General features: G+C 36.9%; 1 pseudogene; it reads left to right on the forward strand.

Annotated features, from left to right (window-relative positions):
* Window positions 1-22524: 22524 nt before the first annotated feature.
* Window positions 22525-102326, forward strand: LOC109563444 (heterogeneous nuclear ribonucleoprotein U-like protein 1; annotated as a pseudogene).
* Window positions 102327-144179: the final 41853 nt, after the last annotated feature.

The raw sequence follows: 144179 nt of genomic DNA on the forward strand, positions 1-144179 counted from the left end.
TACATCTTATATAGGAACACCTAAATATATAAAGCAAATGTTAACAAACATAAAGGGAAATTGACAATAATTCAATGATAGTAGGGAACCCTAATACCCCACTTCAGAGGACACATCATCCACACAGAAAATCAGTAAGGGAACACTGATCTTACACATTATACCATTAATATTTCATAAGTATACACAGGACATTCTATCTAAAAATAGCATACTACATGTTACTTTCAAGTATACATGAAACACTCTCGAAGTAGGTCACATAATAAGCCACAAAACAAGGCTCAAAAAATTTAAGAGGATAGAAACTATATCAAGCATTCTTTCCAATTACAGTGATATAAAATTATTGAATAGAAACAGATTAAATGAAAAAATGGGAAAAGCAAAAATACATGGAGACGAAACAACATGCTACTAATTTCTCAGTAAGTAAATGAAGAAGTCAAAGAGGAAATTAGAAAATACCTTAAGACCAATGAAAATAAAAACAAAATCTAAGGACACAGTTGAAGTTTTAAGAGGAAAGTTTATAGTGAAAAGTCTTATTTCAAGAAACATCAAATATCCCAAAAGACAAGGTAATTGACCATCTTAAAAATCAGAAAAAAAAAAAAAAAGAAAGAAAGAAAAAACAAGGCCCAAAGTCAGTGAGAGTAAGGAAATAGTAAAGGTCACAGGGGAAATAAATAAAATAGAGACAAAAATATCACTAGAAAACACATGAAAATAAGACCTAATTTTTGACATGGTAGACAAAATTGGTAAGCCAGACTCATCAATAAAAAAAGAAAGAAGACTCAAAATAATAAATGAAAGAGAAGAAATTATAACCATAACACAGAGATACAAAAGCTCATCATACTAGCAAGAGTTACAGAGCAAAAAATTGGAAAACTTGGAAAAAATGGACAAATTTCTAGAAAAATACAATCTCCCAAGACTGAATCAAGAAGAAATAAAATAAATAATCTGACCAGGCCAACCACTAGTAGTGAAATTGAATCAATAATTGAAAAACTCCCAGAAAACAAAAGTCCAGTATCTGATGGCTTCACAGCAGAATTCTACCAAACATATGAAGAAAAGTTAATATCCATCCTTCTCAAACTATACCAAATAATTGAAAACAAAGGAATACTCCAAATAAATTCTACAAGGCCACTGTTACCTAGATACCAAACCCAGGCAAAGATACTACAATAAAAGAAAATTACAGGCCACAGTATCTGATGAATACATGTATAAAACTATTCAACAAAATATTAGCAAACTGAATTCAGCAATATATAAAAATGGTTATAACCATAATCAAGTGGGATTTATTCCAGGGACATAAAGATGGTTCAATAGTTGCAAGTCAATATATGTTAGAAATCACATTAAAGAAAGGAAAGACAACTACATAATCATCTCAATAGACTCACAGAAAGCATTTGACAAAATTCAATATCCATTCATATAAAGAAAAACTCTCATAAAATTGGGTATGAAGGGAACAGATCTCGATGTAGGACCTTTCTTGTGGCTTGGTGGTAAAAATTACACCTACAAAGCAGGAGACACAGGTCCAATCCCTGTGTCTGGAAGGTCCCCTGGAGAAGGAAATGCCAATCCACTCCAGTATCCTTACCTGGGAAATCCCATGGATAGAGGAGACTAGCAGGCTACTCTTTTTGCAAAAGAGTTGGAGATGACTCAGCAACTAAACAACAACAGTAACAACAATCTCAACATAAAGGGACCACATATTACAAACCCACAGCAAACATCATACTCTATGTTGAAAAGCTAAAAGCTTTTTCTCTAAAATCAGGAACATGAAAAGGATACCCACTCTAACCACTTCTATTTAACATAGTATTGGAAGATCCAGTAAGAAATCAATCACACACACAAAAAGAATCATACAAGTTGGGAGGGAAGACATAAACTGTCACTATTTATAAATGACATGATACTATACACAAAAAGTCCTGAAGTCTCCATCAAAATACTATTAGAACAAAGAGATAAATTCAATAAAGTTGCAGGACACAAGATTAATATATAGAAGGCAATTGTTTTTTTCTATACAGTAATGCTTAATTATCCAAAAGAGAAAGCAAGAAAACAAATCTTCTTTTAAATCCCATTGAAAAGAATAAAATACCTAGGAAAATATTCTGCAGGTTTAATGCAATCCCTATCAAGATACCTACAACATTTTTCATAGAACTAGATCAAACAGTCTTATAATGTATATGGAAACACAAAATACAATAGTTAAAGCAATTGTGTCCCCCAGTAGACAGAGAAATCCTGAGAAAAATGGACAAAGCTGGATGTATCACACTCTTTGACTTCACATTATATTACAAAGCTACTGTAATCAAAGCAGTATGGCACTAATACAAAAAGAGACCATAGATAAATGCAACAAAATAGAGAGCCCAGAAATATATCCACACATATAGAGCCTATGACAAAGAAGTCAGAAACATATAGTGAGGAAAGGAAGCTTCCCTAAATAAGTGGTGCTGGGAACATTGGAGAGCTATAGTAAAAAAATAAAAGTCAAACATTTTATCATACTAAGTACAAAAACATGAAATGAATTTAAGTCCTAAATGTAAGACTGGAAACTCTGAAACTCCTAGAAGAAAACATAGAACACCCTTTGACATAAGCTGTATATATATGTATGTATATATATATATATATATATATATATATATATATATATATCTGTCTGTCTCCTTAGGCAAATGACACAAAAACAAAAATAATCATACAAGACAAAATTAAACTTAAAGATTTTTCAAAACAAAGGAAACCACTGGGGAAATGAAAACACAACCTAATGAATGACAGAAAATATCTGAAAATAATATAGCCTGCCAGGCTTCTCTGTCCATAGAATTCTCCAGGCAAGAATCCTCATGTGGGTAGACATTCCCTTCTCTGGGGTTATCTTCCTGACTCAGGGATTGAATCCAGGTCTCCTGCATTCCAGGCAAATTCTTACTATCTGAGCCAAAAGGGAAGCCTATGACTGACAGGTGCTTAATATTCAAAACCTATAAACCACTCATATAACTCAATGTCACTGAAATAACTCTTTAAAAAATGCACAGAAAACCTAAATAGACATTTTTCCAAAGAAAACATACAGATGGCCAAAAGACACATTAAATTATACTCAACATCTTGAATCAACAGGGAAATACAAATTGAATTCCCAATGAGATTTCACTTCATACCAGTCAGAATGGCTACCATCAAAAAAGAAAAAAAAAATCTCACTAGTAGCAAATGTTGGGGATGATGTGAAGAAAATTGAAAACTTGTGCACAGCTGGTAGGAATGTAAATTGGTTTAACCACTATGAAAATAGTATGAAGGTACCTCAATAACTAAAAATAGAATTACCATATGATCCAGTAATTCCTGAGTATATATCTGAAGAGAATGAAAACACATTCGGAAGAGATACATGCAGCTGTATGTTCACTGAAACATTATTTACAATAGCTAATGGAGGCAAACTAAGTTCTCATCAATGGATGAATGGATAAAGAAAATTATATATAATATCATATGCATGTATACACACACACAAAGGAATATCACTCTGTCAAGTGAATGAAATTCTGCCACTTGCAACAACATGGATGCTATTGCAACACCCAGAGAGTATTATGTTTGTGAAATAAGTCAGACAAAGACTAATACTCTATGTTATCACTTATATGTAATCTAAAAAAAATAATTATAATAAAACAGAAGCATACTCACAGATCAAGAGAACTACTAATGATTACAAGTGGTAAGAGAGATAGGGGGAAGAGCAAGATAGGGGTAAGGGATTAAGAAGTATAAACTAATATCCTTAAAGTAAATATGCTACAAATACATATTTGACAACAGAGGGGAAAACACCAGTATTTTATAAAACTTTTCAGTAAAGTTATAAAAAATATTGAATCACTATTTTTTGTACCTGAAGCTGATGTAATATTGTAAATCAACTTTAATTAAATAAAGAACCACAAGATTTCTAGAAAATATACCAATACAGGTAAATTCAGTCTAATCTAACATTGCTTTGGTTCTTTAGTCAATAAAATACTTTAAGTCACTTCAGTCATGTCTGACTCTTTGCAACCCTATGGACTGTAGCCCACAAGGCTTTTCTGTCCATGGGGATTCTCCAGGCAAGAAAACTGGAGTGGGTTGCCATTTCCTATTCCAGGAGATCTTCCTGAGCCAGGGATTGAACCAGCATCTCTTACATCTCCTGCATTGGCAGGAGGGTTCTTTGTCACTAGCACCACCTGGGAAGCCTGTAGTCAATAAAATACATTAATAATTTTCTGCTACATTTTATGAGTGAAACCTCATTCTTCTCCATTTTAACTCTTCAGTTTGCTTCAGACAGTTATTCAGATTTTGTTTACTTTTGAAATTTGGTTGTGATAGTGTTCACTTGTTTAAAAAAAAAAAAAAACTTGAGATATACACTGTTTCCTTAATTTGTGGCAATGGTTGCTGTTGTTCAGTCACCCAGTTGTGTCGGAATCTTCGTGGCCTCATGGACTGCAGCACCCCAGACCTCCATGTCCCTCACTATCTCCCAGAGTTTGCTCAAGTTCATGTTCATTGCATCAGTGATGCTGTCCATCACTGATGGACATCAGCCATCTCATCCTCTGATACCCTCTTCTCCTTCTGCCCTCAATCTTTCTGAGCATCAGGGATTTTTACAGTGAGTCATCTGTTTGCATCAGATGACCAAAATACTGGAGTTTCAGCTTCATCATCAGTCCTTCCAGGGAACATTCAGGGTTGATCTCCCTTAAGATTGACTGGTTTGATCTCTTTGCTGACCAAGGAACATTAAGGAGTCTTCACCAGCAACACAGTTTGAAGGGATCAATTCTTTGGTGTTCTGCTTTCTTTACAGTCCAGCTCTCACAATCGTATCTGACTATTGGAAAGACCAGATCATCTGAATTAAATTCTCCCATTCCCATCTATTTTAGTTTGCTGATTCCTAGGATGTTGATGTTTGTTCTTACTATCTCCTGCTTGACTATATCCAATTTTCCTTGATTCATGGACCTAACATTCCAATTTCCTATACAATATTGTACTTAGCAGCATCAGATTTTACTTTCATCACCAGACACATCCACAACTGTGCATCCTATCTGCTTTGGTCCAGCCACTTCATTCATTCTGGGGCTATTGGTAATTCTCCTCTGCTCTTCCCTGGTATATTGGACACCTTCTTTTTGGCCTTTTACACATTTCATGAGGTTCTCATGGCAAGTACACTGGGGTGGTTTGCCATCCCTCCTCCTGTGGATCACATTTTGTCAGAATTCTCTGCTATGACTTGTCCATCTTGGGTGGCCCTGCATGACATAGCTCATAGCTTCTTTGAGTTATGTAAGCCCCTTTGCCAGGACAAGGTAGTGATCCATGGAGGCATCTTACTTTTTTACTCTTTCCAATTTTTTTTTTTTTTTTGCAAAAGGGTAATGCAGAACAAGAGTGTAGTTAGCTCATAGCTGAAATATGAAAATCAGGATATGCTTCATTTTCTAATTTGAAAGGCTATCAGCAAATGCAGTTGAGGATTTACAAAAAGCACCATTCAAGGAGAAACTAAATTCTTTTCCGTCTTCCATTACTCCCTTATCTGTATAAACATAATCAGAGAAAGAGCAAAGTACCTTGTCAAGGAATCAGCATCTCTTTCTCCCCACAATTTACAGTTTATAAATTGTCTCTCATACAAATATCTCTAAGCTACATAAACATCAGAGGTTATAGAGAATAAAGAAGAAAAGTTTATGTATAGCAGCAAGCAATATTTCTGCTGTTTGACATAGTAAAATGTCATGAGTTCATATGGATTGAGAAGTCTGTGGGAGGCATCCAGATCTCAAAATGCTTTTTATACTTTTCAGATGGGTCATCCACTGGAGGGGAAAGCATTGCAACTAAAACACTGTGGCAAAAAAAATAAAATAAAATAAAATAAAATAAAACACTGTGGCATGAGGTGGATCACACTTTGGGGCTGCTTTGGGTGCAGAGCTATAGCTTACCTGCACCTCTCACACCAGGCATCTGCATTGGCAAGGAGTGTTTGAAGAGTTCTCACAAAACCCAGCAAATACATGCTCACTATACTGCCAGCATTTGTACAATAGGTCAGTAGCACATATGGAACTGAAAAGTGATCAGTGTCAGGTGGAGCTGTAAATATTAATACTACCAACAGGTGATAAGAAGATGGAAATAGCTATCATCCCTTGTCCTACAAACTACTACTACAAGAGCATCAACATGTCAGAACACAAACCCAGAAGATGAAAATCAAAGAAAGGAGTCAATTCAACATTCTCTTCCTTGTCCTAGTAGTTCCATGAATTCAGTTCTTAAAAATAAAAGAAAGACAATTATGCACTAGCAAATGTTGAGATGCCATTGAATGACACCTTTATACTTTTCCTGCTGTACTCCCATCCAGCCCAAGGAACATTGCAGGGATGACCATAAAAGCAAAGTTGGATAGGAATTACTTGTAAATGAACTCATGAGTTCAGGCTATTCAATCATACCTTCAATATGAATTCATTACTGTATTTCCTGAATCTGCACATATATTTTCATTTTAATTATTTGTATTTCTTTAAATTTCATGTCCAAATGCTTAAAGGAATTTTAATTCAATTGATAACCTAATTTGTTAAGCAAAAAAATCTTTCACTGACTTTCCCTTTCAATGACTTCTATCCTAAGCTACAAAAAGTATAATATTCTTTTATCACAAAGATGTAAAGTTTCTATGGTTAGAGTAGGAACTTAAAGATCTGATTATTCTGTTCTTTTATTTAATCATCAAACTTTTTCCCCCATGATGACATAATTTTTCATTCTCTTCATATCACTCTAAGTATTTGGTTGTTCAATCACGCAGAGTTTTTCCCTATTAGTAGGCAGACGTCTTGGAGAAGGAAATGGCACCCCACTCCAGTACTCTTGCCTGGAAAATCCCATGGACAGAGGAACCTGGTAGGCTGCAGACCACGGGGTCGCTAAGAGTCGGACATGAATGAGCGACTTCACTTTCACTTTTCACTTTCATGCATTGGAGAAGGAAATGGCAACCCACTCCAGTGTTCTTGCCTGGAGAATCCCAGGGACGGGGGAGCCTGGTGGGCTGCCGTCTATGGGGTCACACAGAGTTGGGCGCGACTGAAGCGACTTAGCAGTAGCAGTAGTAGGCAGACGTCTGTAGGACCATAGGTGATAACTTAATTAGCTACCATGGATTGTTACTTTTATATCCCCCAAAATCAGTGAGATTGCCCGTGCATTTTGTCCCATCTCAACCCAAGAGCAATTTAAAACCTGTGTCCACCACTTGGGTTTAGTTCATTCTATATTGTTCTCTATTGCCATTAGGAAAGACCACAATGATTGCAGACAACACTAGTTGTCATTGGGTAATGTGTACAATAAAAGAAATTCAATAAATCTATAGGGTAACTCACCCAATGAAAGGAAGAAAAAAAAAAAAAAAAAACTACAGAATTCTGTCTCAGAAATAATGAGAACTAGTATAGTTTCTGGGATGTTGTCATTAATGGACAATCTTTTAATAGCATTCTTCTAACCAGAATCAATTCCTATAATAAAGATTTATTTTTTAGACTGAAAAAAGTGGGAAACATTGTTTGATCATTAAGTTAAAACTGTAAGAAAGGAAACGAGGGTAGTTTCCCAAAGGAAAACTTAAGTGACATTACCAGAAGAGGGATACTAGGTAGGCAAAAGTAAGTGACATCATTGTTTTGCACAACAGTATAAAATTTTAAGAGAGTTAATGAAAAAATTTAAATGTCATAAGACTAAATCAGCAATAAAAATAAAATAATGATCAAAAGTGACAATGAATAAAAATAATTTACTGGAAGGCAAGAGTAGGGAAAATCAAGTTGATCAGTGCTTGTAAAATAATAGCAACCTCATGTAATGCAGAATCCATCAGCAGTCAAGTCTTCAAAATCCAAACAAGCTGAAAACTTAGAACTTTTGCCTACTTTTATTTTTTTCTGCTTGATGGAAAAAGGCATTTTATACTTAATATAAAAAGGTAGAAGACAGGGTAAAGGGTAAAATTTCTTTACCTCTCAGGGTAAAGAAATTGGAGATCCATTCTCTCTTTACTAAAAGTCCAATACAAGAATAGGAGGAAAATCAAGGGAGGAGGCTAGGCCTTGCTCAGACCACATATTTCCCATTCTAAAGTCTGGAGACTTTCCCAACCACACATGTGCAGAAAAGACTCCTTGCAGCCCAAAGAGGGAGCAACATCAAATGATGCTCTACGCAGACACCTCCGAGGTAGGATTCATCTTGGCTATGAGATGAGTGACGAGACATGAAGGTTCCTGAGATACACCAAATACAGACTGTGAACCAGGCAAATTAAAATGACTGACCAGAGGAAAACTGGAAGAAATGCCCCATATAAGTGATTTAAACTACCACATGGACACAACTCTGGGAATCTCCCTCTGAGTTTGCCCATGTGCCTATCCACATGTACTGTACTCTTTTCCTCTTAATAAATACTTTTCTTGCTTCACTACTTTCCATATTTTTGGTGATTCTTTTCCACAAATCTGGAGGGCCAGGGTCCTTGGCACTGACCACTGGTCTAGTGGCTAGGATTTGGTGTTTTCACCACTGCAAACCAGCCCCAATATCTGGCTGGGAACCCAAGACCTACTCCAAGCTATTGTAGGCTGAGGCCTCTGGAGATCGATAACAAATCCTTCTACTTATGTGCTAAATCCAATTCTTACTGACTTTTCAAGGATTATATTCTATTTATAAAGATCTATTTTTTTATGTTATGACCTACATAAACACTTTGTACAGATAGAGTCTATTTTAAGGAGGAGAAAAGGGTGTCAGAAGATGAGATGGCTAGATGGCATCATTGATGCAATGGACATGAACTTGGGCAAACTCTGGGAGATGGTGAGGGATAGGGAAGCATGTCCTTCTGCAGTCTATGGAGTCACAAAGAGTTGGACATGACATAACTGGGTGACTGGACAGCAGAAACAAAATATTAAATATAGAATATGGTAAAGCCATTCTAAAAGGTAGTCAGATGATTAGTGAAGTAGAAAATAAACTTTACAATCAGTCAGAAGTGTGCATGGGTGTGTCTGTTTGTATACACAATTATTCTTTGAGACTTGTAGAATTTCAACTAGTGAAAAAATAACAATATTCAAATAAACATAATGATACAATTGTTAACAGCGGACAGGTAGCTAGATATGAGATTTTGGGGTAGGGGCCAAGTGGAAGGAAATCACGCATCTGGTAAATAGTAGGGGTCTATAGTCAGACAAGGGGCTTCACAGGTGCGGTGGCAAAGAATTCACCTGAAATGTAGGAGACACAAGGGATATGGGTTCAATTTCTGGGCAGGAAGATCCTAGGAGAAAGAAATGGCAACTGACTCCAGTAATCTTACCTGGAAAATTCCATGAACAGAGGAGCCTGGTGGGCTATAGTCCATGGGGTTCCAAAGAGTTGGACATGACTGAGGGACTGAGCACACACGCACAAACACACACAGACAGACAAAGGAAAGCAGGAACCTGCAGGCTGATAGGAAACCACACATTTTGGGTGATAAGGGTCCCAGTATCAGAACAAAAAAGTGGGGAAATGCATACAAATGTAACCTTTTGCTCATTGTGCTCTCATTACAATAGGATTAGCCTTACAAATAAGAAGTATGCATCATGCACCAATGCCGTGACACTTCTATTCTAAGCTAATGTGGACAGAAATCACTCCTCCCCTCAGGGAAGTCAACTACCATGAAAAATCAAGGAAGTCATCCCCCAAACTCATCCTTCCCCAGTTAGTATTGTGCCCCTTCACTTGCATGCTCCTCATAACTGGCTTGCCAAAGAGGCCCAGGGTGACAGCTCCTCACCTGCCCAACGGCTGTCCCTGGGAGAGTGTACCTTTACTTAAATAACTTTTATCACTTTACTTCCTTTACCTCTCAGCTCTGTCTCCAGATCTTTTGCAATGAAGAAAGAACCTCAAATTCACTGGCAACAAAATCGATTACCCACTTGAAATATCACCTTGACACCAAAACTAATTTTAGATAAAATAAACATTAAAAAGTTAAAATGCATAAATGGATAAGTTAACAAACAAGTGAAACTATTACAAAGGAAGATGAGCAAGTTTTATTACATAGCTGTGGTAAAATTGCTTTATGTTTGACACCAAAGGAAACTCTAAGGAAAATTTCATTTGAGTTACTCAATAAAGTATAAGTTTTATATGGGAAAATGTTACAAAGAAGTATAGAAACTAGAGACTATTTGCCAAAGGATTGAAACTATTTGCCAAAGACATGATTTTCCATACTTGACGCACATTTTGCTTGGTTCAGGTCTTCTGAGCAAGGCACTTTCAGCTAAGGATAATTATGTAGGGAAAAATTCCAAGATACTAATGTTTCAGACCTATGTCCCTTCCTGGTGCAGAGTACTACTCAGTTCAGTTCACTTCAGTCCCTCAGTTGTGTCCGACTCTTTGTGGCAACATGAATTGCAGCATGCCAGGTTTCCCTGTCCATCACCAACTCCCGGAGTCTACCCAAACCCATGTCCATTGAGTTGGTGATGCCATCAGCCATCTCATCCTCTGACGTCCCCTTCTCCTCCTGCCCTCAATCTTTCCCAGAATCAGGGTCTTTTCCAATGAGTAAACTCTTTACATGAGGTGGCCAAAGTATTGGAGTTTCAGCTTCAGCATCAGTCTTTCCAATGAACACCCAGGACTCATCTCCTTTAGGATGGACTGGTTGGATTTCCTTGCAGTCCAAGGGACTCTCAAGAGTCTTCTCCAACACCACAGTTCAAAAGCATCAATTTTCAGTGCTCAGCTTTTTTCATAGTCCAACTCTCACATCCATACATGACCACTGGAAAAACCATAGCCTTGACTAGGCAGACCTTTGTTGGCAAGGTAATATCTCTGCTTTTCAATATGCTGTCTAGCTTGGTCATAACTTTCCTTTCAAGGAGTAAGTGTCTTTTAATTTCATGGCTGCAATCACCATCTGCAGTGATTTTGGAGCCCCCAAAAATAAAGTCTGACACTGTTTCCACTGATTCCCCACCTATTTCGCATGAAATGATGGGACCAGATGCCATGATCTTAGTTTTCTGAGTGTTGAGCTTTAAGACAACTTTTTCACTCTCTTCTTTCCCTTTCATCAAAAGGCTTTTTAGTTCCTCTTCACTTTCTGCCATAAGGGTGGTGTCATCTGCATATCTGAGGTTATTACTACTAGGTGTAAAGACATTGTCTTCCTCTCCTTGAAGTAGATTTGCTTTTTCAAGGAAAATAAATCTAGGGATTCCTGTGCTTTCCCAGGAAGCATTCACTTAATTTCAGAGTAGAGACAATGTCCTTTTTCTCTGTCTCTTCACTGTGTTTTTCCTCGAGGGGAGGGTGTTTGACCTGGCCATCAGTAGCCCTATATATGATCAGAGTTTCCTAATTTTACAGTTCTTTTTCTGTAAAATGCTACAAGTAGGAAAAAAAACAAAGAATTAAAAAGTGGGAGAAAGCAAATTAATGAATCAATATCCCAGGTAAAATCTATGTGAAAGTATCTGCCAAGACCCAGACAGATAATGGAGCAATCAGTGACTGTAAATTACCTGGCAGTTATAAAACAGAAAGGTGAAGTAATGTATAATAGCCTGAATTTTCTATTTTAATTATGCACAAAGGACATTTGTTATCTTGATGGTTAAAAAAATAAATAAATCAGTAGAAACTGAAGATGCTACAGTGTGAAGAAGTTACTTTGTCCAGAACAGGTAAAAGTAACATTGCCCTATACTGAACTTATCGATCATAAATTTTAATAGTCCCAAAGTTTTTATTTACATATTTTAATAGAGCCTCTCAGAAGTTAGGCTATTACAATGGAAAGCAAGATATTTGGGTTAATCCAAACTTAAGAATTATTGCGTCTATACATCAGAAGGAAAAAAAATGATGTCTCTGTCATTTTCAAAAGTGACAACAAGACAGAGATAATCCTCCGGTTGAACAGGAAATAATGTGAAATAAAGGGAAACAGAAAAGGTGGCAGGATTATGAGATGACACTAATTATAAGTTCAAAAAAGTGGGAACAATAAGATAGCATGAACTTCAAATAAAATTTTAAAAAGAATTGAACAGTAGTCAATTGAAAGAATGAATAGAAAAACAGTAAATATTTATCTTGGCTCTAGAATCACTCTGTTTACAATAATGAGAAGTATTTAGTCAGAAAATGTCACAAACAAAGAAGGTATTCTTAAAGAGAATCAAGTTTAACATAGAGAAAATGAATGAAGTAGTGCAGAATATTTTGTGAAAGTATGCTTATGTTTCACAAAATGCAAAGATGAGCACAATAAAGGACAGAAATGGTATGGATCTAATAGAAGCAGGAGATGTTAAGAAGAGGTGGCAAGAATACACAGAAGAACTATACAACAAAGATCTTTATGGCCCAGATAACTATCTTGGTGTGATCACTCACCTAGAGAAAGACATACTGGAATGTGAAGTCAAGTGGGCCTTAGGAAGCATACCTACAAATAAAGCTAGTGGAGGTGATGGAATTCCAGTGGAGCTATTTCAAATCCTAAAATATGATGCTGTGAAAGTGCTACACACAATATGCCAGACAATCTGGAAAACTCAGCAGTGGTACAGGACTGGAAAAGGTCAGTTTTCATTCCAATCCCAAAGAAAGGCAATGACAAAGAATTTTCAAACTACTGCACAATTGCACTCATCTCACTTGCTAGCAAAGTAATGCTCAAAATTCTCCAAGCCAGGCCATGAACCATGAACTTCCAGATGTTAAGCTGGATTTAGAAAAGGTAGAGGAACCATAGATGAAATTTCCAACATTTGCTGGATCATTGAAAAAGCAAGAGAGTTCCAGAAAAAAATATCTATTTTGATTTTTCCAGAAAAAAAATATCTATTTTGATTTACTGACCATGCCAAGCCTTTGACAATGTGGATCACAACAAACTATGGAAAATTCTTTAAGAGATGGGAATACCAGACCACCTGACCTGCCTCCTGAGAAATCTGTATGCAGGTCAAGAAGCAACAGTTAGAACTGGACATGGAACAACAGACTGATTTCAAATCAGGAAAGGAGTAAGTCAAAGCTGTATATTGTTACCCTGCTTATATGCAGAGTACATCATGTGAAATACCAGACTGGATGAAGCCCAAGCTGGAATCAAGACTGTGGGGAGAAATATCAATAGCTTCAGATATGCAGATGACACCACCCTTATGGCAGAAAGCAAAGAAGAACTAAAGAGTCTGGAAAAAAAAAAAAAAAGAGTCTGTTGATGAAAGTGAAAGACGAGAGTGAAAAAGTTGGCTTAAAAGTCAACATTCATGTGTTGTGCCAAAGATTTTAATTTTAATTATGTCCCATTTGTTTACTTTTATTTTATTTCCAATATTCTGGGAGGTGGGTCATAGAGGATCCTGCTGTGATTTATGTTGGAGAGAGTTTTGCCTATGTTCTCCTCTAGGAGTTTTATAGTTTCTGGTCTTATGTTTAGATCTTAATCCATTTTCAGTTTAATTTTGTGTATGGTGTTAGAAAGTGTTCTAGTTTCATTCTTTTACAAGTGGTTTTCCACTTGTACAGTTTTCCCAGCACCACTTGTTAAAGATATTGTCTTTGCTCCATTGTATATTCTTGCCTCCTTTGTCAAAGATAAGGTGTCCATAGGTGCCTGGGTTTATCTCTGGGCTTTCTATTTTGTTCCATTGATCTATATTTCTGTCTTTGTGCCAGTACCATACTGTCTTGATGACTGTAGCTTTGTAGTAGAGCCTGAAGTCAGGCAAGTTGATTCCTCCAGTTCCATTCTTCTTTCTCAATATTGCTTTGGCTTTTCAAGGTTTTTTGTATTTTCATACAAATTGTGAAACTATTTGTTCTAGCTCTGTGAAACATACCCTTGGTAGCTTGATAGGGATTGCATTGAATCTATAGATTGCTTTGGGTAGTATACTCATTTTCACTATATTGATTGTTCCAATCCATGAACATGGTATATTTCTCCATCTATTAGTGTCCTCTTTGATTTTTTTCACCAGTGTTTTATAGTTTTCTATATATAGGTCTTTAGTTTCTTTAGGTAGATATAGTGCTAAATATTTTATTATTTTCGTTGCAGTGGTGAATGGAATTTTTTCCTTAATTTCTCTTTCTATTTTCTCAAAAGGAAACTATAAGCAAGGTGAAAAGACAGCCTTCAGAATGGGAGAAAATAATAGCAAATGAACTGACAAAGAACTAATCTCAAAAATATACAAGCAACTCCTGCAGCTCAATTCCAGAAAAATAAATGACCCAATCAAAAAATGGGCCAGAGAACTACACAGACATTTCTCCAAAGAAGACATACAGATGGCTAACAAACACATGAAAAGATGCTCAATATCACTCATTATCAGAGAAATGCAAATCAAAACCACAATGAGGTAATATTTCAGGCCAGTCGGAATGGCTGCTATCCAAAAGTCTACAAGCAATAAATGCTGGAGAGGGTGTGGAGAAAAGGGAACTCTCTTACACTGTTGGTGGGAATGCAAACTAGTACAGCCACTATGGAGAACAATGTGGAGATTCCTTAAAAAACTGGAAATAGAACTGCCTTATGACCCAGCAATCCACTGCTCGGTATACACACGGAGGAAACCAGAATTGAAAGAGACACGTATACCCCAGTGTTCATCACAGCACTGTTTATAATAGCCAGGACATGGAAGCAACCTAGAAGTCCATCAGCAGACAAATGGATAAGAAAGCTGCAGTACATATGCACAGTGGAATATTACTTGGCCATTAAAAAGAATACATTTGAATCAGTTCTAATGAGGTGGATGAAACTGGAGCCTATTATACAGAGTGAAGTAAGCCCAAAAGTAAAACACCAATACAGTATACTAATGCATATATAAGGAATTTAGAAAGATGGTAATGATAACCCTGTATATGAGATAGCAAAAGAGATACAGATGTATAGAAGAGTCTTTTGGACTCTGTGGGAGAGGGAGAGGGTGGGATGATTTGGGAGAATGGCATTGAAACATGTATAATATCATATAAGAAATGAATCGCCAGTCCAGGTTCAATGCAGGATACAGGATGCTTGGGGCTGGTGCTGGGATAACTCAGAGGGATGGTATGGGGAACACGTGTACACCCGTGGCAGATTCATGTTGATGTATGGCAAAACCCATACAATATTGTAAAGTAATTAGCCTCCAATTAAAATAAATAAAAATTTTAAAAAGTCAACATTCAGAAAGCTAAGATCATGGCATTTGGTCCCATCATTTCATGGCAAATAAATGGGGAAACAATGAAAACAGTGAGAGACTATATTCTTGGGCTCCAAAATCGCTAAAGGTGGTGACTGCACCCATGAAATTAAAAGACGTTAGGTCCTTTGAAGAAAAGCTATGACCAAACTATAGAGCATATTAAAAAGCAGAGATATTATTTAACAACAAAGGTCCATCTTGTCAAAGCTATGGTTTTTCCAGTAGTCATGTATGGATGTTAGAGTTGGACTATAAATAAAGCTGAGTGCAGAATAATTGATGTTTTTGAACTGTAGCATTGGAGAAGATTTTTGAGAGTCCCTTGGACTGCAAGGAGATCCAACCAGTCAATCTTAAAGGAAATCCATCCTGAATATTCATTGAAAGGACTTATGCTGAAGCTGAAACTCCAGTACTTTGGCCACCTTTTGCGATGGGCCAACTCTTGGGAAAAGATCCTGATGTTGGGAAAGATTGAAGGTGGGAGGAGAAGGGGACAGCAGAGGATGAGATGGTTGGGTGGCATCAGTGACTCAATGGACATGACTTAGGTCAGGCTCTAGGAGTTGGTGATGGACAGGAAAGCCTGGCATGCTGCAGTCCATGGGGTTTCAAATAGTCAGATATGGCTGATAGACTGAACTGAACTGAACTGAATGCTTATGTAGGATTATTACAATAGAGAAAGAATTCAAAGAATTTCAAGGGAGCAAGTAGACAAATAAGGATGGGGTTGAGAGTAGTGGCAATTAAGAATTCTAGCACTACTCTAGAATAAAAACTATTACAGATGTTGACCTCAAAATTAGTCATAGCCTGAAAGTAGAGTGTTTTATTCAGTGGTAGCCCTGAGAGACCGATGTGTGGTTGGGGTAAAGAGTCAGGGTATCTAGAAGTTTGCAACAAAGCAGACAGGCAGTCTGAATATTAGAAATTATTGTTAACTAAGGAAAACCATATATCTCAAGGAATTTAACACTTTTATGTATGGGAAGATGCATGAGTCTGGGATTATTGAAATCATTCTTTTCATATGCATTTCAGCTATCTGGGGCCAGCATCCTGTTTTTCTGATTTCTCACATCCCCAGAGCTTCTCAGAAATCACTGTGGGGAGTGATGGCATCTGCTGGATCACAGGCATTGTTTCCCTTTTAGGAGTTTTGAAGTCCAGAAATTACTGATAGCTATTAAGTCCTTGTTTGTTGATGTGGAAGTATATATTCCAATTCACAGAGATAATACAATCTTGCATGTAAATAAGTGGAAAATTATGGCAGAGGAAATAATATGCATATAGACTGAGTTCACCAACAAGATGACACAGGCTCATACAATCCTGAAGAGTTCAGCTTACTGAATGTTTTTCCATCTTAATAAAAAACATTAACTGATTCACTGAATGCTCAAAAATTGACTACAATAATTAAGTTTGAGTATAGCTTCAAGTTTCTAGAGTATTGCTAATGAAACTCATCATTCCAGTCTCTCAGTCATTTCCTACTCTTTGCGACCCCAAGGACTGCAGCACGCCAGGCCTCCCTGTCCATCACCAACTCCAAGAGCTTACTCAAACTCATTGTCCATCGAGTCGATTATGCCATCCAACCATCTCATCCTTTGTCATCCCCTTTTCCACCTGCCTTCAATTTTGTTAGGTAGTTAGAATAAGAAAAAGGAGTCCAAAATGATGACGACTAAAAGACAAAGAAATGAAAAAGCCCACGAAAACGGAACAAAAGAAAATCCAAGGACCAGAGTGAGAACCTCAGCGAAAATAAACAACCCTCCTGGCTAGCCCAATTTACACAGGGCAAACTCAGGGGAAAGAGGCAAAACATGCAAAAAGAGGAGCCAAGACTGAGCCTCTCTCCTTTGGGGTCAGCCTGCCCTCACACCTTGAGGGTGTACTTTCCTTTGCTTGCCAAATACAACTCTGAGCTGTAACCGAGCTGTAATACTGGTCCACCATTTCAAATCTTTGCTGCAGGGAGACAGAACCGAGGAAATTACACACTCCTCTGAGATATCTGGTGCTGTGACCTGGATGTAACCTGGCTGAAATAATCTCAGCTTGGCCCCAGTGAGGCAGATACCAAACACAGCAGGAGCCAACTTGGCAAAAGCTCACATCATGGAAATTGAACAGAAAGGAAACCCAGCACAATGGAAGTGCCAAGAAGCCTAGTGTGCTGGAAGCTGGGATAGCAAAAAGAAACTCAGCAAAAAGCCCACAAGGATCAGTCTGAGATTCCAGAAGACCTCCGGTTAAAGTAGAAGGTCCTCACCCCTATGGCTGGAAGGACATATGGCTAAAAGTTCTTAATTCCTTTACAATCTCTCAGTTCTTGTTTCCTTGAAGCCCCTGTGAACAGATAAGTAACAGTGAGTGCAATTGAGGTACTCTGGAAGGGGCTACTCCCCAGTGTATTCCAAAGGCTCCATTATCTGCTGCACCCTAGTAGCTATTGCCCAAGTGGGTGAGGGTTCTTCTGTCCTTAATCTCCTTTGTGCCAAGGATCAAGCCAATGAAAGTTGTGGGCACAAGTCAGATATTTAGCAGCTTTTCTGGCAAGTTATGAAAAGGATTCCTCAGGATATTTTTCCCAATGATTTTTCCTCCCATCCTCTCTTCATTTATGTCACCATTTACAAAGTATTGGGAAGGTCATCATCTTTCCATTTCTAAAAGTTGTTTTTGAAACCATTTACCTAAAACTGGGACTCAAACCCACATGTCAGGGACTCGGTGCTGTGCTTAGTCTCACAGTCATATCCGACTGGGACTTAAGCCTGGCCAAAATCCGTGGTGCCTGGTTTCAGGACCTAATGAAGTTCAGCTTCTTAATATTTCATTGAAGAAATAATTCATTTAGAAACACAGCAAAAGGTAAGAGGTAGATTTCTTCGGATTCAGAGAGAAGCAAGCTCTAAGAGTGTGGGCCATAACAGAGGGCGAGTGTGGCAGCTGTGAAATGTGCAGTTAGATTTTTGAGCTGAGTGATTTCATATGTTAATGATCATTCCAACAATTGGGTGACCACCCACTCCTTGGTCTTTCAATAGTGATTTGGAACTGTGATGGTGCCTCTGAGTGTGTCATTTAGTTTGCAGATTGAGGATCAAGGTTTAGCTAAATTTTACTTTTCTGCCAGTTCAGTTGAGTTCAGTAGCTCAGTTGTGCCCAACTCTTTGCTACCCCATGGACCGGACTGTGACAGGCTTCCCTATCCATCACCAACTCCCGGAGCTTGCTCAAACCCGTGTCCATAGAGTCAGTGATACCATCCAACCATCTCATCCTCTGTCGTCCCTTTCTCCTCCTGCCCTCAATCTTCCCTGGCATCAGGGTTTTTTTCAGTGAGTCAGTTCTTCCCATCAGGTGGACAAAGTATTGAAGTTTCATCTTCAGCATCAATCCTTCCAATGAATATTCAAGACTTATTTCCTTTAGTACTGACTGGTTTTGTCTCCTTGATGTCCAAGGGACTCTCAAGAGACTTCTTCAACACTACAGTTCAAAGACATCGATTTTTCAGAGCTCAGTTTACTTTAGTCCAAAGTCCAATATAGTCTCACATCCATACATGAATGATTATTGGAAAAACCATAGCTTTGACTAGACAGACCTTTGTCAGAAAAGTAATGTGTCTGCTTTTTAAAATGCTGTCTATGTTGCTTATAGTGTTTCTTCTAAGAAGCAAGCATCTTTTATTTTCATGGCTGAGGTCACTATCTGCAGTGATTTTGGAGCCCCAAAATATAAACTCTCTGTTTCCATTGTTTCCCCATCTATTTGCCATGAAGTGATGTGACCAGATGCCATGATCTTAGTTTTCTGAATGTTGAATTTTAAGTCAACTTTTTCACTCTTGTCTTTCACTTTCTTCAAGAGGCTCTTTAGTTCCTCTCTGCTTTCTGTCACAAGAGTGTGTGTTATTTGCATATGTGAGGTTATTGTTATTTCTCCCAGCAATCTTGATCCCAGCTTTTGCTTCATCCAGCCTGGCATTTCACATCATGTACTCTGCATATAAGTTAAATCAGCAGGGTGACAATATACAGCTTTGACATACTCCTTTCCTTATTTGGAACCAACCTGCTGTTCCATGTCCGGTTCTAACTGTTGCTTCTTGACCTGCATACAGATTTCTCTGTATGGTCAGGTCAGGTGGTCTCATGAAGAATTTTCCACAGTCTACTGTCTTGGACCAATTTGATTTTTATCAGTTAACTATGCCCTTGGGCTATGTCATTCTTTCAAAAGTTGTGCCCTGCCCACTTCCATCTTGTTTCATGTTCTTTTTGTGAGCCCCATCCGGACACACAATGTTGCATCTACAATCTTCTGATGGGACAACCAGAAGATAGTTGGCCCTTTGGATGGAAATACTGCATAATATCCAATCCTTCTGGAGATTCAGGCCTTCATATTCCATGTTTCCTACAACATGTCAGTGAATCCGCTAGGATGGATGACAGGGAATGCAATGCCTGCTAGAAGTCCATGTGTTGGTGACATCCCTTCAAGAGCAATTGGACTTCCAGGGACAATGTTTACCACATTGGAGGTTAGCCCTACAGGTCATTTGGACCCAAACACTTACCACACTTCTCCTAAAGCTTTGAACATACCCCTGATTCAAATTTCCACTCCACTTTTATTGAATATCTGTTGCCTTTTACCATTATGTCCTTAAGACACTTAATAATAACTCCTACAACCAGGACCCTGCCACCTCTGTAGGCAAAATTCCTCCACCCAGCCTATTATTAAAGTATAAAACTCTTAATGCCCCTAACAGGGTGAGATAACCAACTGCATGTCATTATTTCTGGTATTACCTAGAGTGCGTCTATGACAATGAAATGTTTACCATTTGAGACACCCTAAGCTGGTCTTATGGAAGACTAGGGGAGGAAATCAGTGACTTACATTCCCTTAGAGCAATAAGAGAATAAGGCAAATGCTGCTTCACTAGGTTCCTAGTCTCAGGTAACAGGCTGGGATTGCTTTACATCCTGGTATCTATTCCTAGCCATTGTAGCAAAGCAACAATGAGTTAAGATTACAGCCCCTCAGGTGTACCCAGAACTGGTCATGCTAGAGGCCTTGGGGACACCCAACTCCATCCTGGGATCCCAGGAAGTCGACCTGCCTTGCCCTGCCTATGGATCTGGCTTTCAGGAGGTAGTCACACCTCAACCTGCTCAGGGATCCGCCAGTCCAGGGGTTCCAGGAGGTCGACATGCCTCAACTTGCCCAGGAACTCAACTCTCAGGAGGCTGACATCCCTCAACCTGCCAGGGGATTCAATCTCCAAGATGTTGTCAGCCTCAATCTGCCTGGGGATCTGCACCCTGACCAGGGGACACCCAGATCTCAGGTTGCAACAGTACTGTATAGGATAAGCTTCAGGAAGATTCACCCCTAAGGAAGTTCACCCATAAAAATAGAAGGAAGACTATTAGTTGTGGGACTGTGCCCGTTCTCAGCAATAACTCAGGAGCCCAATGAGAACCCCATTGCCTTCCTAGAAAGGGTAGAAGAGGCCCTCCAAAAGTTTACCAATCTGGACTTAGACTCATATGAGGGACAGGTGATTTTAAAGGACAAATCCCTTTCCCAATGTGCATCAGACATCAGGACAAAGTTACAACAGCTACAGCAGCAGGACCCTGCTGCCTCTTTAGATGAGATGGTCCAGACAGCCACCAATACCTTTTATAGAAGAAAACAGAAGAGGGAGGCCAAGGCCCAGGAAAGGGTGAGGAATAAAGAGACAAGGCATGGCCAGATGCTGGCTGCACTCCAAGGAAGCCCTATGACCAACCCTAAGTCCTTGAAGGAGAAGGCATGAGGTAAATGTCTAATCTATAGACAGGCAGACATTGGGCCAAACAGTGTCCGAACCATGGCAAGTCTCCTAAAATGGCTTGTTACCAATGCCGTCAATTGGGACATTGGGCAGCACTCTACCCTTGGGACCCAAGAGCTTCAAGGTCAAGTGCCAAACCTTCTCTCATGATGGTTCAACAGGACTGAAGTCGCCAGCTCCAGACAGCCCGCCTATCATAGACAACCATCATGGGGCTGGGACCAAGGGTGCAACTGGATGTGGCAGGTATATCCGAGAGTATCTTGGTTGACACGGGGGCTACCTATTCTGTCCTGACCTCCTACTCCAGAGCCTTCTCCTCCCAAAACTGTACCATTATGGGTGCCACAGGAAAAAACAATCACAAAAATATTCACCCAAGCACTTCTTTGTTGCTGGGATGGACAAATATTTTCCCACCAGTTTCTGGTGGTCTTCCCTATTCCCTTTTTGGAAGAGACATTTCCCTGCCTTGCAGCTTTTGCAGTCCTGATAGAAGATGCTTTAAAAACTCTTCTCTTGTGGGCAAATGAACTATTTTTACCAGCCACCAAGTGAAAAGACTCCTGAATGTTAGATACCATTTATGGATGTCTGATCAAAGGATTCTCAAATATCAAGTAGTGCTGATGGAAAATCCAGACCTGACTATATCCCCTTGTGAGTTTCTTAACCCAGCTACCCTCCTGCCTACCCCGAGGGCTCTCTCACCTTTCACTCTTGCCTAGAAACTTTGCACCACTGGACAAGACCCTGAGAGGGATTGCCAGAAGATCCTCTGACCAATCCTGAGGAGATCTGGTACACTGATGGAAGCAGCTTTGTCTTGTATAGAAAAAAAAAAAAGAAGAGCCAGATATGCAGTAGTCTCCAATTTTGAGACCATAGGGGCTAAAACTATGCCACCAGGTACTTCAGCCCAGTAGCTGAGCTCATAGTCCTGACTCGAGTTGGGAAAAGGAAAAAGAGGAAAAGGCACACTGACTCAAAGTATGCCTTTCTGGTGCTACATGCACATGCTGCTATTTGGAAAGAAAGAGGCCACTTGATCACCCGAGAGTCCCCAATCAAATATGATGATCAAATCCTTAGACTCTTGAAGGCAGTCATCTGCCCGCTGAGGTTTCAGTCTCCCACTGTAAAGGACACCAAAAAGGGAGCATGGAAGTGGCACGAGGGAATCAAGCAGCTGAGAAGGCAGCTAAGAGAGCAGCATTACAGAGCAATGACTTAATAGGGGTTGTTGCCACCTTAGGTACACAGACTAATTTGTCAGAAACTCCTCATATACTGAATGTGAGACTTTTAAATGCAGGACTGAGGGCTTTCAAGAAGATCATATCAAGTGTTCCAAGAGGAGGGACTCTTTTCTGCCTGGGAACCTCCCATGAAATTTGGTTAACCACTCATTTATGGGAGAAGACCCTCGAAAGATTACTAGAAAGTTCCTTCAGAGGAACAGGCCTCCAAATGAATATAAGGCAAGTGGTCTTTCTTGTCCCACTTGCCAATTAAATAGCCCCCAAGGAGTTCAAAGACCCAAGCTGGCCCAGCCCATCCAACGATGTAGGGCCTACATTGGAGAGGACTGGCAGATGAACTTTACCCAGATGCATTTTTCAAGGGTATAAATACCTACTATTCATGATAGATACATTCACAGAATGAATTGAAGTCTTTCCCACCTGGACTGAGAAGGCTGAGGAGGTAGTTGAAAAAAAAAAAAACAAAAAACAAAAAACTGCTCCATTAAATCATACTGAGATTTCCCCTGCCCAGGTTATTACAAAGTGACAATGGGACACCATTTACTTCTAAGGTCAACCAAGGGGTCTCTAAAGCATTGGGCATTACTTATTACCTTCACTGTGCCTGGAGGCCTCAGTCTTCAGGAAAAGTAGAAAATCAATCAATTATTTAAATCAGTGATATAAAAGATAACCCAGGAGATCTCCCTGGGATGGAAGAAGGCTTTACCAATAGCTCTCCTCTGCACCTGTATTGCCCCTAAGGGATAGGTTGGTCTTAGCCCTTATGAGATGCTATGTGGCATACCTTTTGTTTATGTCAATGGCCTCTTCCTAGATCCAGAGTTTCAGACCTTCCATTCTTATACCATGTCCATTGGGCAATGCCAACAAGAAATACGCTTCTGAGGTGTGAACCAGGACCCAAAAGATTCTAGAGTCACCACTATCAGCTCCAGGAACTCAAATCCTAATTAAACTCTGTAAAGATAGGTCCCCAAAGGCTCAACTCCAGGCCACATGGAAGGACCCCTAATCTGTCTAACTCAAAATCAGTCAAGGTTCCAGGGCACGGCACCTGGATTCACTACTCACAAATCAGGCCATAGAAGAAAACAAAAAAGGACACTCAATACACCTGTGAGCTCCTGGGAGATCTCAGATACCTATTCAGGACTACAAATGAATGTCATTCTAATGAACACCCCAAAAATTAAGTTTCTGGGGATAAGATTTCTCAGGATAGCTCTGAACAGCCAATGCAGCTTGGCAAGGGTTGTATTACAAAATACACAGGAGATAGATCTCTGCATCCCTGAACAAGGAGGGACTTGTTCAGGGATTCAGAGACCTTGAATGAGATATGATGTTTCTGGGTAAATACCTCCAAACAAGTTAAAGAAAGTCTCACAGTCCTCAAGAAAAACATGCAGATCCTATGCGATCTCAAAGAACAAGCTGGAGAATTCCTAGGATGGCTACAGTCTCTCTTTGGGGGATCCTTCTCCTGATGAGTGGGAACTTGGAGTTGGCTAATGCCCCTACTAACCCCTGTTATCACCATACTGATGCTGTTTATGATTTCTCCATGTACTATCAATAGTCCAACCCATTTTATCTCTGTGTATAGTCTTTTCTTGTGTTGTTGCAAGAGGATGTTTGCTATGACCAGTGTGTTCTCTTGGGCAAAAACTCTGTTAGCCTTTCCCCTGCTTCATTTTGCATTCCATGGCCAAACTTGCCCGTTACTCCAAGTGTCTCTTGACTTTCTAATTTTACATTCCAACCCCCTATGATGAAAAGCACAGTTTTTTTTTTTTTTTTTTTTATGTTCTGGAAGGTCTTGTAGTTCCTCATAGAACCACTGAACTTTAGCTTCTTTGGCATTACTGGTTGGGGCATAGACTTGGATTACTGTGATAGTGAATGGTTTGCCTTGGAAACAAAAATGAAAATCATAATGTCAAGTAAAATGTTATTATACATATTCCAAAAAGATTGCTTCTATTTTTTTTCATTATATTTGAAAGTTTTTAAAATTTGAAAAACAACCATAAATATAATTACACAGAGAGTCTACTTGTTTTTGGTTCTTTGTTTGTTTTGCCACATCATGTGGCTTGCAGGAATCTTAGTTCCCTGACCAGGGATTGAAACAGGGCCCTAGCAGTGGAAACATGAAATCCTACTAAAACATGATCAGAGAATCCCCACCACTACCTACTAAAACACAGCATAGGGCCTGTGACCTAACAATTACACTCATGGTTATTTACCAAAAATGACTACAAATAATCAGGAAAAAAGTATATTAAATGTTCATAATGTCCCAAAGGACAAAGTTAAAATTTTAACTTTTAATATTTCTAATATTGGGGGCAATTAATTAATAAAAACTTATTATAAAATAAGAAAAATTAAACATGAAACTTGCATAAAAACAGAAATGACTTGAGTATATGTGTAAATACTTGGCACACCAGTTATTTCCAAAAAAAAGTAAAAGTTTAAGAATTTGAATATATAAAAATCTTTGTATTTCAAAAATTACAAGCAAAATTGAAATGAGAGTACAAATTGTAAACATTAGCTATGTATGGGAACTTAAAATTCTCTATTTTTGATATAAAAATGTCATAAAATGTTTATGAAAAAAGGTAGAAAAATAAAATATATTCTATAAACACACATAGCTTACAGCTAATGGAAAAACGGGTCTAAAATTATTCAATCATACTGAAAATCAAAAATAGAAAAGAAAACAATCATATACTATTTCAAGATTAAAAAGTTAAATATTATAACAAACTGCACTGAAGGACAGTTGCATTTCCATGTACTACTAGTGGTAATACAAATGACACAGCATTTGTGGTAGGAAATTTGACAAAAAAAGTTAAAAATCTTGAGAATATACATATTACAATAAATTCATTTCATTTTAATTTGTCCAGTGGATATCATCAGTGTTTATTTTTGCTGCATTATTGTGCCAAAACTTATATGGTAAAAATTGAGAAAATATTGCATAATGTATCTGTGGATGCTAAATGTAGTTTTTGAAGTTTTTTCTCATCTATTTATTTAATTGTTTCTGTAGCATAATTTAAAATGTTGTCATGGCAAAACCAATACAATATTGTAAAGTTAAACAATAAAATAAAAAATAATAAAAAAATAATAAAAAATAAAAATAAAATGTGTTATTTTCAGGTGTACATAGAGTGAATCAATTATACATACATATATCCACTTGCTTTTAGATTATTTTACATTACATTGTACTGAGTAGAGTTTACTGTGCTACACAGCAGGTTCTTATCTGTTACCAATTTTATATATCAGTTTAGTTCAGTTCAGTTGCTCAGTCATGCCCGACTCTATTGATCCCGTGAACTGCAGCATTCCAGGCCTCCCTGTCCATCAAAACTCCCGAGTTTACCAAACTCATGTCCATTGAGTCGGTGATGCCATCTAACCATCTCATCCTCTGTTGTCCCCTTCTCCTCCTGCCTTCAATCTTTCCCAACATCAGGGTCTTTTCAAATGAGTCAGCCTTCGCATCAGGTGGCCGAAATATTGGAGTTTCAGCTCTAACATCAGTCCTTCCAATGAGCACCCAGGAGTGATTTCCTTTAGGATGGACTAGTTGGATCTCCTTGCAGTCCAAGAGACTCTCAAGAGTCTTCTCCAACACTACAGTTCAAAAGCATTAATACTTCAGCACTGAGTTTTCTTTATAGTCCAACTCTCATACCCATACATGACTATTGGAAAAACCATAGCCTTGACTAGATGGACCTTTGTTGACAAAGTAATGTCTCTGCTTTTTAAAGTGCTGTCTAGGTTGGTCATAACTTTCCTTCCAAGGAGTAAGCATCTTTCAATTTCATGGCTGCAATCACCATCTGCAGTGGTTTTGGAGCCCAGAAAAATAAAGTCAGCTATGGTTTCCACTGTTTCCCCATCTATTTGCCATGAAGTGATGGAACCAGATGCCATGATCTTTGTTTTCTGAATGTTGAGCTTTAAGCAAACTTTTTCACTTTCATCAAGAGGCCTTTTAGTTCCTCTTCACTTTCTTCCATAGGGTGGTGTCATCTGCATATTTTAGGTTATTAATATTTCTCCCAACAGTCTTGATTCAAGCTTGTGCTTCTTCCAGCCCAGGATTTCTCATGATGTACTCTGCATAGAAGTTAAATAAGCAGGGTGACAATATACAGCCTTGATGTACTCCTTTCCTGATTTGGAACCAGTCTGTTCATCCATGTCTAGTTCTAACTGTTGCTCCCTGACCTGCATACAGGTTTCTCAAGAGGCAGGTCAGGTGGTCTGGTATTCCCATCTCTTTCAGAATTTTCCAGTTTATTGTGATCCACACAGTCAAAGGCTTTGGCATAGTCAATAAAACAGAAATAGACGTTTGTCTGGAACTCTCTTGCTTTTTCGATTATCCAGCAAATGTTGACAATTTGATCTCTGGTTCCTCTGCCTTTTCTAAAACCAGCTTGTACATCTGGAAGTTCACAGTTCAAGTATTGCTGAAGTGTGGCTTGAAGAATTTTGAGCATTACTTTACTAGCGTGTGGGATGAGTGCAGTTGTGGGGTAGTTTGAGCATTCTTTGGCATTGCCTTTCTTTGGGATTGGAATGAAAACTGACCTTTTCCAGTCCTGTGGCCACTGCTGAGTTCCCCAAATTTGCTGGCATATTGAGTGCATCATTTTCACAGTATCATCTTTCAGGATTTGGAATAGCTCAACTGGAATTCCATCACCTCCACTAGCTTTTTTCACAGTGATACTTCCTAAGGCCCTCTTGACTTCACATTCCAGGATATCTGGCTCTAGGTGAATAGTCACACCATCGTGATTATCTGGGTCATGAATATCTTTTTTGTATAGTTCTTCTGTATATACTTGCCACCTCTTCATATATGTTAGCCCCGATCTCCCAATTTACCCCTCATTCTCCTTAACACCTGATAACCATAGGTTTGTTTTCTACATCTGTGACTCTACTTATGTTTTGTTAATTTGTACCTTTTTCTTTAGATTCTACACATAAGTGATATCATATGATATTCCCCTCCCTGTCGAACTTACTTCACTCAGTAGGACAATCTCTATGTACACCCATTTTCGCTTATGTGTGTATGTTAAGCCACTTCAGTTGTGTCTGACTCTTTGTGACTCTATGTACTGTAGCCCACCAGGCCCGTCTGTCCGTGGGATTCTCCAGGCTAGAATACTGGAGTGGGTTGCCATGCCTTCCTCCAGGTGATCTTCCCAAATGAAGGATCGGACCCTTGTCTCTGGCATCCCCTCCACTGGCAGGCAAGTTCTTTACCTCTAGCCCCACCTGGGAAGCCTCCCCCCACCCCCAATTTTGCAGCAAATGGCATTACTTTGTTCTTTTATATGGTTGAATAATATTCTATTGTATATAGGTACAGATTCTTTATCTTTTACTCTGGATGAACATTTCAGTTGCTTCCATATCCTGGCTATGGTAAATAGTTCTGCAATGAATACTGAGGTACATGTGTCTTTGCAAATTACAATTTTTCTCCAGATACATGCTCAAGAGTGGGCTTTCTGGGTCATATGGAAGTTCTATTTTTACTTTTTTAGTTAACCTACATATTGTTCTCCATAGTAGCTGTATGAATTTAATTTCCCACAAAGAGTTATAGGAGGGTTCCATTTTCTCTACACCCTCTCCAGTATTTGTAGATTTTTATAATGATGATCATTCTGACTGGTATGAGGTAATACCTAATTGTAGATTTCATTTTCATTTATCTAATAATTAGTGGTATTGAGTAGCTTTTCTTGTGTTTTTGGTCAATATGAATGTCTTTTTGGGATAAATGTCTATTTAGATCTTCCCCCATTTTTGTGTGCTGTTTGTTTTCTTGATATTGAGTGGCTTGAGCTGCTTGTATATTTTGGAGATGTGGTGTATGTCAAAGATTGCTCACCCTAAGTTTTGCTACACTAAATTTATAGTGCTCAGTCTTACATTTAGGTCTCTAAACCATTTTGAGTTTATTTATTTATTTATTTTTGATGCCGTTAGGGAGTGTTCTGATTTTATTCTTTTACATGTAGCAGTTCAGTTTTCTCAGTACCACTTACTGAAGAGACTGTCTTTTCCGCATTGTATATTCTTGCTTCTTTTGTCATAGATTAGATGACCACTGGTATGTGAGTTTATCTCTGAAATTTGATTTCTGTTCCATTGATCTATATTTCCAATTTTGTACCAGAACCATACTATTTTGAATACTGTTGCTTTGTAGTCCAGGCTGAAGTCAGAAAACTAAGATCATGGCATCTGGTCCCATCACCTCATGGCAAATAGATGGGGAAACAGTGGAAACAGTGGCTGACTTTATTTTTCTGGCCTCCAAAATCACTGCAGATGGTGATTTCAGCCATGAAATTAAAAGATGCTTACTCCTTGGAAGGAAAGTTATGACCAACCTAGACAGCATATTAAAAAGCAGACATTACTTTGCCAACAAAGGTCCACATAGTCAAGGCTATGGTTTTTCCTGTGGTCATGTATGGATGTGAGAGTTGGACTGTAAAGAGGGCTGAGTGCCAAAGAATTGATGCTTTTTAACTGTGGTGTTGGGGAAGACTCTTGAGAGTCCTTGGACTGCAAAGAGATCCAACAAGTCCATCCTAAAGGAGATCAGTCCTGGGTGTTCATTGGAACGACTGATGTTGAAGCTGAAACTCCAATACTTTGGCCACCTCATGCGAAGAGCTGACTCATTGGAAAAGACCCTGATACTGGGAAAGATTGAGGGCAGGAAGAGAAGGGGACGACAGAGGATGAGATGGTTAGATGGCATCACTGACTTGAAGGACATGGGTTTGGGGGTACTCCAGGAGTTGGTGATGGACAGTTAGGCCTGGCATGCTGTGGTTCATGGGGTTGCAAAGAGCTGGACATGACTGAGTGACTGAACTGAACTGAAGTCAGGGAGATTAATCATTCTGATTCTATTTTCCTTTCTGAAGATTGCTTGGCAATTCAGGGTTTTTTGTATTTCCATACAAATTGCAAAGCTAATTTGTTCTAATTCTGTGAAAGACTACATTAAATCTATAGATTGCTTTGGTAGTATATTCATTTTCCAAATATTGATTTTTTCCCCTCCAAGAACATTGTATATCACTCCATCTGCTTGTGTTGTCTTTGATTTTTTTCATCAGTATCTTACAGCTGCCTGAGTATCTTATAGTTTATACCTATTAATAAATCTACTTGACTCATCATGTAGGTTTATTCCTAGGTATTTCATTTGTTTTTGTTGCCATGTTAAATGGGATTTTTCTTCAATACCTCATTCTGATCTTTCATTATTAATTTATAGGATTTCAAGAGATTTCTGGATATTAGTTTTTTAGCCTGTTACTTTACCAGATTCATTAATGAGTTTTAGTAGTTTTCCAGGAGCATCTTTATGATTTTCTATGTATAGCATTTTATCATCTGAAAAGAGTGACAGTTTCACATTTTTCTAATTTTAATTATTTTATGTCTTATTCTTCCCTGATTGCCATGACAAGGACTTCCAAAATTATGCTGAATAATAGTGGCAAGAGTGGACATCCTTGTCTTGTTCCTGATCTTAAAGGAAATGCTTTCAGTTTTTCACCTATCAGAATGACATATGCTGTGGGTTTGTCATATATGGTTTTTAATTATGATGAGGCAGATACCTGATATGCCCACTTTCTGAAGACTTTATATCAAAAATGGCTACTGAATTTTGTCAAAACTTTTTCTGTATCAATTGTGATGATTGTACAGTTTCTCTTCTTCAGTTTGTTAATATACTGTGTTACATTGATTCATTTGCATATATTGAAGAATTGTTGCATGCCTGGGGTGAATACCAATTGATCATGATGTAGGATTGTATTAAAGTGCTGTTGGATTTGGCTTGGTAATATTTCATTGAGGATTTTTGAGTAACTTTCATCAGTTACAATGACCTGTAATTTTCTTTATTTGTGATATATTTGGCTGGCTTTTGTGTCAGGATGATGGTGAGCTTGGGTGTGCTCCTTACTCTGAAATTTTTTGGAAGAGTTTGAGCAAGGTGAGTGTTACCTCTTCTCTAAATTTTTGATAGAATTTGCCTGTGAAGCCAGCTGGTTCTGGGCTTCTATTTGTTGGAAGACTTTTTAATCAGTTTCAATTTCATTGTTTGTGATTGTTATGTTTGTATTTTCTGTTTCTTCTATTTCAGTCTTGGAAGGTTATACCTTTCTAAGATTTTGTTTTTCATTTCTTCCAAGTTAGTCATTTTATTGGCATGTGGTTGTTGTAGTAGTCTCATGATTCTTTGTATTTCTGTGGTGCCCACTGTAATTTCTCTTTATTGTATTTTAATTTTATTGATTTGAGTCCTCCCCCCCCCATTTATTTTATTTTTTTGATGAATATGGATACAGGTTTACTTATTTTGTTTATCTTTCGAAAGAACCAGCTTTCAGTTTCATTGATCTGTGTTATTGTTTTCTTTGTATCTATTACATTTAATTCTGCTTTCAGCATTATGAGTTCTTTTCTTCTACTAACTTTCATTTTTGTTTGTTCTTCCTTCTCTAGTTGCCTTAGGCATAAGATTAAGTTGTTTGAGATTTTTCTTGTTTCTTGAAGTAAGATTGTATTTCTATAAACTTCCCTCTTGGAACTGCTTTTGCTTTTTCCCATAGGCTTTGGGTCATCATGTTTTCATTATCATTTTTTTTTCTAGGTTTTTTTTTTTTTAATTTCCTCTTCGATTTCTTTAGTGATCCCTTGATTACTTAGCAGCATATTGTTTACCTCCCATGTGATTATGTATTTTACATTTTCTTTCTGTAACTAATTTCTACCATCATCACATTGTGGTTGGAAAGATGTGTGATATGCTTTCAGTTTTCCTACTTTTGTCTCAGCTTGATTTGTCACCCAAATGGGATCTCATCTGGAGAATATTCTGTGTACACTTGAAAAGAAAATGCATTCTGCTACTTTTGGATAGAATGTCTTAAATGATAGCAATTGAGTCTATTTTGTTGAGTGCTTAATTTAAGGCTTGTGTTTTCTTCTTAATTTTCTGTCTGTATCATCTGCCCATTGGTGTAAGTGGGGTGTTAATTTTTTCCCCTATTATTAAGTTACTATTGATTCTCCCTTTCCTGGCTGTTAGCATTTGCTTATGTATTGTGGTGTTCCTTCCTTGTCTCTCGTAACAATCTATATTTTAAAGTTTATTTTGTCTCATATGAGTATTGCTATCCCACTTTTATTTTGATTTCCATTTGCATGGGGTATCTTTTTCAATCCCCTCATTTTCATTCAGTATATGTCCCTCTTATAGACAACATATATATATGGGGTTTTCTTTTCTTATCCATTTAGCCAGTCTGTGTCTTTGGCTGGAACATCTCATCCATTTACTTTTAAGATAAGTATCAATATGAGTTTTCCTACTGCCATTTTCTTAACTGTTTTGGGTTTGTTTTTGTAGTTTTCTTTTTTTTTTTTTTTTTCCCCTCTTTTGTTCTCCTCTCTTGTGTTTCTTGCCTAGAGGAGTTCCTTTAACATTTGCTATAAAACTGGTTTGAACTTTCCCAGCTTTTGCTTGCCTTTAAAACTGTTGTTTTCTCTGTTGAATCTGAATTAAAGCCTTCCTGGGTAGAGTATTCTGGGTTGCAGAATACTTTCATCATTTTAAATATATCCTGTCACTTCCTCTGGCTTGCAGAGTTTCTGCTGAAAAATCAGCTGATAATCTTATGGTCATTTCCTTATTTGTTATTTGTTGCTTTTCCATTGTTGCTTTAAAATTTTTTAAATTTTTTGGTATTTAATTTTTATTTGCTTGATTACTATATGTCTTGATATGTTTTTCCTTGAGTTTTTCCTGTATGGGACTCTGTACTTACTGGAATTGGGTGACGATTTCCTTTCATGTGCTCTTTTTACCACTAGTGCATATCCATTGAGATCAGGTCCCAGGACTACAGTAGTCATGTACCTGGACCTGCTGTGGAAAGTGGAAGAAAGTCAGTCAAGCCCAACCCATGTACATGCCCACAATGCCCACAGCTGCTAAAGCTGGACCCATCCCAGCTGTCAAAACAATTGTTTTCTTTCTTTCTTTTTTTTTGGCACCGAATTTAGTAAGCCATAAGCAGAGGTGTAGCTCCACAGTTTGCACAGCCATGACAAAAGATTCAGCTCATCTTCCTTAGCCACACAGCCTCTGAGGCTCAGCTGTTATTTTAGCCCCTCCTCTGTGTGAACTTCCTAGTGGGGGAAGTTGTCTCTACCCTCCCAGGACAACAGTACTTCCTTATACATAGTCTAAGAAGCCTTTACAGTTTATCTCTAGCCAGTGATCAATATGCAATCTGCTTAAATTGTTTGAGATTATTTCTCATTTTCACGATTCAAGTATTCATTCGTACCATGAGAATATTGACATAACAACACAGAAAAGCAAGGGTATTCTATACCTGGTGTGTGACCACAACCATCAGTATGAAGCTGATGGCCTCTTCTATTGAATCTTTCAATTCTCCCTTCCCTTTCAATTCTCCCTTCCATACCAGTCAGCTACTATGGTGTTACTATGGTATCTTGACTTTCTTTACATTGCATATGTTATCCTGTCACAATACAGTTATTTAAATGGCCTCTCTTTCTCTTTCCTCCCTTCCAGCAAGTAAATTTTGAGCTTTTTCTTTTAGATCTTAATAATATTTGTTTATTCCATGAAGAAGTTACTTTAAAAACTAGAATTTAGAAGTGATAGAGGTGAAAGAAGGAGTGAAATAGCTGTAAATGTTCTACTTCAAAAGTTGTCTGACATCTAAGCCACAAGACTTTATGCATCTATTAGTAACTTCCTCTTCACATGTCATCAGATCAGATCAGTTGCTCAGTCGTGTCCAACTCTTTGCGACCCTATGAATCGAAGCACGCCAGGCCTTCCTGTTCCTCACCAACTCCCGGAGCTCACTCAAACTCACGTCCATCGAGTCAGTGATGCCATCCAGCCATCTCATCCTCTGTTGTCCCCTTCTCCTCCTGCCCCCAATCCCTCCCAGCATCAGAGGCTTTTCCAATGAGTCAACTCTTCGCATGAGGTGGCCAAAGTACTGGAGTTTCAGCTTTAGCATCATTCCTTCCGAATAAATCCCAGGGCTGATCTCTTTCAGAATGGACTGGTTGATCTCCTTGCAGTCCAAGGGACTCTCAAGAGTCTTCTCCAACACCACAGGTCAAAAGCATCAGTTCTTCGGTGCTCAGCCTTCTTCACAGTCCAACTCTCACAGCCATACATGACCATAGGAAAAACCATAGCCTTGACTAGACGAACCTTTGTTGGCAAAGTAATGTCTCTGCTTTTGAATATGCTATCTAGGTTGGTCATACCTTTCCTTCCAAGGAGTAAGCGTCTTTTAATTTCATGGCTGAGGTCACCATCTGTAGTGATTTTGGAGCCCAGAAATATAAAGTCTGACACTGTTTCCACTGTTTCCCCATCTATTTCCCATGAAATGGTGGGACTGGATGCCATGATCTTCGTTTTCTGAATGTTGAGCTTTAAGCCAACTTTTTCACTCTCCACTTTCACTTTCATCAAGAGGCTTTTGAGTTCCTCTTCACTTTCTGCCATAAGGGTGGTGTCATCTGCATATCTGAGGTTCTTGATGTTTCTCCTGGCAATCTTGATTCCAGCTTGTGTTTCTTCCTGTCCAGTGTTTCTCATGATGTACTCTGCATATAAGTTAAATAAGCAGGGTGACAATATACAGCCTTGACGGACTCCTTTTCCTATTTGGAACCAGTCTGTTGTTCCATGTCCAGTTCTAACTGTTGCTTCCTGACCTGCATACAAATTTCTCAAGAGGCAGATCAGGTGGTCTGGTATTCCCATCTCTTTCATAATTTTCCACAGTTTATTGTGATCCACACAGTCAAAGGCTTTTACATAGTCAATAAAGCAGAAATAGATGTTTTTCTGGAACTCTCTTGCTTTTTCTATGATCCAGCGAATGTTGGCAATTTGATCTCTGGTTCCTCTGCCTTTTATAAAACCAGCTTGAACATCAGGATGTTCACAGTTCGCATATTGCTGAAGCCTGGCTTGGAGAATTTTGAGCATTACATGTTATAGAAAGAGTTCAACTTGCTTTACAAAATCTATTACATGTTAAAACCATTTCCAATACCTACTTTTTTTTTTTTAATTCCTGTTCTCTAGAATAATACTATGTATATGGTTACTAAAATGTGTTTGATGAATGAATAACAGATTCAATAAAAAGAAAAGGGATTTTACTGAAAGACTAGCATGAATTACATATATATATATATATATATATATATATATATAATTTTAGCCACTAGGATGAATATGTTTTGAAATTGGACAAATGAGACAGGGGACAGACAAACATATCTTGATATTTTGAGGTGAAAAGGAGATATACTAGGGGAATGCATTTCAAAATTTTCACAATATATAAAAGATTGTGCTGTTTAGAATAGGCATATATGTTAAGCACTGCAACTTTTATTCGTAAACAGTTCAGTTGAAGCCTAACATGTATACTGAAAAGTTACTAAATTGTAATTGTACAGACTAATACATTTCTACAATTTGAATTAAACTAAAGTCTTTTGCTTTCTCTCAGATTATTTAAGATTGCAAGAAAGTGTCACTCCTATTTTAGTAACATGTTGATGTATGGCAAAACCAATACAATATTGTAATTAGCCTCCAATTAAAATAAATACATTTAAATTAAAAAAAAGAAAGAAAACAGATCATCCTTGAAATATCTGAGCCTATCAGAAATCTGTATTCATAAGTTAACCAGTTGAAGTATATTCCAGTGAATGACAAGCCCATTTGGAATACATTAGAGACATATGAATTTCTTACTTTATGAAAAGCCCTAAAAGAGGAGTTGGCTACCATTAAAGTAGGTAAAAACACTAGCTAAAATTTTAACCAACTATTAAAACCACTCAGCCTAAGACATGTGAAAAGTCAGGCTTCATTGTAAGAAATATTGAAGACAAGACAAAGAACCATAAAAAGCCCCCATTCTGATTCCCATGGTAGTTCATAGGCATGAAAGCAAGCTCTCATCTTGGATCCTTTCTTCATACAAAGCAAAGACTTTAAGGTGTTGTGGCAGGGTAGTAAATCCAGATTCTAAGTTTCCTTGTTTTGGAGGGACTGGTAGAAGCAGAACTATCCTACTTGGCAAGGAAGACAAAACACCTTCAGACCCACAGCTATGTCATTTTTCAGAGGGTAGACTTGCTACCCATGGGGAATGTGCAAGAAACTACCTTATAGCCAATCTTTCTGAAGACAGCACACAGAATCATGCTGTCCCCAGTAAAAGAGAAAATGTACGTTAAGAAGCTTCTGCCCCTAAGGTTTAGAGTCTGTTGAAGACAGAGGCTGAACCAAGAGAGTCATGTACCTCCTTGACCCACTATAAGCTCAAGCTGAATAATAAGCCAACAGCAATCTGCTGGGATCCAGCGGGAATAGAGTGAGCATGTCACCTCTGGTGCAAACATACAAAAATAGTAGTTTAAACAAGAACACTGCAAAAAACATTTTCACACCTAAAGCTTCAAGATCCATGGAATAGCAGCAGTCACTTATTAAAATTAACTGAAGCCAGAGCATGCTCAAGTTAATTCTAGCAACAACAACAAAAAAAATCCAAACCATAACAACTGACTAACTGATCAACACCCCTTAGGAATTGAACTGGGGTCTCCTTCATGGCAGACAGATTCTTTACCAGCTGAAACTCCAGGGAAGTCCAATAATCTGGCGTATGTGCCTATTAAAATAACATTTATCTTAATTTTGGCTCTTCTGTATCAAATATCCATCATTCAGTCAAAAATCATAAGACAATCTGGAAACCTCAGGTGACAAGAAGATAAAATAGTCCACAGAATAATACCTATAGATGCCCCAGAAGTTAGAACTATCATAAACAATTTTTAAAATAACTTTGGTTAATATGTGCAGAGATTTAATAAAAAGAGGTGGACAACTATGCAATGTGAATATACCTATGTAAAAATCATCCCAATCAAGATATATAATTTACAAGCATCTTGCAAATATTTCTCATAATTTCTTCTGCTTAATAGTCTTTAAAAAATATGACTATTGGCTTATATTACCATAGATAATATATATTGCTTTCTGCCTGTTTTGTAATTTATTAAGAAATGCATATATTATGCAACATTTTATATCTGGCTCTTTCTGCTTAGATATTATTGGTGACATTTATTCTGGTTTTGCATTTAGAAATAGTTTCTTCTTTTTCTTTATTATTTGGAGGGAAGAAGATACAGATAAGACTGGTAATGGATAAAATAAAGTTAAAAAAAAAAAAAAAGACTGGCAATGGAAAATCATGGAAATTTTTAAGATTTCTATAGCAAACAATGAATAGTAGCATTAACCCTAACTGAGAACTCACAACAGGGGCTGGTAATTCATATAATTAGTGGGAAAAGTAAGTGAAATCCCAGGTGCCTTTAATACACCCAAATACAAACTGAGAAAGCATTATGTGAAATTATTGTAGCCAAATATATAGACATGTATGGATGTGAGGGTTAGACCATAAAGAAGACTGATCACCAAAGAACTGATGCTTTCAAAATGTGGTGCTAGAGAAGACTCTTGAGAGCCCATTGGACAGCAAGAAGATCAAACCAGTCAATCCTAAAGGAAATCAACTCTGGATATTTATTGGGAGGACTGATACTGAAGCTGAAGCTCTAATACTTTGTCCACCTGATGCAAAACAACTGATTCACTGGAAAAGACCCTGATGATGGGAAAGACTGAGGGCAAGAAGAGAAGAGGGTGACAGAGGATGAGATGGTTGGATGGCATCACTGACTCAGTGGACATGAATTTGAGCAAACTCAGAAAGATAGTGAAGTACTGAAGCCTGGCATGCTACAGTTCATGGAGTTGCAGAGTTGAACATGACTTAGCATCTGAACAGCAACAATAATTGTAGCCAAATGTATTTTGAAATGCCTACATTTGGGGCACAAAATAAGATTCACTTTCACTTTTTAATTCTTAAAGCTTTTGAAACAGTAGATAAAAAATTTAGAGAATGAAACATTTCACTGTTGTTCATTCCCTCAGTTGTGTCTGACTCTTTTGTGACCCCCGTGGACTGTGGCCCTCTAGGCTCCTCTGTTCATGGGATTTCCCAGATAAGAATACTGGAGTGGGTTACCATTTCCTTCTCCAAGGGATCTTCCCAACTCAGGGATTAAACATACATCTCCTGCTTGTCAGGCAGATTCTTTTACCACTGAGCCACTAGGGTGAGAGTCAACATTTCACTAAATCTACCAAATAAGAAGGCATCAGTATGATTTAATTGCTGGAAATCAACACTTCACAATTTCTGGCATAATATAATAAATGATACAATAAATAAATAAACATCGCAGTAAGAAGGTGCAGATCGAATATAGAGAATAAGGAATAAAACAGAGTAGGATGAAGGCCTGGGGAATGTATACCTTGTAAGAAAAGTAAGGAAGTATAAATTAGAGAAGACAAATGAAAATTCTAAGGGATAGTGGCTCCATGAATTATAATTATATGGAAAAATCAAGAGAGAATTGTATTCATCAGAGATCTTCAGAGAAACAGATTATATATATATATATATATATATATATATATATAGAGAGAGAGAGAGAGAGAGAGAGAGATAGTATCCATATGTATCTATAGATATATGAGAGAAGAAGAGAGAGATGTGAGGAATTGACTTATGAAGTTATGGAGGCTACAGTGTTCAGCCTACAGTTCAAGATCTAAGGCTGTCTGGTGGAGAATTCCCTCATGCTTTGAAAGAGCAGTCTAATATTCTACTCAAGTCTTCAGCCAATTGGATGAGGCCCATAGACATTTTGAAGGACAGTCTGTTTTTCTCAAAGTCCACTGGTTTTAACATTAATCTAATTCAAATACATCCAGAAGAATATTTGGCCCAAAAATTAACATATAAAATTAACCATTACTGTACAATGGTTAAATTGTCAAATGTTTAAAAAAACTCAAATGACATAAAGATGAATATTTTTCTACTTGAATTTAATAGTTTTTAAATTGTTAAATAGTTTAAAATAGTTTTAATTCACCTAAACATAAAAATACACAGCTTTTGTTTAATCACTTCAAATCCACTATTATAGTTTTGTGTTGCTTTTTTCCCTCCTTTCTGAGGACATATACTCTATTGACATTCATTAGAACCTGTATTTCTATCATCCCTCAGTCTGGTTAATTGCATTCTGAACCACTCAGGGAGAGCATCTGAGTTCTGCATCACATAATCAATAAGTTGCTAAGTTAAAATTCTACCTCCATGTTATTTCCCTCATTTATTTATAGTCTCTTCTTTATTTTTCACTGACATTAATTTTTACCTATAGGACCATATTATTTTCTAACATAGAAAATGGGAGTAGCATATTAAGCAACCCACCTACCTTACATGGGCTGTGCAAGTAGATTTTATATAGGCTCTGGATCAAGTTTTGTAGCATAATTCTAATCATGCCACTTACCTGTTATTAAATTTTTCATCACTCCTTGTTACTTTAAGCCCTTATGTCAGCAGTTAAGAATCTCTAAGATTTTAACACAATTAATTTATAATTCTATATAGAATACAATTTTGCTATGGTTGTAAATTAATTTGTCTTTTAAATATATCTAATATTTTATTACAGAATCAGTATTGCTTTTGAACGTTAGTCATTTATCATGTTATTTTTAAATTGTATTTTAGCTGTGTTAGATTATCTGTATATTCCCTTGGATGTGCTAAGTTCGGTTAAGTCACTTAGTCATGTTCAACTCTTTGCGACCCCATGGACTGCAGCATGCCAGGCCTCCCTGTCCATCACCAACTTCCAGAGTTTACTCAAACTCATGTCCACTGAGTCAGTGATGATATCCAACCATCTCATCCTCTATTGTATCATTCTCCTCCCACCTTCAATCTTTCCCAACATCAGGGCTTTTTCCAGTGAGTCAGTTCTTCACAGCAAGTGGCCAAAGTATTAGAGTTTCAGCTCCAGCATCAATCCTTCCAATGAGTATTCAGGTCTGATTTCCTTTAGGATAAATTGGTTGGATCTCCTTGCACTCCAAGGGACTCTCAGGAGTCTTTTCCAGCACCACCGTTCAAAAGCATCTATTTGTTGGCACTCAGCTTCCTTTTTAGTCCAACTCTCACATCCGTACATGACCACCAGAAAAAAACATAGCTTTGACTGGAAGGACCTTTATCGATAAAGTAATGCCTCTGCTTTTTAATATGCTGTCTAGGTTGGTCATAGATTTTCTTCCAAGGAGCAAGCGTCTTTTATTTTTTTTTTATTTTATTTTAATTTTTTTTAAGCGTCTTTTAAATTCATGGTTGCAATCACCATCTGCAGTGATTTTGGAGGTGAAGAAAATAAAGTCTGTCACTGTTTCCACTGTTTCTCCATCTATTTGCCATGAAGGGATGGTAATGGATGCCATTACCTAAGTTTTCTGAATGTTGAATTTTAAGCCAATTTTGCACTCTCCTCTTTCACTTTGATCAAAAGGTTCTTTAGTTCTTCTTTGCTTTCTGCCATAAGGGTGGTGTCATCTGTGTATCTTAGGTTGTTGGTATTTCTTCTGGCAATCTTGATTCCAGCTTGTGATTTCTCTAGCCCAGGATTTTATGTGATATGATCTGCATAGAAATTAAATAAGCAGGGTGGTAATATAGGGCCTTGACATACTCCTTTCCTGATTGAACCAGTCTGTTGTTCCATGGCCAGTTCTAACTGTTGCTTGCTGACCTGCATACAGTGTTCTCAGGAGGCAGGTAAAGTGGTCTGGTATGCCCATCTCTTGGAGAATTTTCCAGTTTGTTGTGATCCACATACTGAAAGACTTTGGTGTAGTCAATAAAACAGAAATAGATTTTTTTCTGGAACTCTCTTTCTTTTTGATGATCCAGCGAACGTTGGCAATTTTTCTAGTCTGCACCAAATTTTTATTGATCTTAAGGTTCAAATTTTTATCAAAGTTTTAAAATTTATTTTGAGAAACTTAATTGAGTTTTTCCAAAGGGTTAATGGATTTATTTTACTTTTTTCAGTAGTACTTTTGACTTTACATAGGTAAAATAGTCATGTGATGAGTTATAAAATGGTGCAATTTTCCTCATATATCAACAGATAATACCTTTCTGAGTTTCTTATGTATCTTTTCTAATTTTCTTTTAAACACTTATACAGTCAAAAAATAATGGCACTTGAAAATTGTACAAAAACAAAATTGGACAAAATGCAGAAAAACCTGCACACAGATATTTAAATCAGCTTTTTCATAACTTACAAAACTTGGAAGCAATAAATATGGTGCTTTAGAAGATGTATGGATAAACAAACTTTGGTATATCCAGGCAATATTATATTATCCAGTACTATAAAAATGAGCTATTAAGCCATGAAAAGATGTGGAGGGACATAAATGCATATTAGTAAGTCAATGAAGTCAATCTGAATAGGCTTTATACCATATGAGTCCATACACATGACATTCTGGAAAGAGCAAAACTACAGAGACTATGAAAAGATTTAGTAGTTATCACAGGATAATGATGGGAGGAGATAAATAAATAGGCAGAACCCAGAGGATTTTGCATGGTAGAGAAATTATTTATTTGGTGTTATAAAGATGGATATATGTTATTACTCATTTGGCCCAACCCATCAAACATGCAACACCAGAAGTGAATCTTAAGATGAACTATGGTCTTTGAGTGATTATGATGTGTCGATGTAGATTTATTATTGGTAAAAAAAGAAAAAAAGAAAAACAAACTGAATAAATGAATAAATAAAACACACCTTGTTAGTGAATGGTGTTGATAAATCCCTTGTATGTATGGAGGCAGGGGATGGAAGAGAAATTTCTGTACCTTTCATTCAATTTCATTGTAAACTTAAAAAAAATAAATCTTTAAAAAAACTGAATATGATTCCTCTTTCCCCAACTTTTACACAAATAATAGGACATTATGTACATTGTTTTTGCAAATTGACTTTTTTATTAACACTATAACTTGGAGACCTTTCTACATCAAAATATAGAAAAGAGTGTCATTCTTTTTGTTTTTTTGAAGAGATAGATTATTTATTCTTTTAATTTATATTTTGAGATTATTGCAGATTCACACACAGTTGTCAAAAATAATTCCAAGAGATTTCATACACTCTTGACCTACTTTCTCCTGATGCCACCATTTTGCACTTCTATTGTAGAATTTCATAAACAGAAATTTTACATTGATACAATCCACTGGGCTTATTCATACTTCATTGGTTCTAAATTCACTCTTTCATGTGTGTGTGTTTTTGACTATACTTAGTTCCATGTAGTTTATCACATGTGGAGATTTCTGAGATCATCACTATAGACAAGCTCTATTTTATCTGAACAGTTCTAGTTTATCTGATATAACAGAGTCTTTCCTGCTTTCCTTTGATTGAAGTTTGAATGATATGTCTTTTTACTTTTATTTTCCCCAAATCATTATACTTAAAGTGAGTTTGCTAATAATATCATATAATTAAATTATGCTTTTCATCTATTTTGTTCATTTTAGACCATTTACATTTATTATATTGATATGTCAGTATTTAAAATATTTTTTTCAATCTGTTCCCTAAAATCATGTAAGGTCCCTATTTATTGTCTTCCTGTGTATTATTTTATTTTTTCAGAATTTTATTTTGACTTATCCCACCTTATGACTTTACCAAGCATTAGATGCATCAGAGGTGATTTTCTAGGACTGCCAAGGCTAAATTTTATAAATATATAAACTTCCACATAAGTTCTTTGAATGCTGGCTTCTGGAATACTTACACTAGGGAAAATATATTGCTGGTAAGAATGCAAATTAGTAGAGCCATTTAAGATAAATACTTATGGTATAACCAGAAAATTCAAATATTTATCAAGGACAAATAAAATCATGGGCTTCCCTTGTGATTCAGCTGGTAAAGAAACCACGTGCAATGTGGGAGATCTGGGTTCAATACCTCGGTTGGGAAGATCCCCTGGAAAAGGGAAAGACTACCCATTCCAGTTTTCTAGCCTAGAGAATTCCATGGACTATATAGTCTACGGAGTCACAAAGAGTCAAACATGACTGAGAAACTTTCAGTAGTAGAAGTTTTTTAAATAAAAACATAAGTCCTCAAAAGGTCTACATATGAATGTTCATAGCACCACTTTTCACAATAATTTTAAAAATATAGCAAAGCAAATGTGCATAATCTCATGAATTGATAAACACAGTGTAATACATACATACTCGGTACCAAAAAAAAAAAACAAAAACAAATAACAAAAACAAACTTGTGGACACATGCAACAACACTGATAAATCTCTGAAATTGAAAGATGCCTCATTTCACATTCAGTATTTAAAAATAGAGTCCATAAAGTTTTAACACTGATTTAGAGTTACAAGTTTTTTTCTGAAAAGAAAGTTACCCTCAGTGCTGTAGGCAACTGTGAATAGTCAACAATATCACATGGAAATGAATAGCCTGTACCCCAGTGAGACATTATAAACTGTAAGAGAACACATGCATATCACAGAGGAAAAGTAGTTGCTCAACAGCTACAACAAAGGTAGTTTTGACCGTGTCTCTTCATTACATTTTCAGCTAATTCAACAGTTAGTCCAGAGGGAAAGGTGGACTAGAACAATTACAAACCAGGAACTCACTTCATATAAAAGCATAAAGAGTTTTAAAAATTGTAAAGTTATATTTATATAAACTGTGTGCTAATTAAAATGACTATTTATTAGAATGATTATTCTAATAAACTGGAGAACAAAATATCAGGAATGCTTTGTTTAAACAGCAAATACTGGTAAGTATTTGACTTTATTTATGTACATCTCTATGTGCCTGTGCATATGTTTGTGTATTCTCAAAAGGGTGACTGAGTCTGAAATCAGCCTTTTCTGTTCATTTCAAATCTTTGCAATTAGTCAACAAATAAATGAGCAAACCAACCTTAAAAAAAAAATTTTAAAAAAAGATATCTTTTAAAAATATGAATGAGTTAATGTATTTCCAAAAGAAATGCTGAGCAGAAGTCACTGACATGTCTGGGCTCAAATGTTGGGCAAGGGTGCCAGGTAGGAAGAAGTATTTTATCCATGGACACACTTGTTACTTGACTTTCCTCTCTCTTACTTCCTTTTTTATCTCTCCAATTTCTTCCCATTAAGTCCATTCTTTTCCCATCTCATCCTCACACTTCTTTTCTTCATTCTCATTTATTTGCTTTTTGTTCCCTTTACTTTTGTCTGTAATCACATCAGTTGATGGGACCCAGTTTTGAAGTAGTTTGCATGTATATGTTCAAACTTTTAGCTCCTGAAGCAAAGTGTTCAGTTAAGTAAAAAAAGAATGCATCAAATAATTACATTGAAAATAACAAAATCCAGGTTTTTAACTGTCAGAGAATAGTATTATTAGTAAGGAAATGAGAATGGCTAGAGTAAACCCTGTAATGTTGAAATGATATTGGGGCAGGTCTATAGATAGATAGTTAAGTTTATTTGTGCATGTGTATATGTCTTCATGCACATGTACATACAGTAACAAAACTAGAGCTCAGACTTTGGTTTCTAAATACAATTCTTCACTAAATAGACTCAAGACTCCTGGGATAAATAGCTAAGATGTCTGTACCATCTGCATCTCTGTGACTATAGTCTCCTTAGGAGAGAAAAGAGGAAAAATTTGAATTTCCCTCTCATTCTTCAGACAGCAGGAATCCCTTTTTCTCTGTTTATCTTTCCAGAAAGAGAAAATTTTTACTGGAGTTTTAGTTGCTACAGTAATTGCTATAGCCACCAATACTGACTACCCAGATCTCAACAGAGATCTGCCCTTGGAGCACTGTTACAAGCAAAGTGCAAGAAACAGATAGACAGGAAGATCATACTTAAATCTCAGACTTACTGGTCATTTCCCCAACATTTAATGCACTTTTGTAACTTGTTTGCTTTTGATTTCATTTTAAGCATCCTTGGGTAGGTATTTTTCTGTATACAGTCTAGGGTTTTAAATTATAGTCAACAGTAGAGATAGGTTACACTGGACTTTTCCTATTAAAGCTAAATATTGCATAGTGATATTTTAAAAACATTTCATACTGCTTTTAAATTTTAAGGAACTTAGTTTTCAAACATTTCTAATGTCTCACAAGAGTATTGATATCTTGAAATTATACACTATAAAAATAAACTTAAACTCTGCAATTTACTATTAAATTATATATTCTGCCTTTTGTTCCATCTCTTCATTTAAAAAAGGTTTAAATATTTTAATGATCCAAATATATTGAATTGGGCTTCCTTGGAAGCTCAGCAGTAAAGAAATTCACCTGCCAATGTGGGTAATGTGAGTTCTATCTTCGTTAGTCTGGAAGATCTCCTGGAGAAAGAAATGGCAACCCATTCCAGTATTCTCATCTGGGAAACCACATGGATAGAGGAGCCTGGCCAACTACACAGTCCATGGTGTTGCACGATTTGGACATGACTTAGTGACTAAACAAGAACAACAACATTATGAATACTGATGCTCTTCTTGATGCATTTCCTAAGGTAATACCCTAATCATTAGTTGCAATAAAAATTTTTTTGTAACAAGTTAATATTATAAAGCATTATAAACATGAAGATTTAATAACAACATGATTTTTTTTCTTTTTCCCTTAAATCTTAGGTGGTCCAGATAGTTTATGAAATGTAATCTAAATGTGCTCCACTGGAGAAGGGAATAGCAAACCACTTCAGTATTCTTGCCTGGAGAACCTCATGAACAGTATTAAAAGGCAAAAAAAAAAAAAAAATAAGACACTGAAAGATGAACTCCCCAGGTCGGTAGGTACCCAATATGCTACTGGAGACCAGTGGAGAAATAACTCCAAAAAGAATGAAGGGATGGAGCCAAAGCAAAAACGAACACAGTAGTGAATGAGACTGGTGATGGAAGCAGGGTTCGATGCTGTAAAGAACAATATTCCATAGGAACATGGAATGCTAGGTCCATGAATCAAGGTAAATTGGAAGTGGTCAAACAGGAGATGACAAGAGTGAGCATCAACATTCTAGGAATCAGTGAACTAAGATGGAATGAAATGGGTGAATTGAACTCAGATGACCATTATATCTACTACTCTGGGCAAGAATCCCTTAGAAGAAATGAAGTAGCCATCATAGTCAAAAAAACAGTCTGAAATGCAGTACTTGGATGCGATCTCAAAAACGACAGAATGATCTCTTTTTGATTCCAAGGCAAACCATTCAGTACCACGGTAATCCAAGTATATGCCCCAAATAGTAACACTGAAGAAGCTGAAGTTGAATGGTTCTATGAAGACCTAAAAGATGTTCTAGAACTAACACTCCAAAAAGATGTCCTTTTCATTATAGGGGACTGGAATGCAAAAGTAGGAAGTCAAGAAACACCTGGAGTTATAGGCTAATTTGGCTTTGGAGTACGGAATGAAGCAGGCCAAAGAATAACAGAGTTCTGACAAGAGAACGCAGTAGTCATAGCAAACACAGTCTTCCAACAACACAAGAGAAGAGTCTACACATGGACATCACCAGATGGTCAACACCGAAATCAAATTGATTATACTCTTTGCAGCCAAAGATGAAGAAGCTCTATACAGTCAGCAAAAACAAGACCAGGAGCTGACTGTGGCTCAGATCATGAACTCCTTATTGCCAAATTAAGACCAAAATTGAAGAAAGTGGAGAAAACCACTAGACCATTCAGGTATGACCTAAATCAAATCCCTTATGACTATACAGTGAGAGTGAGAAATAGATTCGAGACTATATCTCATAGACCAGTGTCTGATGAACTATGGATAGAGTTTCGTGACATTGTACAGGAGACAGGAATCAAGACCATCCCCAAGAAAAAGAAATGCAAAGAAGAAAAATGGCTGTCTGAGGAGGCCTAACAATGTGAAATCAAGTGGGCCTTAGGAAGCATCACTATGAACAAAGCTAGTGGAGGAGATGGATTTCCAGTTGAGCTGTTTCAAAAACTGAAAGATGATGCTCTGAAAGTGCTACACTCAATATGCCACCAAATTTGGAAAACTCAGCAGTGACCACAGGACTGGAAAAGGTCAGTTTTCATTCCAATCCCAAAGAAAGGCAATGTCAAAGAATGCTCAAACTACCGCACAATTGCACTCACCTCACACGCTATTAAAGGAATGCTCAAAATTCTCCAAGCCAGACTTCAGCAATATGTGAACCATGAAATTCCAGATGTTCAAGCTGGTTTTAGAAAAGGCAGAAGAACTAGAGATCAAATTGCCAACATCCACTGGGTCATCGAAAAAGCAAGAGAGTTCAAGAAAATCACTGATTTCTGCTTTACTGACTATGCCAAAGCCTTTGACTGTGTGGAACACAATAAACTGTGGAAAATTCTGAAAGAGATGGGAATACCAGACCACCAAACCTGCCTCTTGAGAAACCTGTATGCAGGACAGGAAGCAACAGTTAGAACTGGACATGGAACAACAGACTGTTTCCAAATAGGAAAAGGAGTACATCAAGGCTGTATATTGTCACCCTGCTTATTTCACTTCTATGCAGAGTACATCATAAGAAACACTGGGCTGGAAGAAGCACAAGCTGGAATCAAGATTGCCGGAGAAATATCAATAACCTCAGATATGCATATGACACCACCCTTATGGTAGAAAGTGAAGAAGAACTAAAGAACCTCTTGATGAAAGTGAAAGAGGAGAGTGAAAAAGTTGGCTTAAAGCTCAACCTTGAGAAAACTAAGACCACTGCATCTGGTCCCATCACTTCATTGCAAATAGATGGGTAACATTGGCTGACTTTTTTTTTTTTTTGTGGGGGGGCGGGGCTTTAAAATCACTGTTAATGGTGATTGCAGCCATAAAATTAAAAGACGTTTACTCCTTGGAAGGAAAGTTATGACCAACCTAGATAGCATATTCAAAAGCAGAGACATTACTTTGCCAATAAAGGTCTGTCCAGTTAAAGCTATGGTTTTTCCAGTGGTCAGGTATGGATGTGAGAGTTGGACTATAAAGAAGGCTGAGCACTGGAGAATTGATGCTTTTGAACTGTGGAGTTGGAGAAGACTCTTGAGAGTCCCTTAAACTGCAAAGAGATCCACCCAGTCCATCCTAAAGATAAGTTCTGTGTGTTCACTGGAAGGACTGAATTTGAAGCTGAAACTCCAGTACTTTGGCCACCTGATGTGAATAGCTGACTCATTTGAGAAGACCTTGATGCTGGGAAAGTTTGAGGGCAGGAAGAGAAGGGGACGACAGAGGATGAGATGGTTGGATGGCATCACCGACTCGATAGACATGGGTTTGGGTGGACTCTGGGAGTTGGTGATAGATGAGACCTGATGTGCTGCAGTTCATAGGGTCACAAAGAGTCGGAAATGACTGAGCGACTGAACTGAATTGAACTGAATCTAAATGCTTTAATCAATACTTTAAAGTCTACTTCAGTGTGCCTTTATTTTCAGGTTACTTCATTTGACTGTCTAATGAGATGTGATATTTACCGTAGCTTCTTTGTAATCACGTGGCTGAGAGACCATGATTTTCAATTATGATTGAAAGTAAAAGTTTGAACTGTTCTTGTAAAATATGCAGATATGTTTTGGTTATCATTACCTTCAGCTTTATTTTTCTTAATATAAACCTTAACTTAAAGCATAGAATTCCTTTTCTTAGATAATCCCAAGTTCTAAGAGGTCTTTTCTTAGAATGCTGAAGAAATATTGCTTAAGATTTCATTTAAAAAAGAAGAATAAAGCATATGAACAAAGACAGCATTTTATTTCTCTGGAAAATTCATCATTGAAATGAGAACCTATAAAATGAATATGAATTTTAGGGAATACTTTTGTATTTCCAAAATAATATTACATTAAAATATAGTTATGAGTAAAATTATGTTAGATTTTTATGCTGAAACTATGAAAAAAATAATTAAACCCATTCACTCTTTTTTATATAAAGAAAATATTTCTAAAATATACATAAAGTTTACATTTTGCTTCCTTTTTATTAAAAGAATAAGATGAAATGTTATTTACATTAGTGCATATACCCTCTTATTTGGAAAATATTTAACTGTAGCTTTAAATATATATTTTATTTAATATATTTATTTTAAAATATGTATATGTCATTTAATTTATATATTTAAATAAAATATATTTACATATATTTAAATCCAATTATGTCTTGTAATTTTTCACAATTTCTATATGACTTGCCCATTAGCATGCATTTATTTGACTCAAGGAGTTCTAGTATCCACATAAACCCTTTATCCATTTTTAAAAGAATGTTATATGGCACCCTGGATTTTAAACTCAGGAGATTCTAATTTTAGAGATAAGCTTGCATCCTTCAAACTTGAAGAGGAATTTAAACCAAAAATCCTTGATTGAATTCATACTCACCTTCCTGCCACTTCAAAGTTCCCAAAGAAGAAAAACTATATTTCTTGACTAGACCAGATAGAACAGTCATTTTGATGATTCATGACCATTTGCCTTTTACTCTGTTAGGGAATAAATGTTTTTGTAGGTGGTTATCAAACTGGGATATTGTACTCTCAGTATGTGCAGGTTTGTAGATACTTTTCCAAGGTAGCCTTAAGGGGTAATTTCTGGATCTTCGGTTTCCACAGGTACTCTTTGTGATAACAGTTCTGCTTGTATATTTGGAAATTAATCCTAGGTCAGTTGTTTCATTTGCTATTATTTCCTACCATTCTGAGGGCTGTCTTTTCACCTTGGTTATAGTTTCCTTTGCTGTGCAAAAGTTTTTCATTTTAATCAGGTCCCACTTATTTACTTTTGTTTTTATTTCCATTACTCTAGGAGGTGGGTCACAGAGGATCTTGCTTTCATTTATGTCATCGAGTGTTCTGCCTATGTTTTCCTCTAAGAGTTTTACAGTTTCTGGTCTTTTATTTAGGTCTTTAATCCATTTAGATTTTATCTTTGTGTACAGTGTTAGGAACTGTTCTAATTTCATTATTTTACACGTAGCTGTCCAGTTATCCCAGCACCATTTATTCAAGAGGCTGTCTTTGTCCCATTGTATATTCTTGCCTCCTTTGTCAAAAACGAGGTACCCATAAGGGCATGGATTTCTCTCTGGGCTTTCTATCTTGTTCCATCAGTCTATATTTCTGCTTTTATGCCAGTAAGACACATGTATCCCCATTGTTCATTGCAGCACTATTTACAACAGCTAGAACATGAAAGCAACCTGGATGTTCATCAACAGATAAATGAATAATGAAGTTGTGGTACCTATACACAATGGAATATTACTCAGCCATAAAAAGGAACACATTTGAGTCAGTTCTGATGTGGTGGATGAAAGTAGAAACTATTATACAGAGTGAAGTGAGTCAGAAAGAGAAAGATAAATATCGTATTCTAATGCACATATACAGAATCTAAAAAATGGTACTGAAGAATTTATTTACAGGGCAGCAGTGGAGAAACAAATATAAAGAATAGACTTATGGACATGGGAGGAAGGGAGGAGACGGTAAGATGTATGAAAAAGAAACATGAAAACTTTCATTACCATATTTAAAATAGATAGCCAACAGGAATTTGCTGTATGGCTCAAGAAACTCAAACACGGGCTCTGTATCAACCTAGAGGGGTCCGATGCGGAGGGAGCCGGGACAGAGATTCAACAGGGAAGGGATATATGTATACCTATGGCTGATTCATCTTGAGGTTTGACAGAAAAAAAGAGAATTATGTAAAGCAATTATCCTTCAATAAAAAAATTAATTAAAAACAAAACAAAACAAGTCTACCTTAGGACATAACTCAGATAGAGAAGGATCTCTGCTATAACAGTATTTCACAACTGCATTTACCTACTTGATAAAAGAAAAATGTAACTCACACTGAACCTGTCTTTAGTACATGGAATTACCGCTGGGGATTAAAATCTCCAAAGCAGACAATGAGGTGATCATTTGAAATATCATTACATATGTGGGTACAATGTATTGTGGATCCTTTTAATCAAAACAGTTTCCGAAGTTTTACTTTTACCAAATAGGTTGAGAGCACATTATAATATTCTTTATTTTAATTAATAACTCACCGACTTCACAACTAAAAATGTATGAAAAAAACATGCTTAAGTGATATGCGATATTTCTTTGTGATGGGTATTTTTAATGTACATGCAAAATCCAATATAATTTTAAAATGCTGCCATTTGATTATGCAAATGTTTTAATGATACAGAAAGAGCACATATTTTCAAACATAAAAGATTTAAGAAAAAATTATCCAATGACTCAGGTTTTTAATGTAATCACTTATATCAGTCAAGCTTTTTTCCAAAAACTGTCATTATTTCTTTTTAATTAAAAATATGCTTGAGTCTTTCAATTATTTATAATGCTCAATGCAATTTTCAAAGTTCATGGTTTAGCTTGATTTGCCTGATTTAGAAAAATTTAATCATATTTATAAATTACTTTTATTATTTTCTTCATCTTTAGTAAATGAGTATTGAAATGTATCAGATTAATTACCTGCACTTATTGATAAGGTCATGTTTCTTTCTATTTTTTAATAAAATTAACTGAGGTAATAATTTTCCTAATGATGAATATTCCTTGCATTTCAGGTCTGTGACTTACTTGCTCTTTGGACATGATTCCTGTGATATACTGTCAAATTCCATATGCTATACTTTCTAGTTTCTAAGTTTAGTTCAGTTTACTTCACTTCAGTCACTGAGTCATGTCTGACTCTTTGCAACCCCGTGAATTGCAGCAGACAAGGCCTCCCTGTCCATCACCAACTCCCGGAGTTCACTCAAACTCACATCCATCAAGTCAGTGATGCCATCCAGCCATCTCATCCTCTGTCATCCCCATTTCCTCCTGCCCCCAATCCCTCCCAGCATCAGAGACTTTTCCAATGAGTCAACTCTTTGCATGAGGTAGCCAAAGTATTGGAGTTTCAGCTTTAGCATCAGTCCTTCCAAAGAACAGCCAGGACTGATCTCCTTTAGAATGGATTGGTTGGATCTCCTTGCAGTCCAAGGAACTCTCAAGAGTCTTCTCCAACACCACAGTTCAAAAGCATCAATTCTTCAGTGATCAGCTTTCTTCACAGTCCAACTCTCACATCCTTACGTGACTACTGGAAAAACCATAGCCTTGACTAGACGGTCCTTTGTTGGCAAAGTTATGTCTCTGCTTTTCAATATGCTATATAGGTTGGTCATAACTTTCCTTCCAAGGAATAAGTGTCTTTTAATTTCATGGCTACTATCACCATCTGCAGTGATTTTGGAGCCCAGAAAAATGAAGTCTGACACTGTTTCTGCATCTATTTGCTGTGAAGTGATGGGACCAGATGCCACGATCCTAGTTTTCTGAATGTTGAGTTTTAAGCCAACTTTTTCATTCTCCACTTTCACTTTCATCAAGAGGCTTTTTAGTTCTTCTTCACTGTCTTCCATGAGGGTGGTGTCATATGCATATATGAGTTTATTGATATTTCTCCCAGCAATCTTGATTCGCGCTTGTGCTTCTTCCAGCCCAGCGTTTCTCATGATGTATTCTGCATATAAGTTAAATAAGCAGGGTGACAATATACAGCCTTGACATACTCCTTTTCCTATTTAGAACCAGTCTGTTGTTCCATGTCCAGTTCTAGCTGTTACTTCCTGAACTGCATACAGGTTTCTCAAGAGGCAGGTTTGGTGGTCTGGTATTCCCATCTCTTTCAGAATTTTCCACAGTTTATTGTGATCCACACAGTCAAAGGCTTTGGCATAGTCAATAAAGCAGAAATGGGTGTTTTTTCTGAAACTCTCTTGCTTTTTCCATGATCCAGTGGATGTTGGCAATTTGATCACTGGTTCCTCTGCCTTTTCTAAAACCAGCTTGAACATCAGGAAGTTCACGGTTCACGTATTGCTGAAGCCTGGCTTGGAGAATTTTGAGCATTCTTTTAATAGCACATGAGATGAGTGCAATTGTGCGGTAGTTTGAGCATTCTTTGACATTGCCTTTCTTTGGGATTGGAATGAAAACTGACTTTTCCAGTCCTCTGGTCACTGCTGAGTTTTCCAAATTTGCTGGCATATTGAGTGCAGCACTTTCACAGCATCATCGTTCAGGATTTGAAACAGTTCAAGTGGAATTCCATCACCTCCACTAGCTTTGTTCATGGTGATGCTTTCTAAGGCCCACTTGACTTCACATTCCAGGATGTCTGGCTCTAGGTCAGTGATCACACCATCGTGATTATCTAGGTCGTGAAGATCTTTTTTGTACAGTTCTTCTGTGTATAGTTGCCACCTCTTCTTAATATCTTCTGCTTCTGTTAGGTCCATTCCATTTCTGTCCTTTATCGAGCTCATCTTTGCATGAAATGTTCCCTTGGTATCTCTAATTTTCTTGAAGAGATCTCTTGTCTTTCCCATTCTGTTGTTTTCTTCTATTTCTTTACAGTTATCACTGAGGAAGGCTTTCTTATCTCTTCTTCCTATTCTTTGGAACTCTGCATTCAGATGCTTATACCTTTCCTTTTCTCCTTTGCTTTTCCCTTCTCTTCTTTTCACAGCTATTTGTAAGGCCTCCCCAGACAGCCATTTTGCTTTTTTGCATTTCTTTTCCATGGGGAGGTCTTGATCCCGTCTCCTGTACAATGTCACGAACCTCCATCCATAGTTCATCAGTCATTCTATCTATCAGATATAGTCCCTTAAATCTATTTCTCACTTCCACTGTATAATCATAAGGAATTTGATTTAGGTCATACCTGAATGGCCTAGTGGTTTCCCCTACTTTCTTCAATTTTAGTCTGAATTTGGCGATAAGAAGTTCATGATCTGAGCCACAGTCAGCTCCTGGTCTTGTTTTTGCTGACTGTATAGAGCTTCTCCATCTTTGGCTGCAAAGAATATAATCAATCTGATTTCGGTGTTGACCATCTGGTGATGTTCATGTGTAGTCTTCACTTGTGTTGTTGGAAGTGGGTGTTTGCTATGACCAGTGCACTCTCTTGGCAAAACTCTATCAGCCTTTGCATTCCGTATTCCAAGGCCAAATTAGCCTGTTACTCCAGGTGTTTCTTGACTTCCTACTTTTTCATTCCAGTCCCTTATAATGAAAGGAAATCTTTTTTGGGTGTTAGTTCTAAAAGGTCTTGTAGGTCTTCATAGAACCGTTATACTTCAGCTTCTTCAGTGTTACTGGTTGGGGCATAGGCTTGGGTACTGTGATATTGAATGGTTTGCCTTGGAAACGAACAAAGATCATTCTTTCATTTTTGAGATTGCATCCAAGTACTGCATTTTGGACTCTTTTTTTGACCATGATAGCTACTCCATTTCTTCTGAGGGATTCCTGTCCACAGTAGTAGATATAATAGTCAACTGAGTTAAATTCACCCATTCCAGTCCATTTTCGTTCACTGATTCCTAGAATGTCGACGTTCACTCTTGCCATTTCCTGTTTGACCACTTTCAATTTGCCTTGATTCATGGAGCTAACATTCCAGGTTCCTATGCAATATTACAGCATCGGACCTTGCTTCTATCACCAGTCACATCTGCAACCGGGTGTTGTTTTTGCTTTTGCTCCATACCTTTCTCTTTCTGGAGTTATTTCTAGTTTCTAATCTACATCAATTATGAATTTGTTCTCAGATTATCTTTAATATTTCGAGTACTTCATAATATGCAGGTATCATCATTTTCCCTTTTTATTCATCTAAAATATTTTAACTAATATTTAAAATTATCTTCATGGGAGTTTAAGTTTAAGCCAATCATAAAAGTTTCCATTAAGGAAAAAGGGACTTTTGCTTACAGATTTTTGAATAAATAATATGTCCTAATGCATATACCTGCTTTCTCTGCTACATGGGATCTCCTTCAAGGCATAGGAAATGATCTCCATTTATTTAGCATAAAAAGATCACAGAAGTCAGCATATTTCAAAGAGATTTGGCTGTTTCTATAAGAATTAGAATCTCACTTGGATCAAGCTTATGTATATCATTTGTTAAATGACTTTCCTAAGTGATAAACACAAGTAGAAATTGTACTTAATTGCCTTAAACTGAGGGAATTCATCTGAAGATCCCAAAAGGATTAACTCAATAAAGAAATCTTGGGAAATTCCAAAAGAAAATGGGACACAATATAGTTAAACTTGGTAAAAATTATTAGTTGATGCAACTTTAAATGGTACAAATAATTTACACTTTCAGTACAAAACAGAGCAAATTACTCAAATAAATTTGAGTGGTGCAGTGCCTCTCTGGTTTAATTAACTACTATGAAAAGACTCCATTTCTGAAACATCTATTACAATCAAATTTCTTTTTTCCTGAAATGAATTATCTTTCAGGTGGTAATTTCAGGTAGTAGCCAAGATGGTAATTTCAGGTGGTAGCCAAGATGATAAAATAGAAAGAATCCTGATCTCATTCCCAGATGGGCTCAACAGAATACCAACTATTTACAAGGCACCCACCTATGAAATCCTCTTGCCCTTGGGGTTCCCTGGTGGCTTAGAGGTTAAAGCATCCACCTGCAATGAGGGAGACCCAAGTTCAATCCCTGGGTCAGAAAGACCCACTGGAGGTGGAAAGGGCAACCCACTCCAGTACTCTTGCCTGGAAAATTTCATGGATGGAGTAGCCTGGTAGGCTACAGTCCACAGAATCGCAAAAGATCGCACACAACTGAGTAACTTCACTTCTACCTATGAAAACAACCTGAAATCTGTCAGAATATTTGCCACAGCTAAAAATATAAAGAAGTGGCAGCAATGAGATGAGTAGAAGGAACAGAGACATGGGATAAGAAAGACCCACGCTCCCAGTCAGGCAATCCACAAAAGAGAAAATAATCACAACTGCAGTGGCTCTCCCCAAAGAAAAGGGGTTCAGTCCCCACCTCGAACTCCTCAGGATAGGGGTCCTGCACCAAGAAGGAGAGTGCCTAAAATATTTGGCTTTGAAGACAAATGGACATTGTATGCTGGAGAGCTGGAGGATAGTGAGAAACAGAGACTCCATTCTCTTTTTTTTAAATTTATTTTTAATTGGAGGATAATTGCTTTACAATATTGGTTTACAGTATTGGTTTCTGCCACATATCAGTATGCATAAGCCATATGTATATGTATGCCCCTCCCTCTTGAACCTCCCTCCATTCTCCCACCCTACCCCACCCCTCCAGGTTATAACACACCACTGGATTTGAGCTCCCTGGAAAGTGAAAGTGAAGTCGCTCAGTTGTGTCCTACTCTTTGTGACCCCATGGGCAGTAGCCTGCACCAGGCTCCTCCGTCCATGGGATTTTCTAGGCAAGAGTACTGGAGTGGGTTGCCATTTCCTTCTCCAGGGAATCTTCCCGACCCAGGGATCGAACCCAAGTCTCCCGCATTGTAGGCAGACACTTTACTATCTGAGCCACCAGTGAAGTCCCAGGGAGCTCCCTGGATCTCACAGTAAATTTCCATCGGGTATCTAATTTTATGTAGTGTGTGTTTCAATGTTATTCTGTCAATTTGTCCTGCTTCCCCCGACCCCTGTGTCCATAAATTCATAAAGGATACAAACAAAATCTCATCTGTTGTAAGTTCTAGCACAGAGGCAACAATTTGAAAGGAGTCTGGGTCAGACCCACTTGATCTTGAAGAGCTCCCTGGAGATGCAGAAGGCAGCTGGCAGTCCCTTTGGAGACAGAGATGCTGCGACACCCACTGTGAGGAGGTTGTCCCTCTAGCCAGTTAGTGTCAGGACTGGGTCCCACCCTCTAGCAGGCCAACAGCCACTGCAAGAGGCAGGGCCAGCTCCAAACAAAAGAGCTAAACAAAAGTTTAGATTTTCTTTGTTAGGTTGATCTGAAGTGGGCATATATTAGAACAAGTAAACTCCTTTTACTATTATAAAGGAATTGATCATGCCCCAGGCTTAGTGTCTTGGCTTTTTCCTCCAAATAGAATGTTCTTCTAGGTAAATGCAGACTCATTCCCACAGTTCATTCAGGTTCTGCTCAAATATTAATTCCAAAGAAATATTATTTCTGTTCTACCTGTTTGTACAATATTGTAACCACTATCACTAAGTAGCCATTTAATTTTAAGAATCACAAATTTGATTTCTCTGTCTCACTAGTAACATTTCAAGTGCTCAGTACCAAATAGAGCTTTACACGTGTATGTGCTCAGTCACTCAGTCCTGACCAAATCTTTGTGACCCCCTGGAATGTAGCCCACCAGGCTCCTTCTCTCCATGGGAATTCTTAGGTAAGAATACTGGAATGGCTTGCAATTTCCTCCTCCGGGGGTCTTCCCAATCCAGCAATAGAACCTGTGTCTCCTGGGGCTCAGGCAGGCAGATTTTTTTCACCACTGAGTCACCTAGTGGATACTATATTTTATAGAACAAATATAGAATATTTTTAGCATTATAGAGGGTTCGACTAGGCAGTTTTGCTTTAGGTTTTTAACCTATTTTACTGTGCATACTACTTGTAACTATCTATTTTTATATTAAACATTTATTTATTTCTAATTATTGTTTTTCATTATTGTACAGATCTGTATTAAACTCACAAGCTTAAGCCAGACAAACCAATTACTACAGAGCTATCAGAGATCTCATAGATTTCCAGGTTGGATTTAAAATAACTTTTTCTTTAGTAGGGGGAACTGCAGATGAAACAGGCAATTCTTTTATTTTTTTTTAATTTTATTTTACTTTTAAACTTTACATAATTGTATTAGTTTTGCCAAATATCAAAATGAATCCGCCACCGGTATACATGTGTTCCCCATCCTGAACCCTCCTCCCTCCTCCCTCCCCATACCATCCCTCTGGGTCGTCCCAGTGCACTAGCCCAAGCATCCAGTATTGTGCATCGAACCTGGACTGGCATCTCGTTTCATACATGATATTTTACATGTTTCAATGCCATTCTCCCAAATCTTCCCACCCTCTCCCTCTCCCACAGAGTCCATAAGACTGTTCTATACATCAGTGTCTCTTTTGCTGTCCCGTACACAGGGTTATTGTTACCATCTTTCTAAATTCCATATATATGCGTTAGTGTACTGTATTGGTGTTTTGGGGCTCAGGGAGAGTAGTTACATTGTAAGAACAGAGGAAAGACACAAGCCGTGAATTTCTAGGGGGATTGGGGACTATGGCAAATCTTTCTCCCAAGACAAGTCAATGACCTTCCCACTACTTTGCAGCCAGTAGCATTGATAACAGGAGGAGAAGGAGGATGTGGGGAGAAAAGCAGTGCAAACGTGTGCTGCTGCTACTAAGTCACTTCAGTCTTGTCTGACTCTGTGAGACCCCATAGACGGCAGCCCACCAGGCTCCCCCGTCCCTGGGATTCTCCAGGCAAGAACACTGGAGTGGGTTGCCATTTCCTTCTCCAATGCATGAAAGTGAAAAGTGGAAGTGAAGTTATTCAGTCGTGTCAGACTCCTAACGACCCCATGGACTGCAGCCTACCAGGCTCCTCTGTCCATGGGATTTTTCAGGCAAGAGTACTGGAGTGGGTTACCATTGTTTGATCCCTTTATAATGTATCAGGAAAGCGGCAGCCAGGGGAAATAGTACAGAGTTTTGCTTGAACAAGTATGTACCTGACAGAGCATGGAAGTTGTCTTGCTGAGTCAGACATAAGTCTTTTCACGATTTCCCCTTATCCTTCCATGGGCAGCCTTAAGTGGCAGGCATGCTAATGGTTTTTAAGTGCTTACCTGTGCCTACATATTTTTAATTGGCCTGTTCCTCAACACTAAGGAAATAGAGAATCAAGGGCCCTCATGAGCTTGGGCAACACCTACTGGGGCTCAGTGGACAGTGGAGCCTTCAGGGCACAACAGGGAATAGCACTGGTCAGAGCAGCTCAGTGGCATCCACAGCCACCCACCTGGCTGAAGCGGGCTGTCAGAGAAGGAAGAAGAGAAAAGGAAAGAACCCTCACCCACCTGGACAGCAGCTACTGGGGCCTCACAGACAGTGGAGTCTTTAGAGCATGTAAGGGAGTAGCTTTGGCCAGAGACTCGCAGACGTACCCAGAGCCACTCACCTATTTGCAGAAGGTTTGAAGAGATTAGAAGTGAGAAATCATAGAGGAGGCTTTAGAGGAAATCATGGTCCTTCCAGCCATAGGGGCGAGGACCCTTACCTTATCCAGAGACAGTTAGCAATCCAAATCACATATTCTAACAATCTCAGTCATGGCACCAAATGTCAGGTTGGTTTATTTCTCTTCCTCAGTTTTGTATCACTGCAACAAAAAATGGAATGACTGACTAAAGGGTTTAAAGCAATGGACAAGTTACAGCTCAGTTCAGCTCAAGCAGACAGATATTTTATGAGACAGACATTCCCAAGACATTGGAATAGGTTGACCCCAAACGAGTCATCTTCACAATCCCTTTTGGCTTCACACTTTTAATACTTCCTTATCCTCCTTTTGGTTGTGCCTTGTGCAAAATCAGACTTTTATCCACCATCAATCAAGAAAGAAGATGCAAATATGCATACACTCAAGGATGATTGACAATTGCAAGTTATATAAAAGCAGGCTATGCTGTGTATGTCTTCCTATAATTCAGCTTGTTATAACCAGATGTATATATGTACAGAATATTTATGAACCGCTAAAGTTATTCAAGCTGGTTTTAGAAAAGGCAGAGGACTGAGAGATCAAATTGCCAACAACCGCTGGATCATGGAAAAACGAAGAGAGTTCCAGAAAATCATCTATTTCGGCTTTATTGACTATGCCAAAGCCTTTGACTGCATGGATCACAATAAACTGTGAACATTCTGAAAGAGATGGGAATACCAGACCACCTGACCTGCCTCTTGAGAAACCTACGTTCAGGTCAGGAAGCAACAGTTAGAACTGGACATGGAACAACAGACTGGTTCCAAATAGGAAATGGAGTATGTCAAGGCTGTATATTGTCATCCTGCTTACTTAATTTATATGCAGAGTACATCATGAGAAATGCTGGGTTAGAAGAAGCACAAGCTGGAATCAAGATTGCAGGGAGAAATATCAATAACCTCAGATAACACCACCCTTATGGCAGAAAGTGAAGAGGAACTAAAAAGCCTCTTGATGAAAGTGAAAGTGGAGAGTGAAAAAGTTGGCTTAAAGCTCAACATTCAGAAAACTAAGATCATGGCATCCGGTCCCATCACTTCCTGGCAAATAGATGGGGAAACAGTGGAAACAGTGTCAGACTTTATAGTTTTGGCTCCAAAATCACTGCAGATGGTGATTGCAGCCATGAAATTAAAAGACGCCTACTCCCAGGAAGGAAAGTTATGACCAACCTAGATAGCATATTGAAAAACAGAGACATTACTTTAGCAACAAAAGTCCATCTAGACAAGGCTATGGTTTTTCCAGTGGTCATGTATGGCTGTGAGGGTTGGACTGTGAAGAAAGCTGAGCTCCAAAGAATTGATGCTTTTTTTTTTTTTTTTTAACTTTACAATATTGTATTAGTTTTGCCAAATATTGAAATGAATCCGTCACAGGTATACCTGTGTTCTCCATCCTGAACCCTCCTCTCTCCTCCCTCCCCATACCATCCCTCTGGGTCGTTCCAGTACACCAGCCCCAAGCATCCAGTATCATGGATCGAACCTGGACTGGCGACTCATTTCATACATGATATTATACATGTTTCAATGCCATTCTCCCAAATCTCCCCACCCTCTCCCTCTCCCACAGAGTCCATAAGACTTATCTATATATCAGTGTCTCTTTTGCTGTCTCATACACAGGGTTATTGTTACCATCTTTCTAAATTCCCTATATATGCATTAGTATACTGTATTGGTGTTTTTCTTTCTGGTTTACTTCACTGTGTATAATAGGTTCCAGTTTCATCCATCTCATTAGAACTGATTCAAATGTATTCTTTTTAATGGCTGAGTAATACTCCATTGTGTATATGTACCACTGCTTTCTTATCCATTCATCTACTGATGGACATCTAGGTTGCTTCCATGTTCTGGCTATTATAAGTAGTGCTGCGATGAACATTGGGGTACATGTGTCTCTTTCCCTTCTGGTTTCCTCAGTGTGTATGCCCAGCAGTGGGATTGCTGGATCATAACGCAGTTCTATTTCCAATTTTTTAAGGAATCTACACACTGTTCTCCATAGTGGCTGTACTAGTTTGCATTCCCACCAACAGTGTAAGAGAGTTCCCTTTTCTCCACACCCTCTCCAGCATTTATTGCTTGTAGACTTTTGGATTGCAGCCATTCTGACTGGCGTGAAATGGTACCTCATAGTGGTTTTGATTTGCATTTCTCTGATAATGAGTGATGTTGAGCATCTTTTCATGTGTTTGTTAGCCATCTGTATGTCTTCTTTGGAGAAATGTCTATTTAGTTCTTTGGCCCATTTTTTGATTGGGTCATTTATTTTTCTGGAGTTGAGCTGAATTGATGTTTTTTAACTGTGGTGTTGGAGAAGACTCTTGAGAGTCCCTTGGATGGCAAGGAGATCCAACCAATCCATTCTAAAGGAGATCAGTCCTGGCTGTTCTTTGGAAGGAATGATGCTAAAGTTGAAACTCCAATACTTAGGCTACCTCATGCGAAGAGTTGACTCAATGGAAAAGATTCTGATGCTGGAAGGGATTGGGGGCAGGAGAAGGGACAACAGAGGATGAGATGGCTGGATGGCATCACCGACCCAATGGACGTGAGTTTAAGTGAACTCTGGGAGTTGGTGATGAACAGGGAGGCCTAGCATGCTGCAATTCATGGGGTTGCAAAGAGTCAAACATGACTGAGTGACTAAACTGATCTGATCTGATGTTCCTTCTATGCCTGCTTTCTGGAGAGTTTTCTTTATTTTTATCATAAATGGATGCTGAATTTTGTCAAAGGGTTTCTCTGCATCTATTGAGATAATCCTATGTTTGTTATCTTTCCATTTGTTAAAGTGGTGTATCACATTGATTGATTTGCGAATATTAAAGAATCCTTGCATCCCTGGGATAAATCCCACTTGATCATGATGTATGATCTTTTTAATATGTTGTTGAATTCTATTTTTTAGAATTTTGTTGAGTTTTTTTTTTTTTTTTTGTCTATGTTCATCAGTGATATTGGCCTGCAGTTTTCTTTTTTTATGTGTGTGGCATATTTGTCTGGTTTCAATATTAGGGTGACGGTGGCCTCAAAGAATGAATTTGGGAGTTTACCTTCCTCTGCAATGTTCTGGAAGAGTTTGAGTAGGATTGGTGTTAGCTAATTGTGTAAATTTTTGGTAGAATTCACCTGTGAAGCCATCTTGGGCTTTTGTTTGTTGGAAGATTTTTGATTATAGTTTCTATTTCTGGGATGTGTATGTTAAGGTTTTCTATTTCTTCCTGGTTCATTTTTGGAGACTATACTTTTCTAAGAATTTGTCCAGTTCTTCCAAGTTGTCCATTTTACTGAATTCCATAGGTTTTGTTTTGTTATGCTTTCATTTTCATTTGCTTCTATGCATATTTTGATTTCCTTTTTGATTTCTTCCATGATCTGTTGGTTATTCAGATGTGTATTGCTTAGCCTCCATATATTTGTATTTTTAATATTTTTTCCTGTAGTTTACTTCTAATCTAACCACATTGTGATCAGAAAAGATGCTTGAAATAATTTCAATTTTTTTTGAATTTACCAAGGCTAGATTTATGGCCCAGGATTTGATCTATCCTGGAGAATGTTCCAAGTGCACTTGAAAAAAAAAATGTGAAATTCATTGTTTGGGGGTAAAATGTCCTATAGATATCAATTAGGTCTAACTGGTCCATTGTATCATTAAAGCTTGTGTTTCCTTGCCAATTTTCTGTTTAGTTAATCTATTCATCACTGTGAGTGGGGTATTAAAATCTCCCACTATTATTGTGTTACTGTTAATTTCCCCTTTCACATGTTAGCATTTGCCTTACGTATTGAGGTGCTTCTATGTTGGGCATATATATTTATAATTGTTATATCTACTTCTTGGATTGATCCTTTGATCATTATGCAATATCCTTCTTTGCCTCTTTTCATGGTCTTCGTTTCAAAGTCTATTTTATGTGATATGAGTATGGCTACTCCTGTTTTATTTTGGTCTCCATTTGCATGAAATAACTTTTTCCAGCTTTTCACTTTCAGTCTGTGTGTGTCCCTTGGTTTGAGGTGGGTCTCTTGTAGACAGCACATATAGGGGTCTTGTCTTTATATCCATTCACCCAGTCTTTGTCTTTTGGTTAGGGCTTCAACCTATTTACATTTAAGGTAATTATTGATAAGTATAATCCCATTGCCATTTACTTTATTGTTTTGGATTCAATTTTATAGACCTTTTCTGTGTTTCCTCTCTAGAGAAGATCCTTTAGCATTCATTGAAGAGCTGGTTTGGTGGTGCTGAATTCTCTCAGCTTTTGCTTGTCTGTAAAGCTTTTGATTTCTCCTTCATACCTGAATCATATCCTTGCTAATTATAGTAATCTTGGCTTTAAGTTCTTCTTTTTCATCACTTCAACTATGTCCTGCCATTCCTTCTGGCCTGAAGTGTTTCTAATGAAAGATTAGCTGCTATTCTTATGGGGATCTTCTTGTGTGTTATTTATTTCTTTTCTCTTGCTGCTTTTAATATTTGCTATTTGTGTTTGATCTTTGTTAGTTTGATTAATATGTGTCTTAGAGTGTTTCACCTTGTATTTATCCATTTTGGGCCTCTCTGACTTTTTTGGATTTGGGTGGTAATTTTCTTCCCCATTTTAGGGAAGTTTTCAACTATTACCTCCTCAAGTATTCTCATGGCTTTTCTTTTTATCTTCTTCTTCTGGGACTCCTATGATTTGAATGTTGGGGCATTTAACATTGTCCCTGAAGTCTCTGAGGTTGTTCTCATTTCTTTTAATTCTTTTTACTTTTTCCTCTCTGCTTCATTTATTTCTACCATTCTATCTTCCACCTCACTTGTCTTCTCTTCTGCCTCATTTATTGTACAGTTGATTCTTTCCAGAATGCTTTTGACCTGTTATTGCATTATTCATTATTTATTCACTCTTCTTTATTTCTTCTATGTCCTTGTTGAACATTTCTTGCATCTTCTCAAACCTTGTCTCTAGTCTATTTATCTGTAAATTCATTTTGTTTTCGTATTTTGGATCATCTTTAGTATCAGTATTCTGAATTATTTTTTCATAGGAGGATTCCCTATCTCCTTCTCTTTTGTTTAATTTGGTGGGTATTTCTCATGTTCCTTTACCTGCTGAATATATCTCTGCCTTTTCATTTTGTTTAGATTGCTGTGTTTGGGGTGCCCTTTCTGTAGGCTGGAAGTTCATGGTTCCTCTTTATTGTGGAGGCTGCTCCCTGTACGTGGGGTTGGACTAGTGGCTTGTCAAGGTTTCCTGGTTGAGGGAGCTTGCATCTATGTTCTGGTGGGTGGAGCTGGATCTCTTCTCTCTGTAGTCAATTAAGTGTTCAGTATTGAGTTTTGGGGTGTCTCTGGGTTTAGCATGGCTTTGGGCAGCTTGTCTTTTAATGCTCAGGGTTGTGTTCCTGTTTTGCTGGATCCCAGGAAGATGTGATTAGCAATTGGCAGCTTGCCCACAGTTTGGTGGAAGATGCTGCCTCTGAGGCTGCGATTGCAGCAGCCTCCTGCCTTCCAGCTCTGGTTGTTGTTACATGCCTGCCTCTCTGCCTGGGAAGAGGGCCTATATGCAGCCAACTATCTCTCCTTTGGTATTCCCTCAGTCCTTTTTCTTTAAGCTGCCAGGCTACGTGTTAGAGCCTTTCACAGGATAGTTCTTTTTTTCTTTTTTTCCCCTATGACGATCCCACAGTTTGGGTTGCTATCTCACAGTCAGCTCCCATAGATTGTTCTCAGGGCATTCAGGCCTGGTCCTTACCCTGTGGAATAATGATGCTGCCTATGCCTCCTTACCAAGAGCCCACTTGCTGGTGGCAGATGTGAGCATCTGGGCTACTTCCCTGTGGGCAGTTGTGGTTAGGCATTTATTCTGTGTGTGTGTGTGTGTGTGTGTGTGTGTGTGTGTTTTGTTTTGTTTTTCTTCCCAGTTATGTTGCCCTCTGAGATTCCAATACTCCCCACAGACCTGCCGGTGAGAGGATTTCCTGCTATTTGGAAACTTCTCCTCCTTCACATCTCCCTCCCCAGGACAAGTCTCCATCCCTAAATCTTTTGTCTCTCTTTTTGTCTTTTATATTTTGTCCTACCTCCTTTCAAAAAGAATGGGCTGCCTTTCTGGGTGCTTTCCAGGTCTATTTTTTTAACCTGCACTCCAACTCAGTTTTATATTCAGCAGACTGAGTTTAATAGCTGATTTCAAATAAATATATTTATCTTTTATTAATAGATACATTTTGATTGTCCAAAAGACTATACTGTAAATTTCTTTCTAAGCTGTAAGATATTCTGCTGCTACTGCTGCTGCTGCTGCTGCTAAGTCGCTTCAGTCGTGTCCGACTCTGTGTGACCCCATAGACAAAAGCCCACCAGGCTCCCCCATCCCTGGGATTCTCCAGGCAAAAACACTGGAGTGGGTTGCCATTTCCTTCTCCATAAGATATTCTACTAAACAAAATTTTATTATAATTACTTTTTGGATTAATAAACAGCATCCACTTATTTTCCCACAATTATGGAGGCTGGGAAGTCCGAGGTAAAGATGCCAGACAGTTCATTTCCTGGTGACATCTCTCTTGCCAGATTGTAGGTGGCTGCCATCTTTAGCCACATGACTTCATAGGGCTGTGGGGAGGGAGAGCAAGGCCTGCTGTCTCCTCTTAATAACGACGCCAATCCTATAGGTCAGGGCCCCATCCTATGTCCTCACTTAACCAGTTACCTCCTTGTGAATTCTATATCCAAAAACAATCCCACTGGGTGTTTAGGGGTTCAACACATGAATTTTGAGGGATAAAGTTTAGTCCAAAATAGTAGAAGCTATAGAAAGTGGAATGATCTCTCAGGGAAACAGTTGGGATGGTGATTCCATTCATAAAGAAATGAAATCTTGTTGAATTTGTCCAGGTTTCATGTCTAAAATAGGTGAGGCATGCTTCTGGCTCTAGATGTAAGGCAGACTGAAGGCTCTAGGTCAAAATAATGTTTTAAAGCAGGAAAAAAAAAATCAATAAATAAGTATGGCAGTACTACCTGATACGAGGGTAGCTGAATTCATGAATGCAGAACCATGGTGGTAAACAGCTGACTGTAAAGTTATACATGGATTTTCTACTGCAAAATAAGAGTGAATACCCCTATCCCTTGGGTTGTTCAAATGTCAACTGTGTATGCATAATGTCTGCTCTTCAGGAACACATATAAATCTTTAAAATGTAGAATATTTATTGGTAATGTTTTAAAGGAATCCAATTATACTAAAAAATATTTAACAAATTCACATATGTTATATTTTGTATGTATTTATAATTACAGTTTCTGTTCCATTGACATATTTAATTCACACAGTGACAGTACTATAAGATATTACTTGTTATATAGAAACAATATGATGTTTTTGTCCAGCCCATTATCAAATACATTTGAACAGCATAGAGGTCAATTTCATTCACTTCTGTAGTCTTAGAATGCATGTTTAATCTTCTATCAAAGTTTTTGACTTGAGCTTTGTAAATTATAAATATGCTTTCTTTTTTTGTAACTATTAATCAACACTGTTCTTTTGTTCTTTTTGATTCAAGTTCATTTTTTAAGTCACTTGAGCCTTGATTTACTTACTTTTGAAAGTTTACCAAAGCTAATACAGGTGATACCAAATAAATCAGGTTTATCTGCTTTAATGTATAAAGTGTTCAGATAATGCATGGCAATTCAAAGAGCAATAGCATATTCTGACACTGAAGCAATTGCTATTTAGAGCACAAATGCAAACCAAGGCAATATTATAATAATCTTTTAAAATATTTATATTATTAACTAGTATATCTATTGTTATAATACTAAGACTTTACATATCTTCCATATTTCTCGCTTGCTTTGTTGTTTCTAAAAGAAAATGTTTACACTTCATTTACATTTATCAACTTTTAAGATATTCTTTAATCTTAAGGAAAATATTGCTCCAGTGCAATGTACTTTGATTTCTGAATTCTCACAGAGAATTTATTAGACCCTAAAGAATTGTGAGATTCAACTATTTTAATTACTTGACCACCTGTTTTTTCTGAACCTTCAGTTCTTATGCTCTCAAGAATTATAAGTAGGTTCTGAGCATCTGTCCTTAACCTCTTTGGTAAATAAAAGCAGGAAACATTTATTCAGTTTTCAAAGTACTATTATCTCAAGTATAATTACTGTAAATTTATATGATTAACTTTAAAAATCATATACCTTTGATATGTTTTATACTTATAAAATGTTTTATATTCATGCCAATTATTTTATCCATTTCATAAAAATTATCTTTCTTCAGTGTTAATTCAATAACAAAGATTGAATTTCCACTTATTTATGTTGTAAACTTAATGCTGAGGTTTTATATGTACTCTGTTTTTTTCTCTTTCACAGTTCCTTCCATTTAAAAGAAATAAAGATTTGCTTTAAATGACAAATGTAAATCTTTAACGTCTGTTTGCCTTCATGAACATTAGAGTTGGTATAATCATCATCTTGATCATAATAAAATTAAATGTATGCCTTTTGCCTATAATTTCTTTTTAAAATTTTGTATAAAATACTTGTGATAAAGGTAAAATTATTTTCATTCTACATATTAGAAAATTCAACTTAATAATGTAAGGACTTGATTTACAATAGGGCTTCCTTGGTGGCTCAGAGGTTAAAGCATCTGCCTGCAATGCGGGAGACCTGAGTTTGATCCCTGGGTTGGGAAGATCCCCTGGAGAAGGCATATTAGAAAATTCAACTTAATAATGTAAAGACTTGATATACAGTGAAGTAGCTGCTGAGAGATGGGCAGGGACTCAAACCTAAGTCTGCTTTGCATATTATTTAGTGAACCATAATAAGCAACTGATGAATTACAATTTTCTCTTTTGGTTCCATCTAATCAAACTGATTGACTTTCCATCCATAAAAAAGATAACAGATAATTTTAAAAAATTCACAAAATAGCATCAAACAGTTTCTATAAAATGTACTTCTGTGTTCTCCCATATTCTCTCAATATTTCTGAAGACAAATTATATTGTGTGCATTGCTTTTAAATCAGAGTAATTACTTCAATATGAGCACTGGAGAGAACATTAATGATTAATTTATTTTATTCAAATAAATGTCTCTGTGATAATACTCCACCTACTTTAGTCAAAAAAAAAAAAAAACTATAAAAGAATGAACTAAAAGACAGATATTACTTTGTAACTGGAGTAACTAATGGTTGTGCTCACTAGACACAGCCATTTTACAGGTCCATTTACTTTTCCTACCAACAAGACAAGAAAGAAAGAGTAATAATTCACAGGATCCAGAGTTTTCTCTTTCTAGGGTTGGGACTCAATTAACCACCAAAGTTTTTACACAGCAAATGAAACAATAAACAAAATACAGACACCACCAACAGACTGGAAGAAAATATTTGCAAATGATGTGACCAATAAGGGATTAATTTCCAAACTATACAAACAACTCATATATATGAGTTATATATATATATATATATATATATATATATATATGCATATATATATATATATATATGCATATACATATACATATATATTGCTCCAATCAAAAAAATGGGCACAATTTCTAAATAGACATTTCTCCAAAGAAGTCATACAGATGGCTAACAAGCAAACAAAAATGCTCAATATCACTAATAGAGAAATATTAATACAAATCAAAACTATAGTGAAGTTTTACCTCACTCCAGTGAGAATTACCATCATTAAAAAAACTATAAATAATAAATTCAGGAAAGGGTGTGCTGAAAAAGGAACCCTCCTACAATGTTGAGGAAATGTAAGTAAGTACAGCCACTGTGAAGAATAGTATGGAGATTCCTTAAAAAACTAAAAATAGAATCATCATGAAAAGTCGGCAACTATTTCCAACCCCATGAACTCTACCCTGCCAGGCTCTTCTGTCTATGGAAATCTCCAGGCAAGAATATTGCATTGCAAAGCCATTTCCTTCTCCAGGGGATCTTCCCCACCCAGGGACTGAACCTAAGTCTCCTGCATTGCAGGCAGGTTCTTTATATCTGAGCCACCAGGGAGTTATCATATGATACAAAAACACCAGTCCTGAGCACATATATATAGAAAACTGTAATTTGAAAAGATACATGCACCTCGATGTTCATTGTAGCACTATTTACATTAGCCAAGATATGGAAGCTACCTAAGTGTCCATTGACGAGTGAATGAATAAAGAAAATGTGGTATATATATGCAATGGAATATTACTCAACCATATAAAGTTAGAATAGAATAATACCATTTGTAGCAACATGGATGGACCTATAAATTACCATGCTAAATGAAGTCAAGGAAAAACAAATATCATATGATATCATTTATATATGGAGTCTAAAAAAATAATGTAAATTAACATTTCTCAAACTGAGATATCAATAGATTAACAGACATAGAAAAGTAATGGCTACTCATTCCAGAATACTTGTCTGGAGAATTCCATGGACAGAGGAGACTGGTGGTCCCCAGCCCTTGGGGTCACAAAGTCAGACATGACTGATCAACTAACACTTATACTTTTTCAGATATTTAAAACAAGCTTATGCTTATCAGAGAGGATGGGGGTAGAAATGAGTTAGGATTTCAGGATTAACATATATTTGCTACTATATGTAAAATAAGTAACAAGATCCTTTTGCACAGGAAAATATATTCAATATCTTTATATATATATATATATAGAGAGAGAGAGAGAGAGTTTTGCTCTATACCTGAAACTAACTACACATTATAAATTATCTACATTTCAATTTTCAAACTGGTCAAATTTTAAAATTTTTTTTTCAGAAGTTATAATGAAATAAAAAATTATTGTTTTTAAATGTAGTATATGTTTCTGTTCAGTTTAGTCGCTCAGTCGTGTCTGACTCTTCGCGACCCCATGAATGGCAGCACGCCAGGCCTGCCTGTCCATCACTAACTCCCGGAATTCACTGAGACTCACGTCCGTCGAGTCAGTGATGCCATCCAGCCATCTCATCCTCTGTCATCCCCTTCTCCTCCTGCCCCCAATCCCTACCAGAATCAGAGTCTTTTCCAATGAGTCAGCTCTTCGCATGAGGTGGCCAAAGTACTGGAGTTTCAGCTTTAGCATCATTCCCTTCAAATAAATCCCTGGGCTCATCTCCTTCAGAATGGACTGGTCGGATCTCCTTGCAGGCCAAGGGACTCTCAAGAGTCTTCTCCAACACCACAGTTCAAAAGCATCAATTCTTCGGCACTCAGCCTTCTTCACAGTCCAACTCTCACATCCGTACATGACCACAGGAAAAACCATAGCCTTGACCAGACGGACCTTTGTTGGCAAAGTAATGTCTCTGCTTTTGAATATGCTATCCAGGTTGGTCATAACTTTCCTTCCAAGGAGTAAGCATCTTTTAATTTCATGTTTCTGTTATGGATAGCTAAAAGAAGTTAGCAATAAATTACTAAAACAAAGCATAAGGAGATTTTCAGTAAAGTGAAAGTGTTAGTCACTCAGTTGAGTCTGACTCTTTGTGACCCCATGGACGGTAGCCCTCCAGACTGTTCTGTCAATGGAATTCTCCAGGCAAGAATACTGGAGTGGTTGCCATTCCCCTCTCCAGAGGATCTTCCCAACCCATGGATCAAACTCAGGTCTCCTGCATTGCAGGTAGATTCTTTACTGTCTGAACCAACAGAGAATTCCTGATTTTCCATAAGGGCATGGTCAAAAAGTAAACTTAGGAAAATTTATATTTTATCTATTGCAACAAGTTTACATAAGAATTGAGTTTAAAAGAAATTAATTAGATGCACTGAAACAAATCTACACAATTGGTAAAATTAAAATAAAATTTTAAAGTGGACAGGTAAACTATACATTTGACTATAACAATCTATTATTGCAATATATTATTTACAGATTTAAATTAATTTCAACAAAAATATTAATCTATTTTAGAACATCTGGACATAATGCCTTAATAATTATAAAATGATAAATTAAAAAGAGAGGCTAATAGGAATGCAAAGTTAGTTTTTTAAATTATGTAAATAATTGAAGGCATACTTTTTAAAAATAAATCAATTCCCCCTGACAATCATCACTCCAAGTCATTCCCTGTTCAGAGATAAATACAATATAAACAGTAGTGTTTGGTCATTTACAGAGAAAATATAAAATATACATGGACATTCTACGGGCTGTCTTTTCATATTGTTTAAGGTTTCCTTTGTTTGGTAGAAGACTTTAAGTTTAATTAGATCCCCCCCCCCCATTTTTGATCTTTATTTTTATTACTCTAGGAAGTTGATTGTAAAAGATCTTGCTTCAACTTACATCAGAGAATATCCTGCCAATGTTTTCCTCTAAGAATTTTTATATTATCTAAAATTACATTTAAACTCAAAACTCTATTTTGAGTTTATCTTTGTGTATGGTGTTAGGTTGTGTTCTAATTTCATTGTTTTACATGTAGCAGTCCAGATTTCCCAGCAACATTTATTGAAGAGATTTACTTTTCTCCATTGTATAATTTTGCCTTCTTTGTCAGAGAATAGTTGACCATAGGTGTGTGGGTTTCTCTGGACTTTCTATCTTATTCAACTGATCTATATTTCTTAGGACAACCCACAAACAGTAGAAAATATTTGCCAATGATGGGACTGACAAGAGATAAATCTTTACGATATACAAAGACCCCATGCAGTTCAATGTCAGAAGAAAAAAAAAGAATCAAGAAATGGGCATCTAAATATATTTTTTCCAAAAAAGTATAAAAAGTGCTCATCATCATTAATTATCCAGTTCAGTTCTGTTCAGGCACTCAGTCATGTCCGACTCTTTGCCACCCCATTGACTGCAACATGCCAGGCTTCCCTGCCCATCACCAAATCTCTGAGCTTACTCAAACTCATGTCCATGGAGTCAGTGATGCCATCGAACCATCTCATGCTCTGTCATCCCCTTGTCCTCTCTTTTTCAATTTTTCCCAGTATCAGGGGCTTTTCTTATGAGTCAGTTCTTCAAATCAAGTGGCAAAAGTATTGGTGTTTCAGCTTTAGCATCAATCCTTCCAATGAACACTCAGGACTGATTTCCTTTAGAATGGACTGGTTTGCTCTCCTTGCCATCCAAGGGACTCTCAAGAGTCTTCTCTGACACCACAGTTCAAAAGCATAAATTCTTCTGCACTCAGCTTACTTTATAGTCCATCTCTCACATCCATACATGACTACTGGAAAAACCATAGCATTGACTAGACAGATTTTTGTTGGCAAAGTAATGTCTCTGCTTTTTAAAATGCTGTCTAGGTTGATAATAGCTTTTCTTCCAATGAACAAGCGTTTTTTAATGTTATGGCTGCAGTCATCATCTGCAGTGATTCTGGAGAACAAAAACATAAAATCTGTCACTGCTTCCATTGTTTCCCCAACTATTTGCCAGGAAGTGATGGGACCAGATGCTGTGATCTTAGTTTTTTTTAATGTTGAGTTTTAAGCCAACTTTTTCACTCTCCTTTTTCACTTTCTTGGATAGGTTCTTTAATTCTTCTTTGCTTTCTGCCATAAGGGTGGTGCCATCTGTATATCTGAGGCTATTAATATTTCTCCCAGATATGTTGATTCCAGCTTGTGATTCATCAAGTCAAGCATTTCTCATGATGTACTCTGCATATATGTTAAATAAGCAAGGTGACAATATACAGCCTTGATGTTCTCCTTTCCTGATTTGGAACCAGTCTGTTGTTCCATGTCCAGTTCTAACTGTTGCTTCTTGACCTGCATACAGACTTCTCAGGAGGCAGGTCAGGTGGTCTGGTATTCCCAATTGAAAAATTTTCCACAGTTTGTTGTGATCCACACAGTCATTGGCTTTGGTATAGTCAATAATGCAGAAGAAGATGTTTTTCTGAAACTCTCTTGTTTTATGATGAGAAATGGAAATCACGACTACAATGAAGTATCAGCTCTTACCAGTCCAATTGGCCATCATCAAAAAATGTACACACAATAAATGCTGACAAGACTGTGGAGAAAAGGCAATCCTCTTACACTGTTGATGGAATATAAATTGGTACAGCCATTATGGAGAACAGTATGAAAGTTCATTAAGAAACTAAAAGTAGAGTTAGTATATGACCCAGCAATTCCATTCCTGGGCATATGCCCTGAGAAATCTGTAATTCAAAAAGATACATGTGCCTCTATGTTAACTGCAGCACTGTTTACAATAGCCAAGACACGGAAGCAACCTGTCAATATTCATTGACAGAGGAGTCGATATGTAAGATGTGGTACATCTACACAATGGAATACTACTCAGCCATAAAGAGAATGAAATAATGCCATTTGAAGCATCATGGATGGACCTAGAGATCATCATACTGAGTGAAGTAAGTCAGACAGAGATAGACAAATATCTAAAGACATTACCTGTATGTGGAAACCAAAAAATAACTGTACATATAAAGTTATTTACCAAACAGAAATTGGATCATAGAAAAAGCAAGAGAATTCCAGAAAGACATCTATTTCTCACCAAGGCCTTTGAATGTGTAGATCACAACAAACTGGAAAATTCTTCAAAGGATGGGAATATCAAACCACCTTGCCTGCCTCCTGAGAATTCTTTTTGCAGGTCAAGAAGAAAACAGTTAGAACCGGACATGGAATAACAGATGAGTTCCAACTTGGGAAAGGAGTACGTCAAGGCTGTATATTATCAACCTTCTTATTTAACTTATATGTAGAGTACATCATGTGAAATGCAGAGCTGGATGAAGCACAAGCTGGAATCAAAACTGATGGAGAAATATCAATGACCTCAGATATGCAGATGACACCACCCTTATGGCCGAAAGTGAAGAATAACTAAAGAGCCTATTGATGAAAGTGAAAGAGGAGACTGAAAAAGTTGGCTTAAAACTCAACATTCAGAAAACTAAAATCATGGCATCTGGTCCCATCACTTCATGGGAAATAAATGGGGAAACAGTGACAGACTATATTTTCTGGGACTCCAAAATCACTGCAGATGGTGACTGCAGCCATGAAATTAAAAGACACTTGCTCCTTGGAAGAAAAGCTGTGACCAACCTAGACAGCATATTATAAATCAGAAACATTGCAAGAAAAGGTCCGTCTAGTCAAGGGTATGGTTTTTCCAGTAGTCATGTATGGATGTGAGAGTTGGACTATAAAGAAAGCTGAGAGCTGAAGAATTGATGCTTTTGAACTGTGGTGTTGGAGAAGACTCTTGAGAGTCCCTTGGACTGCAAGGAGATCCAACAAGTCCATCCTAAAGGAGATCAGTCCTGGGTGTTCACTGGAATGACTGATGCTGAAGCTGAAACTCCAGTACTTTGGCCACCTGATGTGAAGAGCTGACTCATTTGAAAAGACCCTGATGCTGGGAAAGACTGAAGGTGGTAGGAGAAGGGGATGACAGAGAATGAGATGGTTGGATGGCATCACCAATTCGATAGACATAAGTTTGAATAAACTCCGGGACTTTGATGGACAGGGAGGCCTGGCACGCTACAGTCCATGGGGTCGCAAAGAGTCAGACACAATTGACTGAACTGCATTGAACTTATATAGAAAAGAAATGCATGATAACTGTGACAAAATTCTGGAGGAGGGATAAATTGGGAGTTTGGGATTGACATATACACACTACTATATATAAAATAGATAATAATAACCTACTGTACCGCACAGGGAATTTTACTCAATAATCCATAACGACATATATGGTCAAAGAAGCTAAAAAAGAGTGGATATATGTATATGTACAATTGATTATTCATACACCTGAACTCACACAACATTGTAAATTACCTATAATGTAATAAAAAATTTAAAAAATAAGCAGAAAATTATTTTCTATTCTTTGTTCTTTTTTAAAGTAGCCCTTGGCAGTCTGTGCGGTCGGATCGGGGCTTGTTTGGCATGAGGAGGCGGGCGCAGGGCGGAGAAATGGCTTCACTTGGCCAGTTCACCCCGTGGTCCTGACATTTCCTGCTTGCTGCTCCTCCTGGGCCCCTTGTATCCTGGGCGGGGAGCAGGAAAGCAGGAACAGGTGGGCGCAGGCTTACCCATCAGCCTGGGGGAGAAGCTGTTTCTTAGAAGCCAGGAGACGGAGTGAAGGAAAGGGAGAGGACCCACTGTCTTGTTCTGCTACATCAGTCTGTCAAGAGCCTTGGAAGGCAGGAGCAATTTAAAAAAAAATAAAATAAAATAAAAAATAAATAAATAAAATAGTCCTTTAGATTTTTCACTTTATCTTTTATCTGTTTCAATATTTCTTAATTATTTTATTCAAACATACTAATTCACTTTTGTTTTAATTACTCTTTCTTAATAAGCATGATATGTATCTTTCATAAAGCTTTTTGATAAACAGCTACATTAATTCCAGTTTTATACCATAATGCACAAGTTTTCAGCAAACAGCCTGATGCCTGTCTTCTATTTCAATAGTTCATTTCTCTCAGATGTATGTTTAAAGTTTTTTGAATATTTTAATTAAATTTTTAGGATATCTTACATTTTCATCCCAGAATAAATATAAAACATATTTTTTTAATCAGAGGTAAACTTAATTGTCATAATTTTACTTTTGAAAAATTAAGAATTCATATATAAGTTTTAGAGGTTCATAGTCTGGCTGTTGCGAGCAGCACAACTGGTAATGGACCTTGCAATTCAGATTCTCCATATACACAGGGAATTATTTCTCTCTTTATTCTTAGACTTCATTTTTTAATTCTATTGAAAAATTTAGAAAGGAGTATGTTGAGTTCTCATACACTCTAAACATAATTTCTTCTATTATAAACATCTTATATCTGTATGGTATGTTAGTCATAATAAATCCATAAATGAAAATTAACACTTTATTATCAAAAAAATTGAAAATTAATTTAATTTTCAGCTTTAATCCAATGTCTTTTCAAATTCCGATATTCCATCCAATATGATACTTTATGGTTAGTCATTTTCTGGGCTCTCCTAGTTTCTCAGATGTTTTATTTATTTGTGGTGGCTTTCAGAATTTTGAGAAGTACTGGTTAGGTAAGTTATAGAATGCTCTTCAACTGGGGATTTGTATGATGATTTTCTTATGATTAGACTAAACCTACAGATCATTGGAAGAAGTACTATAGATGTAAAGTGCTATTTTCATCACACCATATCAAGGGTACATACTGTCAATGTGCTTCATGTTGACCTTGACCTACATGAGAAGTATTTGTCAGGTTTCTCCACTTTCAAGTTTCACTTTGACACCTTTCCCTAGTGTAATTTTTGAAAAGAAATGTAAAAGTGCAACACACACTTAAGGAGTGAGGAGTTACCTTCCCTTAACTTTAGGGCAGAGTGCCTAGAAAAATGATTTGGAATTAATTTATTACTCTATCCTCCCTTCCTTATTTATTTATTCATTTAAAATGCATATATTAATGAATATTAATTTTATAATTTGGGATATAATCCAATCTTCCCTTTTCTTTAAATTGTGTAGCTCAAATTGTTTCATTTTGACCACTGGGAAATCTTTCAGTTGGCTCCTGTCTTTGTTCTTTTTTATTTTTTATATACTTGCCTCAATATGGGCTTTCTCTCTCTCTTTCTCTTTGTCTCTCTCCATCCCTCCTCCATTCTTTACTTGTCTTCCTTACTTTCTGTAATTACAAGATACTCCAGGGTTAAGGCTGCATCTATTTTCTGCTACAGAGCTAAAATAAGACTTTTTCTGAAGACCCTTAGTTCCTTTTACTAGGGAATGGCATCAGAAACCAAGATTTGGGGAGTGGCCATATTTGTTTCAACATGTATTTCAGGTCCCGCTCATAGAGCAGAGAAATAAGTATATCTATATTATTTTGAATATAAATAAACATTTATATATGTATCTGTTTTACAGTAACCATGAGTTCATGCTGGCCACTCCAACTCCAGTCCATTACCATAGATCATTCCAGATTTTATCCTTGTTTATCTGTAAATTCAGACTCCAATAGTGAGAAATCAAGCCCCAAATACCTCCTTTCCATTTTCTTAATTAGTCAATACCATTATTCACAAATAGTGATACTGAAAATTTTAACCCAAGCCCTGAGTAAAATGGCTCCATGCAGTTTCATAATTACTCGGTTAGCAACTGTTCTTTATATGTGAACAAACATGAGCATAACTATAATTAGATTTTTTTTGTCATAGTCTGCATTCTAGCTTGGCATTCTCCAACCTCCTAAATGATTTTATAGTAATTTGCATATATTATGGTTCGCTCTTCATGCATACAGGTTTTATGGGTTTTGATAAGTGCATCATGCTAGGTATCCGTTACAGAATCATATGAAATTAGCTCAGAGCTCTATATTCACCTATTCTATCTACTCCCCATTCCCTGAATCTACAAGAATCATTAATCTTTATATTATCTTTATGTTTTTGTTATCTCTATAATTTTCTTTCTCAAAAATACCATATAATTGGAATTATTATATGCATCTTCTTCCATCAGCACTGTCTTCCATCAGCAGTATTCCTGTGAGATTTATACACCGATTTTTTCTTTGGTTTGAGCTCTCAATTAGTAAAATTGCTGAATATAGTTTCTTTTATGGATTTACCCCAATTTGTTCACCAAATTATCTGTTGAAGGATGCCTTGGTTACCTCCAGATTTTTTTGATTATGAATAAAGCTTCAAAAAACATTCACATGCAGGGTTTTGTGTAATGTCTTTTTCAAGTCAATTGAGTACAAATTAGAGTATGATTACTGAGTCATATGATAAAGCTATGTGTACCTTTATACAAAGTTTAATTTTTAATGTCTAAAAAGTTCTACCATTTTTTCATTCCCTCTATATATGAATGACATTTTCTAAAACTGTGCCAACACTTGGAATGATTATTTCTTTGTATTTTAGACATTCTAATAGATGTCTATTTCTGTATTATTGACTATATTAAAGTCTTTGACTCTGTTCAGTTCAGTTCAGTCAGTCAGTCGTGTCCGACTCTTTGCGACTCCATGAATCGCAGCACGCCAGGCCTCCCTGTCCATTACCAACTCCCGGAGTTCACACAGACTCACGTCCAACAAGTCAGTGATGCCATCCAGTCATCTCATCCTCTGTCGTCTCCTTCTCCTCCTGCCCCCAATCCCTCCCAGCATCAATCTTTTCCAATGAGTCAACTCTTCACATGAGGTGGCCAAAGTACTGGAGTTTCAGCTTTAGCATCATTCCTTCCAAAGAAATCCCAGGACTGATCTCCTTCAGAATGGACTGGTTGGATCTCCTTGCAGTCCAAGGGACTCTCAAGAGTCTTCTCCAACACCACAGTTCAAAAGCATCAATTCTTCGGCACTCAGCTTTCTTCACAGTCCAACTCTCACATCCATACATGACCACTGGAAAAACCATAGCCTTGACCAGATGGACCTTTGTTGGCAAAGTAATGTCTCTGCTTTTGAACATGCTATCTAGGTTGGTCATAACTTTTCTTCCAAGGAGTAAGCGTCTTCTAATTTCATGGCTGCAATCACCATCTGCAGTGATTTTGGAGCCCAGAAAAATAAAGTCTGACACTGTTTCCACTGTTTGCCCATCTATTTCCCATGAAGTTGACTCTGTGAATCACCAAAAACTGTGGAAAATTTTGAAAGAGATGGGAATACAAACCACTTGATCTGCCTCTTGAGGAATCTGTATGCAGGTCAGGAAACAACATGTAGAACTGGACATGGAACAACAGGCTAGTTCCAAATCAGGAAATGAGTATATCAAGGCTGTATATTGTCACCCTATTATTTAACTTACATGCAGAGTACATCATGAGAAACACTGGGCTGAATGAAGCACTAGCTGTAATTAAGATTCCCAGGAGAACTATCAATAACCTCAGATATGCAGATGACACCACCCTTATGGCCGAAAGTGAAGAAGAACTAAAGAGCCTATTGATGAAGGTGAAAGAGCAAAGTGAAAAAGTTGGCCTAAAGCTCAACATTTAGAAAATTAAGATTACGGCATTCAGTCCCATCACTTCATGGCAAATAGATGGGAAAACAGTGGAAACAGTGAGATATTTTATTTTGGGGGCTCCAAAATCACTGCAGATGGTGCTTGCAGCCATGAAATTAAGACACTTACTCATTGAAAGAAAAGTTATGACTAAACTAGAGAGCATATTAAAAAGCAGAGACACTGCTTTCCAAACAAAGGTCCATCTAGTCAAGGCTATTGTTTTTCCAGGAGCCATTATGGAGGTGAGAGTTGGACTATAAAGGAAGCTGAGTGCTGAAGAATTGATGCTTTTGAACTGAGGTGTTGCAGAAGACTGCTGAGAGTCTTTTGGATTGCAAGGAGATCCAACCAGTCTATCCTAAAGAAAATTAGTCCTGAGTATTCTTTGGAATAACTGATGGTAAAGCTGAAACTCCAATACTTTGGCCACCTGATGCGAAGAACTTATTTATTGGAAAAGACACTGATGCTGGGAAAGATATAAGGAAGGAGGAGAAGGAGATGACAGAGGATGAGGTGATTGGATGGCATCAGCGACTCAATGAACATGAGTTTGAGTAAACTACGGGAGTTGGCAATGGGCAGGGAGGCCTGGCATTCTGCAGTCCATGGGGTCACAAAGAGTTGGACATAACTGAGTGACTAAACTGAATTGAACGGAACCAATACGTGTGTTGTAGTACTTCATTATTGTTTTTACTAATGACAAATTATATACAAAATCTTATTGGATGCTTATTTGTCATCTGTGTATATACTTTGTCAGTTATCTTTAATCATTTTTAAAATTTGGCTCCATTATTATATTGCTGAATTTTAAGAATTCTTTATTGATTATTGCACATGACTCCTAAGATGGTGGAGTAGAAGGACATGCACTCATCTTCTCCTGCAAGAACAACAGAATTACAACTAGCTCCTGAATAAACACCACCAGGAGAATGTTGGATACCACCAAAAAAAGATACCCCATGTCCAAGGCAAAGGAAAAGCCCCCAAAAGACCATTTGATTTAGGTCATACCTGAATGGGTTCTTCTTCACTTTCTGCCACAAGGGGTTCAGGTATGACCTAAATCAAATGCATTATGTTTATACAATGCAAATGACAAATAGTTTCAAGAGATTGGCTCTGATAGACAGAGTGCCTAAAGAGCTAAAGAGCTATGGGCAGAGGTTCATAGCACTGTACAGCAGGCAGTGGTCAAAAATATCCACCCCAAAATGAAGTAGCTGAGAAACGAAGAGAAGTGAAAGGTAATGGAAGAAAGGAAATACATACCCATTAGAATGCAAAGTTCCAAAAAATCGCAAGGAGAGACAAGAAAGCCTTCCTCAGTGAAATCAGTACAAAATAATAGAATGGGAAAGAGGAAAACAATAGAATGGGAAAGACTAGAGATCTCTTCAAAGAAATTAGAGATACCAAGGGAATATTTCAGGCAAGTGAAAGTGAAAGTCGTTAAATTGTGTCCAACTCTTTGTAACCTCATGGACTGTATAGTCATTGGAATTCTCCAGGCCAGAATACTGAAGAGGGTAGCCTTTCCCTTCTCCAGGGGATCTTCCCAACCCAGGGATAGAACCCAGGTCTCCTGCATAGCAAGTGGATTCTTTAACAGCTGAACCACAAGGGAAGCCCTTTAATGCAAAGATGGGCACAACAAAGGACATAAATGGTATGGGCCTAAAAGAAGCAGAGGATATTAACAAGAGGTGGCAAGAATGCACAGAAGAACTATACAAAAAAAGATCTTCATGACCCAGATAACCATGATGGGTGTGATCACCCTCTTGGAGTCAGACCTCCTGGAATGCAAAGTCAAGGAGGGCTTAGGAAGCATCACTATGAACGAAGCTAGTGGAGGTGATGGAATTCCAGTTCAGCTATTTCAAATCCTGAAAGATGATGCTGTGAAAGTGCTGCACCCAATATCCCAGCAAATTTGGAAAACTCAGCAGTGGCCAGAAGACTGTAAAATGTCAGTTTTCATTCCAATCCCAAAGAAAGGCAACACCAAAGAAAGTGCAAACTACCACATAATTGCAATAATCGTACATACTAATAAAGTGATGCTCAAAATTCTCCAAGCTAGGCTTCACTAGTATGTGAACTGAGAACTTGCAGATGTTCAAGCTTCATTTAGAAAAGGCAGAGGAACTAGAGAGCAAATTGCCAACACCCATTGAATCATAGGAAAAGCAAGATAATTCCAGAAAAGAAAAAAAAAAAAACTACTTCTGCTTCATTGACTATGTTAAAGCCTTTGGCTGTGTGGTTCAGAACAAATTGTGGAAAATTCTTAAAGAGATGGGAATTCCAGACTGCCTTGCATGCCTCCTGATAAATCTGAATGCAGGTTAGGAAGAAACAGCTAGAGAGGGAACTGGTGGGAGGAAGGCTCAAAAGGGAGGAGATATATGTATACCTATGGCTGATTAATGCTAAAAAGCAAAATTATGTAAAGCAATTATCCTTCAATAAAAATGATTAAAAAGAAGAAGAAGAAGCAAGAGCTAGAACCAGACATAGGGAAATGGGCAGTTTCAAAATTGGAAAAGGAGTATGTCCAGTATATTGTCACCCTGCTTATTTAATTTATATGCAGAGTACATGATGTGAAATGCTGGCTGGATGAAGTACAAGTTGACATTGAGATTTTCAGGAGAAATATCAATACATCAGATATACAGATGACACCACCCTTATGGCAGACAGTGAAGAGAAACTAAAGAGTCTCTTGAAAAAGGTGAAAGAGGAAAGTGAAACTGCTAAGTCACTTCAGTCGTGTCCAACTCTGTGTGACCCCATAGATGGCAGCCCACCAGGCTCTGCCGTCCCTGGGATTCTCCAGGCAAGAACACTGGAGTGGGTTGCCATTTCCTTCTCCAGTGCATGAAAGCGAAAAGTAAAAGTGAAGTTGCTCAGTCATGTCTGACTCTTCGCGACCCCATGGACTGAAGCCTACCAGGCTCCTCCATACATGGGATTTTCCAGGCAAGAGTACTGGAGTGGGTTGCCTTCTCCTGGAAAGTGAAAAACCTGGCTTAAAACTCAGCATTCAGAAAACTGAGATTGGGACATCTGGTCACATCACTTCAACTTATCTTCTTTCATGGATTACAGTTATGGTATTGTATCTAAAAAACATATCACTAGATAAAAGATCAACTAGACATTCTTTTAATTTTTTTGTAGACTATGTTTTGTGATTTATACAAATAACTCTGTTTCATTTTAAGTTAATTTTTGTGAAAGGTGTAAACTTTATGTTTATACCTTCTTTTTTCCTTCTTTTTGAAAATTAACATCAGGCTCCTCTTGATAGCTTATGTTGAGTAATGTCTGAATCTTGATCTCTGAATAAGAAGATTTAACTTTGAAACAAGGAATCAGACTTGATCACTCAGAGCTTTTGTTTGGCAGAAGTTTTATTACAGTAAAAAGGACAGAGAAAGCATCTGACATAGACATCAGAAACGGGACAGAGAATCCACCACTTGCCAGTCTTATCAAGACCATGTATACTTTAACGATATCAAATCCAACAAAATACATCTTACATTAACAAGATTAGTTCAGTTCAGTTGTTGAGTCATATCTGACTCTTTGCAACCCCATGAATCGCACCATGCCAGGCTTCCCTGTCCATCACCAACTCCCGGAGTTCACACAGACTCACGTCCAACGAGTCAGGCATGCCATCCAGCCACCTCATCCTCTGTCGTCTCCTTCTCCTCCTGCCCCCAATCCCTCCCAGAATCAGAGTCTTTTTCAATTAGTCAGCTCTTTGCATGAGGTGGCCAAAATACTGGAGTTTCAGCTTTAGCATCATTTCTTCCAAAGAAATCCCAGGGCTAATCTCCTTCGGAATGGACAGGTTGGCTCTCCTTACAGTCCAAGGAACTCTCAAGAGTCCTCTCCAACACCACAGCTCAAAAGCATCAATTCATTGGCGCTCAGCTTTCTTCACAGTCCAACTCTCACATCCATACATGACCGCTGAAAAAACCATAGCCTTGACTAGACGGACCTTTGTTGGCAAAGTAATGTCTCTGCTTTTCAATATGCTATCTAGGTTGGTCATAACTTTCCTTCCTTCCAAGGAGTAAGCATCTTTTATTTTCATGGCTGCAGTCACCATCTACAGTGATTTTGGAGCCCCCAAAAATAAAATCTGACACTTTCCACTGTTTCCCCATCTATTTCCCATGAAATGATGGGACCAGATGCCATGATCTTCGTTTTCTGAATGTTGAGCTTTAAGCCAACTTTTTCACTCTTCTTTTTCATTTTCATAAAGAGGCTTTTTAGTTCCTCTTCAGTTATGACATAAGGGTGGTGTCATCTGCATATCTCAGGTTATTGATATTTCTCCCGGCAATCTTGATTCCAGCTTGTGCTTCTTCCAGCCCAATGTTTCTCATGATGTACTCTGCATATAAGTTAAATAAGCAGGGTGACAATATACAGCCTTGACATACTCCTTTTCCTATTTGGAACCAGTCTGTTGTTCCATGTCCAGTTCTAACTGTTGCTTCCTGAACTGCATATAGGTTTCTCAAGAGGCGGGTCAGGTGGTCTGGTATTCCCATCTCTTTCAGAATTTTCCACAGTTTATTGTGATCCACACAGTCAAAGGCTTTGGCATAGTCAATAAAGCAGAAATAGATGTTTTTCTGGAACTCTCTTGCTTTTTCCATGATCCAGAGGATGTTGACAATTTGATCTCTGGTTTCTCTGCCTTTTCTAAAACCAGCTTGGACATCTGGAAGTTCACGGTTCATGACTGCTGAAGCCTGGCTTGCAGAATTTTGAGCATTACTTTACTAGCATGTGAGATGAGTGCAATTGTGCAGTAGTTTGAGCATTCTTTGCCATTGCCTTTCTTTGGGATTGGAATGAAAACTGACCTTTTCCAGTCCTGTGGCCACTGCTGAGTTTTCCAATTGTTTTCGGATATTGAGTGCAGCACTTTCATAGCATCATCTTTCAGGATTTGAAATAGCTCCATGGGAAATCCATCACCTCCACTAGTTTGTTCATAGTGATGCTAAGGCCCACTTGACTTCACATTCCAGGATGTCTGGCTCTAGGTGAGTGATCATACCATCCTGATTATCTTGGTCATGAAGATCTTTTTTGTACAGTTCTGTGTATTCTTGCCACCTCTTCTTAATATCCTCTGATTCTGTTAGGTCCATACCATTTCTGTCCTTTATTGAGCCTATCCTTGCATGAAATGCTCCCTTGGTAACTCTAATTTTCTTGAAGAGATCTCTAGTCTTTCCTATTCTGTTGTTTCCCTCTATTTTTTTGCATTGATCGCTAAGGAAGGCTTTCTTATCTCGTCTTGCTATTCTTCGGAACTCTGCATTCAGATACTTATACCTTTCCTTTTCTCCATTGTTCTTTACTCCTCTTCTCTTCACAACTATTTATAAGGCCTCTTCAGACAGCCATTTTACTTTTTTGCATTTTTTTCCCATGGGGATGGTCTTGATCCTTGTCTCCTTTACAATTTCACAAACCTCCATCCATAGTTCATCAGTCATTCTATCTATCAGATCTAGTCCCTTAAATATATTTCTCAGTTCCACGGTATAATCATAGGGATTTGATTTAGGTCATACCTGAACGGTCTAGTTGTTTTCCCTACTTTCTTCAGTTTAAGTCTGAATTCGGCAATAAGGTGTTCATGATCTGAGCCACAGTCAGCTCCCAGTCTTATTTTTGCTGACTGTATAGAGCTTCTCCATCTTTGGCTGCAAAGAATAGAATCAATCTGATTTCGGTGATGACCATCTGGTGATGTCCACGTGTAGAGTCTTCTCTTGTGTTGTTGGAAGAGGGTGTTTGTTATGACCAGTGCATTCTTTTAGCAAAATTCTGTTAGCCTTTGCCCTGCTTCATTCTGTATTCCAAGGCCAAATTAGCCTGTTACTCCAGGTGTTTCTTGACTTTCTACTTTTGTATTCCAGTTTCCTATAATGAAAAGGGTATCTTTTTTGGGTGTTAGTTCTAAAAGGTCCTGTAGGTTTTCTTAGAACTGTTCAACTTCAACTTCTTCAGCATTACTTGTTGTGGCATAGACTTGGATTACTGTGATATTGAATGGTTTGCCTTGGAAATGAACAGAGATCATTCTATCGTTTTTGAGATTGCATCCAAGTACGGCATTTCAAACTCTTTTGTTGACCATGTTGGCTACTCCATTTCTTCTAAGGGATTCCTGCCCACAGTAGTAGATATAATGGCCATCTGAGTTAAATTCACCCATTCCAGTCCATTTTAGTTTGCTGATTCCTAGAATGTCGACGTCCACTCTTGCCATCTCCTGTTTGACCACTTCCAATTTGCCTTGATTCATGGACCTAACATTCCAGGTATTTATGCAATGTTGCTCATTACAGTTTGGACCTTGCTTCTATCACCAGTCACATCCACAACTGGGTATTGTTTTTGCTTTGGCTCCATCCCTTCATTCTTTCTGGAGTTATTTCTCCACTGATCTCCAGTAGCCTACTGGGTACCTACTGACCTGGGGAGTTCCTCTTTCAGTATCCTATCATTTTGCCTTTTCATAACAATAGAAAGGTCTTACCAGACCCACTCCCACAAGATAACAAGGTTAGTCAGAATGTCCTTTTTAATAAGCAGAAACATGTTCTCAAGCAAGATACATTGTTATTATATAATCATTAGTACAGAGCTTAAGGAAAAACATCTTGCTTGAGCAAGATGAGTTTTGTTGTGTACCCATTAGATCCAGGCATAAAGAAAGTTAGTCTTAAAGTCTGTTGTGAGATACAGCAAGACAATTGATGTAACTGGTAGGATCAGCAAGATAAGAAGTATGAGTTTTCTCAATTTGTTCTCCTTCTTTGGTATTGTCTTGGCTATTCTTGGTCTTCTGCATTTTTACCTAATCTTTAGAATAACTTTGTTAATATGCACAATAGCTCATTGGGATTTTGATTGAGATTGCATAGATCAGGTTGGAAAGAATTAATATCTTAACAATGAGTCTTCCTATCTATAAACATAAAATATATCTCCATCTATTTGTACCTTCATCAAATTTTTGTTCATTGGTGTTTTATAGTTTTCTTCATTCCATTCTTGTGCATATTTGTTAGATTTATATACAAGCAATTTTCTCATTTTTGGTGCCAAAATAAATTGTACTGTGTTACAATTTTTAATTCTAATTGTTCATGTCTAGTATTTTGGGAAGAAATTAATTTTGAATACTAAACTTGTATCCTCTTACCCTAGTGAAAGTGAAAGTGAAGTCACTCAATCGTGTCTGGTGTCTGACTTTTTGCGACCCCATGGACTGTAGCCCACCAGGCTCCTCAGTCCATGGAATTTTCCAGGCAAGAGTACTGGAGTGGGTTGCCATTTCCTTCTCCAGGGGATCCAGGGATCAAACCTGGGTCTACCGCACTGCAGGCAGGCACTTTACCATCTGAGCCACCAGGGAAGCCCGTTTACCCTAGAGTAGTGGTTTTTTCACTATGGAAATTTATATTTCAATCTTTAGGATTTTCTACATAGACAATAATATCATCTGTAAAGAATGAGAGTTTTAACTTTTCTTATTTTGTCTCTATACCTTTATTTTCTTTATATACTAAATGGGCCTTTCAGTATAATGTTGAACAGTGTTGCTAACAGGGATATCTTTGCCTTTTCCTAGTTCTTAGAGGAAATATGTCTAACTTCCTGTTATAAATAATGTTATGTGGATTTCTCTATCAATTTGAAGAAATTCCCCTCTATTTCCTGTTTTCTTTACTTCAGATTTTATCAGAAGTTGTTTATGCAACAAGTGACAGAATCATATGAATTGCTTTCTGTAGTTTGTTGATATGATTTAGACTGATTGATTTCAATTGTTAAAACTGCCTTGCATATCTGAAATAAATCGTCCTTGATCATATTGTGTAATTCTTTGTGTACATACTGGAATTGATTTAATAATATTTTGCTAAGAGTGTGACCTCTCTATACAAGAGAGACTACAGTTTTCCTACCTGGTAATATCTTTTTATGGGTTTCCTTTTATAGCTATTATGGCCACATTGAATAAAATAGAATATGGATCATTTTTCTGTTTTCCAAGAGATTGCAAAGAACTGGTGTCCTTTTTTCCTTAAATGTTTGGCAAAATTCATCAATGAAACCATTAGTTACAGGTTATTTCTTTTTTGAAAGGTTCGTGATGGTTGATTCAGTGTCTTTATTACCTATGGCTTATTCAGATTAGTTATTTTTCATTGTGTGACTTGTGGTAGCATGTGTCTTTCAAGCAACTGCTCTATTTTTATAAAAGCTATTAAATTTTAGAGTTGTTTATAAAATTTATTTTATTTTCAATTCTTATGTGATCTGTGATGCTCATCTTCTTTCACTTTTAATACTGGTAATTGGCATCTTCTTTCTTTTTTTCTTCATTTTTGGGCTCCAAAATCACTGCAGATGGTGATTGCAGCTATGAAATTAAAAGACACTTACTCCTGGGAAGGAAAGTGATGACCAACCTAGATAGCAATTCAAAAGCAGAAACATTACTTTGTCAACAAAGGTCTGTCTAGTCAAGGCTCTGGTTTTCCCAGTAGTCATGTATGGATGTGAGAATTGGACTGTGAAGGAAGCTGAGCACCGAAGAATTGATGCTTTTGAACTGAGGTGTTGGAGAAGACTCTTGAAAGTCCCTTGGACTGCAATATCCAACCAGTCCATTCTAAAGGAGATTATGGCAAAGCAAGGAACACTTTTCATTATTTATGAATGACATATTTAAATATCAATTAAGCTCAATAAATGCAAACTTTAGAAAAATAAATAAATAAAGGAGATCAGCCCTGGGTGTTCTTTGGAAGGACTGGTGCTAAAGCTGAAACTCCAGTACTTTGGCCACCTCATGGGAAGAGTTGACTCATTGGAAAAGACTCTGACGCTGGGAGGGATTGAAGGCAGGAGGAGAAGGAGACGACAGAGGATGAGATGGCTGGATGGCATCACCAACTCGATAGACGTGAGTTTGAGTGAACTCCTGGAGTTGGTGATGGGCAGGGAAGCCTGGCGTGCTGCAATTCATGGAGTCGCAAAGAGCCGGACATGACCGAGTGACTGAACTGAACAACTTTTTTTCTTGGTTAGTTTAGCTAGAGATTTACCAACTTATTTATCTGTTCAATGAACCAGCTTTTAATTATGCTGCTTTTCCCCATCAAATGGCTACCTAACTCAGTATTCTTGCCTGGAGAATTCCATCAACAGAGGAGCCTGGTCGGCTACAGTCCATGGGGTAGCAAAGAGTCAGACATGACTGAGAAACTCACAGTAACACATTTTTCTTATTTTTAATTCTATTGATTTTTGCTCTATTTTTATTATTTTTTCCTTCTGCTTACTTTAGGCTTTACTTGTTTTTCTTCCTTAGTTTCCCAAAATGAAATTTTAGATTATTAATTTTAGATGTTTATTTAGCTAATGCATACCTTTAATAGAATAAATTTCCATTTAAGCACTATTTTGCTGCACCTTATAAATTTTTATGTTCATAATATACTTGAGTTTCCTTATTGTGTCTGGTAGTACTCTGATTCAAGTCACCAACCTCCACAGGATATTTGAAAGCCTTATCTTCATGCCACCCTCTTGTCTCCTTCAAACTATTTGGCAGATAGTTTAAAAATGTATTAGTATTCAAATCACTTTACTCACCTGCTTAAAGATAAGTTATTTAATGACTTCCTGATTTTTATCTTGAGATAAAATCAAATCTCCTTTTCAGAGCTCTTGAGGCAATTAATGAGCAGATTTCTGGGTATTTGTGACAACTCACCTTTAAGCATATACAAGCTCCCTTTTGTTTTTCTAGTGTGCCATGATCATATTTGCTTGGGATTCTTCTTACATGACATACTGTTTATTTGAAATACTTTGACAGGAATTTTTCTTACAAACTAATTAAAACTCCTATAAAAATTCTTTGAAACACGTAGTTTAGGTGTTATGAGAGCATTGTGTGCTCTCTCTATATTATGTAATATTAATTTGGGGATTTAAGTATGTTTCTGATGAGAATATGAGTCCCATGAGAGCAAAGATTTCTATTAATCATTATTGTAAAACTAATGCCCAGAGCAGAAGAGGAAAATTTTAACCATTATTTAGTATCTTTACAGAATACCTTTCCATTGTATTCCAAAAGACTCTATGCAAGTTTAATTAACATTAATAATTTCAGCAGGTCATTTAAGCCAGCTTCAGAACTTGTTGGGCTTCCAAGGTGTCATGAGTGGTAAAAGAACCTGCCTGCCAATGCAGGAGATGCAAGAGATGTAGGTTCTATCCCTGGATTGGGAACATCACCTGGAGGAGGGCATGGCAACACATTTCTAGTATCTTTGCCTGGAGAATCCATGGACAGAGGAGCCTGGTGGGCTACAGCCCATAGGGTACACAGAGTTGGACAGCACTGAAACTACCTAGCAAGCACACATTCAGAACGTGTCGGCTTAATGACCTGGACACTTTTTTCTTTTTTTCAAACATGAGACACTATTAAAATAAAAGCAAACTTCAGGCCATTTAGCTGATGTCCATTTGAACTGAGTCAGAACTGAACTCTTGCTGGACCTCTCCTGCTTACTGTTTAATACTTATGATGCTAATACTGCTGCTGCTGCTAAGTCACCTCAGTCATGTCTGACTCTGTGCGCCCCCATAGATGGCAGCCCACCAGTCTCCCCTGTCCCTGGGATTCTCCAGGCAGGAATACTGGAGTGGGTTGCCGTTTCCTTCTCCAATGCGTGAAAATGAAAAGTGAAAGGGAAGTCGCTCAGTCATGTCTGACTCTTAGCCAACCCATGGACTAAGATACTTCTTTAAATAATTGATATATACTTTAAAAAATTATTTCAGAGGATGCACAGTGTGACAAGGTATTTTCTGCGTTCTTCTGTCACTTAATATAATAGTGTGTTTAAGTGGGTCTCTAGATGATTTATGAAAATTTTCTGGCTTCAAATGTTTAGACTGACAAGTCTCTGTCTCCATAAATGTAAGAGGACTAAGCAATACAACTTATTAACATATTCCTTCATTATGGATTTTGATTTTCAATATGGATTTTGATTTTCAATACTGATTTTATTTTCTTTATTTACTTAATTCTTCAAATACTGTAAATTTCACAAATCTTAACATAAAATCAAAATTGCCATCTATCTGATTGTATTACATTGATACATGTTGGGTATTTTTCTTATTTCTATTTCCTCCTAAAATCTTGCTACAATTACTCTCAGAAATTTTCTTAAGAGAATCTTTGATTTTTTCTACCTGGTATTATCCAACATTTGTTTCTTCATTCTCTATTTAACAAACCTGTCTCAGACACTATTCCAGAAAATGCCAGTGAATTAAGAGATATGACCTTTCCTCCAGATACATCTTATATTCAAGAGTAGAAGAAAGACTTCAAGTAAGTGATTAAAATGAAATATCTAATTAAATGTAATATGACACAATAACTTCTCCAATCAAAAAGAATGAAAGAGAGAGATAAGAAAATAAAACTGAGTGTTATAGAAATTTTAACCTCTTCTTCTTGAGTTCCAGCAAATAATTAAAAATGTAGTAAAAACTGTCCAAATTAGATTCAAACATTTCTGAAAGTTTAATTTATGAATGAGGTAAAAAATTTTAACTTCATTTCCTTATTTTAAATAAATTCTAGATCTAATAGAACATTATTCCAACTCTTTAAATTTTATATAATCAAAATATTACATTAAAATAGCTCTACTTTTGGTTGTCACCTAATAATAGGTTGAAGAAAAATAGCTTTTTAATCATACAGTTAGAACATTTTTACACCAAACTTGATTGTTCCACCATAATAGCAATAGAAAAAAACACATAGCTTAGCTGTTTACTCATAACTTTAATAACTACAAATAAGTTTATTAGTGCAGTTCCCTGCTGGGCAGATGTTACATCTGTACAGTCCATTTGATTTAAATATCAGTGGCCACTTTCCAAAGTACTTAATTCTAAATCTTTTAACTCTCATTTCACATTTCCAAATTCCATTACTTCTTTCTGATAGACTTTGTATTGGATCTGAGAAGGATTACATGTGTTGTAATGTTAAAGTTATTCTTGAATATCACAATTACACTAAGTGCTTCATAATATATTTGATTGCCCTTAATTAAGAAATAAAACAAAATGAAGCAACTGACAAACAACTAATCTCAAAAATATACAAGCAACACCTACAGCTCAACTCCAGAAAAATAAATGACCCAGTCAAAAAATGGGCCAAAGAACTAAATAGACATTTCTCCAAAGAAGACATACAGATGGCTAACAAACACATGAAAAGATGCTCAGCATCACTCATTATCAGAGAAATGCAAATCAAAACCACTATGAGGTACCATTTCACACCAGTCAGAATGGCTGCAATCCAAAAGTCTACAAGCAATAAATGCTGGAGAGGGTGTGGAGAAAAGGGAACCCTCTTACACTGTTGGTGGGAATGCAAACTAGTACAGCCACTATGGAGAACAGTGTGGAGATTCCTTAAAAAACTGGAAATAGAACTGCCTTATGATCCAGCAATCCCACTGCTGGGCATACACACTGAGGAAACCAGAAGGGAAAGAGACACGTGTACCCCAATGTTCATCGCAGCACTGTTTATAATAGCCAGGACATGGAAGCAACCTAGCTGTCCATCAGCAGATGAATGGATAAGAAAGTTGTGGTACATATACACAATCGAGTATTACTCAGCCATTAAAAAGAATACATTTGAATCAGTTCTAATGAGGTGGATGAAACTGGAGCCTATTATACAGAGTAAAGTAAGCCAGAAAGAAAAACACCAATACAGTATACTAACGCATATATATGGAATTTAGAAAGATGGTAACAATAACCCTGTGTAGGAGACTGCAAAAGAGACACCAATGTATAGCTCAGTCTTATGGACTCTGTGGGAGAGGGAGAGGGTGGGAAGATTTGGGAGAAAGGCACTGAAACATGTATAATATCATGTATGAAACGAGATGCCTGTCCAGGTTCGATGCACCATACTGGATTCTTGGGGCTGGCTGCAACCCAGAGGGATGGTATGGGGAGGGAGGAAGGTTCAGGATGGGGAACACAGGTATACCTGTGGCGGATTCATTTCGATATTTGGCAAAACTAATACAATATTGTAAAATTTAAAAACAAAATAAAATTAAAAAAAAAAAGAAAATGACAAAAAAATAAAATAAATAAAATTTTATACCACATGAAGAAAACTAAGAAGCAACAAAATGAAAATAAATAAAAGGAATCTTGACATGATTTTAGAATGCTCAAAGAGATTTTTAAAAAAGGAATAATACACTTATGGATCAAGAAATTATGAAATAAAGAAGCAGAAATGAAATGAAAATAGGCATTTTGAAAAAAAATTAGAAATCCTACAAAGTGAAAAATAGAAGTTAACTTTTTAAATTTCAATAGGTGAGATAATCGTGAGGGAATTACTAAAATGGAAGAATATCAAGGAACTTCCCCAAAACCTATCACAGTGAAATAAAAAGGCTAAATCATAATTATGATAAAGCAGTTTAAAAATATGTAGGATCAATTGGACATCTCCAACATACACCTAATGAGAGAGTCACAAGTACAGCACTGAAGGAATTCCCTGGTGGTCCAGTGGTTAGGACTCAGTGCTTTCAGTGCAGAGGGCCCAGGTTCAATCCCTGGTTAGGGGACTAAGATCCCACAAGTCATGCAGCACAACCAAAAAAAGAACATTAAGGAAATGGCATAAACTTTTCCAAAATAGAAGAAATACAGGGGTCCTCAAATTTAATATGCCCACCAAGTGCTACACAGAACAAGTAGATATATCTGGTCTGGAATTGATCCATTGCAATAAAGAGGCTGAAGCAAAAAACAACCCACCCTTAGAATGTACAATTCATTTAAAGAATCTTCAGAAGTCTAAACTTAAGAAATCATAAACTGAAATATTTCTTAGCAGCTCTGAAACTCAATGGAGTTGGGATTTCCAGTTAAAATGTTGTAAGAATTGTATCTAACAAACAGTATTAAATTATAATGTCTTCCTAAAAAAAAAAAAAAAAAGAAAAGAAATAAAACATTATTGGTCCTTTGTTCCAAATAATGACAAAAGTTACAACTAGGCAGTGTGGAGAAGGATATTAATAATGTTGCTATTGTTGTTGCTGTGTTTTTAAATAAAAGGGGAGGATCTTTTAGTTATTTATTTTGTTCTGCATGAAATTAACTTTCTACTGAAATAGCCTGTGGGATTACCTTTCTTTCTTTCTTTCCTTTTTTTTTTTTTTTAATGGCAATAGCTCTGTATGCACTGAAGCAAGAGTAAAACAGTAATCTGGTGAATAGAATTTATACTTTAAATGCACTGGAATTGCTTCAGACTGCGAAACTCCTTAAATCTGAAAAGTCTCAATTTCCCCGTTTCTTAGCACCAAAAATGAGACTGTGCTGAATCCCCTCAGGCATCTGGACAGTGTTCTCTAGAGCTTATAAGCATTTATTTACATACATACTGGGTTTGACTATTGACCCTAGCTTTTCTTTGAGGCAGAAAATTAAAACAGCAGATATGTACAATATTTTCAGCATTTTTTATATAATCCACAAATAATCCAATTACTAGAGCAGTCTATTGTCTCCTCTCTAAAAAGTTCTCTGTTAACTGTTGAAAATCAAAAATAATTTCCATTCCTCTGGGTGACTGGCAAATCAGCCAGTTGTTATTTTCTTATAAAATCTGCTGGAAGGAATCTGTGAAACAAAGTACTTTTACAGAAGAATGTGAATGGCTTAATTCAAATGGAATGGTATATGAAAATCCAATCTTCCACATAAAATAAGAATTTAAAACTAGATACTGACTTTGTCATGTTTATGCCTAAAAGCCTAAAACCTATCCAGATTTTAAAAACAATGTGTGGTTTAAGGGATAAATGGATAAAGCTGTACACATGTACATATATGTCATACACAGATACACATAGATACATATACAATTGAATAACATTCAGATAAAAGGAAAGAAGGATATCTGACCACTTTTCACAACATAAATGAACCTTGAGGACATTGTGCTTAGTAAGATACATCAGAGAAAGACAAAAACTGTATGATATCACTCATATATGGAATCTGAAAAAATCATACTTATGAAATTAGGGGCTGTGAGGCAGGGAAATCCAGGAGATACTGTTAAAGGCTACAAATTTGTAACAGGTAGACATATAATTAATGGAGATCAATGCAAGGCATAAAGATTATAGTCAGCAATATTGCAATATAAACTTCAAAGCTGCTAAGAAAGTAGATCTTGAAATTCCTGTGATTAAGTTTCCTCACTTTCACTGCAGAGGTCACAGGTTTGTTCCCTACTCAGGGAACTACAATCCCTCATGCCATGCAGAAAGTGGCAAATAAAACAAACAAAACAAAACAACAACAACAAAAAAAAAAACAAGCAAAGAAACAAAAAACTAGATCCTAATTGTCCCCACTGCAAAAGCGAAATGATAATGATGTGAAGTGATGAGAAGTATTAAGTGAGCTATGGTGGTTATCATATTGTAATATATAAATGCACCAAGTTAACATGTTATACACCTTAAACTTGCATGATGTTATATGTCAATTACCTCAATTAAAAAAAAAGAAAGAAAGAGCAAACAACAAAAGCCTCTCTTATGATTTTTGTATTCTGAATTGCTTTAGTCTTCTCAGCAGGACAGGAATGATTTTAAATGTTGCATATCTTTTATTTTGTCTCCCCTAAATTTCCTCATATCCTATGTATAAACCATTAAAATCAGTTGAGCTTCTAAAATTAGTGATGAGCTTTAATAGCAAATTCAAATTTACTGGTGGTATGTTGCACCCAGTTCAACAGTGGTTTGACATTCACTGTGGTCAGATTGCTCTGGTTTGAAGTCTAATTCAGTCAGTTAAACAGCTGGGAGATTTGGGGCAAATCACTTATATTTGCTAAGCTTCAGTTCTCTCATCTTTGAAATGAGGGTAATAATACTTAATAAAATGGATTTCTGATGATTAAATGCAACAATGCATGAAAAGTATTCTGTATGGCACAAGACTAAGACATAAGTATTTAACAGTTATGAGCAATCATTGTCATTAATTATTATCCAATATACAGTTAGCACTGACTAAAAGAAAAATGTTTTAAAATACTTAGCAGAGTTCCTTGAATATGTTAGCTCCTAATAAATATTAGCTAAAAACATATAGAGTTATTGTTATAATTTTTCCTTCACTTGTAAGCCATGATTTCTCTATTTTGGGAAAATAAAAGCACTTTAAGGGCGTCCATGGGGTCGCAAAGAGTTGGACATGACTGAGTGACTGAACAACAATAATGACCATGCAAGTACTCGAATGAACAGGCAACTACATTAGGTAGTATGGAACAGAAGTATGATATAACACTGAGTAAAGTATATATTTTAGTATCGAATTAAAAATTATGCACATTTTTATGTAAAGTGAATATCTAAAATTATTTATAATATTGTTCTACATAAGGGACATAGTTCTTCTGGACTTGTGTATTTGGGAAAAGTCATATGTAGTTGGCAACTGAAACCCTGTTGTTAAAAAAAAGATATTGTTTTGATTTTTTTAAATTTAAATTTATTTATTTTAATTAGAGGCTAATTACTTTACAATATTGTATTGGTTTTTAAATATATTGAGATTGAAATGCCTGTGGGATACCCAAAGAACAACACCCAAGTGACAGCCTCATGGTCATGTCCTATGCACACTATAGAAATTTCTGAAGGAAGACAGATCTGAGGGTTAAATCAGGACATGGTGCCTATTAAGATCATATCAAATAGTTGGTAAAAATTTCCCTCTGAGAAAAGAAAAGTGCATAGCATTGAAGTATATAAAATAATGGTACCATACAAAAGATCTTATGTAATTAATACATATATACACATGTATATGTGTCTATACATTCATAAGTATATGTATGTATATATATACATACACAAAACTTGATTTTGTTTTTTTTTCAAATACTCTTTATGTGAGGTATGTGTTTTTTAAATATGGTTTCTATCTTGATGAATTTTATAGAAAACAAACATGAAACAGTAATAAATTATATGTAGAGTATTTAATCAGAAAACAATTTTATAAGCTTCTTGAAAAGTAGCATTCATTCTTGACTAAAGGCCTAGAGATGCATGTATGGAGACATTCAGAAATTTACCAAGTTAAAATAGTTGCATACATCAAAATAGTGCATGGTTTTGACCAGACAGTTCATCAAGTTGAAGTTATGTTTACATAACTTTCATTTTCAGCTTGGGTAAAAAATGAAATAACAGTTCAAGATTCTTCGAAAATCATAAGTGAATTTCAAAAATAAATGTCAACATAAGCTTGTGCCATAGAAAATTCTACAAAAAAAAAGATGCCTGAAAGAATTCATTTCATTGCAAATATTGTGCAAAAATGAGCTTTTGTTCTTCATTCCAACTGTTGAAATTAGCATACAGGAGCCAACACTGAAAGACCAAATGCTAATGGAAAATCCAATTAATTGTAAAAGAAGAGCCAATAGTTTGTGTATAAACTTTTGTGTGTTTATAGTTTATTGAAATTTTAATCTATAATTTCCCCCTCATAACTGAGATATAATTATAAAAAATAATTCTTTACATATTTGACCTTACATGGATTTACACATAAATAATATAATTTTTTAATAAAGTAACCAATAGAAAGTATATTGACACATTTAATTACCACTTATTTACTCTATTATAATCATGGGAGCTGATTATTATTAAAAGAAATATGTAAATATTTCTAGTATTCTCTGTGATCTTATGACATGAAATTTTTAAGCTTATTATATTTATTCTGGTTCTTAATTTATTTATTTGTATATTTTTTCAAAAATATAACAACATTACATAGGAGTATTTACTATGTTTCTTCAATATATATTTATCTCAAAGTAAGTATTTTTAATGACTATAAAGTCAATTAATCAGTAATTGTCTTTTAAAAATATTGTGGCTGGTGGTATTTCATAGCATGGAGAGTTCATAATTGATGGAACTGTTTACTAAAATAGACATTTCCCTAGGTTTGTTTAAATAATGCAGACACTGATAAAGTAAATATTATTAAATATATCTTATGTTTTGATGCATTTGCTTATATAACAGAATACCAAAATTGAAATTTTTCAATCACAGATAATAACTCTTAAAATATATTTAATATTGTAAATAATAGTCCCAAAATATTATAGTAAATGCCAAACTCCCCAAAAAATATGAATGTGACTGTATATATAAGTTCTCACAACATTAGATATTAACTCACTTTAAGATATTTGAATAGTTAATTATGGGAAAATTTATAACATGAGAATATAAAAATATGTGCCAAAAAGATTAATTCATATTTGGCTGAAAATGTGATTGAAAATATATGCAGCTTTGAGTAATAATCAAACTTTACTGAGGTATTTTTACTGTAAAGACTTTATCAAAACTTACATTGGATAAATTTTAAACAGATTCACTGCACCAGTGGCATAATCACAGTAGCCAAATGGGGTTGCTGTCCTCATTCAGTCACTCAGTGGTGTTCGACTCTGCCACACCACGGCCTGAAGCACTCCAAGTTTCTCTGCAACCAGAATTTGACAAACTCATGTCCATTAAGTCGATGATGCCACTCAACCATCTCAGCCTCTGTTACCCCTTTCTCCTCCTGCCCTCAATCTTTCCTAGTGTCAGTGTCCTTCCCAATGTGTTGGCTCTTCATAGTAGATGGCCAAATTATTAGAGCTTTAGCTTCAGCATCAGTACTTCCAGTGAATATTCACGGTTGATTTCCTTTAGGATTGACAGGTTTGATCTCCTTGCAGTCCAAGGGACTCTCAAGAGTCTTCCCCAGCACCACAGTTCAAAAGCATCAATTCTTCATTGCTCAGCCTTCTTTATGGTCCAACTCTCATATATCCATACATGAGTACTGGAAAAACCATAGCTTTTACTGTGCTGGCCTTTGTCATCAAAGTGATGTCTCTGCTTTTTAATATGCTGTCTAGGTTTATCACAGCTTTTCTTCCAAGGAGCAAGTGTCTTTTAATTTCATGGCTTCAGTCACCATCCACAGTGATGTTGGAGCCCAAGAAAATAAAGTCTGTCACTGTTTCCATTATTTCCCCATCTACTTGCCATGAATTGATGAGACTGGATGCCATGATCTTAGTTTTTTGAATGTTGAATTTTAAGCCAGCTTTTTCATTCTTCTCTTTCACCTTCATTGAGAGGCTCTTTAGTTCCTCTTCACTTTCGGCCATTAGGGTGGTGTCATCAGCATATTTGAGGTTCTTAATATTCCAACTTGTGATACATCTTGCCCAGCATTTCACTTTATGTACTCTGCATATAAGTTAAATAAACAGGGTGACAATATACAGCCTTGAAGTACTCCTTTCCCAACTTGGAACCAGTCTGTTGTTCCATGTCTAGTTCTAGCTGTTGCTTCTTGATCTACATACAGGTTTCTCAAGAGGCAGGTAAGAAGGTTTGGTATTTCCATCTCTTTCAGAATTTTCCATAGTTTGTTGTGATCTACACAGTGAAAGTTTTTAGAAAAGTCAAGAAAGCAGAAGTAGATAATTTTTGGATTTTTTTTTCTTTTTCTATTATCCAACAGTTGTCAGCAATTTGATCTCTGGTTCCATTTTCCATTGCCTTTTCTAAATTTAGCTTGTACATATGGAAGTTTTCAGCTCACATATTGTTGAATCCTAGCTTGAGTGATTTTGAGCATTAACTTGCTAGTATGTGAAGTGCAGTAGTTTGGACATTCTTTGGCATTGCCCTTCTTCAGGATTGGAATGAAAACTGACCTTTCCCAGTCCTGTGGCCACTGCTCAGTTTTCCAATTTTGCTGGCATATTGACTGTAGCACTCTAACAGCATCATCTTTTAGGATTTGAATGGTCTCAGGTGGAATTCAATCAAATCCACTAGCTTTGTTTGTCATAATGTTTCCTAAGTCCCGCTTGTTTTTTTTTAGTGCCAGGATGTCTGGCTCTAGGTAAGTGACCACACCATCATGTCTGTCCAGGTCATTGAAACCTTTTTTGTATAGTCCTTCTGTATATTCTTGTCACCTCTTCTTTAATACCTTCTGCTTCTGTTAGGTCTGTACCATGTTTGTCCTTTATTGTGCCCATTTTTGCATGAAATGTTCCCTTGGTATCACTAATTTTTTTGAAGAGATCTCTAGTCTTTCCCACTGTACTCTTTTCCTCTATTTCTTTTCATTGTTCACTTAAGACTTTCTTATCTCTCCTTGCTATACTTTGTATCTCTGCATTCAGATAATATATCCTTTCTTTTTCCTTTTGCCTTTTTCTTCTTTTCCTTTCTCAACTATTTGTAAGATCTCCTCAGACAACCATTTTGCCTTTTTGCATTTCTTTGTCTTGGGGATGGTTTTGATCACCACCTCCTACACAATGTTATGAACTTCCATTTGTAGCTCTTCAGGCACTCTATCAGATTACCCAAGTGGGGTAAAACTTCTATTTTAATTTTATCTATGTGCATTTCATATTTCATCAAGAATTGAGATCACTATCAAATATTCTCCTGTGACTTAATTGCAATGGGTTATTGTAATCCAATATGCAAAGCAATTCTTCCACTGAAAATTATAATTACTACAATAGGCTTATATATATATTTGTATTGAACTATTCAGAGAAAATTGAATTATTCATCAAATTTGTATATTAACCTACTAACAATGACTGAGTTTTAAAAAATTAATCCTATCAATGTCCAAATTGTATAGATATTTTTATAGTAACAAAAATCATTTGTAGGTTTTCCTTTTTACGTCATGTTATAAAAGATAAAATATGGTTGAAATAAAATAATTTTGAAACAAAATATTTTTCAAAATATAAATGAGACAATATTTACATTTTTGTTTTTTTACCATTGTTCATTGTTTCTAACACTTGACCTTTTTCCTGCATTTTTAGTCAAAATATTTTCCATGGAGATCTTTTTGTACAAGGATACTTACTTTTGTTCAAGTATATATCATAGAATTTAGTCTGTACTATAATTTATCTACTGATTTTGGTTTGGTCTTCTTCCACACAGAAAAAATTGATTTATATATTATTTTATGGCTTTTATATTTCTTGCCTTCGTTTATTGGGCCTTCACTAAAACAGTCATATAAATTCTTCTTAAATTTTCAGTTTCATTTTTAAAACAATAAAAGATTAAACAAACAAAAAAAATAGGAAGAATCTGTGTAACTGATTGCAATCACAACTGTAAAAAACAGTTGGAAATAATAGCTAATTGATTTATTCATAATTGATGAAGTTCTGGGGAGAAATCCAAAGATATGCATATTTACATACATAAAATGTGTTTAGGAATACATGACTTTATAATGGTAATTTATTTCATTATGCTGGCATTATTTTAAATATTGCTTATATTTCAAAATCAATTGAAAATTCTCAGAAATATATTCATTTTAAATTTATGAATCTTTTTTTTTTTACCAATTCCAAGAAACCATTTATGAATTATGATTATGATTATAATTTTAGTAAATTTCAATATTAGTAAAAAGTGATTTACTACGGGGGCAACTTTGGACCAAAGAGCAAGGCGGAGTGTGAGATTCTGATGCTGGCAGACCTGCCAGCTGCCGGCAAAACCACATGGGCCATCAAACGCGCATCCTGCAGCCCCTTTGAGAAGCATAACCTCCTGGATACCAGCTCATCGTGGATGAGATGTGGGTAATGGGCTTAGGCCTCAGTGGAACCACACAGGCTGCTGGGCTATCCTGATGTCCCCGGCCACCACCCAGTGCCCAACTGTCTTGTCCACATCACTGCCTGCAAGAAGCACAACTATAGCCTAAATCAGACGAATGTTTATGGGTCACTCTAGAGATGAAAAATGAGACCCTTGTGAAGGCCTGCAGTGAAAGGCTCTTGGAATTTGTCCTACTGAGCAGGTTCTGAAAGATCGAACAATAAAGCAGACCGACAAAGAAGGGAAGGATGTCCCGGATTATGTGGTCTTAGAAATGAAAGCCAACTTCTCCTTGCGCAATGCTGAGGACCTCCTGGACAAGGTGATGTTCACTGAGCTGCAGCGAGAGGCCACAGACAAGCTGGTGAGGCAGCCCAGCAAGGAAGGCTGTGGGAGGGGACCGCTGATGAAGGGAGTGCTAACCACTTAGTCGGGGTGGCTCCTGGGGCCGTGGGGGTGGTGGCAGTTCCCAGCGCTGTGACAACCAATGTCCCCAGGGGGCAACTGAGGAGGCTTCCACAACTGAGGAGGAGGCAGCAATATAGGAGGCAACTACCCAGGAGATTTCAACCATAGTGGAGGTGGTGGCTACAACCAGAGCAATTGGGGTAACAACCTGGGAACAACTCCAACAAGTGAGGCAGCTACAACCCGGTTCCCCAGCAACAGTCTCCCCCATAGAAGCCTCCACCACCACCCACCTACAGCCCTGCTCTGAATCCCCCAGGGGCCAACTGCAACACCCCCCAGCTTGGGGGCCAAAACCAGCACCCCTCCGGTCAGCAGCTACAGCCCTCCACACCCAACCACCTCCCTACAACCAGGGAGGGTCCAGCCAGAGCTACACAGCCCCACCACCTCACCTCCGCCAACACCTGCTTAGAACTATGCCAGCTACAGGGCTGTAATCCAGTCCCTTGCACCCCCCACTGCCCCCCAAGGCACAGACCTACCCTAGCCCAACTGCAACCAAGATCAACGGTAGGCCAAGCAATGGAACCAGGACTATCAGAACCAGGACCAGTAGCCACCATGCCAGAGGAACTATGACTACGGAGCTACTCCGGGAATGTACGGGGGGCAGAGGCACAAGGCCGCCGGCGCATCATGGAGAACACAGAGGAGGCAGAGGCACACACCAGCCGGCACGTCCTGGAGAACACACGGGGTCACAGGCACACAGTGGCCAGGAGTCCTGGAGAACACACTGGGCGCACAGGCACACAGTAGCCAGGCGTCCTAGAGAACACACAGCAGCCGGGCGTCCTAGAGAACACACGGGGGCCACAGGCACACGGGGGCCACAGGCACACAGCGGCTGAGCTTCCTGGAGAAAACACAGGGTCATAGGCACATATCAGCTGGCATGTCCTGGAGAACACATGGGTCACAGGCTCACACCAGCCTGCACATCCTGGAGAACACACGAGGGGCACAGGCACACAGAAGCCAAGCGTCCTGGAGAACACACAGGGTCATAGGCACACACTAGCCGGCGCATCCTGGAGAACACACGGGAGGTCACAGGCACACAGCAGCCGGGCTCCTGGAGAACACAGAAAACACACAGCATCTGGCCTGTCCTGGAGAACACACCAGCCAGCCCATCCTGGAGAATACATGGGGGGCACAGGCACACACCAGCTGGCGTGTTCTGGAGGCCCCTGCTGGCTTCCTCCATTAGGGCCCATCCCGACCCTCCTCGTTCACTCCCACTGGGTCCAGAGGTACTGGAGGCAGGGTCCCCCAGGGCTGCCTCCGCTCTGAGGGGCTCTTCCCCCACACGGGGCTGGGCATTTCTTCTGGATTCAAACAGGCAACGGTGACATTTTATTTTCTGTTTTTCAGAGTCCCCTCCTCCCCTCTTTCTCCCCCCTTTCTCTTTCTGGACTAAAGACCCATGCCCCCTCCTTGTTCCTACAGTGAGGCTACAGCACTAAGGGGTGGGGGTGGGGGGGGCTTCCTGTCTTCTCCTCCCATCCCTGCAAGGGCAATTCCACTTCCCAGACTCTCATGCAATTGGTTGTAAATTCTTCCAGGAGCTGTTTTACTGTCTACTTTTCAGGATTAAGGAAAAAAAAAAAATGCAAGTTTTAAATGCAAAATGTAGAGGAAAGAAGCAGTGGCAGGTTTTTGTGTGTGTGTGTAATTATGCTTGTTTTTCGATTTTTAGAATTTGTCCCTTTTTCTGTGGGTCAGCTGTTGATATTTCATCAGGATAACCATTTCTTAGCTAAATTCAGGTGACAAAGGAAGAGCCACACCTTCAAAACACACACAAAAGAAAACCACAGTATCATCTTTAACTTAACTTTCTATACAGTGTCTCAGATTCTCCTTACACAGAAGCTTCTGTGTTGAGTTGAATTATACCTGCTTTTGCATTTGGAGAGAGTGTGACTATTGAACTTGACACCTTTAAAAACAAAGGAGAGACGTTACTTTACCAACAAAGGTCCATCTAGTCAAAGCTATGGTGAAAATAAAAGATGCTTGCTCCTTTGAAGAAAAACTATGATCAACCTGCTGCTGCTAAATTGCTTCAGACATGTCCGACTCTGTTCGACCCCAGAGACAGCAGCCCACCAGGCTCCCCGGTCCCTGGGATTCTCCAAGCAAGAATAATGGAGTGGGTTGCCATTTCCTTCTTCAATGATCAACCTAGACAGCATATTAAAAAAAAAAAAAAAAACACAGAGACATTACTTTACCAACAAAGGTCCAACTAGTCAAAGCTATGTTTTTGTTTTTGTTTTTTTTTTTCCCCCCCAGTAGTCATGTATGGATGTGAGAGTTGGATTATAAAGAAAGCTGAGCACCAAAGAATTGCTGCTTTTGAACTGTGGTGTTGGAGAAGACTCTTGAGAGTCCCTTGGACTGCAAGGAGATCCAACCAGTCCATCCTAAAGAAATCAGTCCTGAATATTCATTGGAAGGACTGATGCTGAAGCTGAAGCTCCAATACTTTGACTACCTGATGTGAAGAACTGACTCATTGGAAAAGACCCTGATGCTGGGAAAGACTGAAGGAGGGAGAAGAAGGGGATGACAGAGGATGAGGTGGTTTGATGGCATCACTGACATGAAGGACATGAGTTTGATCAGGCTCTGGGAGTTGGTGATGGACAGAGAAGTCTGGTGTGCTACAGTCCATGGGGTAGCCGAGTCAGACACAACTGAGTGACTGAACTGACTGATATACTGATATATACATATATACACACATATATGTATATGTATATATACACCATCTCCCAGAATGATGCTTGTTACTATATGTGACCATATGTATATGTGTATATATTCCATATGTGTATATATGTACATACATATATATATATAATACACATATACACACATGCATGCATTATGGGCTTATTTATATTCCCCTTACTAAATTCTCACATTGATGTAATAACTCTCAGTATCAGAATGTAACTCTACCTTCAGGTAGAGTTAAGTTAGTGATATGGTAGTTAAGTTAGTAATATGATAATTGTTAGAATGAATTTATTAGTGCATGCATACTAATTTTCTCCAGTCATGTCCACTTCTTTGAGACTCTGTGGGCTGTAACTCGCCAGACTCCTCAGTCCATGAGATTCTCTAGGCAAGAATACTGGAGTGGCTTTCCTTGCCTTCCTCCAGGGGATCCAGGGGTTAAACTTGCATCTCTTACATGTCTTATGTCTCAAGCATTGGCAGGTGGTTTTTTTGTTTGTTTGTTTGTTTACCACAGGCACCACCTGGGAAAGCCCAGAGTTTGTTAGAGTGGGTCTCAATCCAATATGAATGATCCTCTTATAAGACGAGAAGATTAGGACCCAGAAACCGTTATACAGGAAGGAACTGGAGGGAAACAAAAGGCAATATATAAACCAAGAAATGAGACATCAGGAGGAAGCATCCCTGATAATAACTTTATCCCTGATTTTGAGTCTCCAGTATCATGAGAAACAGCAGCCCTAGCAAACTAGTACTATATATATTTTTATATAAAGCATATATATTTTTAATTAAGCATTATTTTTGATCCATTCAACCTTTACAATGCCTTATATATATTATTTTTTAATTCAGAATTAACTTTTTAAGAAAAGCTTTAGGTTCATAACAAAATTAAGAGGAAGGCATGGAGATTTCCCATGTACTCTCCACCCTCAACATTCATGTGTGTGTGCATACTCAGTGGCTTGCCATGTCTGATTCTTTGTAATCCTATGGACTGTAACCTGCCAGGTTCCTCTGTCCATGGGACAAAAGACAAAATACTGCAGTGGGTCACAAAGCCCTCCTCCAGGGGATCTTCCCAATACAGTGGTCAAACCTGCATATCCTGCACTGCAGGCAGTTTCTTTACTGTTGAGACATGAGGGAAGCTCCTCAACATGCATAGTTTCCCTAATTATCAACATTTCCCTCCAAATGGTACATTTGTTACCATTGATAAACTAGGTTGGCACATCACAGTCACCCAATGTTCAGAGTTTACATTAATGTTCATTGCTAGTTTTTTACATTCTGTAGGTTTGGACAAATGTGTAAGAAGATATATAATATATTACTATGTATCATTCAGAGCATTTTCATCATTTAAAAAATCTTCTGTGTTCTGCCTATTTATCATTGTCTTCAACCCCCAACTCCTAGCAACCACTGATCTTTTCACTGACTCCATAGTTCACCTTTTATAGAATGTTTTATATTTTTCTGTTTGACTTCTTTCACTTAGTAAATGGATTTAACTTTTCACACACTGATAGCTCATTTGCTTTTAGCTCTGAATGCTATTCCACCATCTGGATGTAAGAAAAATTGTTTACCCATTCATCTGCTTTTGCTGTGTGCTTAGTCACTCAGTCGTGTCCAACTCTTTGTGATCCCATGGACTGTAGCCCGTCAGGCTCCTCTGTCCATGGGGTTTCTTCAGGAAATAATACTGGAGTGGTTTGCCATGCCTTCCTCCAGGGCATCTTCCCAACCCAGGGATTGAACCCAGGCCTCCCACATTGCAGGTGGATTCTTTGTCATCTCAGCCAGGGAACCCCTATTATAAATATCCATGTGCAGGTTTGTGTGTAAACACAAGTCTCCAACTCCTTTGAGTAAATAAGAAAAAGCATGATAGCTGGATTATATGTTAGTAGTATGTTCAGTTTTGTAAGAAATCATCAAACTATCTCCCACAGTGGCCATACCATTTTGCATTCCCACCAGCAATGAATTAGATTTTCTACTGTTGAGAGTTTCTGAAAGAGAGTTCATCCTCGCTAGCACTTGGTGTTGTTAATGTTCTAGATATTGGCCATTCTGATGTGTGTAGTTATGTCTTTTTATTGTTTTAATTTGCATTTCATGATGACACATTACACAGTACATTTTTATTACCTTATTTGCCATCTGTATTTATTGCTTTAGTAAAGTATCTGTTAAGGTCTTTGGCCTATTTTTTTAATGGATTGCCTTTCTTTTTATTGTTTAGCTTTAAGAGTTCTTTTTATATTTTAGATAACAGACTTTTAAGAGACTTACATTTTGCAAATATTTTCTCCCATTCTGTGGCTTATCTTCTTAATTCTCTTGACATTGTTTTTAACAGAGCATAAATTTTTATTTTAATGAAGTACAGCTTATCAGTGTTTTCTTTCATGGATCATTCCTTTCATGTTACATGAGAAAATGTCACCACAAAACGAAGGGTCGTCTGGGTTTTCTCCTATGTCATATTCCAGAAGTTTTATAGTTTTGTGTTTAACTCTTAAGTCTATGATCTGGTTTCAGCAAATATTTCAGAAGGGTATATATATATTTATATATTTAATTTTACATGTGGATATCTAGTTGTTACAGCACCATCTGTTGAAAGGCTCCATTTATTGTGTTTACCTCTTCATCAAAACTCAGTTGACTATATTTATGTAGATCTTTCTCTGTAATGATTTGTCTATTCTTTCATCAGTACCACAGTGTCTCAATTACTGTAACTTTATAGTAAGTCTTGAGGTTGGGTAACATCAGTCCTACAACTTTGTTTTTCTCCTTCAATACTGTGTTGGGTATTATGTCTTTCTCTGTAAATATTAGAATCAGTTTGCTGATACCACTATAATATATATTTTTAATGAGATATGCAGGCAAACCTCATTTTATTGTGTGTCACTTTACTATACACCACATATTCTGTGTTACTTACAAATTGAAGGTTTGTGACAACCATGCATCAAGCAACTAGTAGGCACCCTTTTGCAGCAGCATTAGCTCACTTCATGTCTCTGCAACACTATTTGTTAATTCTTAAAATATTTAATATTTTCATTATTCTTATATTTATTATAGTGGTCTGTGATTAATGAACTTGACCTTGTTATTGTAATTACTTGGGATGTGATGGTGCCAAGAACTATGCCCATATAAGATGATGGAAATTAATAGATAAGTACTGTGTGTGTCCTGACTGATATACCAACTGACCATTCCCCCTCTGCCTCACTCTCCTTGGGCCCCTTTATTCCCTGAAACACAACAGTACTAACACTAGGCCAATTTATAACCCTACAATAACCTGCAAGTGTCAAGTGAAAGAAGAGTTACACATCTCTCATTTTAAATCAAAAGATAGAAATGATTGAGCTTAGCAAAGAAGGCATGTCCAAAGCAGAGAAAAGCCAAAAGTTCTGCCTTTTTCACCAGTCGACCAAGTTGTGAGTGCCAAGGAACCGTTCTTAGAGAAAATTAAAAGTGCTACTCCAGGTAACATATAAATGATAAGAGTAAAGGAACATTATTACAAATAGAAATTTTTAGTGTTCTGTTGCATGTATGTGTGCTCAGTCATGCCCTATTCTTTGCAATTGTACTGGCTGTACCCCTCCTCCCTGGCCCCTCTGTCCATGAGATTTTTCTAGCAGGAATACTTGAGTGGGTTTTCATTTACTCCTCAAGAAGATTTTCCCAACCCAATGATTGAACTCACATCTCCTGCTTTGCAGGCCAGTTCTTTACTGTTAAGTCACCAGGGAAACCCTCAGTTGTCTAGATAGAAGATCAAATCAAGCACTACATTCCCTTAAGTGAATCCAGAGCAGAGTCCTAATGCTTTCTAATTCTTTGAAGTCTGAGAGAGGTGAGGAAGCTGCAAAAGAAAGGGTTGAAGCCAGCAGAGTTTTGTTTATGATGTATAAGGAAAGAAGTCTTCTATATAACATAAAAGTACAAATTGAAGCAGTAAAGGCCAACAGAGAAGCTTCAGCAAGTTATCCAGAAGATCTAGCCAAGATAATTAATGAAGATGGCTACACTGAACAACAGATTTTCATATAGAAGAAACAGCCTTCTATTAGAAAATGATGCCATCTAGAGCTTTCATAATTAGCAAGGAGAAGTCAATGCCTGGCTGTAAAGCTTCAAAAAATAAGCTGACTCTATTGTTAGGGACTAACGCAGCTGAGAACTTTAAGTTGAAGCCAATTATTTTTCACCAGTTCCAAACACCTACGGTCCTTAAAGATTATGCTAATTCTATTCTGACTGTGCTCTATATATGGAAAAACAAAGTCTAGATGACAGCACAGCACACATATTTACAATACAGTTTACTGAGTATTTTTAGCCTGTTCTTGAATACTTCTCAGGGGAAAAAAAAAAAAAAAACAAAGAAAAGATTCCTTCTAAAATATTTCTATTCATAGACAATACACCTGGTCACCTAAGAATTCTGATAGAGATGCACAATGAAAGTAATGTTAGTTTCATGCCTTCTAACACAGCAACCATTCTGCAGATCAAGGAGTAAGTTTGATTTCCAAGTCTTATGATTTAATAAATATATTTTTGTGAGGTTATAACTACTGTAAATATGATTCCTCCCATGGATGTGGGCAAGGTCAATTTGAAAACTTCTGGAAAGGATTCATCATTCTAAATCTATTAAAAACATTCATAATTCATGGGTTGAGGACACATTATCAACATCTGCAGAAATTTGGAAAAACTTGATTTCAACTCTCATGGATGACTTTAAGGGATTCATGTTTCAGTGGAAGAAGTAACTTCAGGTATGGTGCAAATAACAGGAGAATTAGAATTAAGAATAGAGCATGAAGATACAACTGCAATGTATCATGTAAAGCTTAAACAAATGAGCAACTGTTTTTTATGAATGAGCATAAAAAGTGATTTCTTGAGATGGAATCTACACCTGATAAAGATGATTTGAAGACTGTTGAAAAGACAACAAAGGATTTAAAATACAACATAAAACATAGCTGAAAAAATTGAGGAGATTAACTTAAATTTTGAAGGAAGTTCTGGTGTGAGCAAAATGCTATCAAACAGAATTGCATGCTACATGGAAATCACTCATGAAAAGAAGAGTCAATTAGTATGGAAAATTTACTACTGTCTTTAAGAAATAGGGAGAACAAGACGGTGGTGCAGAGAGAACAAGATGGCAGAGGAGTAGGTGGACATGGAGAACATCTCTCTCCAAGGATACATCAGGAATACACCTTCAGACACAGACATGCATGCAGAACACCAGCTGAGAGTGGACAGGAGTACCATCCCAGTAGAAAAGAATGTACAGAACCACCCCAAACTTGGCCAGCATCAGAAGCTGAATAATAGAGAGGCTGGACCATCAAATGCCTGATGCACTGAACTACAGAGAAGGACACCACCCAGGGTGCCCTTGTATGTGCCTGACGTGCCTAACAACTGAAAAGGACCCCAGGCAAGAGAGCCCTTTAAGTGCCTGAATGGGTGGAGCTACAGAGAAAGACTGGCCAAGGAGGCCTTCTGATTGCCAGCTACAAGATAATTGAAAAAAGACTGATAGAGCCATAACTCCTGCAGAGGAGGAAGTCAGTGTCCCTGGACAACTGGCACCACGAGGGTCCCTGCAAGCCAAGCAGCTGCACTACCTTCACACTCAACTCTCACTGGGGCAGAGCTGCCACAGGGAAAAAAACATCTTGCATCTATGTGTGAAGGGTCGCTTTGGTCGTTTCTGACTCTTTGTGACCCTGTGGACTGTGTCCTGCCAGGCTTCTCGGTCAGAGGGGGTCTCCAGGCAAGAATAGTGCAGTGTATTGGCCTATACTGCTTGCCATACCCTTCTAGAGCACAGTATTTCCTGCTGCTGTAGCAGCCAACCCCCTTGAGTCCTTGGTGCTGCCAGAACCCCTACAACTCAAGCAGCTACACCACCTCTACACCTGCCAGAGGCAGACCCAAGCCCTTATTGGGGCAGACCCAAGCCCTCCGGGGCAGCCTCAGGAGGAAGCCCCAGTGGACGATCGACATACACAGGCGGCAATGAAACCACAATTGAAACCCAGGGCCAGTGTGGCTAAGGAAGAAGACGCAAAACCTTCCCACTTTCTGTACAAGCTGCAGATTAAACCCACACAATCAACTAAGCAGGTTCTGTGTATATGGAATATATAAAAGGCCATTGAGAGCTCCCACAAAAGAAAACACACTAGCTCTGATAGCTGTGGACATTGAAGGCAAGAACACTGAGGAGTAGGACCAGATTAGAATCTGAGCTGCCCCCACAACAGGTCCAGAGATCAGCACAGTGTTGGAGGGCATCCTAGTGATGTAAGGTGGACTGTGACTTCCAGCAAGGGAAAGGACTCTGACAGCAGTGACTCAAAAAAAAAAAAAAAAAAAAAAGGCATTTATTAGTGTTATTTTTTGACTTGTTCTGTAAATTCTTTTGGATTTTTTTCTTTCTTTTTTTTCTCCCTCCTGTGATGTAGTTGTTGTTTGCATTGGCACTAAGAAATCAAATTAAGCTTTTGAGCTTTTTTTTTTTTCCTCAGTCACATTTTTTATTGTTGTCATAAATGTCTGCCTCTATATTGGGCTTTTGCAGTTCTGTGGAGTTTTCCTGTTTTTCTTTTTTTCTTAAACCTATTATTATTTTTCTACAGTCATTCCTTTGTTTGCTTTTCCTACTGTTCTTTTCCCCTTGCAGTTAATCTTTAATGTATATAAATCTTCTTTATCTACCTCTATTTGACTTCGCATATCTATACTTTCTTTCTTTACTTTCTCTCCTTTCCTCTCAACATATTTGTTAGTTTTATTTTCCCTGCTTTAATCCCCTAATGACACCTTGCTTTAGTTTTGTTTTCCAGTTTGTGCTTTAATTAGTTTTGTTCAGGAAGACATAATTTTTGGTTTCCTTTGTTCACTGGATCAATCTACTGTACTTTATTTTTGTTGCACAGTTTTAATTTAGCTTTTGGGTGTATATGTGTATGTGTATATTCCCTCACACTTTCTATTGTTATAAATCTCTGCGTCTATGTGGGCTTTTGCAGTTCTGTGGAGTTTTCCTTTTTTTTTTTTTCCCCCCCTTTTTTCTTCTTCCATTTTTTTTTCTTCTCTCTTTTATAGAATTTTAAGTTTGATTTTTTTAAACCTATTATATTTTTTCTACATTTATTCTTTTGTTTGCCTACTGTACTTTCCCTCTAACAGTTAATCTTTAATGTATATAAATCTTCATCAACTTCTATTTAACTTTGCATATCTATCCTTTCTTTTGTTCCTTTTCTCTCAAAATATTTGTTCATTTTATTTTCATTGCTCTATTCCTCACTTGGCACCTTGCTTTAGTTTTGTTTTCCAGTTTGTGCTTAAGTTAGTTTTGTTCTTAACTGGTAAATATAATTTCTGATTTCCTTTGTTTGCCAGGTCAGTATACTGTACTTTATTTTTGTTACATTGTTTTCACTTTGCTCTGAGTGTATACACATATGTGCATATTTCATTATTTTATTTATTATCGGCCAGATTTTGTAAATGCCATTTTCCTGGTTTCATCTTTGTTTTCTCATTTTTGGATATTTGCTTTAACCTCACTTAATGTCATAACAAACCACTTGTAGAATCTTAGTTCCTGACCAGAGATCAAGCCCTGAGCCTTTGGAGTGGGATCACTGACTCTAAGACCCTAGACTACCAGAGAACTAGCCCTAGGGAGTATCAGAGAGTGAGAACTCACACAAAGGAAACCACCTGAATACAAGACTTGGCATCATCCAACCACTAGTAACACCCTGTGCAGGATGCCACATCTAAACAACAAACAAAAATACTAAGTGGATCATCAGCAGACAGGATTACCACCTCACTCAGCCTTGCCCATCAGAGGAAAAACAAATAAACAAACAAAAATTCATCATAAATATCATCTTATAGGAAGTTCACACAAACCACTGGATCAACCTTAAGAGGGCAGAAACCAAAAGGAAGAAAGAATTCAGCCTTCTTCAAGGAAAGAATTCAACTTTCCTTGAAGCCTTTGAAAAGGAGACCTCTAATACAATAACTTAAAAAAATAATAATGAAAAGGAAGAGAAACACTTCACAAATGAAGGAACAAACTACAAACACAGAAGTCCAAATAAATGAAGAGGAAATAGGAAAACTATCTGAAAAAGAATTCAGAATAATTATAGTAAAGATGATCAAAAACCTTGAAAACAAAATGCAGAAAATGCAATAATCAATTAATAAAGACATAGAAAAATTAAAGAATAAACATACAGAGAAAAACAACACAATTACTGAAATTAAAAATACTCTGCTGCTGCTGCTAAGTCGCTTCAGTCGTGTCCGACTCTGTGCGACCCCATACACAATAGCCCACCAGGCTCCCCCATCCCTGGGGTTCTCCAGGCAAGAATACTGGAGTGGGTTGCCATTTCCTTTTCCAATGCATGAAAGTGAAAGTGAAATCGCTCAGTCGTGTCTGACTTTTAGCGACCCCATGGACTGCAGCCCACCAGGCTCCTCCGTCCATGGGGTTTTTCAGGCAAGAGTACTGGAGTGTGTTGCCACTGTCTTCTCCACTAGATACTTCTAAAATACTCTAGAAGGAATCAATAGCTGAATATCTGAAGCAGAAGAACGAGCCAGTGTGCTGGAAGATAAAATGATGGAAATAACTGCTGAAGAGCAGAATGAAGTAAAAAGAGTGAAAAGAGCTTAAAACAGTCTCAGAGACCTCTGGGACAATATCAAATTCACCAGAATTCTAATTATAAGGGTCCCAGAAGAAGAGAAAAAGAAAAAGAAAGGATATGGGAAACTTTTTGAGGAAATTATGTTGAAAATTTCCCAAACATGGAAAAGGAAATAGTCAATCAAGTCCAAGAAGGGAAAAGAGTACCATACAGGATAAACCACAGAGAAACATGCCAGGACACATATTACTCAAACTAACAAAGACTAAACACAAAGAAAGAATATTAAAAGCAGTAAGGGAGAAGCAACAAGTAACATACAAGGGAAACTCCATACACTTAACAGCTGATATTTCAGCAGAAACTTTGCAGGCCAGAAGGGAATGGCAAGATATATTTAAAGTACTGAAAGGGAAAAAATCTACAACCAAAATTACTGTAGCCAGCAAGGGTCTCATTCAAAACTGATGGAGTAATAAAAAGACTTTCAGACAAGCAAAAGTTAAGAGAATTCAGTACCACTAAACCAGTTTACAACAAATGTTAAAAGGACTTATACAGTCAAAAAATACAACAGAAGAAAAATGATCTACAAAATCAACCCCAAACAATTAAGAAAATGACAATAGGGACATATTTATCAATAAGTGCTTTAAAAGTAAATGGATTAAATGCTCCAACCAAAAGATACAGATAAGCTGAATGGATACAAAAACAAGACCCATGCATATGCTGTATACAAGAAACCCACTTCAGACCTCAAGAACACATAGACTGAAAATTAGAGGGTGGAAAGATACATTCCATGCAGATGGGAAGCAAAAGAAAGCTGGAGTAGCAACCCTCATATCAGACAAAATAGACCTTAAGAATAAAGATTACAAGAGATAAGGGAAGACACTACATAATGATCAAGGGATCAATCCAAGAGGAAGAGACAATTATAATTATCTAGGTACCCTACATAGGAGCACCTCAACACATAAGACAAACACTACTGGAACCTATTATACAGAGTGAAGTAAGCCAGAAAGAAAAACACCAATACAGTATACTAACGCATATATATGGAATTTAGAAAGATGGTAACAATAACCCTGTGTACGAGACAGCAAAAGAGACACCGATGTATAGATCAGTCTTATGGACTCTGTGGGAGAGGGAGAGGGTGGGGAGATTTGGGAGAATGGCATTGAAACATGTATAATATCATGTATGAAACGAGTTGCCAGTCCAGGTTCGATGCACGGTACTGGATGCTTGGGGCTGGTGCACTGGGACGACCCAGAGGGAGGGTAGGGGAGGGAGGAGGGAGGAGGGTTCAGGATGGGGAACGCGGGTATACCTGTGGCGGATTCATTTCGATATTTGGCAAAACTAATACAATATTGTAAAGTTTAAAAATAAAATAAAATTAAAAAAAATAAAAAGCAAAAAAAAAAAAAAAAACAAGAAAAAAATAAGCTTCATGAAGGCAAAAAAAAAAAAAAAAAAGATGAGAAAATAAAATTCCTTTGGAATGAAAAAAAAAAATTGCAGAGGAAGGAACACTTTCAAATTCATTCTATGACGCCACCATTACCCTGATATCAAAACCAGACAAAGAAAACACACAAAAAAGAAAACCACAAGCCACTGCTGAACATAAATTCAAAAATTCTCAACTAAATTTTAGCAAACAGGATTCAGCAACACATCAAAAAGGTCTTACACCATGATCAAGTTGGGTTTATTCTAGGGGTGCAAGCATTCTTCAATATACAGAAATCAATCAATGTGATACACCATATTGACAAATTGAAAGATAAAAACCATATGATCATCTCAATAGAAGCAGAAAAAGCCTTTGTCAAAATTCCACACCCATTTATGATTCAGTTCAATTCAAATCAGTCTTTCAGTTGTGTTCAACTCTTTGCAACCCCATGAATTGCAGAACGCTAGGCCTCCCTGTCCGTCACCAATTACTGGAGTTCACCCAAACTCATGTCCATCAAGTCAGTGATGCCATCCAGCCATCTCATCCTCTGTTATCCCCTTCTCCTCCTGACCCCAATCCTTCCCAGCATCAGAGTCTTTTCCAATGAGTCAACTCTTCCCATTAGATGTCCAAAGTACTGGAGTTTCAGCTTTAGCATCAGCCTTTCCAAAGAACAGCCAGGACTGGTCTCCTTTAGAATGGACTGGTTGGATCTCCTTGCAGTGCAAGGGACTCTCCAGAGTCTTCTCCAACACCACAGTTCAAAAGCATCAATTCTTTGGCACTCAGCTTCCTTCTCAGTCCAACTTTCACATCCATACATGACCACTGGAAAAACTACAGCCTTGATTCAAAAAGCAGACATAGAAGGAACCTACCTCAACATAGTAAATGCCATATATGATAAGCCACAGTAAACATCATTCTCATTGGTGAAAAACTGAAAGAATTTCCCCTGAGGGGAATTCAGGAACAAGACAAAGGTATCCACTTTCATCACTATTTTTCAACATAGTTCTAGAAGTCCTAGCTATAGCAATCAGAGAAGACAAAGAAAAATAAATAAAATGAATCCAGATCAGAAAAGATGAAGTAAAGCTCTCATTGTTTGCAGATGACAAGATACTGTACATAGAAAACCATAAAGATAACATCAGAAATTACTAGAGCTAATCAGTGAATTTAGCAAAATTGCAAGATACAAAATCAATACACAGAAATCACTTTCTATATAATAAAAATTAAAAATCAGAGAGAGAAATTAAGGAGTCAGTCCCATTCACCATTGCAACAAAAATAACTAAATATCTAGGAATAAACTTACCAAAGAAGACAAAAGAACTGTACACAGGAAATTATAAGACACTAATGAAAGAAATCAAAGATGACATAAACAGATGGAGAGATATTATAATTTCCTGGGTAGGAAGAAATAATACTGTGAAAATGATTATACTACCTAATGCAATCTACAGATTTAATGCAATCCCTATCAAATTACCATTTTTCACAGAATTAGAACAAAAAATTTCCAAATTCATATAGAAACACAAAAGACCCTGAATAGCCAAAGCAGTCTTGAGAAAGAAGAATGGAGCTGGAGGAGTCAACCTTCCTGACTTCAGGTTATACTACAAAGCTACAGTCATCGAGACAGTATGGTGCTGGCACAAAAATAGAAATATAGACAAATGGAATTAGATAGAAAGCCAAGAAAGAAACCCATGTGCCTATGGGTACCTTATTTTTGAAAAAGGAACCAAGACTATACAATGGAGCAAAGACAGCCTCTTTAATAAATGACACTGGGAAAACTGGACAGCTGCATGTAAAATAATAAATTTAGCACACTTCCTAACACCATACCCAAAGATAAAGTCAAAATGGATTAAAGACCTAAATGTAAGACCAGAAACTATAAAATTCTTAGAGGAAAACATAGGCAGAACACTCGATGACATAAATCAAAGCAGATCCTCTATGACTCACTTCCTAGAGTAATGGAAATGAAAACAAAAGTAAACAAGTAGGACCTGATTAAACTTAAAAGCTTTTTCACAGCAAAGGAAAATATAAGCAAGGTGAAAAAACAACCCTAAGAATGGGAGAAAAGAATTGAAAATGAAATGCGTGACAAAGGATTAATTTCCAAAATATACAAGCAGCTCATACAACTCAAAACAGAAAAACAAACAACCCAACCAAACAATAGGAAAAAGACCTAAACAGACATTTATCCAAGGAAGACATACAGATGCCTAGCAAATACATGCAAAGATGCTCACATTGCTTAATATTAGAGAAATGAACACAAATTTTGATGGCGAATACTTTTATCTCCAGGATGTGGAGAAAAGGGAATGCTTTTGCACTGTTGGTGGGAATGTAAATTGATACCACCACTATGGAAGATGATATGGAGATTCCTTAAAAAACTAGGAATATGGTGGTTTGACCACCATATGACACAGCAATCCCACTCCTAGGCATCAACACTGAGGAAACCAAAATTGAAAAAGACACATGTATCCCATTGTTCATCACAGCACTATTTAATTGCAGGACTATTTACAATAGCTAGAACATGGAAGCAACCTAGATGTCCATCAACAGACAAATGGATAAAGAAGTTGTGATATGTAAAAACAATGGAATGTTACTCAGCCATAAAAAGGAACATATTTGAGTCAATTCTAATGAGGTGGATGAACCTAGAACCTATTATACAGGGTGAAGTAAGACAGAAAGAGAAAGATAAATACCATATTCTAAAGCATACCTATGGAATCTAGAAAGATGGTACTGAAAAATTTATCTACAGGGCAACAGTGGAGAAACAGACATAGAGAATAGATTTATGGACATGGGGAAAGGGGAGGAGAGGGTGAGATGTATGGGAAAAGTAATATTGAAACTTATATTATCATATGTAAAATAGATAGACAACAGGGATTTGCTGTATGGCTCAGAAAACTCAAACAGGGTCTTTGTATCAACCTAGAGGGGTTGGATGGGGACAGAGATGGAAGGGAGTTTCAAAAGGGAGGGGATATATTTATACCTATGGCTGATTCATATTGAGGATTGACAAGAAACATTAAAATTCGGTAGAACAATTATCCTTGAACAAAAAAATTTTTTAAAAAAGAAATAAACATGACTATCTCATCAACACTGGGACAAGACTCTCCACCAGCTAAACGATTATGATAAGCTGAAATTCAGTTAGGGTTTTTTAGCAATAAAATATTTTAAATTAGATTGTTTGCATTTTTTAGACTTAATGCTATTACATATGTAATAGACTACAGTAAATTATAAGCATAAGCTTTATGTGCACTGAGAAACAGAAAAAAAAAATTGTGTGACCTGGTTTGTTGCAGCATTTGCTTTATTGCAGTGAACTGGAACTGAACCTGTGATAGTTCTGAGACATTTTTTACTTAACATTTTTGAAGACAATAATTTACATTAGAATAAAGATCAGGGTTATATACAAATTATGAACCATATAAAATTTTAGTGAAGCTATATGCAATCTTCATTTTTATAAGAATTTGCCAATTTTCAACAAAGGAGTCAGAGATGTAAGGAGCAGACTTTTGTACTCAGTTTGAGAAGGTGAGAGTGTGATGATTTGAGAGAACAGAATTGAAACATGAATGCTACCATATGTAAAACTGAAGACCAATGCAAGTTCAATATATGAAGCATGGTACTCAAAGCCAATGCTCTGGGATAACCCAAAGGGATAGGATAAGGAGTAAGGTGAGTGAGGGGTTCAGGATGGGTGGCACAAGTATATCTGTGGCTGATTCATGTTGGTGTATGTAGAAAAACATCACAATATTCTAAAGTATTTATCCTCCAATTAAAATAAATCAATTAATTTGAAAAATCATCTATTTTTATGCTATGACTTGTTTATCTGAACAATTTACTCAAAGGCATGCTGAAAATCATACCCAGTACATAGGCCATGTATCTCACCTGCAATTTACTGAATTCCAACTTGCGAAGACCAAGTGGTTGAAATAAATATAATGGTATCTCTCTGTTCATTTCAAAGACAAACCATTAAATAGCACAGTAACCCAAGTCTATGCCCCTACCAGTAATGCTAAGGAAGCTGACTTTGAAAGGTTCTATGAGGACTTACAAGACCTTCTAGAACTAACACCTAAAAATATATATCCTTTTCATTATAGGGGACTGGAAGGTAAAAGAAGAAAGTCAAGAGATACCAGGAGTAATAGGCAAATTTGACCTTGGAGTACAAAACAAAGCAGGTCAAAGACTAAAAGAGTTTTTCCAAGAGAATGCACTGGTCATAGCAAACACCCTCTTCCAACAACACAAGGGAAGACACTACACATTGACTTCACCAGATAGTCAATCCCGAAATTAGATTGATTATATTCTTTACAGCCAAAGATGGAGAAGCTCTATATAGTCAGCAAAACAAAGACCTGGAGCTGACTGGGGCTAAGATCATGAACTCCTTACTACCAACTCTGGCTTAAATCAAAGAAAGTATGGAAAACCACTAGACCATTCAGGTGTGACCTAAATCAAATCCCTTACAATCATACAGTGGAAGTGACAAACAGATTCAAGGGATTATATCTGATAGACAGAGTACTTGAAGAACTATGGATGGAGGTTTGTAACATTGTACAGGAGGCAGTGATCAACACCATTCCCAAGAAAAAGAAATGTAAAAAGGCAAAATCGTTGTCTGAGGAGGCCTTAAAAATAGCTGAGAAAAGAAGAGAAGCCAAAGACAAAGGAGAAAAGGAAAGATACATCCATTTGATGCAGAATTCCAAAGAATAGCAAGGAGAGATAAAGTCTTCCTCAGTGATCAATGCAAAGAAATAGAGGAAAACAATAGAATGGGAAAGACTAGAGATCTCTTCAAGAAAATTAGAGATACCAAGGGAACATTTCACACAAAAGATGGGCACAATAAAGGACAGAAATTGTATGGAACTAAGAGAAGCAGAAGTTATTAAGAAGAGGTAGCAAGAATACATTGAAGAACTATACAAAAAATATCTTCATGACCCAGATAACCATGATGGTGTGACCACTCACCTAGAACAAGACATCATGGAGTGTGAAATCAAGTGGGCCTTAGAAAGCATCACTAAGAACAAAGTTAATGTAGGTGATGAATTCCAGTTGAGCTATTTCAAATCTTAAAAAGGCGATGCTGTGAAAGTGTTTCACTCAATATGTCAGCAAATTTGGAAAGCTCATCAGTGCCCACAAGACTAGAAAAGGTCAGTTTTCATTCCAATCCCAAAGAAAGGCAAAGCCAAAGAATGCTCACACTACCACACATGTGCACTCTACTCACACACCAGCAAAGTAATGCCCAAAATTCTCCAAGACAAGTTTCAACAGTAAGTGAACTGTGAATTTCCAGATATTCAAGCAGGTTTTAGAAAAGGCAAAGGAACCAGAGATCAAATTGCTAACATCAGTTGGATCACTGAAAAAGTGAGAGAGTTCCTGAAAAATATCTACTTCTGTTTTATTATCTACACTAAAGGCTTTGACTCTGTGGATCACAATAAGCTGTGGAAAACTCTGAAAGAGATGGGGATACCAGACTATCTGACCTACCTCCAGAGGAATCTATATGCAGGTCAAGAAACAACAGTTAGAACTGGGCATGGAAAAACAGACCTGTTCCAAATAGGGAAAGGAGTATGCCAAGGCTGTATACTGTCACCCTGCTTATTTAACTTATATACAGAGTACATCATGAGAAATGTTGGGCGGGATGAAGCACAAGCTGAAATCAAGATTGCCAGGAGAAATATCAGTAACCTCAGATATGCAGATGATACCACCCTTATGGGAAAAAGTGAAGAAGAACTAAAGAGCCTCTTGATGAAAGTGAAAGAGGAGAGTGAAAAACTTTGCTTAAAACTCAACTTTCAGAACACTAAGATCATGGTATCTGGTCCCATCACTTTATGACAAATAGATGGGGAAACAATGGAAACATTGACAGAAGGTATCTTCTTGGACTTCAAAATCACTGAAAATGGTGACTGCAGCCAGGAAATTAAAAGACACTTGCTCCTTGGAAGAAAAGTTATGACCAACCTCGACAGAATATTAAAAAGCAGAGACATTACTTTTCCAGCAAATGTCTGTCTTGTCAAAGTTATGCTTTTTCCAGTAGTTATGTATGAGTGTGAGAGTTGGACTGTAAAGTAAACTGTGCAGTGAAGAATTGATGCTTTTGAACCTTGGTGTTGGAAAAAACTGAGAGTCCCTTTTACAGCAAGGGGATCCAACCAACCCTTCCTAAAGGAAATCAGTCCTGAATATTCATTGGAAGGCCTGATGCAGAACCTGAAACTCCAATACTTTGGCCACTTGATGCATACAAATTGACTCTAAGAAAATACCCTGTTGTTGGGAAAGATTAAAGGCAGAAGGAGAAGGGAATGACAGAGGATGAGATGGTTGGATGGCAGCACTGACTCTATGTACATGGGTGTGAGTAAGCTCCAGGAGTTGTTGATGGACAGGAAGCCTGGTATGCTGCAGTCATGGGGTCACAAAGAGTCAGACAGGACTGAATGACTGAACTGACTGAAGATACACTAAATAAATTCAATGTCTTTATCTCACAAATTTTTAAGATCAAAAAAGCAAAAAGGTGTCTCTGTTCTTTAGGGGATTTCTCCTACCGTCCACCACTTTTTCTCTTTTTCATTTAAAACGACAACAACCTTTTTTTCTCTCTCAAAAAGGACTTTACATGCTGAACTGATACTCTTCAATTATCTCTTAAGAAGCCATTCTTTTTGTCTTTTTACTGGAGTGTAATTGAAATATAATATCTTATTTGCTTCAGGCATACAGAATAATGATTCAATGTCTACATATATTCCCAAATGAACACCATAGTAAGTCTAGTTATCATCCATCACCATACAAAATTATGACAATATTATTGATTTTATCCTTGTGGTGTACATTTTACCCCAAGATTTGTTCACTTTATTGACGGTAAATTATATCTCTCAATTACCCCATGAATTTTGTCCACTGACCCAACCCACTTCCCTGTCAAACACCAGTCTGTTTGCTATCTATTGTCTGGTGTTGTTTTATTTTATTTTTTGTTTCATATTTTAGATTTCACATATAAATGAAATAACAAAATATTTGTCTTTCTCCTTCAGACTTATTTCACTTAGCAAAATGACCTCAGAGTCCACTCATGTTGTCACAAATGGCAAAGTTTCATTCTTTTTTTAATGGCTAAGAAGTATCCCATTGTATACACATACACAACTGATTTATCCACTCGTGTAATGATAGGCATATCAGATCAGATCAGTCGCTCAGTCATGTCCAACTCTTTGTGACCCCATGAATCGCAGCACGCCAGGCCTCCCTGTCCATCATCAACTCCCAGAGTTCACTGAGACTCACGTCCATCGAGTCAGTGATGCCATCCAGCCATCTCATCCTCTGTCGTCCCCTTCTCCTCTTGCCTTCAATCCTTCCCAGCATCAGAGTCTTTTCCAATGAGTCAACTCTTCGCATGAGGTGGCCAAAGTACTCGAGTTTCAGCTTTAGCATCATTCCTTCCAAAGAAATCCCAGGGCTGATCTCCTTCAGAATGGGCTGGTTGGATCTCCTTGCAGTCCAAGGGACTCTCAAGAGTCTTCTCCAACACCACAGTTCAAAAGCATCAATTCTTCGGCACTCAACCTTCATTACAGTCCAACTCTCACATCCATACATGACCACAGGAAAAACCATAGCCTTGACTAGACGAATCTTTGTTGGCAAAGTAATGTCTCTGCTTTTCAATATGCTATCTAGGTTGGTCATAACTTTCCTTCCAAGGAGTAAGTGTCTTTTAATTTCATGGCTACAGTCACCATCTGTAGTGATTTTGGAGCCCAGAAAAATAAAGTCTGACACTGTTTCCACTGTTTCCCCATCTATTTCCCATGAAGTGATGTGACCGGATGCCATGATCTTCGTTTTCTGAATATTGAGCTTTAAGCCTACTTTTTCACTCTCCACTTTCACTTTCATCAAGAGGCTTTTGAGTTCCTCTTCACCTTCTGCCATAAGGGTGGTGTCATCTGCTTATCTGAGGTTATTGATATTTCTCCCAGCAATCTTGATTCCAGCTTGTGTTTCTTCCAGTCCAGCATTTCTCATGATGTACTCTGCATAGAAGTTAAATAAACAGGGTGACAATATACAGCCTTGACGAACTCCTTTTCCTATTTGGAACCAGTCTGTGGTTCCCTGTCCAGTTCTAATTGTTGCTTCCTGACCTGCATACAAATTTCTCAAGAGGCGGGTCAGGTGGTCTGGTATTCCCATCTCTTTCAGAATTTTCCACAGTTTATTGTGATCCACACAGTCAAAGGCTTTGCATAGTCAATAATTGATATATATCATATATATATATATATGAAACACTCCATTTCTTTTCCATATATCTCAATTCAATTCAGTCACTCAGTCATGTCCGACTCTGCAACCCCATGGACTGCAGCACACCAGACCTCCCTCTCCATGACCAACTCCTGGAGTTTACCCAAACTCATGTCCATTGAGTCAGTGATGGTTGCTTTATTTCTTGGCTATTGAAAAACCTTGAAGAAATGAACACAGAGGTGCATATATTTTAATAAGTGTTTTCCTTGGATAAAAACAAAGTGATGCTGCATTATATGGTTCTATTTTTAATTTTGGGGAAAACATCCACACTATTTTCCATATAACTGCACCAATTTACAATTCCTTCAATAGTGAAGGAAGGTTACCTTTTCTCTGTAGCCTTGCCAGCTTTTGTATTTAACTTTTTAATAGTAGCCATTCTGATATGTGTAAGGTGATATCTCGGAGATTTTGATTTGTAACTACCTAATGATTAGTGATGAGCAGTTTTTCAGTGCTCATAGTGATATGCCTATTTGTCATTTTTATATCTTCTTAGGTGGAATGTCTATTCATGTCATCTGCCTACTTTCTAATTGGATTTTTAAAAATATTGAACTATATGGTATATATTTTATGCTATTATACTGTTACTGGATATATGTTTTGCAAATGTTTTCTCTCATTCAGTGGACTGAATCAAAACAGATGATAGTTTCCTTCAGTGTGAAGGAATTTTTAGTGTGATATAATCATGCTGCTTATCTTTGCTTTTATTTTCCTTGCTTGTGGAGTCAAATCCATATATTAAAAAAATACCACTAAGAATGATGTCAAGGATATTACTGTCTGTGTTTTATTACAGGATTTGTATAGTTTAAAGTGTACAACAATTTGCTTTTCTCATGTCTTTGATTTTATAAAGTAAATATAAAAATAAAATAATGTACAAAATTAACATTATATATATATATATATATATATCAGATTATATATATATATATATATATATATATATATATATCAGATTATATATATATATATATATATCAGATTATATATATATATATATATATATATATATATATATATATATATATCAGATTATTTTCACTATAGGTTACTACAAGATATTGAATATTGTCCTCTGTGTTATACAGTAAATTCTTATTACTTATCTATTTTATGTATAGTGGTTTCTATCTCTTATTTCCATACACTCAATCTTTTCCTCCTTTCCTCCCTCTCCTATTTTGTAACTATAAAATTTATTGTCTATTTATCATCTATGTCTGTGAGTCTGTTATGTAAATAGATTCATTTCCACTTTATTCTTTAATCCTTTACTGTAGATTAGTTGTCCATGTATGTCTGTGCTCTCTATTCTGTCTCATTGATTGGTGTATCTGTTTTTGTGGCAGTATTATGCCATTTTGATCACTATAGCTTTGCAGTGTAGGTTTAAATCAAAGAGTGTGAAAGCTTCGACTTTATTCTTCTCTCTCAAGATTGTTTTGGCTATTCAAGGTCTTTGTGCTTCCATAGAAATTGTGGACTATTTGTTCTGATCCCATGCAAATTTCCAAGGGTATATTGAGATTAATTGCCTTGAATCTGTATAGTTTTAGTTATTATGGACATTTTAACAATACAAATTATGCCAATCCATGAGCACATTATCACTTTTTAGTTATTTGTGTAGTCTTCAATTTTTTTTTATTGTTGGCTTATAGTTTTCAGATAACAAATTTTTCAGTTGCTTCATTTTAAATACGTTCCTAGATATTTTTTTCCTTTTTTTTTTCAATTCAATTATGAACGAGATTCTTTTTTAAATTATTTTCTGAAAAAAAATTATTTTCTGATAGTTCATTATTCTATAAAAACACAACAGATTTCTTTGTATTAATTTTGCATCCTGAAACATATTAAATTTGTATTCTGAAACATTTATTTATTAGTTCTTGCAGTCTTTATGGTGGAAATTTTAGTATAATTTCAACTGCAAATGGTGATTATCTTTTCTTTTTTTTTTTCTTTTCCAGTTGGGATGAATTTTATTTATTTTTCTTGTCTGATTGCTATGGGTAGCACTTCCAATACTAGGCTGAATAACTATGGAGACAGTAAACAATCTTGCCTTTTTCTTTATCTTAGAGGAAATGATGTTTTCAGATTTTTCACACTTGGGTATGATGTTAGCTATAGGTTTATCTGTACTCTGTAACAAAATGGTGGAGCAGAAGGACGTGTGGTCATCTTCTACTGTGAGAACTCCAAAATTACAACTTGCTGCTGAACACCAATCAACAGGAGAATATTGGATTTCACCAAAATAAAATACTCCATGTCCATGGGTAAAGGAGAAGCCCCAGCAAGATGGTAGGAGAAGCAAAATCACATTTAGAATCATACCCCATACCCACCAGAGATGATTGGAGGACTCAAACAAAACCATATGCACACTAGGACCCAGAGACCCCACTGAGACTGAGCCAGACCTGCCTTTGAGTGTTTAAGTGTCTCCTGTGGAGGTACAGGTCATCAGTGGTCTGCTGCAAGGATAGCAGCAGATATCAAGGATAGCTACCTGGGTCACACAGCATGTGGCATAAGCCTTCTTGGTGGAGGTCGCTATTAACCCATCTGTAGAGCCACCGAGCAGACGACCCACAAACTGCAGAGCAATTATACCAAAGAAATTCTCACATTATTAAAAAAGTTCTAGGACCCAAAACCTGAGGATCTGGTAAAGGGACTGAGAACCCCCAGGGAATTTTACTTTGGAGGCCAGTGGGATTTGATTATAGAACTTACACAGGACTGGGGAAACAGAATCTTGGAAGGCACAAACAAAACTTTGTGCTCACCAGGACCCAGGAGAAAAGAGCAGTGGCCCCACAAGAGACTGAGCCAGACTTGCCTGTGAGTGTCCAGGAGTGTCCAGTGGAGGTGTGGATCAGAAGTGGCCTGATGCAGGATCAAAGGCACTGAGTTTGGCAGTGTGTGCATGGGACCTTTTGAAGGAGGTCACCACTATCTTCATTACCTCCACCATAGTTTGGCCTCAGGTCAAATAACAGAGAGGGAACACAGTCTCACCCATCAACAGAAAATTGGTTTAAAGATTTACTGAGCATCCCCCTACCCCACCCACAATTAGAACAATACCCAGCTTCCCCCACAGTCAGTCTCTCCCATCAGGAAGCTTCCATAAGCCTCTTACCCTTATCCTTCAGAGAGCAGACAGAATGAAAATCACAATCAGAGAAAACTAATCAAATTCATCATGTAGATCACAGCCTTGTCTAACTCAATGAAACTAATCCATGCTTCAAAGGGTCATCCAAGACATGTAGGTCATGGTGGAGAGTTCTGATAAAATATGGTTCACTGGAGAAGGAAATGGCAAACCACATTGAGAATCACATGAACAGTATGCAAAGGCAAAAAGATATGACACTGAAAGATGAATTCCCCATGTTGGTAGGTGTCCAATATGCTACTAGAGATCAGTGGAGAAATAACATGAGAAAGAATGAAGAGACAGAGCCAAAGTGAAAACAATGACCAGTTGTGTTTGTGACTGGTGATGGAAGTAAAGTCCTATGCTGTAAAGAACAACAATAAAGCACAGGGACATGGAATGTTAGGTCCATGAATCAGGTAAATTGGAAGTGGTCAAACAGCAGATGGCAAGAGTGAATACTGACATTTTAGGAATCAGTGAACTAAAATGAACTGAAATGGGTGAATTTAATTTAGATGACCATTATATCTACTACTGTGAGGAAGAATCCCTTAGAAGAAATCGAGTAGCCATGATACTCAACAGAAGAGTCTGAAATGCAGTACTTGGATGCAGTCTCAAAAACGACAGAATGATCTCTGTTTGTTTCCAAGGCAAACAGTTCACTATCACAGTAATCCACGTCTATGCCTCAACCAGTAATGTTGAAGAAACTGGAATTGAATGGTTCTATGAAGACCTACAAGATCTTCTAGCACCAGCACCCAAAAAAGATGTCCTTTTCATTATAGGGGACTGGAATGCAAAAGTAAGAAGTCAAGAGATACCTAGAGTAACAGGCAAATTTGGCCTTAAATTACAAAATGAAGCAGCACAAAGGTTAACAGAGTTTTTACAAGAGAAAACACTGGTCATAGCAAATACCCTCTTCCAGCAACCCAAGAGATGACTCTACACATGATCACAAGATGGTCAATATTGAAATCAGATTGATTATATTCTTTGCAGTCAAAGATGGGGAAGCTCTATGCAGTCAACAAACACAAAACTGGGAGCTGACTGTGGCCCAGATCATGAACTCCTTAACTGCAAAATTCAGACTTATATTGAAGAAAGTAGGGAAAAGCACCATAGCATTCATTTATGACCTAAATTAAATCCCTTATGATCTTACGATAATACATTGGAACTGACAAATAGATTCAAGGGATCAGATCTGTTAGACAGAGAGCCTGAAGAACTATGGACAGAGATTCATGACACTGAATTTTCACTTCATATTAGGCACTTTAGAGTTACTTATAGAGGCAATATAACCCTGTGGAAAAAGTAGAGGAACCAGAGATCAAATTGCCAACATTCATTGGATCATAAAAAAGGCAAGAGAATTCCAGGACCAAACATCTACTTCGGTTTTATTGACCACGCCAAAGCTTTTGACTGTGGATCACAACAGACTATGGAAAATTCTTCAAGAGACAGGAATACCATTCCACCTTACCTGCGTTTTGAGAAATCTATATGCAGGTCAAGAAGCAATAGTTAGAACCAGACATGGAACGACAGACTGATTCCAAATTGGAAAAGGAGTATGTCAAGGCTATATATTGTCACCTTGCTTCTTTAACTTATATGAAGTGTACATCAGGTGAAATGCTGTAATCAAGATTGCTGGGAGAAATATCAATAATATCACATTGCAGATGACAGCACCCTTTTGGCAGAAACTGAGGAAGAACTAAAGAGTCTCTTGTGAAAGTGAAAGCGGAGAGTGAAAAGTTGGGTTAAAGCTCAGCATTCAGACAACTAAGATCATGGCATCCGGTCTCATCACTTCATGGCAAATAGATGGGGAAACAGTAGAAAAAGTGGTTGACTTTATTTTTCTGGGCTCTAAAATCACTGCAGATGGTGACTGCAGCCATGAAATTAAAAGACACTAAAATAAATAAATAAAAGACACTTACTCCTTGAAGGGAAAGTTATGACCAACCTAGACAGCATATTAAAAAACAGAGACATTACTTTGTCAACAAAGGTCCGTCTAGTCAAGGCTATGTTTTTTTCCAGTGGTCATGTATGGATGTGAGAGTTGGACTATAAAGACAGCTGAGTGCTGAAGAATTGATGCTTTAAACTGTGGTGCTAGTGAATACTCTTGAGAATCCCTTGGACTTCAAGGAGATCCAACCAGTCCATCCCAAAGGAGATCAGTCCTGGGTGTTCACTGAAAGGACTGATACTGAAGTTGAAACTCCAATATTTTGGCTACCTGATGTGAAGAGCTGACTCATTTGAAAAGATCCTGACACTGGGAAAGATTGAGGGCAGGAGGAGAAGGGGACATCAGAGAATGAGATGATTGGATGGCATCACTGACTAAATGAACACGAGTTTGGGTAAACTCCGGGATTTGGCAACGGACAGGGAGGCCTGGTGTGCTGCTATTCATGGGGTCACAAAGTCGGACACTACTGAGCGACTGAACTGATCTGAACTGAATTGTTTATAGTCTCCTATGATTACTTGTATTTCTGTGGTTTCAGTTTTAACCTTATCCTCCTGCATATTTAATTTTCTTTATTGTGGCCACTACATATATATATATATATTTTTTTTTCTTGATGTGCCTGGTTAAAGGCTTCTTAATTTACTCTACTCCATCAAAGAGCCAGTTTTTAGTTTCATTAATCTTTTCTATCATCTTTTTAGTATTTATTTTATTTATACCTCCTCTGACATTTATTATCTCCTTCCTTACAGCTTTGTGCTTTTTAAAAAATTCGTCTTTTCTACTTTTTTTAGATGTAAGTTTAGGTTTTTTATTTGAGATTTTTCTTCTTTCCTGAGAATGGCTTGTATCTCTATGAAATTACCTCTGGAAGTGCTCTTGCTTCATCTCATAGATTATGTAGTGTGCTTCCATCTTCGTTGTTTAAAAGTACTTTTGATTTATTTATTGACCCATTGTTTTTTAGTAGTTTAGTAGTTTAGTCTCTGTGTGTGTCTATTTTTTTTTTCATTATTTCTTATAACTGATTTCTACTTTTGTACCATTGAAGTCAGAGAATATTGATATAATTTCAATTTTCTTAAGTTTACTGGACTTGTTTTATTGCCCAAAATATGATATCTCCTGGAGAATGCTCCATGTCCACTTCAGAAAAAAATGTATATTCTGGTACTTTTGAATAAAAGATTCTGCAATCCATCTGATTTAGTGTATTATTTAAGGGTGATGTTCTCTGATTTTCCATTTGGATAGTCTTTTTATTAATATAATTGGGGTGTAAGAGTCCCTACTATTATTGTATTACTGCAAAGATTTTTTTTTTTTTAATTTTATGAAAGTTAGCATTCACTTTATGTTTAAGGTGCTTCTCTACTAGGTGCACAAATATCCACCAATGTTATACCTTCTTGTTGGAATGACCCCTGGTTATTATGTAATGCCTTTCTTTGTTTTTTGTTACAGTTTTTGCTTTAAAGTCTACTTTGTTTAATATAAGTATCACTACCCAACATTTTGGGGGGAGTGGGCATAGAATAAATTTTTTCCTCTCTTTTACTCTCAGCCTGTGTGTGATCTGAAATCAGTCTCTTCTAGACAGTATGTGTAACTTCCCTGATAGCTCAGTTGTTAAAAAAATCTGCCTGCAATGCAGGAGACCCTGGTTTGATTCCTGGGTTGGGAAGATCCTATGGAGAAGGGATAGGCTACCCTCTCCACTGTTTTGGCCTGGAGAATTGCATGGACTGTATAGTCCATGGGGTTGCAAAGAGTTAGACACGACTGAGTGACTTTCACTTCACTTCACTTCAGACAGCATATACACGGGTCTTTTTTCATAGTCCTCAAGTCACCCTGTCTTTTGATTGGAGATTTTTGTCTATTTACATTTAAAGTAGTTATTGATGGTTATGGACTTATCACCATTTGCTAATTACTTTCTGATTGCTTTGGTAGCTTTTCCATGTTTTTATTTGTTTGTTTTTCCCTGCTTTTTCCTTCCTGTCTAACTTATTCACTTCTCTTATTATCTGATGGCCTACTTCAGTTGTATATTTCTGCTCCTTTATCCTTTTTTCTGGTGTATCTATTATAGGCTTTTGGTTACCAATTTACATCAGTCTAATTTAAGTTAATAATCACTTACATTTGACATTTTATAAAAGCATTACATTTTTTCTTTCTTGCCCTGATCTGAACCTAGCACTTCCCTTTGTGGACTGTGTGTAATTAACACTAGTGGGATGACTAGCTCTGCTAATATTGCAGGTTTGTAGAGGTACTCAATCTCTGTCTGCTAAATCACCACTGTTATCAGGTTAAAGTAATATTCCACCAATGCTGCCCATCAGCACTAGCAAAGTAGCAGAAACCTGTAAAAATTAGTAGGATCACAGTCGTGGAGAGAGTCCCAGCAGACTTCTGCCCCTCTGGCAGATGCTTTAATATTAGCCACAGAATCTCCTTCATATACACTGTAGGCTCTTTACAAATTGCTCCTTTTTGTACTGAGTCCTGGGCCAAGTAGGTCTTCAGTAGTCCTGTAGGGGCAAAATCTTTTTTCCTTACATGCCAGTGTTTTCCCTGAACACAAACATCATTGATTTTCAAAGCTAGACAATTTGGATATTGTTTGCATGGTACAAGACCTGATGGCTGCAGTACCTAGTGTGGGGTACAAACCCATTGCTTCTCAGGGAGAAACTCCAGTTATTTTCATGTTATATATTTAATTTTGAGATTCTTTCTTCTTATGGGCTGCCACATCAGCGATGAGATTTTTGCCAAGAGTATGTTTCTATTCTACTATTTGGATGTGATTCTTTTATCCTTTTTTATAGAGGAGATGTTTAGCTAGTTCTCAGGGTTCTTTTAGAGTGATTTGTCCTATATGTAGCTCTCTATTTGCTGTGTCTGAGGAAGGAGGTGACCATAGGATCTTCCTACACCCCAGTTTGAATCCTCTTCTCAGGTGGTCATTCTTCTTTACATTGTCTCCATTCTTCTAAGACAATGACTTTTCATTCCTCAAACTAGTGATTTAGAGAAAAGGAAAATATGATGTTGACAATATAAAAACTCTAATAAGAATCCCTGGCTTCAAGAGTTGGCTTTTTTATTACAACTCTCTAACAGATTCATTTCCTTTAACAAAAAAATAAAACGAGCTGATTGAATCAGTTCCTACGATATACTTTTTGGAGAAGCAATAGATAATCACAGCTTGGGAAAATGTGGCTTACACTTTGAGAACTGTAATAGCAATTCAGGAAAGATGTATATAGCTAATTCCATAGATAACAACTGCATGCTTGTATAGTTGCTTACATTTTCTTGACAGAATGTAAGGCAGAGAGTTTGTCTTTTTCATCTTGTCTTCTAAACTTAGTCTAGTGCCATGGTTTGCACATTGTAATTACCCAATAAATATTTGCAGAATTAAATTGAAAATTTTATCACTTCAAATAGTTCTTTGACACATTCTGGCCAGGAGCAAGTTTAATAAACTGAACATTACTTGCAACATAAATGTTGGAAATGACATTTCAAACAGAGTTCAACATATTCAGATACTCTTTAGAATTTTAACTTTTTATAAGTAATTCATTTAATGACTTTTTTTTTTTATTTTTTATTTTTTATTTTTTTTTTAAACTTTACATAATTGTATTAGTTTTGCCAAATATCATTTAATGACTTTTAACATCCGTTTTCTAAATGCTATTGAATCAAGCATACCCTGGTTTGGCATTAGACTCTTTCATAGAATAATTGAGCAGTTGCTAGAATGCTATAAAGCCAGATAAAATGAACACATTCTTAAAAAACAAACAGACATACTCCCAACACTTAGAAAGTTAATGGATGTTATTATTTTAATTTTAAATATTCAGAATTCAAACTGCTCTTCAAGAGATACATAAAGCAAATGGGATGATTTGCTTATTCAGATAGAATCTAGCCAATGGCAATAACATTACAATGTGTGATTCTGTACATTTAGATTTATTTTATTTTTATTTATAAAAATATATTTTTTTAGAATTTGATTTGGCATATATAAATTTTATGCCAAATGAAATTCTAAAATTTTTTAAATATTAAAATATTTAAATAAAGATTTAAAATAACATTTATGAACCTAAATACACAAGCAAAGACAGTATTTGAATATATCTATCCTTAATTTTTGTACTATGTTTGCAATAAGGAAAGACGCTATTTTACCTTATTTATCTGCTCTGGTGAATTAAGTAATGAGATCTAGAAAATCACATTAGTTTTTATGTATTTCAGCAGTGATTCTCAAATAATACGAGAACTTATCTGAGATGCACTCATCAAAATAATTTGAGGATTTTTTTTTCTTCAGATTATACATAGAATATTCTGATCTATCTTTTCCCTTAGGTAGAAAATGAAACAGAGGTTCATCTTTGCAAAGTAAAACTGTTCTCTAGAAATCCTTCAGGACCTAACATGGCATTTCTCTGGGACTTTTTGCTCTTTCACATCTGTCTTTTAAAAAAGCAAGTTTCTCTTAAACAGTTCTTTCTGGGCCCAATTACATCCCATCTCTGATTCTTCATTATGAATGAGTTAGCCCACACACAGCTCACTATTGGTGGCAAGTCTCTCTGTGTCTCTTGTTTTAGATAATCGATAGACAAAATCTGATGATTACCATATTATGTGTCACTGATTTTTTGACTATCTAAAGGGCATTTAGCAGGTGCATAAATCTAATAATCTATGTCTGGAGTGTTCCTTTAGTATATTAGGACTGCCTCTTAAAGTTTCTTTGGGCAGAGTACATGCCAAAAACTGCATCTCTTACAATTTTGTTTTGTTTGATCAGAAAGCATGTACTGAGTGCCTATTACATATAACACTCTGCTGAGAGATGGGTAAACAAGGGGTGAAATATAAAAATCTCTAGTGTGAGATTATAGTAAAATTGGGAAGACCAATTGAATGTACTCATAAAGTCATAGATAATAGCACAAAATATTAAATTTAAATCGCATATATATGTGTGTTTGTGTATATTTGGCTGGCCAAAAAGTTTGCTTGGATTTTCCTATAAGATATTATGGAAAAAATCCAAGCAAACTTTTGGCCAAATGAACATATGTATACACACATACTTAGATAACTAGGTGCTTTAAGAATTCAGAAGTGAAAAAGATCGCCACTGTCAATAATTTGTGGTCAGGGAAGACCTATTTGAAGGGATCTTATTCAAGCTGAAACCTTATTAATTAGAAGTGGTTGGCTTTGAGTCAATGTGATTGATGAAACCCAGCTTCTGATCAGAGTCTTAAGGCCTGTATGTGTACGTCTCATGTAACAACCCCCATGAATTATTCATATAAACTGTTATTTACTTTTTACATTTTTTTCTTTTCTATCAATATCACTGACTCCTTATTAAGGAATCAATTCTATGTTTTATTATTATAGCCCACAGCAACATTGAATGCAATAAATATTTTTCTCACTTGCTTGATTTACCACCGAGAAATGGACTTAAAATATATAAAGTTTAAAAATGCATTCGTATTTCTGGGCTTTATTTACATAGCTAAGTCATATAAAAAAGTAACTTAAAAGTCCAGTCACTTGTAATGAATCTAACATCTCATATGAAAAAGCTTGGTAGTTTTCTACGTTAACATGTTTGAACTAAACAGTGTGATATTTCTTGTCCCCTTGAGCAACATTTATTATATAAACCATTAACAGAAGACATTTCTTCAAATACTAAGTGTGAAGCATTTTCCTTTAAATATAAAGTAGATTTATTTTATTATATTCAATGATAAGTCACTTTTGAAACATGAGAGGCAAGAATGTGCATATTTTCCAGCTTAAGAAAAGCTTTTTATGTTATCAGTTGTATAACCTAGTTTTGATTAATAAAGCCATCTTCTTTTGTTTCTACATCCCATAATTTTAAAAGAACATAAAGTATATATAGAAGTTTTGTTATTTCCTCAATGTTGCCAATTTAATGATATCATTGTTTAAGTTGGAAACTTACTTTTTTCCTTAGAATAAATATTGAAGTGTGAAATGCTGATGTCATTATATTGCAAAAAAAAAAAAAAAAAAGCACAGAAGATCTGGGAAGCAGTCCAAAGTACTTCAAAGTGACTTTTTGCCAAACTAAAGCTTTTTACCTGAAGCCATCATTTTCTACAGAAGGAAAAAAAAGTCATTTATCTTGGAAGATAATTCAGATACATTATGAATTGATTAAAACCTTATGCATACAGTTGAATATACAGCCACTGCACTTTTATCACCACCAGAAAGATCATTCTGCCACTCCCTGCATGGGTAGATCATTGTGATTCAGGGCCAGCTCTAAGATATTTGCAAATTCTTATGGAGCATGACCCCCTGTCTCCTTGTGTCTGAAAGCACACTACAAAAAGGAGGCAAAAAGTTAAAGGACGAGGATTTAAAATCAGATAGGCTTGGTTTCTAGTAAGTGTGTGGGAACTAACTGGCAAATGTTAAGAAATGAAATTATAGGGTGAAAGTTAGTCATCCTTAAGTGTAGTACATACTGAAGTCCAGTTGACTAGACTCATAGACAGTTACTATCTAATTTGATTATTAAAAAAAATGCTTCAAAAGTAGCACAAATTTCAAACTGCAAGATATAAATCATAGAAAAATTAGGTTAAGTCTGTCTTTGAATGTACATGGATACAATAAGGTCAGTTGCATTCATAATATATTGAGTAACTTGGTAGTTATAGAGACTGTTCAATTCTTTATTCCCACTCATATACATTTTCCTTTGGTAGGAATATTTTTCTTCATTTCATAAATCAAATATTTATTTTGTCAATTCCCTTAGCAAACTTTCCCATTCTAAGATACTACTCTCCTTCAGGAGTTCCAGAAGCTGTCAATACCTGAAATGTTTTGGAAGGGTTCTCTGATACCATCTCCCCACCAGTAAGCTCTTCTAAATCTTTACCTTCTCCAATGAAATTGAAGTGCTCAACGACTTTTGACTTCCATGTAAGATCAGGAATGGTTTTCAACATTGCCACCGAAGTTTATAATTGTGTACTGGTAACTAAAATCCAATAAACATCAAATCATGTCTTGAAGATTTACAAAGCTAAATAAGCACTTATGAAAATAGTGTGAAGAATATATTTCTCAATCTTGTCACTAAAATGAAGTTCCCCTGGATAAATATTGTTTTAGCAAATATCGTATCTCAGGACATTACTAAACAAAGACTAATTGTATTGATACAGGACAGATCTCCCCAGAGTGTGTGGTCAACACCACTGAACAATTCCAGCTTGCAGGGCAGGGATTAACTTGAACGAAGCATCAGCTATAAAGGGTTGGCACTAAGATCCTGTGGTCAATGACAATCAGTACGTCTGACGTAGGCAGACTGTAGAAAGAGACAGAATTAAGGTTAATGTGATAAAAATATAAAATCGGAGTATAGAAGCGAGGCAGAGGAGCAAAGTCAGAGCTAGAATAGTGAGAATTAGCCTAAGTGCTATCTGATAAACAGGTAAAGAAGAGCTCTTCAGAATGAAGATCATGACTTGTAGAGCAAACTACAGTGCCTGATAAGTGGCCCTGGGGTGTCGTTGGCAGCCTCAAACAAACACACAGAATATCCAGTCAAAATGCGAAAAACTGGAAGGACAGCCATAAGTGCACACACTCTTTTAAGAAATTTCATATATCAAGGTCTTGAGAGACCACATTGACAAAGAAAAATAGGTAAGGGGGAACGTTTTCCAGAGATAAGTAAGATTTTTTTTTTTTAAGGGAGCACCAGGGGTGTACTAAATGAAGGATAATTTACTATAAAGACAAAATTGGACATTAAGGAATCATCACATTAACTCATCATGGAACTGACTTTCAATCTGATGACAACATGATTCTCAAAAAAAAATAAAAAATGGAGTTAAAAAAATAAGACAAAATAATGCAACTGTGTTCAGCAGCAAATACACTGTATTTCATGATTTCTAGAGAAAATTTCTGTTGACAATACAGACTTTCCAGAGTTCCATCTACACTCTGTTGAAGTGGCTCATTGGCAAGCCTGGTCCTCTTTATCCACATCTCACTGAGTCATGGCCCACTCATGGCATATGCTATGGAGGAAAAAAGTCTCCTGCAGCTACTTAAACCCATTGGGATATGTTTTATTTGTATTATGAAGAAACAACCAAGAAATACTGGACCTTTTAAGAAACTGAAAAATGTAAAGGAAGATCCAGATTTGATATCTGTAATGTAAGGAGAAATTCATTTTATGTAAAGTAATAACATGATAAGATAAATCACCCAGAAATGAGCTGACAGAATAAGATAAATATGAGAAAGAACATAAGTCTTACAACAAAATGATGTCTTGAATACAAGCTCTAGAACAGCTCTCAGTTTGTAGAGTCTTAGAAAACATACACAGTAAATACAATACTATTCTAACCAATAATAGAATATTGGAGTTTGGAGTATTAAAACTAAAATAGTCTTTCATTCTTTCTGTCTCCCACCCTCTAGCATGATTTATGTATGGATGTGCACACAAGCATAGGCATATATTTGTATCATATATATATATATATATTTATATATGTTGGATACAGAGTTATTTTCTGTGGGTACATAGTGTCTATAGTTTAATACAGTCAATCTTTCCAATTTGATGGGCATTCAGGTTGTTTCTAGTTCTTTTTGTTATGTTTATGCCTTTGTAGATTAATCTGTTATTGAATGTCCTTGCAAAAATATTGATTTTTCTGGTGTCTGCATTGCTGTTAGATAAATTTGTAAACGTTTAAACTAGGAATAAAATGACACTGCTGCTGCTGCTGCATCGCGTCAGTCATGTACGACTCTTTGTGACCCTATAGATGGCAGCCCAACAGGCTCCTCTATCCCTGGGATTCTCCAGGCAAGAATACTGGACTGGGTTTCCATTTCCTTCTCCAATGCATGAAAGTGAAAAGTGAAAGTGAAGTTGCTCAGTCGTGTCCGACTCTTAGCGACCCCATGGACTGTAGCCTACCAGGCTCCTCCATCCATGGGGTTCTCCAGGCAAGAGTACTGGAGTGGGGTGCCATTGCCTTCTCCATAAAATGATACAGAGGCATTTAAAATATAATTTGAATCAATCTTGCCAGATTATTTTTTTTAACATATTATTTTTCCTATCATAATCAGAGCTTGAAATAATTAAGATTTTTGTCTGTTTCCAATTATTGACCACTCGAAAGACAGGGAAATGTTCTCCTATTGTACTTTACACATTGAAAGTCAGTTATTTCTCTTTCAAAAATAATATGTGTGGGAATATGTAAATTCACGTGTTTATTGACCATTTATGTGTATTCCTTCTTTTGGCTACCTTATCCATAAACTTTGCTCATTTTTTTCCTTTATATTCTTGTCTTCATTATGTTATCTTTTTTTAATAGTAACATTTCATCATAGTGATATTAAAGTTTTTATATCCAAAAATCTACAAACAATAAATGCTGGAGAGGGTGTGGAGAAAAGGGAACCCTCTTACACTGTTGGTGGGAATACAAAGTAATCCAGCCACTATGGAGAACAGTGTGGAGATTCCTTAAAAAACTGGAAATAGAACTGCCATATGACCCAGCAATCCCACTGCTGGGCATACACACCGAGGAAACCAGAATTGAAAGAGACACATGTATCCCAATGTTCATCACAGCACTGTTTAAAACAGCCAGGACATGTAAACCTAGATGTCCACTGGCAGATGAATGGATAAGAAAGCAGTGGTACATATACACAATGGAGTATTACTCAGCCATTAAAAAGAATACATTTGAATGAGTTCTAATGAGGTGGATGAAACTGGAGCCTATTAAACAGAGTGAAGTAAGTCAGAAAGAAAAACACAAATACAGTATATTGATGCATATATATGGAATTTAGAAAGATGGTAACAATGACCCAATATGCGAGACAGTGAAAGAGACACAGATGTAAAGAACAGTCTTTTGGACTCAGTGGAAGAAGGCAAGGGTGGGATGATTTGAGAGAATAGCATTGAAAATGTATATTATCATATGTGAAATAGATCGCCAGTACATGTTCCATGCATGAGACAGGGTGCTCAAGGCTGGTACACTGGGATGATCCAGAGGGATGGGATGGAGAGGGAGGTGGGAGGCGGGGTTCAGGATGGGGAACACATGTACACCCATGGCTGATTCATGTCAATGTATGGCAAAACCACTAGAGTATTGTAAAGTAATTAGCCTCCAATTAAAATAAATAAATTAAAAAACAATTTTCAGAAGATTGGCAAATAGATATGCCTTTTAAGCACTTTATCTTTTTTAAAATTATTAGCTCTTTTTCCTTGAAGTAGGTATGGGATCACATCCATAAAAAAATGTTAAAATACATTGAGCATTTTTTTTTGTATCCATAATGTCTAATAAATACAGAGGCAACCCGATTTGGTGAATTGGTCATATATTTATGATAAACCTAACATAATATACACACATTTGTCTTTCATTCAACAAACTCCCCCAAACTTCAGATTGTTTATGCTACCTTGACATTTCAAAGGGAAAGAAATAAAATGCTTCATCAAAAATTCAAATTGTTTCAGCAATAAATCCTTTTAAAAAGGAAAAGTAAATTGTTCACCATATTCAGTGTGCATTATTGTTATCTCAGTCTTTACTTCTCCTAGTAAAGTTAGAAGAAAAAAATTCTATTAATAGCACATTTCTTCATGTGAAAGTGTTAAAATATTAAACTGAATATTTTCAGTTTTTAAGTAATCTCATCATTCTGTTGTTTTTATTTTAAAGTGAACAAGTAAAACATTGTAAATTATAGCATAACATTCAAGAATAGATTCTCGCTAACTTCTTTGAAATAAAAAGCTAGCCAAGGGAAAACTGAATGCTTAAGAGGTTTAAAATAAATACATTTTTACACATACTCAAGAGCATTGTTTTTTTGTGTGTAGTCCATAGATCAAAACCACTAGAATCACCTGAAAAGTTTTTAGAAATACACCTTCTTGGGAAGCACATCAGATGAACTAAATAAAAAACTAAATGTAAGGTCCATCAATTTGTAATTAAAGAAATTCTTCATAAGATTCTTATATAGTTTAACTTCTGACAGCTGCTGCTTTTATCCTTCTTTGATGCTTTCAGTTGGCCTTGCTAGCACTCAGAACGTTTGTGTATGTGTATTTTATTGCATGTATTATATGCATGCTTCATATATTACATATAATACACACACACACACACACACATATATATATATATATATAATGTATAATATAATAAGTAACTAATTTATATGACCACTTATAGTTGTATCATAATATCTAATATGAGTGATGAATTAAGAAAGCAACTGGAAGAGAAACTTATTATACATATGGGCAGCTATTATACTAGTGTGGGAGAAACTTTAGAAGTGTGAATGAAAAAGAGATAACGGATTTTTGAGATGTTTAAAAATTATATATATTTCTTAAAAGATTTGTTTTCTAAACTTTAAGACTAGTTAATGGAAAATAGGATAACAAAACCCTAGTTAGGCTTATTAAAAATTATATATAAATTATATGTGTCACTTTCAATTACTTTTAATGTTTTTTAGAATGGCAGTCAGACTCTGATTCTCCCTACTTGTCATACCTTGTCTTAGCTATCTAAATGTGGTCTTTTTTCCCTTATAAAACTTTAATATATCACTTAAAATTTTGTAAAAATTGATAACTTGTTAACATTTTAACTTAGGTGAATTTTTCACAAATATATACATACGAAAGTAGTTGCCTTAGAATTGGAATTTTTATAGGAGGTAATGCAGGCAAATAAGAATGCAATACTTGGAATTCCCCTTTTTACTTAATCTCCCTGATGTTCTCCACAGAAAAAGTACAATGAATATGTAACTGTGCTGTGTGCTTAGTCACTCAGTAGTGTCTGACTCTTTGCCAACCCATGGACTGTAGCCCACCAGGCACCTATGCCCAAGGGAATTCTCCAGGAAAGAATACTGGAGTGGGTTGCCATTCTCTCCTCCAGGGATCTTCCCAACCCAGGGATAAAACAGAGGTGCCCAGCACTGCAGGCAGATTCTTTACCATCTGAGTCCCCAGGGAAGCCAGTACATATAACTACATGATAAAAAATAAAAGCATGTGAATTTATTTAATAGATTCACTTTCTAACATGTATGGAATGTAAACAGTCTGAACTAATGTCATGTCAGAAAATAAATACATGCCTAAGGTAACTAAATGTCATTACAGATCCATATTTTGTGTTGAGTGAAAGAGGGTATACTAGGGAGGTATAACCGAACAACTAAATATATCCTGATCTCAGATGTTATAGCAATACTTTTTCATGGAAAATTTTCAAAATGGCTTAACCACTTATTAAAAACCACTATTGAATCTATGTGTTAGTACATCTATTTCAGAGAAATGAAAAAGTTCTATGAAGCTGTAAATCAATATTTAATAAAGAAATATTCATGACTAATTTTCAATAAGAATGTAACAAAATTTCCATATAGTAGATTTATATTATATGTTATATAAACTTTTTGAAAACATTATTATTTGGAGGACATGGAACTATTTTAATGTTTTTTGTTATATTTTAATATCTTTAAATCAAATCTGTCTGGAATACTGTATGTTGCCATGAGAATGAAATCTGGGATATGTTGGACACAATTGTTACATTTAAAAATGAACAAGATTGATATGTCAAATTGCTCACTGATCCTCTCCACTTGAATATATAAAAGGTGTTTCAAAATTTACATTATCAAGACAGAAGCATTTATTTCTGTCCTCATATGAGCTCACATGTAATTGTATCATAACTCGGTAAATGGAACCAGCTATTTAATCGGTTGCTCAATTCACAACCTCGGGAATCATGACTGTGTTGGAGCTTTTACCATATCACTCTTGTAACAAGAACAACAGTGGTTTTATTCCTAGATTTTTAAGGAATCTCCATACCGTCTTCCATAGTGGCTATATCAGTTTACGTTCCAGTTTACCAGTTTACACCCATCAGTTTGCCAGCAATGCCAGAGTGTTCCCTTTTCTCCACACCCTCTCCAGCATTTATCATTTGTAGACTTTTTGATGATGGCCATTCTGACTGGTGTGAGGCATATCTCACTGTAGTTTTGATTTGCATTTCTCTAATAATGAGTGATGCTGAGCATCTTTTCATGTGCCTGTTAGCCATCTGTATGTCTTCTTTGGAGGAATGTCTCTTCAGGTCCCTTTCCTACTTTTTAATTGGGTTGTTTGTTTTTCTGGTATTGAGTTGTATATGCTGCTTGTATATTTTGGAAATTATTTGTCAGTTGTTTCCTTTACCAGTATTTTCTCCAATTCTGACGGTTGTCTTTTCACCTTATTTGTAGTTTCCTTTGCTGTGCAAAAGCTTTTAAGTTTAATTAGGTCCCACTTGTTTATTTTTGTTTTTATTTCCATTACTCTAGGAGGTGGGTCATAGAAGATCTTGCTTTGATTTATGTCATTGAGTGTTCTGCCTATGTTTTCCTCTAAGAGTTTTGTAGTTTCTTACATTTAGGTCTTTAATCCATTTTGAGTTTATCTTTGTGTATGGCATTAGGTAGTGTTCTAATTTCATTCTTTTGCACATAGCTGTCCAGTTTTCCCAGCACCACTTATTGAAGAGGCTATCTTTGCCCCATGATATATTTGTGCCTCTTTTGTCAAAAATAAGGTATCCACAGGTGCATGGGTTTATCTCTGGGTTCTCTATTTTGTTCCATTAGTCTATATTTCTGTTTTGTGCCAGTTCCATACTGTCTTGATGACTATAGCTTTGTAGTATAGTCTGAAGTCAGGAAGGCTGATTCCTCCAGCTCCATTCTTCTTTCTCAAGGCTGCTTTGGCTATTTGGAGTCTTGTGTTTCCATATGAATTGTGAAATTTTTTGTTCTAGTTCTGTGAAAAATGTCATTGACAATTTGATAGGGATCACATTGAATCCATAGATTACATTTGGTAGTATAGGCATAGAACATACAGATAAATTTTAAGAAATTTAATCCATCATCTCAGTCATGGCACCAAAAAAAAAAGAAAAAAATAATTTAATCCATCATATTCCTGTTGACCATAGGTCACCATTATATTTTTTTGTAAAATCTTCAGGGTTTCTATGCATATATGTAATTATATAAAATGGGCTCATGTTATAACTATTAATTTGTATTATGCTAAAAACTAGGAATAAAACCACCATATAACCCAGCAATCCCACTCCTAGGCATATACCCTTAGGAAACCAAAATTGAAAAAGACACATGTACCCCAATGTTCGCTGCAGCACTATTTACAACAGCTAGAACATGGAAGCAACCTAAATGTCCATTAACAGATGAATGGAAAAAGAAGTTGTGGTACATATACACAATGAAATATTCAGTTCAGTTCAGTTCAGTTCAGTTCAGTTGCTCAGTCGTGTCCGACTCTTTGCGACCCCATGAATTGCAGCATGACAGGCCTACCTGTCCATTACCAATTCCCGGAGTTCACTCAGACTCACGTCCATCGAGTCAGTGATGCTATCCAGCCATCTCATCCTCTGTCGTCCCCTTCTCCTCCTGCCCCCAATCCCTCCCAGCATCAGAGTCTTTTCCAATGAGTCAACTCTTTGCATGAGGTGGCCAAAGTATTGGAGTTTCAGCTTTAGCATCATTCCTTCCAAAGTACACATGGGACTGATGTCCTTTAGAATGGACTGGTTGGATCTCCTTGCAGTCCAAGGGACTCTCAAGAATCTTCTCCAACATCACAGTTCAAAAGCATCAATTCTTCAGTGCCCAGCTTTCTTCACAGTCCAACTTTCACATCCATACATGACCACTGGAAAAACCATAGCCTTGACTAGACGGACCTTTTTTGGCAAAGTAATGTCTCTGCTTTTCAATACACTATCTAGGTTGGTCATCATTTTCCATCCAAGGAGTAAGTGTCTTTTAATTTCATGGCTGCAATCACCATCTGCAGTGATTTTGGAGCCCAATAAAATAAATTCTGACAGTTTCCCCATCTATTTCTCATGAAGTGATGGGACCAGATGCCATAATCTTCGTTTTCTGAATGTTCAGCTTTAAGCCAACTTTTTAACTCTCCTCTTTCACTTTAATCAAGAGGCTTTTTAGTTCCTCTTCAATTTCTTCCATAAGGGTGGTGTCATCTGCATATCTGAGGTTACTGATAATTCTCCTGGCAATCTTGATTCCAGCTTGTGCTTCTTCTAGCCCAGCATTTCTTATGATGTACTCTGCATAGAAGTTAAATAAGCAGGGTGACAATATACAGCCTTGATGCAATCCTTTTCCTATTTGGAACCAGTCTGTTGTTTCAAGTCCAGTTCTAACTGTTGCTTCCTGATCTGCATATAGGTTTCTCAAGAGGCAGGTCAGGTGGTCTGGTATTCCCATCTTAGTCAGAATTTTCCACAGTTTATTGTGATCCACACAGTCAAAGGCTTTGGCATAGTCAATAAAGCAGAAATCAATGTTTTTCTGGAACTCTCTTGCTTTTTTGATGATCCAGCGGATTTTGACAATTTGATCTCTGATTCCTCTGACTTTTCTAAAACCAGCTTGAATATCTGGAAGTTCATGGTTACCCCAAGACACATATTAATCAAATTAACAAAGATCAAACACAAAGAACAAATATTAAAAGCAGCAAGGGAAAAACAACAAATAACACACAAGGGGATTCCCATAAGGATAACAGCTGATCTTTAAATAGATACTCTGCAGGCCAGAAGGGAATGGCAGGACAAACTTAAAATGCTGAAAGAAAATAACCTACAGTCCTGATTACTGTACCCAGTAAG

Source organism: Bos indicus, chromosome 9 (genome assembly GCF_029378745.1).
Source record: "Bos indicus isolate NIAB-ARS_2022 breed Sahiwal x Tharparkar chromosome 9, NIAB-ARS_B.indTharparkar_mat_pri_1.0, whole genome shotgun sequence".
NCBI lineage: Eukaryota > Metazoa > Chordata > Mammalia > Artiodactyla > Bovidae > Bos > Bos indicus.